Source organism: Myxine glutinosa, chromosome 3, assembly GCF_964187855.1.
Source record: "Myxine glutinosa chromosome 3, kmMyxGlut1.1, whole genome shotgun sequence".
Classification (NCBI taxonomy): domain Eukaryota; kingdom Metazoa; phylum Chordata; class Myxini; order Myxiniformes; family Myxinidae; genus Myxine; species Myxine glutinosa.
The window spans coordinates 97,506,388-97,624,199 of NC_136263.1; the positions used below are offsets into that span (position 1 = coordinate 97,506,388).

At 46.4% G+C, this 117,812-nt stretch overlaps 1 protein-coding gene across 1 annotated transcript; it reads right to left on the reverse strand.

Moving 5' to 3' along the window:
* Nucleotides 1–4,332: 4,332 nt before the first annotated feature.
* Nucleotides 4,333–97,209, reverse strand: LOC137423353 (transmembrane protein 184B). Its single transcript, XM_068110400.2, has 9 exons — nucleotides 97,015–97,209; nucleotides 88,588–88,797; nucleotides 75,825–75,990; nucleotides 74,811–74,901; nucleotides 48,381–48,456; nucleotides 40,594–40,685; nucleotides 22,000–22,169; nucleotides 8,024–8,227; nucleotides 4,333–4,877 (listed from the first exon to the last, which is right to left on the reverse strand). The coding sequence occupies exons 2-9, from the start codon at nucleotides 88,792–88,794 to the stop codon at nucleotides 4,633–4,635; spliced, it is 1,251 nt and encodes a 416-aa protein (XP_067966501.1). The 5' UTR covers nucleotides 88,795–88,797; nucleotides 97,015–97,209; the 3' UTR covers nucleotides 4,333–4,632.
* Nucleotides 97,210–117,812: the final 20,603 nt, after the last annotated feature.

The following is a 117,812-nucleotide window of genomic DNA, read 5'->3' on the forward strand; positions in this document are numbered from 1 at the left end:
CATTGGAGAAGAGGAAGGATTTAATATTGGAAGCAATGATGGATTCCATGTCCTTGCTGATGATTGGGAGCAGGCTGATTGGTCTGTCGTTGCAATGATCTGTTTTGCACCAGTTTTGTGTAAAGCGGTAATGTTGGCTGATTTCCAAGCTGATGGCAGATGATCTTGATCAAAAGAGAGGGTGAAGAGAACAGAGAGAGGGTGTGAACAGGATTTTAGGACCCGTGGGATGATGCCGTCTGGTCCGGTTGCAGACTCAGAGTCTAGGTTTGACAGCCTCCTCTCCACACCATGGTGGGAGAGAAGGACACAGAGTCCAGAAGCAGCTGGGTAAGATTGGGTAAGGTGGGTACAGAAAACGATGGGTTTGAGACACAAGATCTTTAAGCAAACACAGAGTCGAGGCATTTAGCCTTATCACAGGCAGTGTCAGCTGTGTGGCCATTTGAGGTAAGGGAGGGGAAGGAGGGGGAACAAACACCAGAAACAGATTTCATCAGATACCACCAGGATTTGGAGGAGGGAGACAGGTTTGAGAGTTCAGTCTTGACAATAGAGATATATTGTTTCTTGGCTCTCCCGAGGGTTATACACCTGGTCTGAGCTTGGTGGAAGGAACTGAGATTACCTTCAGTTGGATTTGCCTTCCATGAGGCGAAGGCAAGTCGTTTCAGGGCAACTGCCTCACCACAAGCTTCATTGTACCATGGACGGGAGGGAGCGTTTGTCAACTGAAGACGAGATGGGATAAATCTGTGCATGAGAGAGAGCAAACTTCTTTGGAAGAATTCCCAGGATGAGTTGATGTCAGAGACAGTAGAGATGGGAGACCAGTTTATTTGGATTTCACAAGCATCATGCTATGGACAACATCTTTCCTGTTTATTTGTAGATACCTCAAAAGATTATGAACGAATTTGGACAAAACTTGATGGACAGGTTTGGTGAGTGACAAGGAGAAATATATTTTGGTGAAGATCCCGATCCAATATTTTTTAAGTGATTCTTAAATAGGGCTAAAACGATATATAGCATGGTATCTCAAAAAGTTGTGGTCGGATTATAGCAGATTTGGTCGATGAGTTTGGTACGTGAAATGAAGAAGCTTATTAGACTTTGGTTAAGGTCGGGATGCAGATCCAACCCATCAGTGGTATACAAAAAAAGTGTTTAGCTTGGCGTTGGTATGCGCTCGACTGTGTGCCGTTCTAATTATACCAAGGGACAACTGAAAATTGTGAACACACTGAGCGTTTCATATTCTTATTCAATGCCTAGCACAACAAGGCAATCTTGAAATAACTTAACCAAGTGATATAATTTTCATTTCCCAAAGATGTGACGAAAACCTCATCAAGAAAGAGATCTATTGAAAACAGCAATGTATTTTATTTTGATGATAAAAGGAAAGGAGAAGGTATACACAATACAGGAAAAATGCAAATATAAAATTATACTATCTACAATTCCTGGATATGTGTTCTTTTCATTACCTTTTATACATTACAGTATGTACAACAATATCCTTCATTTTTTTTATTCCTTTTTTTTTTTTTTCAAAATTAGATAGATTTGACATCAAAACACTAAAAAAAAAAGCAATGCAACATCATTCACTTTCAAAAATTGAGTTGTTGTCCTTCAAAAAATGACCATTCAAACATTTACACATAGAGCCTCAAAACTCTGTTCATATGAGCACACTTGAAGAGCTACCAAAGAGCAGCAGCAACTCTGCACATGGCTTCCATATGGCCAACAGGGACTTGGCATGTGCTCCTGTCTAGGAATGGGAAATCTGGCAGTAAGGGCTGGGAAATGTGGAAGCAATCAGCACAAATAGCTGTGCATGCAAGATACGAGCAAAGAGTACATCCTTCAATAAAAAAAATGACCAAATTATTTATCACAATGGTGGCACTTGCACCTCTTAACAACCAGCAAAACTTCACCCCACCACAAGAACAAATTTACTCTGTTACTCAAAAAAGCCTTGATCACGTAACAAAGTCAAACATAATCCACCATGATAAATTGTGTATCCAAATGTTTGTCTGTTGGTCGCATAAATCATTTTGAAAGAGGTTGATGAGGAAAAGTTGCACCCTTCCTTCAAAGCTCATTCGGTTGATCCCGTATTCTCGCCTTCATGCTAAATCATTGCGAAGCATCACTACATCTGTGGTAATATGCACAAGCTGTTTTATACTTTGTGCAAAGCAATGTCAACGACAAAAGGTGGAGGCAGTCTGTGCCAACAGGGTCGTTTTTATAATAGTATTTCAGGGAAGTTCTCTGGAAGATCTGGTGAGAGAAGTTCCCTGAAAAAAAACTACCTTATAAACCTATTTCGAAAATCGACTAAATTAAAGTTTGCAATAGGACGTCAAACAATATTTGATGCAAGACTCTCGTGAAGAACCAAAAAAAAAACCCAGTCCATAAACAAAACTGCTTAGGTTTGAAACACAATATACGCTACTGTGAATTGTTACCAACGTGAAAAGCACGTTTTTCTGAAATAAAACACTTCAAGCGAACTCAGTTCACAGTAACATTACCTTAATTTGGGGATACATTAAACAGTGGAGCAACACAAGATAAAATAGGTGAGTCTTTAAACTGTGAGTAATGAAACTATCCTCTTTGCAATAAAAGGGTAACCCCTCTGACTATTTTAGTGCATTGTCTTATTAGGCCAGGCTGTATGAACACGGGTAACCTCAACATTAGGGTATGTTGAAGATAATTTCGGCAAACGATGACAAATATATAATGGCGCTTTTAAGGGCGCATTCAAAATCGTCGTTATGGTCAAAGCTGATTTTGTAAGCTCACATCACAATTGTGTCACTTTGTCAAGATATGCAAACAGGTAAGGCAACAACTCGAAAGGCATTTTAGCTGAGAAACGAAAACGACATCAGTCACACATCGACCAACCTATAAAGCTTTCGTTATTAATATTTTTACTGTAAAATATATTTGAAGTTGGTTTTGCATTTATTTTTCCGAATTTCTGATATAAGTAGTTTGTAGTGTTCTAACATTTACTGGTAAACTTGAAAATTCCTGTTCATGGCTTAACCTTCGGTGTTAAAGCTTTTAAAGTGTTTGATATTAATGATGGAAATTTTTACAAAAAAACAACAAAGTATTTTGTTCCAAAAAATGGAGAATAATCTTACCTCAAGTGATGTGCTTAAGTCGTGAGGCATTGCACCAAAGCAAAAACTAAGAAGATGTGAAGGGTTGAACTAGAAACAAAAACATCTACTTCAATCAACAAAATAAAAAGATCCATTTCTTTTTTTGATACAGATATCTAGGATCATGGAGGACCTAAATGACAGAGGCCAGGAGGCTCATAACTCTAAAGATGTAGTGACGATCAATCATTTTACGATGACTACTTTGATAATCACAAAAAAAATCAATCAGCAGAATCACTTCTGCACATAGAGAATGATCAATAACGAAGATACCAAAAACCAAACGCACTATTTTCCCCACAATACATGTGAAGTTATAAGAACAGAACTTTGATCATTGTGACAAGCTCAAGCTTCTTCAACTGTGCGGAAACCCAACTTTTAACAATTAAGAAAAAGACAAAAATGGTCAATGGAATTATTATCATTTACAAAAACATGGCCTTGCTGCCTTCAGTTTGCTCAACATTTAAAGGAATTTAAAAATCAGAAAAAGGACTTTGCAACTTACGTGGTGAAGGTAGCGTACAAGTTGCATTGTTTAGCAAGGTGAGAATGTTCTGAAATATTTATTTCTGGGGACCAACCGGGGTTGCATTTACCGAGTCAAATACTCCATACTCTGATCACTAAACAAGGGCCTTGCATTCCCAATAGTCCGTGGGCTGAGTAGGGTTTACATGCACCCCCCCCCCCCCCCCCCCACAACTTAACTTCCCGGGTATGTCCATGTACCCCCCACTATAGGGGTTAGGAAAAACCATGTTAACAGAAAAAAAACTCATTCCCAAGGTACCTCCCATGCATATTTTGATGTTACCCCCCCTGTGTCAGTGATTTCCGAAAATTAGGGGTAGGCGAAATTCAAATGGCCATAACTTTTTACCTAGTCATCCTATGGTTGCATATGACCCCTCAAAATGTTTGTCCTGGGACACTCTTTACAATGATATGTGTTATATGCAAATGAGGTCACTAATGAGGTCACCAGAGGTCAAACTATGAGGGAATGAGTTTTTTTTCTGTTAACATGGTTTTTCCTAACCCCTAGGGTGGGGGGTACATGGACATACCCGGGAAGTTAAGTTGTGGGGGGGGGGGGGGGTGCATGTAAACCCTACTCAGCCCACGGACTACAATACAACAGTCAAGTCATTGGAGAAGCTCCCAGAACACTATCAATCAGAAAATAATAAAAAGTGCTATCATGTTTATGATGTCAAGCGTTTGAAAAACAAACAAACTCATGACATCGTAACCATGAAATCACTTCATGTCCAATAAAACTTGATAACAACCCAAAGCATGGGATAAGAAATAAATATAAAAACGAATAAAACTGAAGCCTTCACTACTGTCATGTTTTCAGTACTGGCAGACAAATGAGGTGAGTGGAAAGGTTAATGAGGCAACGTCATGATTAGAATTCATCATCAGATGAAAGCAGCATGGTCTTTTCAGTGTCGTGATTGGTCATGGTGGCAGAAAAAGCCTGACGAGTTTGGAACGTGTGCCCATTTCGCCAAGGAGTGCCATGCTCCAAGGTTGACTGCTGTGTGTACTGCTGGTATGCCGGTGAGAAGTTATGAATGGCATCCTGAACAATGTCATGGGGATTCATCGTTTCTTTGAGACTGCTTGATATGCTCATGGGAACACCACGACCTGGACAACAGCGAAAGAAGCAAGGAAGGCAAAGCATCAGCAGCAGTGTAAGAAAATGTTGACATCTTCAAATAATCTGGTAAGTGTTAGATATTTTAACAAGAACGACACTCTGACATCACGACGTCGATCGATATGCCTCCGCCCACATTATGACATCATTATAATACTTGTACCAAGTTTGCTTTAAATCCCTTCATCTGTTCTCAAGTCAGCACATTTTTACCTCACATGACCTCTGACCTTTGACCCCAGGACCCCAAAATCAAATCAGTTAATCTTTACATCATCATACATATCTGTACCAAGTTTGAATTAGATCACTTTAGCCATTCTCAAATTATAGACCTATTACAGACTTTGGCCTTTGACCTTTTGACCCCAAAATGTAATCAGTTAATCTTTACAACATTATACATATGTGTACCTAGTTTAAATTAGATCACCTAAGCCGTTCTCAAGTTATAGACCTGTTACAGACTTTTACATTTGACCTTTGACCCCAAAATCTAATCAGTTCATCTTTACATCATTCTACATAAGTGTATAATTTGGTCAGAATCCCATCACTGGTTCACAAGTTATCATGGTAACAGGATTTTTTTTTTACCTCACATGACCTCTGACCTTTGGCCTTTGACCTCGTGCCCCAAAATATAATCAGTTCATCTATACCTCATTATACATACACTACATGGCCAAAAGTATGTGGACACCCGAACATCACACCTGTATGTGCTCGTCGAACATCTCATTCCAAAATCATGGGCATTAATATGGAGTTGGTCCCCCATTGCTGCTATAACAGCCTCCAATCTTCTGGCAAGGCTTTCCACTAGATGTTGGAACATTGCTGTGGGGATTTGCTTCCATTCAGCCACTAGAACATTAGTGAGGTTGGGCACTGATATTGGGCAATTAGGCCTGGCTCGCAGTCGGCATTCCAATTTATCCCAAAGGTGTTCAATGGGGTTGAGGTCAGGGCTATGTGCAGGCCAGTCAAGTTCTTCCACACGGATCAGGACAAACCATTTCTGTATGGACTTCGCTTTGTGCACGGGGGCATTGTCATGCTGAAACAGGAAAGGGCCTTCCCCCAAACTGTTGCCACAAAGTTGGAAGCACACAATCGTCTACAATGTCATTGTATGCTGTGGCGTTAAGATTTCCCTTCACTGGAACTAAGGGGCCCAGCCCGAATCATGAAAAACAGCCCCAGACCATTATTCCTCCTCCACCAAACTTTACAGTTGGCACTATGCATTCGGGCAGGTAGCGTTCTCCTGGCATCCGCAAAACCCAGATTCGTCCGCCGGACTGCCAGATGGTGAAGCATGATTCATCACTCCAGAGAACGCGTTTCCACTGCTCCAGAGTCCAATGGCGGCGAGCTTTACACCACTCCAGCCGACACTTGGCATTGCGCATGGTGATCTTAGGCTTGTGTGTGGCTGCTTGGCCATGGAAACCCATTTCATGAAGCTCCCGATGAACAGTTGTTGTGCTGACGTTGCTTCCAGAGGCAGTTTGGAACTCGGTAGTGTGTTGCAACCGAGGACAGATGATTTTTACGCGATACGTGCTTCAGCACTTTGCGGTCCCGTTCTGTGAGCTTGTGTGGCCTACCACTTCGTGGCTGACCTGTTGTTGCTCCTAGACGTTTCCACTTCACAATAACAGCACATACAGTTGACCGGGGCAGCTGCAGCAGGGCAGAAATTTGAGGAACTGACTTGTTGGAAGGGTGGCATCCTATGATGGTGACAAGTTGAAAGTTACTGAGCTCTTCAGTATGGCCCATTCTACTGCCAATGTTTGTCGATGGAGCTTGCATGGCTGTGTGCTTGATTGTATATACCTGTCAGCAATGGGTGTGGCTGAAACAGCCGAATCCACTAATTAGAACGGGTGTCCGCATACTTTTGGCCATGTAGTGTACCTGCACCAAGTTTGACTTAGATCCCTTCAGCCGTTCTCAAGTTATCGCGGTAATGAAACCCTATCACGGACGGACGAACTGCCGGACCGGACAACCTGAAAACATAATGCCAACATAAACATAATGGTGACTTCGTCGGCGGAGGCATAAAAATGATGCAACTGTTTTGCAGTCCTCCTCCACCTCCCCCTTTATCTTCCAGAGAGACATGGCATATGCCACTCTCTCTAATTTCTCGACCTTACTTTTGATTGTAAGACAGGAACTCCTGGGGTTAAAATAGGTTATGGAATGCGCTGGGATTCAGTTGGTTGTCTGAGCATCCATAATCACACAGCACCTTAAATAGCCTCTCCTAACCAAATCCTACAGCCTGGCTTCTCTTATCGACCCTGTTTCTTGCTAAAGGCAGAGGGTGTAGGCGAGTGGCTGGTGCCTTAAAAGCATGTGTTCTGGGCAGGTGGGGGTCGTTAGACTTGGTTAGCTATCTGCCTAAGAGAGGGACAACTCTGATTTCAAACCCAGGTAGGTGGCACTCAAAAACCAAGGTCGGCAATCTTCCTAGGAGAGGGAATTACACAACTATGATCTAAAACCCGGGTGGATAGAGTTCGTTAACCTTGGTCGGAAGTCTACCATCAATGGTGGTACAGGCATTAATTGTTGTGTTGAGACGGACTAGTAAACCCCTCCCAGCCCTTTTTGTACTGTGAAGAGCCACACTTCCTACATTGTCTTGTTTCAATGCAACGGGACTGGTTGTTCCATTTGAGGAGGTTTATATATCGTTATATTCATGTACAATGAGCCCAATGTTTCGACAACCTGAGCCTAACAACTCTGAAGGGTACAGGTTACAAACGTGCTGCAGGTTATGGCCACCTGGATAGGACAGGATCCCAAACTCGCTGGTAATGCATTGACAGGCTGATCTATCAGCGGGTGTAAAATGCCAGGATAGCTATACTGCCACGGACATGCATGGATGGTGGCCCATGCATCTACTTCCGGTAGCTTCTCGGAGGCCATTAGGGTGCCGCTGCTATAGCCGGGGGATAGTTTGGGCTCTTAATGTGCCTCATTGTGGTCTTGTACATGACATGTAGATTGCTAAACGAATGTTCCTCCTTTCTCTATATCTTCTAATTAATTTTTTTTTAAGTAAGCAAGAAAAAAAAAATTGATTCATCAGAGCAGAATGTCATACCTTGTGCATCAGCTCGTTTGTTGTAGTAAACACAATGTGTGAAAGCGAAGCGAAGTGCAATGGCTGCAAAAAACATCTCAATGCAAATTATGAAGTTCTGATAACCAGCAGCCACCGTCCCAACACCTGCAACCAGCTTCCCATCAAGTGTCGAATAAATTGCTGGTATTGCACCAGCTTTCTCCAGGATTGCCAGCAGCATACCTGTACCCAGCATATTAGGGAAGATGTGATAAACAGTGAAGATCAATGAGTTGTTTCAAATGCTTTTTTTATGTACAAAATTGAGGCTTATGGAAAATTGCAAAGTTGTGTTGAAGTTATTTTTTCAATTTAAAAAAATACAACGAAAAGATGCAAAATGTTTCAGCAAATACAACGAATGACATATAATAATAATTAATACGAAGCTATTAAATATTATCGCTATTTACAAATATGGTTTCACTCGACTCAAGTGCCCATCTATCCATTATCTACAATTGGACTGGGGTGGGGTTTGGGCGTGCTAGGAGGAATGGGAGGGAAGATAAATTAAACACCATGCTTATTTATGGCATGCATAGTGAGAACATAAAGTTCCATCATATTTTCCTCCACCACCGAAAATGGGCGGGGCTTATGCTTTAACCCCATTTTGTTTGTTTTTCAGCCTGTCTATGGGCAGGATATCTCAAAAAGTGATGGACGGATTCGGACGACACTTTTTGGACAAGGTGTGTGTGTAACAAGCAAGAATGTATTTGATTTTGGTGAAGATCTGAATCCGGATACGAGAGTTATTTTAATTTTTATAAAGTGATTCTTCACCATTGAGATAGGGCCAAAACGATACACAGTACATCATAATATCTCAAAGCGTTGTGGACTCATTCGGACAACATTTGGGGGACAGGTTGAGTATGAGGTGGCAAGGACGAATTGATTCGATTTTGGTGAAGATCCGGATCCGAGAATTTTTACAGTGATTCTTCACAATTGAGATATTGGGCCAAAAACGACATAGAGCATGATATTTCAAAACATTGCGGACGAGGTGTGACAAAACTTGGTGAACGAGTTGGTTAGGTGACAAAAGCAAGCAGATTCGATTTTGGTTCAGGTCCAGATCCGTGATCTGGCCTATCATTGGGATACAAAATGTAGTTTCAGCGTGGCGGAGGTATGCGCTCTACTGAGTGTCATTCTAGTCTGATTTTTTTTCCTTGCTTTCACTCAAACCTGTCTCTCTACTTTCAACAAAAAATCCGCCCCGTTTTAAACACGCCATCATTCCTATCTTGAAGGTAACTTCTGAGACACCAATTCGTAAAAAATAGATTATGTGTCTCCTTTACCTTTCATTTCCAAGATTCTAGAATGTTCTATCACCATTCAGCTTCTGGAATACTTGCACAAGCATTCTCTTTTAGATATTGGATCATCTTCAGTCAGGTTTCTCATGTTTACACAGTTCTGAGAATGCCCTCCTGAGAGTCACAAATTATATCTTGCTAACAGCACGCCAAGGATCAGTGACAATCCGAATATTTCTGAAAATGTCAGCTGCTTTTAACACCGTTGACACTTTTAACACATAACAGTACCTGATAATCTTCAATCTTACTTTGGTGACTCTAAATCTGCTTTTGAATGATTTCAATCATGTCTACAGATCGTGCATCTCCAGTAACCATTGCTGGATATTCAACATACCCACTTCATCTATACAAGTCGATGTTTCCCAGGGACTCTTCTTATTTCACTCTTCTTTTCTCTTTATCTGCATCCACTTGGTACAGCTTTACAGAATTTTCATATTGGCTTCCACTGCTACACTCATTCATTCACATAGCAGGACACTTCACAAGACGTCCAAATCTGGTTCGGACAGTTCCTGTGGTACTTGGATACCCAGATCTACCTATTCGTTTAACCTGATGATGTCCTATGTTCTGCAAATCAAAATTCCTATCTGTCTACAATTCAAATATGGATGTCCATTAACTTTCTCAAATTTTATGCTGCAAAGAGTCATGTTGATTGTTGATTCTTGGCCCATCATCTGTCTGTAAAAACGCAACCAACCCTTTATGTTAGAACTTGGTGATCAAAACCTGACCTTTGATACCAAAGTTTCTCACCTAGGTGTCGCTGGTATCAGAGGTACAGGTGTGATTATAACATTATTCAGAGATAGTGAGTAGGGCGCCTCGTATAGCATAGCTATGAAACTCGTGAACTACATCACTTCCTTCTTGTATATAGTATCACTACGCTTACTATGGAAATCTATTATTATTATCACTACAGTCACTATGAACATGACTTTGAACTATTTTCCATGCAATGGTTTTTAAAGCATCAAAATTGCCCTCCACTCCAAAAACTGCCCAAGGCAGCAAGTACAATTTTAACATGAAAGGTATTTCAAAAAGAGGGAGCAGCGAGCCCTCAAGTGTGCAAGTACAGTATGCAGCTCTTGTAAAAAATATATATATACATACATACATACATACATACATACATACATACATACATACATACATACAATAAAAGGAGCCGTGTCTGTCTGTCTGTTTGTTTGTTTGTTGTGTTATAACTTGAGAACGGATTGACGGATTTCAATAAATCCCACTACGGTGGATTCGGGTAACTCCTGGGAATGTTTGTGATCCAAAAACTTTTTTTTTTAATTTTTTTTTTATGGGTACATGGAAATGCGTGTCAAAACTGGAAATGTCAACACGTGACGTTGGTTATCCCTGCAGGATGGCAGGATCTTCCAGGAACCCTTCTTTGTTAACTTGAGATCGGATTTCAATGAAACCACTCTCAGGAAGTAAACAAAACCACGTATCCCTCTCCCTACAAAGATGTTTTATCCACCACGTTGATTCCACATCTCCACAAATCTCCACGAATCCAAATCATACAAATCATACTCATCTATATATACGTACCCGAGACAATTTATTCAAGAGAAAGAAGAAAGGGGAGGGGGAGGGTGAGAATTTTTTTTCATTTTGATCTTCCTTTTAGTGTGTTGTATATTATTTGCAATTCAGCATCTAAAAAGGCTGTGATGAATATTCCTTTAACACTCTCCCTATACACGTCCTAATTTTATTTTTATAATTATGTCTTTTTTAACACCAAACAACAAAAACTTTTTTTTTTCAATTACACACAAAGATTGATGTTCCCGTCAGCGAAGCGGCAGGTCTTGGCTAGTGTATAAATATATATATATATATATATATATATATATATATATATACGTATATATATATATTAGTATAAAGCCCGTCAAAAATGACGGGTTGGAACAGTTTATTTGACAGTGCAGCCACGTGAGCATGCCAAAGTCTGAAGCCTGGGCCTAGTGTCAGGTGTGCTTATATCTTCTTTATTTATTAGATATCTTACAGACGTAAATGGACACTCAGTTTACTCTGTGCACTTTTCACGTCACGGTCAGCGAATGTCACCTCCCTGTGCCTTGTATTTATTGTGGTTTAAAAAAAACCGCTTCCATACACCGACCTTGAAGCTCGGTTTAAAAGCCACCGTCTACAATTCCAATGTAAGAGAGATAATTACTCTGATTTTGGGTTCTCTGGGTCATTTGGGACTTTTGGATGGTCAAGCTCTTTTGCATCCATGGGATATTTTGAGTCATTTGGGTCCTCGGGGTATTTTGGGTCATTTGAGTTTTTTGGGTCCTCTGGATCTTTGCAGTCCTCGGATCTTTTCGGTCATCTGGGTCTTTGGGGTATTTTGGATCTTTGGAGCAATTTGGGTCTCTGGGGTCCACTGGGTCCTCAGGGTCTAAAGGGTATTTTTGGTGTTTTTGATTGACAACCTACAGACGTAAATGAACACTCGGTTTACTCTGCGCACTTTGGACGTCATGTTTACAGAATTTCACCTCCCTATGTATTTATTGTAATTAAACCCTCGATTTCCTGGCTGGCTGATGTAATAAAACCGAAGGGAAGACCACAGGAGGAAAATTACACACTGGGGAATTGATCTTTAAGCCCTAGAATTAATTAGCACAATGCCATGACCCTTATGGCGACATGCAAACGCTCTTACCCGGACAGACGGCCTACTGATGTACATCAAGATGGCTTCTTCGCGGCACATGGAGCATTCTAAACTACATATGTCTAACTTTCTGAAGGTATTTCATTGTTTATCCCCACAAACGTAACGATATATACATATATATATATATACATACATACATACCACCAATTGTGCTTTTTAAAGGATGCTTTGTGATCACTATTTCACAAAATCCAGGACTATGTTTTCAAATCATTCAAGAAAAAAAAAAGAAGACAATTGCTTGACAACAGAAAAACATGGCAATGCTTCCAAGTACAGTAGACTCCTATGAACGAGAACACCTGATAAGACAGATTTCACAAGACAAACATCATGTGGATGAAATAAGAGAATAATGTCTGACTATGCTCACGTCAAAAGCAATTATTGGTCTTGCTCATATTAATAGCGCTCGGGTGATTATTATTTCGCTGCAGTCGGGCGGTTTGGATTTGTAAAATTTGTTGCCTCTGTATGTTTGACTGTCATTGGGTTTAGCTCTTCATTGGATTCTCTCTTAATGTAGTTTGTAAAACATACCTTATACCGGTGTGTATCATTCAGTACTGTCCAAATGATGTCCCTGTTACCCCTTTCACCAAATAGACTTCTCCGTGGTTTGGCAGTTCCATAAACTGTGCCATGTTTTTGAGTTAACAGATCAGTTTCCAAACAGTTTAACAATTCCATGGGCAATGACTCATATTAGTTGTGGGGGTTTCTCAATGGTCTTTGAACGCCAATTGTGTGCTTTGGTTGCCTGGTTTGAATTGTCACTCCTTCAATCACAATACAGCTCCTCCAGGTTATGCTTGTAAAGTAGTGGTTTCCCATTATGGGTTTTGTGTGGGCTTTCCTGCTATCATCATAGCCTTACCACAGCCGCTTTCAAGAATGTATTGCTGTAAATTTTTGTACCTTCAGCATAAAATTTGGTAATTTTGACTGTATATTGTATTGGTTCATTATGCTTGTGTACTTGTTTATGTTAGTATATTCATGATGTACTTTGGCTGCTTGCATATGATATTGTTGCGGATATGGCATTTGGCCTCCATATCCGCTTGTAAATATTCCCCTATTTCCCCCAATACTCCCCAACTATCCCCAATCCCCCATTCCCTAGTCCCATTGCCTGTAAATAACACTCCGTAGAACCGACCTTCCCCTTTTTCCCCCATTAAATGTCGTGCCCAGGTCCACCGCATCTCACGTAGACAACTTTCGGACATCTTGCTAGTTATTCTTAGTCTATGTCAGTTAAGGACTCGTTTCCATTAATTCTGACTCTTCGTTGCACCAGAATGTGATTGTATGGCACCAGTAGTGAGTTTAGGACCTCCCCATACCTCCTCCCATCTTCCCCATGAAACAACAACTACAACAACGGCGTGCGGGGAGTGTGCGTCCTCACACCGGCTTGGTTAGCCGCCATTGCCATGTGCGCCCACGGGGTTACCACGAAGGGGCTGGCTGTCAGCTCCTCGTCAAGGGCGGAGCCGGTAACCCCCCCCGCACCCAATAAGAAGGGCGGACCGATTCCATCTGGGGCGGAGCTAACTAGCCGAGGGCGTGTCACTCCCCGCCGGATATACGCAGCGACTTACCGGACGTGACGTCAGATGCGCCTCAGTCACAAAAGAGAGAACCAGACGCCACCTCGGAGCGCTGTGAGACCTCCCGCATCTCTGGACCGGACCGGGTCGATTCTGTCCCTGAGCCAAGAGTGCACCTTGAGCCATCGACTACCCGCTTTCCTTGCCATCAATCCCCGTGTGAGTCAGTTTTGTCCTGTTTATCTGTCGTCTGTCGGGGCTACTATAAGACCGTAATTAAGTGCCTATCTTTCTATGCTGTCCCTCTCATCCCTGTAATCTAACCTTCCGCAATATTATAACCTCCTCCGGAGGTCTTGAGAACCGTACCCCTGGTGTCGTGTCATTTTAAACCCAGCCGTTGTGTCCTTTCCTCAATTGATTTAGCGTAGCGCGACTCGGCCAAGGTTCGAGTATAATCGGGTAACTTGTGCGAACACGGCGGCCATTCCGCTCGGCCCACCATAACATCAAAGTCGTGTCCGTAACAATTGGTGTCAGGAGTGTCGGATTCGGACCTGGGACTAAATTCATTTAGCCCAAATTTTGGAACACCAATTGTACCATTAGGGTAACAATTGGTGTCGAGGAGTGAGATTCGATCCGGAGCGCGTTTTACGCGCTCGAAATTATAACGGCGAAATTTGATTGTGTTTTACAAAATATAAAAACCCGAATTTTGAAAGTCGCGCTATGGCAGACCAAGTCGGCTGGGGTCCGGTAGAGGAGAGTGAGGCAGGGTCGATCCAGGACCAAATTGAGGGACATGAGGAGAGCGAAGCAGTGAGGGTAGCAGACGCACAAAATAGCGTCGTTGCGCCCGACGTTGCGGGCGCGCAAAATGGCGCCTCGCAAGAGCGCGCGGTAGCCGAGCCCGCTGTATCAACGGGCTTTAACATGCAGCCGATTGACATGCAGGCCCTCATGGAGCAATTTATGGCGCAAATGCAGGCGTCCCTCAAACTGCAGAGTGAGCAATTGGGGGTAATGGGAAACCAAATGGGGGTAATGAGGGACGAAGCGAGGGGTACCGGTGAGGGGTTAGACAATAATTTTAAGGGATTAGACAAGAAATTTGGGAAGTTAGACGACAAATTTGAGGGGTTAGACAACGGGATAAAAGAGGTGAAAAATGGGTTAATGGGGGTAGAAAATAGAATGGCTGCCCAGGAGAATCAGATAGAGGGAATGCAAAAGGGGTTAGAGGGGTTAGAAAACAGGATGGAAGGCAAATTGAGGGACATGAGGGACCAAGCGGAAAGGGAAGTTAAACAAATGGGGCAGCAGATAGAGGGGGTCAGAATGGGGGTAGAAACCAAACTGGATGCTCACAGGGAGGAAATGGAGCAGATGAGGGTGGCATCTGGGCAGGAGATGCAAGTGATGGGAGAGGAGATCAGAAGAGGAGTGAGTGAGGAGGTCGGAGGAGTGCGCGAGGAGGTGAGGCACTGTAAGGAGCGCATGGAGAAGGAGGTGAGAAAGGGGACTGTAAAATTGCAAGGGGGTATAGAGGAGTTGACGCTGGGAGTAGAACAACTGACAGTGGGACAAAAGGAGTTGGGGGACCAGGTAAAGAAGAACACAGCGGTAATAGGAGGGTTAAAAGTGACACAGAAAGAACTAAAAGACGACTTGATAGCGACGAAGAGGCAATGTCAGATGGTACGTGAGGGACTGACAACGAGGTTGGACGAGGTGACAGAGGTAATGGAGACGAAGGACCGGCAGGTGAGGACGCACATGGAAACGGTCAAGGTAGCCTTGGAGGACGAGCTTGAGGAGACGTACCGGGGAATAAAAGAGGTGAAGCAGAAATTAGAAGAAGTGGAAGAAGGGGTGAGCGAAATTAAGAAGCGACGGAGAGGGGATAAGAAAGAGATAAAAGAGAAGATAAAAGAATTGGTCCAAAGTCTGTGTTTGGATCGTGATGATGTACTCATTAACCGGATGAGGGATTCGCAGGTGATGGAGGAGAAGCGAAGAGGAAGAGGACCCGGTGTAAGTGGTGACCAATATGGTCGTGCGTATGATGCGCCAGGGGATTTAAGAAGCTTGGGGGTCGAGATGGACCCGGGTGTTCGTGAGAGGCCGTTGGTGAAGTGTGCGACAGGTCTGGTGTGCGAAAGAGGAGGTGTGCGAGAAAGTCCGACTCTGGGGTGTGTGAGGAAAAAGTGCGTGCCAAGGAGTGAGGGTGCTGGCGAGAATGAGTCGGTCGTAGCGCGTGTGTGAGGGAGCACATGGAAGCGCGGTGTGGTAAGTGTTACAGAGGGTGTGACGGGAGAGTGTGCGCAGGAGTGTGTGCGAGAGGTGTGTAACGGACAGGTGCATGGGGAAAGAGTGCGCTGTCAAGAGTAAGGGTGAAAGTAGTGAGAGTGACATGGAGCGTGAGTTAGTTGTGACAGGTGAGAAAGGAAGCACACCTGGAATGGTAGAGCGTGAGTGGGAATGCACGCTGGAGTTGGTGGTGAGGCACGTGGTTGGGTGTGCGAATGAGAGCACACCTGTGATTGTCACAGAGGAGGTGACAGAGGAGGGGGCGCGAAGAGGTGTGTTGGTGAGGTGTGCGACCAACGAATGTGTGCCAAAGTGTTCGGTGGTCAGGTGTGTGACCAAAGCTGTGAGTGGAATGGGTGTACCTGGGTGTGTAAGGAAAGGTACGAGGAGCATGGAAACGGCTGGATGTGTGAGCAAGGAATGGGCTGCGGGGTGTAAGCGTCCAGGTGAAGCATCGACGGTAACCGGTTTAGAGGTTAGAGCGACTTTTAGCCGAATCGGGCCCTCGGTGCGTGCTGGGCCTCGCTTTGAACGGCTGCGTCCGTGCTCCACTAGGCGGAGCGGGCAGCCCGATAGAAAGGGTCGTCATGGCGACCACTTTTTGTTGAGGCAGTCCGGCAGGTCGAGATCGGGACATTGGATGACTCCACGCCGAGATGGTGCGTGGGATCTCGGCCCGGGTAAGCCCCCGTCCCTGCACCGAGTGCCGGACGCATCCAGCCGCTGGCACAGAACAACCCGCATTCATGGCTTGGCTTTACGAAGCCGGGCTTTGGACAGGAATTGGCGCACCGAGAGGCATTAGTGAGTAGACTGGGTGATGAGGTTAGTGTTTTGGACCCAAAATTAGAGAAAAACAAAATTTGATGATTGGCAAGGGATTGGCAGTAATGATTGGCAGATGATGGGCAGTGATTGGCCAAATTTTTGATTTGTTGAAATTTGATGTGCAAAATTGGTAGTGAGCGATGGGCCCGGTGGGTAAGGCTGGCATCCCTGCCGCCCTTCCCATAGGGGGGCAAAGGAGCAATAGCTTATGGGGTGTATGGCAGTGAAAACTAGCCCGGGTGGGTTAGGTTATATTGATAGGGCCCTAGAAGATGACATTAGGTAACGTTAAGTTTAGTTAGTGACTGATACCTGTAGTGGGGACGCAGGTAGATTAGTGTGGATGATAATGACGAGGGAGCGCAATAGTTTAAAGGGACGACTGGGAAGCGCAAGTTTCAGAAGGGAGTAGTTAGCTGAGATGATGCCGTGTGTGTGAGAATTGAACAGGTGTGATTGCACAGGTGTGCAACTGGACAGGTGTGTGGAGCAGTGTGTGAGTAATGAGTGTTGTGGATCAGCGCGAATGCGCTTGGGGAGAGAAGGGTGCAGGTGGCACCAGGTGTGAGAGCACAGGTGTGCAGGTACAGGTGTGTGGAGAGAGTTGGAGTAAGTGGTACGGAGTGGTGTGCATGGTGCGAAGGTGTGAATGGGGGAAGAGTGGACCCCCATCACGGATACCCGGGGCGGGTAGTGTAAGTGTTAGGTAGAGGGTACAGGTAAATTGTGGTTGGATATTGGCATCTGTGGTGCGGGTGACAGAATGGTATTGTGGATGGGTGCATTAGTGTTGTGGAAATGGCTGGGCGTGTAGCCTGTTAGTGTGTGTAGTTGGTTGGGCACTCCACCACTGTGAGGATGTCGGCCAGGTGAGGCCGCAGGTGGGCTCTGGGAGCCGGTAGAGTTGTGGATGGGGCCCGAGGATCCGGAGGACGGACCCGGGTAGCCCAGTGCCAGAGAGGGCACCGAGTGGGGAGAGCGCCAGAGGGCCTTCCCCAGGTAGTTAGGTTAGGGTGAGGAGCAGGTAAGCTCGGAGGCAACTGCAGTGGTGGAGGTGTGCAGGTGGGTAGACCCACTGGGAGAGGTACACGCCACAGCCCAGAAATTGTGCGAGGGCACCGGGAGATGAATCGGGGGAGTGAGACCCCAAATTGAAAAGCACCACAGTTGGTCAATGGGAATTGGTTTTTAGAACCCATAGTGTAAGTTGGCCAATGGATTGGCAGGAGAAAGACCCCGGGTAGTGTAAAGTGTGTTAAAGTCATTTAGGAAATAGTTAGGATTGATGAACCTGTCGCACCATACGCAGCCACTTACCTGTGGTGATGATGACTCCACACCTGTGTTTTCTTTGTTTTGTTGCAGGAAATGAGATTGCTGTGGATTGGTGAGACGCATCACGACGTGGATGAGACATTGGGGTGATTCCATCTCTCCCTCCTTAGGAGGGACTGATGATGAATTGGTAATGGCAAATTTTGATGTTCAGTTGGAGATGGCAAATTTTGATGAGAGTTGAAAATGGCAAATTTGATTGGTTAGGAGGGAGAGAAGACGAATTTGGTATATGGGAGGAACGGGGAAGACAGTAGGGATGTTTGTTGATTTGTAAAGTAGATGTTTATGGGTAGTGTTGCGTTATGTGGATACAGTAAGGGGTAAGGGAGGGGCCATGTAGGTTACCTGGTGGGGGGGGGGGGCGTACGGTAGGAACGTACCTGTCTCACCTGGTTCCCATGTGCCCCCAGTGTGCATTACCTTGTATTGCGTGCAATTTTGCGCCCTTGCCACCTTACTCACTTGTCTGCTTCTTTTGTCTCCCACCTCCGAGGATCTGGCTTTGGGGCAGAGAGAGAGGAGAGGAGAGAGAGGTGCTGGCTCCGCAGTTGTGGGCCTGCACTTTCGCTGCTTGCTGCCTGGATCGATACACCATATGGACCGCAATTTTGGTGGCCACCCACAATGGACCGCAGTTCTTTTGCGGCCAAGCACCACCCGTGGATGGACCTATGGGTCAACGTGGCACCTATGCCATACAGGTGAACCACTTTTAGTTGGCCCCCTGACGGCCACAATACAGAAATGGACGCGGTTGGCGCCTTTCTTTATTTTTAAAGAAGTACGAAGGCCAAGTGCACCACACGAAGAGCAAGAGACACCTGCAGGGTTAGGGGTTGTTGTTTTTATTTTAACTAGGGCATGCCCGTACTATATATATATCTAAAATTATATCCCCCCCCTCTATTTACATGAAATGGTTTGGTCCATGAAATGTTTTGGTCCATTCGCAACGCCAAAGCGAACGGCGAACGCTTTACATGAAATGGTTTGGTCCATGAAATGTTTTGGTCCATTCGCAACGCCAAAGCGAACGGCGAACGGCTTGCGAGTACAGTGACAATCCCCCCCCCCCCCCCCCTCTATTTACATGAAATGGTTTTAATTAGTTTTAAAACATAGTTTAACGCCAACATAGCGGCAACATAGTTTGCCAACGTGAAATAAATGAATACGCTCTCAAATGTGCCGTCCGAGGCAGAGTGTGTTCACCACGTTCGGCACACGCGATAGCTCGCTGCTCTCTGATTGGTTGAATCGTTTTTTGGACATAGCTCGGTAAGTAATTGTCCGATTAATATGAAACCTTGAAAAGGCACATCCTCGGGTCCCCAGCAATATACCTGGCAAGTTTAAAGTATATCGGACCCGTGGTTGTCGAGAAACAGCGGTCACAGACAAACAAACAAACACACATACAGAGATTACTGGAATTATAGATAGATGAACAATGGTGACTGCACCGGATGGTGCTGACTGTGTTATGGGGTGGTGCTTTTGGTGCTTGGAAGGGGTGCTCTGCACATTATTAAAGGCCGTAAGGCCACAGAGCACTCGTGGGTTGGTGTATCGATGCTGGCATGCGTGCTCTCTCTCTATGCATAACATCTGCATGTGTTCCTCCAAAAACAGGTCCTGGATCGTAGTGTAAATATCAGCGTAGTCTTGTAAATAATGCTCCCTACCGGCTGTATGTTTAGTTTGCGAATTCTTTCCGCGATTCGGTTATCCTGTGGGCGTGTTTCTGTGAGGAGAAGGGTGCAACGTCGCATGGGGACATATTTACTCATTTGTGAATATCTGTAAAACTGTCGCACTCAGGGTAGAGTTAATAGTAGAGGGAACTACATCTGAGTGCCACACTAAAATAGGTAAAAAATTATCGGGTCGGGACGCCCCGAGGGTAGAGAAGGGTGCAATGTTGCGGATATGGCATTTGGCCTCCATATCCGCTTGTAAATATTCCCCTATTTCCCCAATACTCCCCAACTATCCCCAATCCCCCATTCCCTAGTCCCATTGCCTGTAAATAACACTCCGTAGAACCGACCTTCCCCTTTTTCCCCCATTAAATGTCGTGCCCAGGTCCACCGCATCTCACGTAGACAACTTTCGGACATCTTGCTAGTTATTCTTAGTCTATGTCAGTTAAGGACTCGTTTCCATTAATTCTGACTCTTCGTTGCACCAGAATGTGATTGTATGGCACCAGTAGTGAGTTTAGGACCTCCCCATACCTCCTCCCATCTTCCCCATGAAACAACAACTACAACAACGGCGTGCGGGGAGTGTGCGTCCTCACACCGGCTTGGTTAGCTGCCATTGCCATGTGCGCCCACGGGGTTACCACGAAGGGGCTGGCTGTCAGCTCCTCGTCAAGGGCGGAGCCGGTAACCCCCCCGCACCCAATAAGAAGGGCGGACCGATTCCATCTGGGGCGGAGCTAACTAGCCGAGGGCGTGTCACTCCCCGCCGGATATACGCAGCGACTTACCGGACGTGACGTCAGATGCGCCTCAGCCACGAAAGAGAGAACCAGACGCCACCTCGGAGCGCTGTGAGACCTCCCGCATCTCTGGACCGGACCGGGTCGATTCTGTCCCTGAGCCAAGAGTGCACCTTGAGCCATCGACTACCCGCTTTCCTTGCCATCAATCCCCGTGTGAGTCAGTTTTGTCCTGTTTATCTGTCGTCTGTCGGGGCTACTATAAGACCGTAATTAAGTGCCTATCTTTCTATGCTGTCCCTCTCATCCCTGTAATCTAACCTTCCGCAATATTATAACCTCCTCCGGAGGTCTTGAGAACCGTACCCCTGGTGTCATGTCATTTTAAACCCAGCCGTTGTGTCCTTTCCTCAATTGATTTAGCGTAGCGCGACTCGGCCAAGGTTCGAGTATAATCGGGTAACTTGTGCGAACACGGCGGCCATTCCGCTCGGCCCACCATAACATCAAAGTCGTGTCCGTAACAATATACTGCTGTGTGATGGATCTACTTTCTCATTAATTATTGAGCATACAGTATTTTGCATGTTTTCTATACAGTGTTCAGCATTTAAGCGACATTCAGTATGATGATTTGAATTTCCAAACATTTTTTTAAAAACAACACAAATTTAACATGAATGCATGTATTCATAATGACAAACCATAAATCTGTGAAATTGTTACAACAAAAAAGTTTGTGGAATGCACGTTTGGCTTAACAAAAGCTTTCTGAATTTAGAAGTACAAGTACAGTAAGTCCTCACTATACATTGCAGATGCATTCCTGGAGAGTGCGACTTATAGTGTAGTAATGTATAGCGGACAGAATTGTTGCGTCTGAGGCTTGCAAACAGGATATGCCTTGACGCTGGGATATTTTGTCTCACAAACGGCTGAAACAGTTTCCAATTACTGCATTCGTTTTAATTATTTACACCTTTACCATACCATAACATTCCATTTTACCACTCAGGGGCACACAACGTTGGTTCATATCTTCAATCCACATTGAAAGCAGTCTCTCCATGTTTTCCATCACCTCACTGAGACTACGAACATACTGCGACCCATTGATGCTCCATCGTGTGCCATATAAAGTCTTTCCACAAAACCCAAACGTGCTTATAATGAAACAAGTCAAAGTTTTGCGATGTATATCGCACAAAAGGTAGTAATCGATCAACGACGTTCAACTGAAACAAGGTATCGCTGGACAACATACAGCGTGGACCTCCACTGCTACACTCATTACTGCTACACTCAAGTACAGCTGTACAAGTACAGAAAGAGTAAACAAGCTTCTCCATGGGTCACTGCCAATAAAATAAAATCAAGGAGAGAGAGAGAGGAAGAAGCACCTTGCCAGAAGGAGAGGAAAATGACAGATTTGATGGTGCAGAACTTCAGCACAGGATCGAAGGGTGAAAGCAGTTCCCGGGTGGTAAAGTAGAAAAGGAAGAGTGCGTAGAGTGCCAGGCTTACGGAGATGTTATAGATGATCGTTACATAGAGGTATCCACTTGACACACTGTATGGGAGAGAAGAGTTCAAAAAAAAAAAAATGCTACAATGACACATGCATTGTTACCAAGAAAACTGATGAAAATAATGAGGATGGGGCTTGACATGTAATTAATTATGGCATATCACCATAATAGGGATGTACTTTGCCAACAAAATTTTAGAATAACAATTAATATATAGTATTTTGAAAATGTCCCATTCAAATGAAGTTCAACTGAACAAGCACGACTAATGATTTAGTATTATTTTACACGATCCAGCCACTTCTGTGTACTTTTTATTTTCCTCTCTACAACGCAGTCTCAAGTCGTCCCCAAATGAAATTTGTACATAACAAGCATTACGCCTAGGTCCCCCGTCGGTGAAGTGATGCGAGTTGACAAAGTGGAAGACGCAAGGCGGCCATCTTGGATTTTGACGTGGCGACCCAATTTTCAATAGCGTTCTTCCTTATGCCGAGATACACACACACACCAAATTAGAAGTTGGTACTTCGCTTATTTTTCAGGATATTCATCTCACAAGGTTCAGACATACATGGCGGCGGCCATCTTGGATTTTGACGTGGCGACATAATTTTCAATAGCGTTCTTCCTTATGCCTAGATACACCCACACACCAGATTAGAAGTTGATACTTCGCTTATTTTTCAAGATATTCAGCTCACAAGGTTCAGACATACATGGCATCAGACATACATGGCGGCGGCCATCTTGGATTTTGCCGTGGGTTGCACCCACACACCAAATTCGAATGCGGTCCTTCGCTTACGCACGCACGCACACACGCCCGCATGCACGGATGGACGGACGGACACACGGACGGAGGGGAAAACCATAGTCCCCCTTTCGCTCCGCTGTGCGACGGGGGACAAAAAGGAAATCTCAATAGACTTCTTCGAATAGAAACAAAATATAGTATCGATGATTTATTTATTATTATTTATTATTAATATTATTTATTTATTTATTATATTTATTACTATTATTTATTATTTAATATGATTTATTACCCACGCTCCATTTGTTTGGGCAGTGTATAGGCAATTAGTATATTGTTGCGGATATGGGATTTGGCCTCCATCCATATCCGCTTGTAAATATTCCCCTATTTCCCCAATACTCCCCAACTATCCCCAATCCCCCATTCCCTAGTCCCGTTGTCTGTAAACAACACTCTGTAGAACCGACCTTCCCCTTTTTCCCCCATTAAATGTCGTGCCCAGGTTCACCGCATCTCACGTAGACAACTTTCGGACATCTTGCTAGTTATTCTTAGTCTATGTCAGTTAAGGACTCGTTTCCATTAATTCTGACTCTTCGTTGCACCAGAATGTGATTGTATGGCACCAGTAGTAAGTTTAGGACCTCCCAATACCTCCCCACAATCTCATCTCCGCATCTTCCCATCATCTCATGGAACAACAACAACTACAACCACAGCGGGGGCGGCGCGGCCACGGCGCGGGGAGTGGGCGTCCTCACTCCGGCTTGGTTAGCCGCCATTGCCCATGTGCTCCGACGGGGTTACCACGAAGGGGCTGACTGTCAGCCCCTCGTCAAGGGCGGAGCCCGGTAACCCCCCCGCACCCAATAAGAAGCGACGGGCCGATTCCATCTGGGGCGGAGCTAACGAGCCGAGGGCGTGTCACTCCCCGCTGAATAAACGCAGCCACTTACCGGAGGTGACGTGAGATGCGCCCCCAGCTTGGAGAGAGAAGTCGCCACCTCCGAGCGCTGAGAGACCTCCCTGCATCTTTTGGACCGCGCTTTATCCTGTCCCTGAGCCAAGGTGCACCTTGTGCTATCCATCGACTACCTGCCCTTCCTTGCCATCAATCCCTGTGTGAGTCAGTCTTGTCCCGTTTATCTGTGGTCTGTCAGGGCTAATATAAGACCGTGTTTAAGTGCCCACCTTCCTATGCTGTACCTCTTGTCAGTGTAATCTAAACGTTCTGCATACAAATATTATAACCTCCTCCGGAGGTCTTGAGAACTGTACCCCTGGTGTCGTGTCATCTAACCCAGCCGTTGTGTCCTTTCCTTCATTGATCTAGCGTAGCGCGACTCGGCCAACGTTAGAGTGGAATCGGGTAAACTGTGCAGACGCGGTCATACCAAACCGCTCGGTAAACTAACATCCAAAACCGCGTCTGTAACATTTGGTGTCGGGAAGTGGGATTCGATCCGGAGCGCGTTTCACGCGCTCGAAATTATAACGGCGAAATTTGATTGTGTCTTACAAAAAAAAAATAAAAACCCGAATTTTGAAAGTCGCGCTATGGCAGACCAAGACGGCTGGGTTCCGGTAGAGGAGAGTGAGGCAGGGTCGATCCAGGACCAAAATGAGGGACATGAGGAGAGCGAAGCAGTGAGGGTAGCAGACGCACAAAATGGCGCCTCGCACATGGCCACGGCGACCGCGCCCGCGACCGTGGTAGCGCCGCTGGTGGATTCGAACCTTTTCCTCCTGCAAATGAGGGCCCTTATGGAACAAATGGGAGACCAAATTGGAGGTTTGAAAAACAGTATGGGGGTAATGAGGGACGAATTGAGGGCTGATAGTGAGCGATTAGAGGGCCAAATGGGGGTAATGAGGGACGAAGCGAGGGGTACCGGTGAGGGATTAGACAAGAAATTAGAGGGGTTAGACAATGGGATAGAAGGGGTGAAAAATGGGTTAATGGGGGTAGAAAACAGAATGGCCGCTCAAGAGAATCAAATGGAAGGGATGCAAAAGGGGTTAGAGGGGTTAGAAAACAGGATGGAAGGCAAATTGAGGGACATGAGGGACCAAGCGGAAAGGGAAGTTAAACAAATGGGGCAGCAGATAGAGGGGGTCAGAATGGGGGTAGAAACTAAACTGGATGCTCACAGGGAGGAAATGGAGCAGATGAGGGTGGCATCTGGGCAGGAGATGCAAGTGATGGGAGAGGAGATCAGAAGAGGTGTGAGTGAGGAGGTCGGAGGAGTGCGCGAGGAGGTGAGGCACTGTAAGGAGCGCATGGAGAAGGAGGTGAGAAAGGGGACTGTAAAATTGCAAGGGGGTATAGAGGAGTTGACGCTGGGAGTAGAACAACTGACAGTGGGACAAAAGGAGTTGGGGGACCAGGTAAAGAAGAACACAGCGGTAATAGAGGGTTTAAAATCGACACAGAAGGAGATGAAAAAGGACGTAGGGGTAATTAAAAAAGAGTGTCAGACGGTACATGAGGACTTGAAGAGGAAAATGAACAAGGTGGTAGAGGTGATGGAGGTTAAAGAGCGGGAGGTGCGGGAGCACATAGAAAAAAATAAAGTGGAGTTAGAGGAAGTACTTAAACGGGCGCACGAGGAGATGAAGGAGGTGAAGCAGAAATTAGAAGAAGTGGAAGAAGGGGTGAGCGAAATTAAGAAGCGACGGAGAGGGGATAAGAAAGAGATAAAAGAGGAGGTAAAAGAATTGGTCCAAAGTCTGTGTTTGGATCGTGATGATGTGCTCATTAACCGGATGAGGGATTCGCAGGTGATGGAGGAGAAGCGAAGAGGAAGAGGACCCGGTGTAAGTGGTGACCAATATGGTCGTGCGTATGATGCGCCAGGTGATTTAATGAGCTTGGGGGTCGAGATGGACCCGGGTGTTCGTGAGAGGCCGCTGGTGAAGTGTGCGACAGGTCTGGTGTGCGAAAAAGGAGGTGTGCGAGAAAGTCCGACTCTGGGGTGTGTGAGGAAAAAGTGCGTGCCAAGGAGTGAGGGTGCTGGCGAGAGTGAGTCGGTCGTAGCGCGTGTTCGAGGGAGCACATGGAAGTGCGGTGTGGTAAGTGTTACAGAGGGTGTGACGGGAGAGTGTGTGCAAGAGTGTGCGTGAGAAAGGTGTGTGACGGACAGGTGCATGGGGAAAGAGTGCGCTGTCAAAGGCAAGGAAGAATGCACGCCTGTGGTGAGTGTTACAGAGGGTGTGACGGGAGAGTGTGCGCAAGAGTGTGCGCGAGAAAGGTGTGTAACGGACAGGTGCCTGAGGAAAGAGTGCGCTGTCGGGAGTAAGGGTGAGTGCGTTGTCAAGAGTGGTGGTGAGAGTAGTGAGAGTGACAAGGAGCGTGAGTTGGTTGTGACAGGTGAGCGAGGATGTACACCTGGAATGGAAGGATGCACACCTGGAATGGTAGAGCGTGAGTGGGAATGCACGCTGGAATTGGTAGTGAGGCACGTGGTTGGGTGTGCGAGTGAGAGCACACCTGTGATTGTCACAGAGGAGATGACAGAGGAGGGGGCGCGAAGAGGTGTGTTGGTGAGGTGTGCGACCAACGAATGTGTGCCAAAGTGTTCGGTGGTCAGGTGTGTGACCAAGGCTGTGAGTGGAATGAGTGTACCTGGGTGTGTAAGGAAAGGTACGAGGAGCAAGGAACGGGCTGCGGGGTGTAAGCATGCAGGTGAAGCATCGACGTTAAACGGGTTAGAGGTTAGAGCGACTTTTAGCCGAATCGGGCCCTCGGTGCGTGCTGGGCCTCGCTTTGAACGGCCGCGTCCGTGCTCCACTAGGCGGAGCGGGCAGCTGGATAGGAAGGGTCGTCATGGCGACCACTTTTTGTTGAGGCATTCCGGCAGGTCGAGATCGGGCCATGGGATGGCTCCGTGCCGAGATGGTGCGTGGGATCTCGGCCCGGGTAAACCTCCTTCCCTGCAGCAAATGCGGGACGCATCCAGCCGCTGGCACCAAATAACCCGCATTCATGGCTTGGCTGTACGAAGCCGAGCTTTAGAAGTTAATTGGCGCACCGAGAGGCATTAGTGAGTAGACTGTGTGACGAGGATAGTGTTTTGGCCCCAAAATTAGAGAAAAACAAAATTTGATGATTGGCAAATGATTGGCAGATGATGAGTAGTGATTGGCAAATTTTTGATTTGTTGAAATTTGCTGTACAAAATTGGTAGTGAGAGATGCCCCGATGTGGTGGGATGGCAACTCTGTCATCCCTCACGAGTGGGGCAAATGCGCTATAGTTTATGGGGTGTATGGCAGTGAAAACTAGCCCGGGTGGGTTAGGTTATATTGATAGGGATCTAGCGAAGATGACATTAGGTGACGATAAGGTTAGATAGTGACTGATACCTGTAGTGGGGACGCAGGTAGTTTAGTGTGGATGATAATGACGAGGGAGCGCAATAGTTTAAAGGGACGACTGGGAAGCGCAAGTTTCAGAGGGGAGTAGTTAGATGAGATGATGCTGTGTGAGAACTGGACAGGTGTGTGGAGCAGTGTGGAGCAGTGTATGAGTAGTGAGTGTTGTGGATCAGCGCGAATGCGCTTGGGGAGAGAAGGGTGCAGGTGGCACCAGGTGTGAGAGCACAGGTGTGCAAGTACAGGTGTGTGGAATACATGGAGTAAGTGGTACGGAGTGGTGTGCATGGTGCGAAGGTGTGAATGGGGGAAGAGTGGACCCCCATCACGGATACCCGGGGCGGGTAGTGTAAGTGTTAGGTAGAGGGTATAGGTAAATTATGGTTGGATATTGGCATTTGTGGTGCGGTTGCAGAATGGTATTGTGGATGGGTGCATTAGTGTTGTGGAAATGGCTGGGCGTGTAGCCTGTTAGTGTGTGTAGTTGTTTGGGCACTCCACCACTGTGAGGATGTCGGCCAGGTGAGGCCGCAGGTGGGCTCTGGGAGCCGTTAGTGTCATTGGGGCCCGAGGATCCGGAGGACGGACCCGGGTAGCCCAGTGCCAGAGAGGGCACCGAGTGGGGAGAGCGCCAGAGGGCCTTCCCCAGGTAGTTAGGTTAGGGTAAGGAGCAGGTAAGCTCGGGTGGCAACTACAGTGGTGGAGGTGTGCAGGTGGGTAGACCTGCGGGGAGAGCTACACGTCGCGGCCCAGAAATTGTGTGAGGGCACCGGGAGATGAATCGGGGGAGTGAGACCCCAAATTGAAAAGCACCACAGTTTGGTCAATGGGAATTGGTTTTTAGAACCCATAGTCTAAGAGGGCCAATGGTTTGGCAGGAGAAAGACCCCGGGTAATGTAAAGTTGTTAAAGTCATTTAGGAAATAGTTAGGATTGATGAACCTGTCGCACCATACGCAGCCACTTACCTGTGGTGATGATGACTCCACACCTGTGTTTCTTTGTTCTGTGTGCAGGAAATGAGAATTGCTGTGTGGATTGGTGAGACGCATCACGACGTGGATGAGACGTTGGGGTGATTCCATCTCTCCCTCCTTAGGAGGGACTGATGATGAATTGGTGATGGCAAATTTTGATGTTGAATTGGAGATGGCAAATTTTGATGAGAGTTGGAAATGGCAAATTTGATTGGTTAGGAGGGAGAGAAGACGAATTTGGTTTATGGGAGGAACGGGGAAGACAGTAGGGACGTTTGTTGATTTGTAAAGTAGATGTTTATGGGTAGTGTTGTGTTTTGTGGATACAGTAAGGGGTAAGGGAGGGGCAATGTAGGTTACCTGGTGGGGGGGGGGGGGCGTACGGTAGGAACGTACCTGTCTCACCTGGTTCCCATGTGCCCCTAGTGTGCATTACCTAATGTTGCGTGCACTTTTGCGCCCTTACCACCTTACTCACTTGTCTTCTTCTTTTGTCTCCCACCTCCGAGGATCTGGCTTTGGGGCAGAGAGAGAGGAGAGAGAGGTGCTGGCTCCGCAGTTGTGGGCCTGCACTTTCGCTGCTTGCTGCCGGGATCGATACACCGTATGGACCGCAATGTTTGTGGCCGCCCACCATGGACCGCAGTCTTTTGCGGGCAAGCACCACCCGTTGATGGACCTATGGGTCAACGTGGCACCTATGCCATACAGGTGAACCACTAATAGTTGGCCCCCTGACGGCCACAATAAAGAAATGGACGCGGTTGGCGCCTTTCTTTATTTTTGAAAGAAGCCAGAAGGCCAAGTGCACCACATGAAGGCAAGACCAGCGGCAGAACATCGGCCGGCTGCGACACCACCGGTGACTCTCGAACACTTTATTGGTGCACCGGATGGTGCTGACTGTATGAATAAGGGTGGTGCTTTTGGTGCTTGGATGGGGGTGCTCTGCACATTATTAAAGGCCGTAGGGCCACAGAGCACTCATGGGTTGGTGTATCGATGCTGGCATGCGTGCTCTCTCTATGCATAACATCTGCATGTGTTCCTCCAAAAACAGGTCCTGGATCGTAGTGTAAATATCAGTGTAGTCTAGTGTAAATAATGCTCCCTACCGGCTGTATGTTTAGTTTGAGAATTCTTTCCGCGATTCGGTTATCCTGTGGGTGTGTTTCTGTGAGGAGAAGGGTGCAACGTCGCAGGGGGACATATTTACTCATTTGTGAACATCTGTAAAACTGTCGCACTCAGGGTAGAGTTAATAGTAGAGGGAACTACATCTGAGTGCCACACTAAAGTAGGTAAAAATTTATCGGGTCGGGACGCCCCGAGGTAGAGAAGGGTGCAATGTTGCGGATATGGGATTTGGCCTCCATCCATATCCGCTTGTAAATATTCCCCTATTTCCCCAATACTCCCCAACTATCCCCAATCCCCCATTCCCTAGTCCCATTGTCTGTAAACAACACTCTGTAGAACCGACCTTCCCCTTTTTCCCCCATTAAATGTCGTGCCCAGGTTCACCGCATCTCACGTAGACAACTATAGGACATCTTGCTAGTTATTCTTAGTCTATGTCAGTTAAGGACTCGTTTCCATTAATTCTGACTCTTCGTTGCACCAGAATGTGATTGTATGGCACCAGTAGTAAGTTTAGGACCTCCCAATACCTCCCCACAATCTCATCTCCGCATCCTCCCATCATCTCATGGAACAACAACAACTACAACCACAGTGGGGGCGGCGCGGCCGCGGCGCGGGGAGTGGGCGTCCTCACTCCGGCTTGGTTAGCCGCCATTGCCCATGTGCTCCGACGGGGTTACCACGAAGGGGCTGACTGTCAGCCCCTCGTCAAGGGCGGAGCCCGGTAACCCCCGCACCCAATAAGAAGCGACGGGCCGATTCCATCTGGGGCGGAGCTAACGAGCCGAGGGCGTGTCACTCCCCGCTGGATATACGCAGCCACTTACCGGAGGTGACGTGAGATGCGCCCCCAGCTTGGAGAGAGAAGTCGCCACCTCCGAGCGCTGAGAGACCTCCCTGCATCTTTTGGACCGCGCTTTATCCTGTCCCTGAGCCAAGGTGCACCTTGTGCTATCCATCGACTACCTGCCCTTCCTTGCCATCAATCCCTGTGTGAGTCAGTTTTGTCCCGTTTATCTGTGGTCTGTCGGGGCTAATATAAGACCGTGTTTAAGTGCCCACCTTCCTATGCTGTACCTCTTGTCAGTGTAATCTAAACGTTCTGCATACAAATATTATAACCTCCTCCGGAGGTCTTGAGAACTGTACCCCTGGTGTCGTGTCATCTAACCCAGCCGTTGTGTCCTTTCCTTCATTGATCTAGCGTAGCGCGACTCGGCCAACGTTCGAGTGGAATCGGGTAAACTGTGCAGACGCGGTCATACCAAACCGCTCGGTAAACTAACATCCAAAACCGCGTCTGTAACAATATTATTAATACATCATTGCTGTATGATTTATTATCTTCAACAATAAAAGTCCTTCTTGGCCATTTGAGATAACATCGTGGGTTCTGAAATAATACACTGTCGCGGTTTCCGGAAGCATGGCACAATCACCTTGCACCGGCCGATGACGTAACCGGCGGGCGGTTACTTGCCCGGACTCGCCCGGACATGTCCAGACTTGCCTCGCCCGGGGTGGCTGAGGCGTGGCTGACTTATTTGCATACCACGCCCCGCCTGAGAGGCGTGGCTTTTGTGTGGTGAACTTTCATTATAAATTGCCGCCGTGTTAACGGGCTATTCAGTGCTTTTGAGTTCTTGCGGTTTGAGCTGAAATAAATAGCTCAGTGAAACTTCGTTCCTGGTGTCGTCCATTTTGTCTGGCTTTATCGTGTGAGCATAGCTCCCACAATTGGTGACCCCTTTTCGAGAACACAGCGATGGAGTCATCAGTAGCTTTGAAGCTCCCTGGATTTTGGGAATCGCACGCGGCCGTCTGGTTCACCCAGGCGGATTCTCTCTTCGCCCTGCGGAACATTACAGAGGACACGACGCGCGACCACCATGTGGTCTCCGCGCTCAACGCCTCCACTGCTGCCCGGGTCCTGAGCTTCCTACAGAACCCACCGAACGCCAACAAATACGGCGCGCTCAAAGGCCTACTCCTCGGTGCGTTTGGACTCACGGAGACCGAACGCGCGCGACAACTGCTCGACCTCCCGGACCTGGGTGAGGCCCATCCATCTGAGCGCATGGACCACATGCTGGCTCTACTCGGTGACCACAGCCCGGATTTCCTCTTCCGCGAGCTGTTCCTCCGGCAGCTACCCAGGCAGGTACGGTTAGCTTTGGCTAACTCGCCCATCACGGACCCTCGCGCCCTGGCCAAGGAGGCCGATAAATTTTTCTCGGCCAGGCGACACGTCGGAGCGGCCGCCTGGAACCCTAGGCCGACCGAGGCAACGCCCGCGCCACGACCGGCGCCGCCACCGGCCGAGTCAGCGCCACTGGCAGCAGCGGCCGCCGCGACGCCCCGTCGACCGAACCCGCCGCGACGCCCCGTCGACCGAACCCGACGCGACCGCCGGAGCCTCCACCAGAGCGGACCATGTGCTACTACCATGCCAGGTTCGGGCAGAAGGCCAGAACGTGCCGCCCACCGTGCACTTTCGGCAGGTCGGGAAACGACCAGGCCGGCGCTCACTGCCTGCCATGAGCGTCGGCCATTCAGGCAGCCTTCTGTTTATCACGGACACAGCGTCCAGGCGGCGTTTTTTGTGCGACACCGGCGCTCAGCTGAGCGTGATACCCGCCTTGGTGCAGGACAAACAGGCCGCGCTTTGCGGCCCTGCTTTGGTCGCCGCAAATGGCTCCTCCATCCGCACCTTCGGTTCGCACTGCGTCGCACTCTGCTTCGGGGGCCAGCGCTTCAGGTGGGACTTGATCACGGCAAACGTGCCCAATGCCTTGCTGGGCGCAGATTTTCAGTGCGCGGATGGGCTTTTGGTGGACGTCAAACGGCGTCGGCTCATCAACGCGGAGACCTTCAGCTTGCTCGCTTGCTCATTGAGCGGCTCCGCACCAACCAAGCTAGCCTGCGCACTCCCGGCCGCGGACGATTTCACCCGCCTGCTCGCCGAATTTCCCACCCTCACGCAGCAGACGTTTTCGGCCGTCACCTTCAAACACGGCGTCGAACACCACATCCAGACCACAGGTCCACCGGTCTACGCCAGGGCTCGTCACTTCGACCCGGCCAAGCTCGCCGTGGCGAAGGTGAAATTCGACGCGCTGGAGCGATTGGGCATTGTGCGGCGCTCGAATAGCGCGTGGGCCTCGCCCCTGCACATCGTGCCCAAACCAGGTGGCGGATGGCGACCATGCGGCGATTACCGCCGCCTCAACGACGCCACCACCCCCGACCAGTACCCGATACCACACATACAGGATTTTTCCGCCCCTTTGGCGGGGCAGGTGATCTTTTCCAAGGTCGACCTCATTCGGGGCTACCACCAGGTACCCGTCCGGCCGGCCGACGTACCGAAGACTGCGGTAATTACACCTTTTGGCCTCTTCGAGTTCCTTCGCATGCCGTTCGGCCTTAAGAACGTGGCCCAGGCCTTCCAACGGCTGATGGACAGTGTGCTTCGTGACCTCACCTTCCTTTTCGTCGACTTGGACGACATTCTCGTCGCCAGCACTTCCCGGGTGGAGCACCTCATCCACCTGCGCACGCTTATTGAGCGCCTCGGCCAGCACGGCCTCATCATCAACCCGGCGAAATGCCAGTTTGGCATAACGGCCGTCGACTTCCTGGGGCACCGCATCACGAAGCGCTGGACCGTCCCGCTGCCTACCAAGGTGGAGGAAGTCACAAGTTTCCCACGCCCCGCTCCATCAAGGCCCTACAGGAATTTTTGGGAATGGTAAATTTCTACCACCGGTTCGTGCCTCGCGCCGCCCAACTCATGCGCCCCCTGTACGAAGCCCTCCGGGGCAAGCCAGCCAAGCACGACGTCACCTGGACCAAAGAGATGGACGAGGCGTCCACGGGCGCGAAGCTGGCCCTCGCCAACGCGACCATGCTGGCACACCCGGTGCTCAACGCACCCATCGCCCTCACCACGGACGCTTCCTACTATGCGGTGGGCGCCGTGCATGAACAGAGGGTGAACGGGGCTTGGCAACCGCTGGCCTTCTTCAGCCGGCAGCTTCGCCCTAACGAGCGCAAGTACAGCGCTTTCGACCGCGAGCTCCTCGGCCTTTACCTGGCCGTTCGCCACTTCCGCCATCTTTTAGAGGGCCGCCTGTTCACGGCGTTTGTGGACCACAAATCCCTGGTCTTCGCCATGGCCAAGGTTGCAGATCCATGGTCGGCCCGCCAGCAGCGCCACCTCTCCGCCGTGTCCGAATTTACGACGGACATCCGGCACGTCGCGGGCAAGGACAACGCTGTGGCCGATTGCCTCTCCCGGTCCGGCGCGAACGCCATCCACCTCGGTGTGGACGTCGCCCGCATGGTGGCCGACCAGACCGCCGACCCCACGGTGCAAATCCTCCGGACAGCGGACACAGGCCTGCGGTTGGCCAACGTCCCCTTCGAGGACACAGGCACAGTTCTCCTGTGCGACGTTTCCCTGGGCCAACCTCGCCCCATCGTGCCCACCGGATGGCAGCGGCACATTTTTGACGCCATCCACGGCCTTTCCCACCCGGGCCGGAAAGCGTCGCAGAAGCTCGTGGCAGCAAAGTTCGTCTGGCACGGGCTCCGTAAGGACGTCCGTGACTGGGCCAATGCCTGTGTCGCCTGCCAGCGCGCCAAGGTCTACCGGCACACCCAGGCCCCATTGGCACCATTCGACATGCCCGCGCGGCGCTTCGACCACGTCAATGTGGACCTGGTGGGACCCCTTCCCTCCTCGCGGGGCTTCACTCACCTCCTCACGATGGTGGACAGGACCACCAGGTGGCCGGAGGCCATCCCGCTGGCATCAACAACATCCGCCGATGTGGCGCAGGCCTTCATTGGCACTTGGATTGCCCGTTTCGGCACCCCCTCGGACATCTCCTCCGACAGAGGCCCGCAATTCACCTCCGAGCTTTGGGGCGTGGTCGCCCAGGCCTTGGGGCTCAAGCTACACCGCACCACGGCCTACCACCCCCAAGCCAACGGCTTGTGTGAGCGGTTCCACCGCTCGATGAAGGCCGCTCTCAGGGCCAGCCTCCAGGACGACGGTTGGGCCGAAAGGCTCCCGTGGGTCCTATTGGGCCTCCGAACGGCCCCTAAAGAGGACCTCCAGGCTTCCACCGCCGAGCTGGTCTACGGCCAGCCACTGCGCGTGCCGGGAGAGTTCATCCCTGACGCCACCGGCCCCTGGTCCGCGGCTCGCCAACGCTCGGTCCTCCAGGAGGCCGCCAGGAGATTTGCCCCCAACCCCACGTCCCCCCAGCACTTCGCACTGCGGAGTACGTTTTTATCCGGAACGACGCACACCGGTTACGCTCCGGCCGCCGTACGATGGACCTTTCCGGGTCCTGAAGAGGGACGACAAGTCGTTCATCATTGACATCGGCGGCAAACCGGACCGCATCTCCGTGGACCGCCTCAAGCCGGCCCATTTGGACCTCGGCCAACCTCCACGGTTGGCCCTTCCTCCACGACGGGGCCGTCCCCCGTCAACCAAGCCCCCCGCCCGACCATCCACCACCACGCCACCTACCACCCCCACACGAATCACCAGGGGTCGTTTCGGCCGGGTCATCAAGACCCCCCTCAAACTGACTCTCCAGGTGCAAGTTAATTCTGGGGGGGGGCGCATGTAGCGGTTACCGGAAGCATGGCACAATCACCTTGCACCGACCGATGACGTAACCGGCGGGCGGTTACTTGCCCGGACTCGCCCGGACATGTCCGGACTTGCCTCGCCCGGGCGGACTCGCGATTTGCATACCACGCCCCGTTGAGAGGCGTGGCTGACTTATTTGCATACCACGCCCCGCCTGAGAGGCGTGGCTTTTGTGTGGTGAACTTTCATTATAAATTGCCGCCCGTGTTAACGGGCTATTCAGTGCTTTTGAGTTCTTGCGGTTTGAGCTGAAATAAATAGCTCAGTGAAACTTCGTTCCTGGTGTCGTCCATGTTGTCCGGCTTTATCGTGTGAGCATGGCTCCCACAACACCACTTGAATAATGAGCGTTAGTTAGTACAGTATATTATTGGCCAATACGTACTGTATAATTGGAAGACCCATGACGCGTAAGCTATCAATATGATTTTAACAATCGCTTTGTTTGTGTTTCACACTGAATGAAAAACGAAAAGGTAGAGCATGGCGATTGTGACATATGATATATTTTAACCTCCAGTAACTTTCCAGTCACTACGGAGGGATTTTTTGTGTTCCCATTAGATTTACTATATTATTAATGTTACGTTATTATTATTACTACGAAAACGATACTACTGTATTAAGAAACCTGGGCTTAATTTGTCTGATGCGGCATGAAGGCACGAAGCCTAAGACCTATACGCACCGTGTCGTTGGAAGAGCCGTAACGCCTATGCTTTCGATATTTGATGGTCATTCTAACAATCGTTTTGCTTGTGTTTCACACTGCATGAAAAACATAGGGGTAATACTCCTGGCACTCACCTGGTAGAATAAACAGTATACTGCACTGACTAACGGTATTTAAAACCAATTTCAATGGTTGCTAGAAAACAGGGCAGCATGTAGAATCATACTAACATAATCATAAGATTTTAAACAAACAAACAAAAAATACATATTTTGGGGGAAACCCCCCCCCCCCCTCCCCCCCGCCCCCATAGACCACCTTAGACCCCGGTTTTTTTCATGCCAGGAACAAACTTTGGTACAACATGGGTGATTAAGGTTGTGGTCAAGTTTCATCGAAATCGTGTGTGTAGTTTCAGAGAAGACAGCACATATCTATTTTGGGGGGTCAAACCTGGACCCACTTTGACCCCCCGTAGAGCCCCAAAGGGGCAGATTTTTTTTAATGCCATGAACAAACTTTGGTACATCACAGGTGATGAAGGTTGTGGTAAAGTTTCATTGAAATAGTGTGTGTAATTTCAGAGGAAAAAGCAAATTCCTATTTTGAGGGGTCAACCACAGCAGCACATAGACCGTGCTGGATCCACCTTGACCCCCGGTAGATCCCCTTAGACCCCGATTGTTTTAATGCCTTGAACATACTTTAGTCACCACACAACAAATATCATTTGTGCCAAATTTGGTCGCAATCCCATCAGCGGTTTCAGAGAAGAAGTTTCAAGTGTTTACAGACGGACCGACTGATGGACTGACAGACTAACGGACGGACGACGCACCATCGCATAAGCTCCCCTGAACTGCGTTCCAGGTGAGCTAAACATAAAGGTAGAGCATGGCAATTGTGATATGTGACAGGTTCGACCGCTTCAACGACGTGTTCGGCCTGAACGGCATATAAATTAAAATGGCGGTCGGTGGAGTCCGCCGTCGTACGCCGTAATAACATCATAGACGTAATGATGTAGCGTGACAGACGGACACAAAACTCAGATGGGACCAACTCTTTCAAATACGGGGACCTTTACTGTAATGGTATCTGGAACCATATGCCATACCAGATATTGCCCAATCATGACCCAATACGTGACTTTCAAAATGACATAATTCACCCCAGAATGCTCAGCGTGAATGTGCAGAAACCGCTAGCAAGGAAGTCCATTGGGTCGGCGAAAGCAGCCGAACGTTTATCATGTGTGCCAGATAAGAATTGTAACATTAAAATGGCTCACAAAGCTTCTGAATGAATGAATATGAATGAATGAATATATGAATATGAATGAATGAATTGAATGAATGTATAAATACATTCAATTCATATTCGCAAAGCTTCTGAATGAAGCCAAAAATCCTTGGAAACATACCTGGGAGAGAGGGACTCCCTCCGTGCTTGCAGAAGCGTAAGAAAATTGGAGAGGCACTCGCCTCTGCACAACGAAAGATTTGGAGAAGTTTCTGATCAACTTGCCCAAAAAGTTTATATCTTGCAGCTCCGTACTGCAAAAGCTCCCGGCGATATGGGACCATACAAGGCCCATGGAGGGGCTGTGGACCGGCGCGTTCTACCCGACATTCCCCGATCATCCCTGTATATCTATGTTATAAAAGGAGCCGTGTCTCTGTTGTCTGTCTGTCTGTCGTGTTATAACTTGATAACGGATTAATGGATTTCAATGAAACCAACGACGGTGGATTCAGGGAACTCTCGGGAAGGATTGTGATAAAAAACAAGTACAAAAAGTTTAAATTAAAACAAAAGCCGCGTCGATGTTACACAATGCCTAGATGCAGCTGTGCCTATAACGTCGATGTTATAGGCACAGGACATTCCTATTGATTCGATTACTTGATGTTATTTTTGTGCAAAGTGAAAATATATCTCGGCAATTTCCCGTGTGTGGCGACGAATTTTTAATATATCTCGGCATTTTCCCGTCTGTTATTTCAGGCGGTGTATGACTGACCATGCCGCGATTTAAAAAAAATATATCTCGGCAATTTCCCGTGTGTGGCGACACGTGAACGAAGCTATGCTCCTCTCCACATTATTGTGACGACGTATAAATTAAATATTTCATCGTGACGATTGTCATCAAATGGACGAATTTTTAATATATCTCGGCATTTTCCCATCTGTTATTTCAGGCGATGTATGACTGACCATGCCGCGATTTAAAAACAATATATCTCGGCAATTTCCCGTATGTGGCGACACGTGAACGAAGCTATGCTCCTCTCTCCACATTATTGTGACGACGTATAAATTAAATATTTCATCGTGACAATTGTCATCAAATGGACGAATTTTTAATATATCTCGGCATTTTCCCGTCTGTTATTTCGGGCGGTGTATGACTGACCATGCCGCGATTTACAAAATATATATCTCAATGGACTTGAAGTTACAGGCCTTTGAGAATTCATTTCGTTCTATAAAGGGCAACTTTCATCGGATTTTCTTCCCGTTTTTTTTCAACCGAGTCTAAAATTATGTTAGCGACTGTGAAAAATGAAATGATATATCGAATTTGATTTGAAATAAAACTGTGTGAGAGAGGAAGACACCACGGGCCTACAATACAGGCCTCAAAGCTATGCGAGTTAATAAAATGGTGGATATTTGTTTATATGAAGCCTCTCCCACAATGGAGAGATTGTGGGCTATGGTTCCCAGAATGGGTGGAGCTTTGAGGTTTTGTCTTCTCTGCAAGAACAAGAACAAGAAGAAGAACAACAACAACAGCAGAGGGCACTCTATTAGCAGCGTCTGCGACGCGGCTAAAAAAAGAAAGGATGGTTAGTGTGTGGGTGGGTACATGGACACATGTGGCGAAACTGCAAACTCCAACTTGTGATGCTGGTTATCCCTGCACAGAGGGCAGGATCTCCCAGGATTCCTATTTTACTCTTGCTCCATAGATTAGCTATCATTACTATGTCGAGGAAACGGAAAGCCCCATTTTTTTAGCATTTACGCAAAGGCAGAGACGAGGACACCTCAGAGTTTGTTTCTTGGCATAGACCGTGCCCAATATGTACACCAGACAGTATGATCAAAAGAAAGAAAAGAGAGGGAGGGCGAGAAATTATTTTTATTTTGATCATTCTCTTTTTTCATTTTGATCAAAATAGGAGTGGTGTTGTTATATGTTATTCGCATTTCAGCATCTAAAGGACTGTGATAATTATCCCATTAACAATCTCCCCCTCCTCGCACCTTGAGTGTATAGCTCAGCCAGTATCTATACACCGCCGAATTTTATTTTTTCCCATGAACAATTTTTTTTTTTTTTTTTGCAATTACACAAAGATTGCTATTCCATCAGTGAAGCGACGGGTCTTATAATCTAGTTTCAATAAAAAGTAGCATTTTACTCTGCACAAGCTCAACAAAGTAGATCCTACATGGGTCTCATGCCCCCCCTCACCCTTTTCACCCTCCCCCCTCCATGCCCCCCACCCCTCATCTGGTGAACTGGCTGGCTCGTTCAGGATGAGAATGCAATAACCTCCTCGTGCGTCCGACATTGCAATACAACCTTGGAGGGAGCTGCAGCAAGAAGCAAGATCTGCTTTTGTTCAGCCTGCGCATAGTCGAATGGTTTATGATTCTTTTAAAAGCCAAGCCTTCAGTCATAAATACCAGTGTCTGCAATGGTAGATTTATACAAGCTCAAAACTTTTGGAAATAGAATCATTTTTAGGGTGACATAGTCACAATTTCGGTCTTCGAGGCCGGCCGATAGGCAAAGTGTGACCAGAAGGGACGAGGTTCTCCTGACCACGTGGCCCTCGACTTGGTGGGGTTTGTCCGCACAATGTGGGCGCATCAGGATGAACTTTAGCCGGGGAGCGTTTGGGCACGAGGCCCGTTTGGGCGCCCCGGTCTGATACTGCCGCCCACGCGCATAACAACGTGTGAGTGCACGTGGGTCCCGGCGGTCCCACTGGCCTAGCGCTACCATGTTTAGACAGCGAAATTTGTCCCCGGGCACCGGCACCTACTCCCGGAAGTCGAGAGAATAGCGGCGCCAGGCACGGTAGGACACCCGCGGAGCCCCGGCGGACCAGGGACGCGCGAGCCTACGCGTTAGCGTGCTACGGCGGAATCAACGGCTTCGGCCACGGTCGGGCCGATACTCGGCCCGGTCGCACCGGGAATGAACTGGTCCCCCTCTTCCCCCTCTCTTTTGTGTCCTTCCCCCTCTCTCCCCATCTTGTCTGCCGCTCCCCTTGTTTTTTGTGTTTTGTGTGTCGGTTTGTCTTTTTGTGTGATTAATGTTAGCTCTTTCACGAGCCTCGATCTTGTATACAAAAAAAAAAAAAAAAAAATTTCTCAAGCTATCATAATCATCGTCGCTTTACGGCTGTTTCAATGCTTGCATGTGTAAGCTGTGATTCACCTAATGGCTGCTTTTGTGGCTGGATGCCCTTCCTGGCATCAGCATAGAATCAGCTGTGGACCTAACCTTTGTCTAAAGCGATAACCTGCAAGGTAGTCGGGGGATTTGCAATCAGAGTTTCCTTCTCCTAGGTGGACTGCCTACCATGGCTAAAGAGCTCCACCTATCATAAAAAAAATTTCAACATATTGAAGAATGGCCACCCACCCTCATGGCTCCCTTCGATAAAAAGTCCAAACTAGAAACATAAATTTCATTGTAAGAATCCTTATGTTGTTGCAAAAAGAAGGTTGATTTGAAAACCAAACAGCCATTTTGTTTTCACCAGGAACAGAACAAATTGTCCTCTTACTTTTTGCTCCAAGTACATCCCTGCATAATGCCATTTCCAAAATGTATACTTACTCAAAGTCGCCATCCTGATACTTTCCAAACACCTGCAAAATTAAGGTAACCACTGCCATCAGTGGTTTCACGACACAGAACTGGAGTGTTGCCTAATGGAGGGAAGTGGTGAACACAGAAAGAAGAAAAATAATTTAAAATGAGTGTAAACAAGTCAGATATGAGAAGAAATATTAACATCTTTGTCATTGAGATGTTGAGATTTGTATTTAATTTGTCTTTGATTTGTATTTGATTTGTCATTGAGATTTGTATTTAATATTTTAATATCATTAAGCATTATTGTGCTTCATATTACCATTGAGCACTACACTAAACAAAACAATGCGCAACCATGCCAAATTCACAACATTTTCTGCTACAAGTCACCGAGTAAATTAACACGACCGATATGTTACCTTACAACAACTCTCATAATTACAGTGGTGGCCAAAAATATTGGCACCCTTGCACTATTTTCAAATAACTAATAATGTTCTCGAATAATAAGTTGAAATTGACAAAAGTATTTGGTCTCCACAATTCTTTATTTCACTGTTAATATTACAGAACCTTTGTTTTTGATTCAGAACTGAATATCTCCTTTTAAATCAGAAAATAAAAAGAAATGGCTTTGACAAAATTATTGACACCCTTGACTAAATATTTGGTAGCACAGCCTTTGGACAAAATAACTGCAGTCATGCACTTCTTACAGCCATCAATGAGCTTCCTACACCTCTCTACTTGCAGTTTGTCCCACTCTTCTTGTGCAAACTGCTCCAGTTCTCCCAGATTTGAAGGGTGCCTTCTCCCAACTGCTTTTTTCAGATCTCCCCACAGGTGTTCAATGGGATTTAGATCTGGACTCATTGCTGGCCACTTCAGAACAGTCCAGCGTTTTGTCTAGAACCATTCCTAGGTGCTATTTGAAGTGGGTTTGGGGTCATTGTCAAGCTGCAACACCCATGATCTTCGACGGAGACCCAGCTTTCTTACACTGGGTTGAACATTGTGCTCCAAAATGCCTTGGCAATCTCCTGATTTCATGATGCCATGCACACATTCAAAGCACCCAGTGCCAGAGGCAGCACAGCAACCCCAAAACATCACCGAACCTCCTCCATGTTTGACTGTAGGGAAGTTGTTCTTTTCTTTGAAGGCTTCATTTGTTTTCTGTAAACATAGAGATGATGTGCTTTACCAAAAACCTCTAATTTGGTCTCATGTGTCAACAGGACATTCTCCCAGAAGGATTTTGGCTTGTTCGGGTGTTTTTTGGCAAACTCCAGTCGGGCTTTCTTACGTCTCTCTCAGCAGTGGGGTCCTCCTGGGTCTCCTCCCACAGAACCCCCTTTCATTTAGTTGGCGATGGATGGTGCGAGTTGAAACTGTCATACCTTGTGTCTGAAGGTCAGCTTGAATCTCTTTGGGAGTTGATTGAGGTGTTTTCTCCACCATTCAAACAATCCTTTGCTGCAATCTTTGATCAAGTTTTCTCTTGCGGCCATGTCCAGGGAGGTTGGCTACAGTACTATGGGCCTTAAACTTCCTGACAACATTGCGTACGGTTGACACAGGAACATCAAGGTCTCTGGAGATGGACTTGCAGCCTTGAGATTGTCCATACTTGGCTACAATCTTGTGTCTGACCTCCTCAGACACATCTCTGGTTTTATTTCTTTTCTCCATGCTCATTGTGGTACATAGTGACAGAAAACAGCAGAATGACTCCTTTTCTCTGTTCAAACTGGTTAAATGAGTGATTTTTATATTGCAGCCACCTGCAACTCAACAGAGTTGAGTTCAGTTCCAGAGTAAAGGAGAATCACCTGCTTGAAATCTAATTATTTCTAACAACTTCTAAAAGGTATCAATACTATTGTCCAGGCCATTTTAGGATTTCTGTGTGGAATAAGCTAAGATTGCCACTCATTAAGGTGGTGAGCCCTTATTGGAAGTTCAACACAACACTTCTTCAAAATGAATTCTTTTTTTTTCTCTTTTTCTTGGTATACAAGTTCAAGGCTCCTGTAAGAGCTAACATTAATCACAAAAAAAAAATCAAACCGACACACAAAACATACAATAAAGGGAGCAGGAGACAAGATGGGGAGAGAGAGCACACAAGTACAACAGCAGAGAACAGGGACATCGGGAGATCTGTGGGAGGGAGAGGACTTGGGAGGAGGAGACATGGGAATTAGGGGGGGGGGGGGCATGGAAGAGGTACAAAACACATGGACACTGCAGGACTTCAAGGAAAGAAGTCGGTATTAAAAAAAAAGTGGTTCTGGGGTGAATTAACTGGGGTAGAAAAGATCAAGGTTTTGGATTTTTTTTGTATACTGAATCGATGGGAGAAGATAAGAGATGGTGGTGAACAGCTGTTCTAAAGACCTGGAGGCAGGAGTGGGATTGAAGAGGGTGAGTGGGTGTTTGTTCCAGAGGCGGGAGAAAAGGGGAATGAAAGCGTGAAGGTGAGCAGAGAGCCTAGATTTTGGCAATTTAGCCACAAGAGGGTTGCTGGCAGATCTTGTGTGACCTGTAGAACTATTTGAGGGACAGAGTACAGACAGAGCTGTGGGAGCTCGGCCGGAGAGGAGTTGGGAGAAGACAGAAAGACCACAAACCTGCCTGCGGTGAGTGAGTGAAAGGCCCTCGGCGTTAGCTTCATCGTGGGAGATTCCAATGATTCTGAAAGCTTTGGTTTCAACAGCGTGAAGCTGAGCTAGGTGTAAGGCAGAAGCACCAGCCCAAAGGGGAGAGCAGTATTCCATTGAGCTGCGGATGAAAGCCTTGTATGTGGTGAGGAGCTCAGGTGTGCCAAGGAAAGACTTCGCACGACGGAGGATGCCCAGACGGTGACTGGCTTTGGAGGCCAGCTTGTAAATGTGATTTTCCCAGGAAAGATCATGGCAGATAGTGAGACCCAAAAGCTTGAGTGACAGAACTTATTGGAGAGGATTGTTGAGAAAGTATATGGAAGGGTTGTCCAGACGGTCTTTTCTGAGAGACATAGTGAGAGTGTGAGATTTGTCAGGATTGAAAGACATGTTCCACTTGTTTGACCAGTCTGTGATTTTGTCCAGGTCTGCGGAGAGTGGGGTGGCTGCAGACTGCCGATCTGAGTGATGAGGAATGGAGCAGCAGAGAGTGGAGTCATCAGCAAAGAGATAGCGAGGATTTTCAAGAGAGTCGGAGAGATCATTGATGAAGACCAGAAAAAGCACAGGGCCCAGAACACTGCCTTGGGGAACTCCAGCCTGAACAGGAAGGGGAGATGAGAGAAATCCATTCAGGGCCACACATTGACTACGACCAGAGGGGAGGTCCGCAAGCCATGCTTGGAGATTTCCATGGATACCATAGGAGGAGAGTTTGGTGAGCAGAGCGGGGTGCCAGACCATATCGAAGGCATGTGATGTGTCAAGGGAGACAGCTCTGATTTCCTGTTTGTCATTGAGGACCTCCATCCATTGTTGAGATAGCAGAAGCAGCATGTCCAGAGTAGAATGACCTGGTCGAATCCAAATTGATGATCCGAGATCAAGCCATTGGAGAAGAGGAAGGATTTGATGTCAGAGGCGATGATGGATTCCATGACCTTGCTGATTATTTGGAGCAGGCTAAATTGGTCTGTAGTTGCAAGGACCTGTTTTTGCACCTTTTTTGTGTAAAGCGGTAATGTTGGCTGATTTCCAAGCAGACGGCAGATGACCTCGAGCAAAGGAGAGGGTGAAGAGAACAGAGAGAGGGTGTGAAAGAGCGGCAGAGCAGGATTTGAGGACCCGTGGGCTGATGCCGTCTGGTCCATTTTGTAATGTTTTCAGCTTTTTTTGTTTTGTTCCACTGAAAACCAAAGAAATACATATGTGGATACCAAAAAATACATATGTGGATTATTGGTCTTCGTGGGGTGCCACCAACGCTGATCAATCTGATCTCTGAACTATACTCTGGTACTGAGATTGCTGTGAGGTGTGGTGGCTCCATGTCTGACTTATTACCTCTGCCACCAATGGTGGATGGAGGTTATGTTTTCACCCCTGTCTGTCTGTTTGTCCGTTTGTCTGTCTGTCCGTTTGTGAACAAAATATCTCTAAAAGTTGTGGACAGAATCGGACGAAATTTGGCAGAGATGTAGCGTATGTGACAAGCACAAAATGATTAGATTTTAGTGAAGATCCGGATTCGGATCCAGCTACTAGAATTTTTAAAGTGATTTTTCACCATTGGGAGATAGAGCTAAAAACGATACATAGCAGGATATCTCAAAAAGTTATGGATGGATTTGGACGAAACTTGTTGGACAGGTTGTGGGTGTGAAAAGGAAGAATCGATTCAATTGTGGTGAAGATCCAGATCCGGATCCAGCTAGTAGAATTTTTTAAGTGATTCTTCACCATTGAGTGATATGGCCAACCAGGTGGAGGTATGCTCTCTACTGAGTGCTTTCTGGTTTCCAGTTGTTACTGGAGTTCAGCAGGGGTGTGGACTGGCATCCACACTCATCAGCGCTTGTATGGACTTGATTCTGGGGAGGTTGTCGGAGAGTTCAGGCTGCAGTGCATCGTTTGGGAGTGTCAAGGTCTCTGATCTTGATTTCGCAGATGATGCAGTCATCTTTGTGGAGATGCTGGATATTCTTACCCTCCAGGCACTGAATGAGGAGGCGGAGCCGCTGAGATTATGGATTTCCTGGGTCAAAACCAAGATCCAGACTTTCAATGACATCTTGGATGCTGCTGTAATGTCTGTGCCTGTTTGTGGCGAAGATGTTGAGGTCACGAAGAGATTCACTTACCTTGGCAGTGTTATTCATGTCTCCGCATGTTGCGAGCCAGAGGTTGATTGACGTCTGGGTCGGGCCTGGGGAGTCATGGATTTACTGGATCATGGGGTGTGGTGCTGCCGGTATCTATGCAGGAAGATGAAAGTCAGAGTCTTTAAGTCATTGGTGCTTCCAGTCTTGCTCTACGAATGCGAGACTTGGACCCTTACCAAGGGCCAGAGAATGAGACTTAACTCCTTCGGACTTAACTCCCTAAATCTCTTCAGAGAATCCTTGGCTATCGCTGGTCAGACTTTGTGTCCAACGAGCGGTTGCTGAGAGAGACTCAGATGAGATTTGTTTCCTGTATGGTCTGTGAGTGTCAGCTGCAGCTGTATGGACAAGTGACTCGTTTTCCGGACACTGATCCAGCTCACCAGATACTCTCAGCAAGGGAGTCTCGTGAGTGGAGGAGGCCAACGGGCCGACCGCGTGCCTCGTGGTTGCAGCAGGTTGATCGGCCTCTCAAGGAGATAAGGATGGGTCAGGCAGGCATCAGCCTGGGGGATGGCCAGACGAAGGCCCCTGGAGTACCGTCGGAAAGTGGAGGAGGCAACACCTGACCTGATACCAAAAGATATTTTGATTTCAACAATTTTCTGGAAGAAATGGGGTATTATTTGAAACAAGTTCAAGGGTGCCAATATTTTTGGCCACGACTGTATGTACTAGTACACAAAGCTGGCCACCTCTGTCTCTGTATTGTGTGCACTCCTAAACTGTTGAATAGAATGAATTGAAATGTTGTGGTTATCCTCAGGGTACAATCAGGAAGATTTCAGGTGTTTAAAAAAAACATTTTAGCCCTGTTTGCTTTAGCTTAAGTGGCAACACAAATTCTCTTTGTAAATGTGTATCGTGTAGCACTGTTCCTGGTGGGAGTGGGTATTACAAGTTAAAATGGAATATAATATGTCAATTCTCGGCATGAAAACCAGAGACACCGGAAATGAAAGGGGAATGGGCGAGGGATTGCTGGGATTTGCAGGCATTAGCTGCAATGGGCCATCTAGTAGTTTAACAAGACTAAAACGCTGGAAGAAGACCAAGGACAGGAACATTTGGCATGACCATACTCAGGCCTTTGTCCAGCAGTGGACTGACAATGGATGATGATGAAGTTGATAATTATCAAGAGGGCAAATTGCTCCATTAATTACATGGTGTTCCAAAAAGGCCTGGACAACTTTGGTTGTTAATACATTTAGTATGACAAATAATACAACGAAACCCTCTATTTTATATGATACAGAAACTCAGAAAGTTTTCTTTGTTTCCAGGTCTATTAGTTTAATGTAAAAGAAAATGGCGATTCCACAGGATAAAGCTCAGTGCGTTGAATGGTACATCGAGATAAAATCCAACATGCAAGTTCAGCGTTATTTCCGTACAAGGTATGGAAGGAATCCGCCATCACAAACTTGTATCAGACAGTGGAACAAGAAGTTTAAGGCGACTGGAAGTTGTCAGAAACAGAAAAGTACCGTTCGACCAAGCACAAGTGCAGCAGACGTTGAACGAGTGCGTGAATCATTTTTACAAATTCCCGGAAAATCAATCCGACACACATCCAGAGAACTGGGACTACCAAACACCACTGTACACAGGATTTTTCAGAAAAGACTGAAGCTTTATGCCTACAAGGTGCAGATTCTGCAGGAACTCAAACCAAATGACGGACCCAAACGCAAGGTATTTGCGCCTTGGAAATGCTCAGTCGCACACAGGATGATGAAGATTACCTGAAAAGGTCATGTTCACAGACAGAGCTTGCTTTCATGTATCAGGGAAGGTCAACCAGCACAATGTGATGATTTGGGGCTCTGAAAACCCCCACGTGGTCATTGAACACATACGCAACAATCCAAAGGTCAATGTGTGATGTGGCCTTCTCCATGACCACTTGGTGGGTCCGTTTTTTTTGCGAAGGACACAGTGATCTCAACAATTTACATGAACATGTTAGAAGGATTTGCCTTCCCACAGATTGAAGACCTGCAACCTGATATCATTTTTAAACATGACGGTGCTACCCATCATTGGGCCTCAGTTGATTGAGCCATCCTGAATTTTTTTCTGTGGGGGTTTGTCAAAGATGTTATCTACAACACCAAGGTGGCAAACCTGCAGGATCTTCGTTGTCGGATCACAGCTGAATGTGCACTGGTGAACGCAAACATGCTGCCTTGATGCCCTGCGCTCGACAAACAGAGCTCACATTGAAATGTATTGGTGGTGCGCACAAACTTTCTGAGTGTCTGTATCATATAAACCAAAGGTTATCGTATCGTTGTATCATCTGTGTTCCTAAATATATAAAAAAACAAAGTTGTCCACGTCTTTTTGGAACACCCTTCACAAGAGTGGTTTAAATTTGGCCAAACTTAAATTTTTATACAGGTATCAAGGATCAACAGAATGAAACTCAATAAAGAGCAGAACGACAAGGGGCAATGGATCAAGAGATAAAGCAAAGCAAAAGGAAAACTGTGCAATGACAACAAATGAATGCACCACAGCACAAGGAGAGGTGATTGAAGACAGGGTCTCTTTTGTGTATAAAAGGCAGAGTAACACATGTAGATGTTTCTTTGGGAGACAGTAGAGGATCTGGTGAGTTAAATCATCAAGCCTGTTGAAACTTTAAAACGATTGGCTCCACAGTATAGTGATGATTGCCAATTCTCAATGAGATGTGTCTGTAATTGGTGCAATCGTTTAAAGATGTATGTGAAATTAACTGAACCCATTGTAGCGAAACCAAACACTTTGATCAACAATGTTGACTTTCTCTGAATGAAAGTTAAAGACTTTCTCATCGTTACATCACTTCAGAAGTGAACAAAGTGCTGATTATGCAGAGCCTATCATTCATGATAATTAATTTGAGTTACAAGCAAAAACCAAGTCAAAATTTGAACTACACATATATTTCAGCAGGAATTTGCTGACCGCACACATATTAGAGGGTCACCTGCTTGCAGAAGCGTAAGAAGCCAATGGAGTATGACTGCCCCCAGAGACAGCAAGTGCCATACATGCAACTCGACCTGAAAGTAAATTGAGGGGGGAAAGAAAAACTAAGCAAATGTCTTGCATGAAGGTTGACACAATATTCCAACAGTGAGGATGAAAATTCAAAATTCTTCCCACTGATACCAGTTGCTGCAGTTAAATTAAGGGGATCAACAGATGACAGGAAACACGTTTTTATAGATGACTTCTTTCAACCCCACTGGAAGGAATTGCTGTATGTAAGGTGGCATAGAATCAAAATCGAAATTGGATGGGAGTATTTGATTTAAATGGGAGAGAATTGAATGGCCTCACTGATAACTCAGAGGATAGCGTGCCTACGATACCCCTGACACCATTTGCAACTATTAACTCTGGCTGGACAATCCCACCCAAAGTTGGCTTACCAAACCGGTGAGGTAAACAAGGCAAATGGGGACTGTCCCGGCGGTAACGTGGCAGATTCTAGTCAGTCGGCCGAACGAAACCAACATCACATAACCGCACTTGAGATCTAACTTGGATAACAAATCCGAGCTGGCCAAACACCTTAGCAGTCTTATGTCACCATCAAAATTGACAGAATAAGTCAAGACTGTTTCTTAAAGAAATGGCCTTTATTGCCCGTAACAAAAAATGGCAAGTATTTACAATGAAAGGTCAAGTATGTATTTACAGGCAGATGAATGAAATTGCATATATGTACAATAATTACAGCTCTCGTCCATTCCCCTTACACCCTACAATAACTTTTTTTTTTTTGTATACAAGATCGAGGCTCGTGAAAGAGCGAACATTTATCACACAGAAAGACAAACCGACAAACCGACACATAACCGACAAACCGAAACCGACACATAGAACAAATAACATCGGGAGCGGTAGACAAGATGGGGAGAGAGGGGGAAGCACACAAACACAACATTTTAGAGCAGGAACCGAGAGACATGGAGACATCGAGAGATCTGTGGGAGGGAGAGGGCTTTGGGGGGGAGGCATGGGAAAGGGGGTGGGAGAGGCATAAAACATATGGACACTGCCAGGACTACCAGGAAAGAAGTTGGAATTACAAACAAGGTGGATCTGGGGTGAATTAGTGGGGGTAGAAAAGATCAAGGTTTTGGATGGGGGAAGATAAGAGATGGTGGTGAACAGCTGTTTTAAAGACCTGGAGGGAGGAGTGGGATTGAAGGGAGTGTGGGAGTTTGTTCCAGAGGCGGGAGAAAAGAGGAATGAAGGAGTGAAGGTGAGCAGAGAGCCGAGATTTCGGCAGTTTAACCATCAGAGGCTTGCTGGCAGATCTTGTGCGACCTGTAGGAATATTTGGGGGACAGAGCACAGAGAGAGCTGGGGGAGCAAGGCCGGAGAGGAGTCGGTAGAAGACGGAAAGACCACCAACCTGCCTGCGGTGAGTGAGTGAGAGGCCCTTGGAGTTAGCTTCATCACGGGAGATTCCAATGATTCTGAATGCTTTGCTTTCAACAGCGTGAAGACGAGCTAGGTGTGAGGCAGGAGCACCAGCCCAGAGGGGAGAGCAGTATTCCATTGAGCTGCGGATGAAAGCCTTGTACGTGGTGAGGAGCTCAGGTGTGCCAAGGAAGGACTTCGCACGACGGAGGATGCCCAGTCGGCGACTGGCTTTGCAGGCCAGCTTGGAAATGTGGTTTTCCCAAGAAAGATCATGGCAGATAGTGAGACCCAAAAGCTTCAGCGACAGAACTTCTTGGAGAGGATTGTTGAGAAAGTAGATGGGAGGGTTGTCCAGTCGATCTTTTCGGAGAGACATAGTAAGAGTGTGAGATTTGTCAGGATTGAAAGACATGTTCCACTTGTTTGACCAGTCTGTGATTTTGGCCAGGTCTTCAGAGAGTGAGGAGGCTGCAGACTGCCGATCTGATGGAAGAGGAATGGAGCGGCAGAGAGTGGAGTCATCAGCAAAGAGATAGAGAGGATTTTCCAGAGAGTCGGAGAGATCATTGATAAAGACCAGAAAAAGCACAGGGCCCAGCACACTGCCTTGGGGAACTCCAGCCTGAACAGGAAGGGGAGATGAGAGAAATCCATTCAGGGCCACACGTTGACTACGACCAGAGAGGAAGTCCGCAAGCCATGCATAGAGATTTCCATGGATACCATAGGAGTAGAGTTTGGTGAGCAGAGCTGGGTGCCAGACCGTATCGAAGGCACGTGATATGTCGAGGGAGACAGCTCTGATTTCCTGTTTGGCATTGAGGACCTCCATCCATTGTTGAGACAGGAGAAGCAGCATGTCCAGAGTAGAGTGACCTGGTCTGAATCCAAATTGATGATCAGAGATCAAGCCATTGGAGAAGAGGAAAGATTTCATATCCGAAGCAATGATGGATTCCATGACTTTGCTGATAATTGGGAGCAGGCTGATTGGTCTGTAGTTAAAAGGATCTGTTTTTGCACCTTTTTTGTGTAAAGCAAAACAAAACATAAAAGCAAAACAACATTCCCGCTCTCGGATCCTTATCTGCAATGACTTAACACTTTACAGTACATATGTCAGTATCATGCATCCCATCTGTAAGGAAGAGATTGGTGATTGGCAAAGAATGATGGGCTGAATGTTTGGTGAAGAAGATGAGCTGATATACAAACAAATATATGGAGAAATGACAGACCCCCTGCACACCTTACACTTGGTGACTGGCTCCCACATCCTGATTGAAGCTGGGACCCTCCAAACTTCCTCCCCGCCTGTACCTCACACAGCCACGACCTCGGTGTTTCCCAATGGAGCAGTAACGCCACTCATGGCATGTGTGGAATGCGTTTCCTGACAAGGTGTGAGAGGTTCCCTGCACAGGTACGGTTCTGTGCGTTTGCGGTACGTAGAGAATGCATCTCCTGACAGGGAGCCTGAGCTTCGTATATGAGGGTCCAGAAACGGAGCTATCAGACGTGGGAATATGAAAGTGAAGATGCACGAGGTTGGAAGGAGAAGATACAAGGAAGAGTGTGAAAGGACGGACTGGTAGATGCACTAAAAACCGAATGCCGAAGACGAACCACCCATGATAAACGACCGACAAAGCACGAACGAGAATGAAATAAATAATGTGATCGGACCGGCAGAGCAAAAAGAATGATAGAGGGAAGGACAAAGAAGAAGGAAAGAAAGACTAGAAAATAGAACGATGAGAACGACTCGCATTGTGCAAGTAATAAAAATAGTTGTTTGCTGGGTAAAGTCTGTGATCGCTTCAAATCACAAAGCTTTTATTACCCCTTTCTCTTCCTCCGTCCCTCTGATTCCCTCACACAGCCCCTTTATAACTTCTCTGAATTTCCTCTGTTTGCTTTGCCTCTCCCCTCATTTATGGGAGGAGCGCTCTCTTGGCACAATCTCCTTCAAGAAGCACTCATGAAACGTGCCCGATAACTGCCCTCAGGAGGCGTTTCTTATAACTGTCTACCAGTCCCTGACATCGACTGGGAGAAATTTTTGCTCACTCCTCCATGCAGAATTATTTCAGCTATGCGATGTTCGAGGGGTTTCTTGCATGCACAGCTCATTTCAAATCCCCCCACAACATCTCGATGGGATTTAGATCTGGGCTTTGACTTGGCCATTCCAGAACCCTCCATTTTTTTCTTTTCAGCCATTCCTTGGTGGATTTACTGGTATGTTTAGGGTCATTGTCATGTTGCAAGGTCCACCTTCGGTTGAGCTTCAACTTTCCGACAGATGGCTTCACATTATCCTCAAGCACCCTCTGGTACAATGAAGAATTCATAGTAGATTCTATGATGGTGAGCTGCCCAGGCCCTGATGCAGCAAAGCTGCCCCAAACCATAATATTTCCACCACCATGCTTTGCAGTTGGTATTAGGTTATTGTGGTCAAATGCTGTCTTTTGTTTTCGCCAAACATGTCTTCTGGTACTGTGGCCAAATAGCTCTACGTTTAACTCATCTGTCCAGAGCACATTGTTCCAGAAGTGCTGGTCTTTGCCAAGGTGTTCATTGGCAAACTTTAGTCTTGCCCTGATGTTCTTTCTGGACAGAAAAGGTTTACTCATGGCACACCTCCCATGTAGATCAAATTTGTGCAGCCTCTATCTAATGGTGGACTGATGCACTTTGACATCAGCAGTGGCAAGAGCTACCTCTAGGTCCTGTGATGACATTCTGCGGTTCTTAGACACTTCTTTCAGCATCTTGCGGTCTGCTCTCGGGCTGAAATTGCTGGGGCGGCCTGGCCTGAACAAGTTGGCAGTTGTTTGGAATCTTCTCCACTTGTAAATGATCTTCCGGACAGTCAAATGATTGATTTCAAATTGTTTGGAGATCTTTTTAAATCCCTTCCCAGACTCGTAGGCATCTATAACCTTCTTTCTGAAGGCCTCAGAGAGCTCTTTTGATCTCGGCATGGTGACGCCACACACTTCAACAACAAAGGGCAAACCAAACTAAATGTCTGAGGTTTAAATAAGACAGGTTCCTCCAAGATCCTCTCTAACGATGCTCTAATCATTTCCACCTGAGCTGGTGCACCTGATTCTAATTTTAGGTATTTGAAGTAGTGATAAATGTAGGGGTGTACTTACTTTCTCCACATGCAAAATTTGCATTTATGTTTATTTGCAGCGAGACAGCAAGGGTAATGAACGTAGAGCAGCAACGAAGGTTGGAAACGGTGGAAATGCGAATGGTTCGATGGATGTGCGGAGTGTCGTTGAGAGAATGAATGAATGAATGATGAATTGCGAAAGATGATGGGAATAGAGCCTGTGATTGATGCTGTGAAGAGGAACAGGTTGAGATGGTTTCGTCATGTGTTGAGGAAGGATGAAAGTGACTGGTTGAGAAGAGTGATGGAAATGATTGTAGAAGGAAGTAGAGGACGGGGAAGACCGAGAGAGACTTGGCTAAAGATGGTGGAAGAAGAAATATGGGCAAGGGGGTTAACAAGGAGAGATGCAGAAAATAGGGCAAAATGGAGAAGATTGTCATGGGGACCACAAGACTAACCCCCGCTCTAGCAGAGAAAATGGCCTTTAAAATGCATGTTGTTGTTGTTGTGTTGTCTTTCCTCTGCTTTTAACCTTTCCTGGCTCTGCAGTTGCATCTCCATTTTCCGGCGCTCCACATTTTCTTTTTCCTCGGGTAAACAATCCAAGGCTACCTCTTTCCATGCTCTTTGTCCCACCAGAGATTCTACCACCAATGTCTGCATCTCTGCTTTCTTCATATGAGCTCAGACCTCCAAGTTAAAATGTTTGGCCAATATCAAGAGTTCTGATATTTTTAACGCCTGGAACTGTGCCTCATTAGGGGACGCCGCAAACTTTTCTGCGTCAAACACCATGGTGACTATTAGTTAGCACCTGTTAACCTTCACACAAAAAAATTCAAAAAATTTTTTTTTTTTGAAAAATTTGGGAATGTCAGAAAAATTCCAAATTTGGGAATTTTGGGAATGTTAGGGAATTCTATCCCAGCCGAATGTTAGGGAATTTAATCAGCAAAGACAAGCCCCCAATTTCAATTTGGGCCAATTTTGGACGAGCCCCCAATTTTAATTTGGGCCAACCCCGGACGAGGACCCCAATTTCTGTTACGTGCTCCTCCCCAACCCCCGGTCACGATGTACCTCCGAGCCCCGAGAGGAGTCACGGCAGAAAAATGTGTTATTCTGTGTCAAAGATCAATGGTGAAACCACACCAATTGTTACCAACAAATGATTATTGTATTAAGATCACACAAGAATAACAATACAACAACAATAGTAATCAATTGAACAACCAATATATTTTCCTATGATGGTACCATCATATTCGTACAATATAACTCACTGTGCTCCAAGTGAGCGAAAAGAAGAACATTCCCCAATGTCTCTATTCCGGCATCAAGCCCAAGTCGATCCGCTCCAGCGATCGTCAGAACGATGTCCAATCGAGACCAGAATCCCGTTCGGATGACAGTCACAGTCACGCGGCCAAAGCTGCGCAAAGGTGCCCTCAAGGCGACGGGGAAATCCAAAGGTGCCCTCCAGGAGACTGAGAAATCCCACCCTCGGGTATGGACGTTTCACGGCTCCAAACCGGCGAACAGCAGATTTACCTTCAAAATCCACGTGACACACACCCACACCAGATAAACGTCTGAATGCGGTGAAAACGGCTGAAGCGAAGCAAAGAAACCTTGCGCGACGCGCAAAGCGCGTGAGTCAAAATGACTCTCGAGGCGTAACGGCCCTACGATAATTCTCCCCGGAATCCACCGCAAAACCTGACATGCAGGTTTATCTGTCACAGCGATGTTAACTCTGTCGCAGGAATCCCTTTCCCGGGAAACCCAAAAGTTCATTCATGACTCTCGTTCGTCAACGTTCGCTCCAAACCTCCAAATAGCTCGGCTCCTTCTTGTCCGACTCAATCGCTCCTCCGCCTTCTTTTTCTCCTCCTCCTCTTCTTCGTCATCCGGTTCCCGTTTCATTTAAAACATAAACTTTTTTACCTTTTGAAAATAGCAATATCTATTTCCCTTAAACGACAACAATATTAGTACATGGAATCAAAAATGTTTACAGTGGATAAAAACCACAACAACGGAAGTGACGAATCCGTAACACTTCCCCCCTCAAAAAAGAAAGTTTGAACATCGTGAAAACTTTCTTTGCAAGCAAAAACTCTTTTAACAAACAAAAGTAAAACTCACACCCAAATCATCAATTCCCGTGAGCAACGATAATTAATATTTCCCAAAATAAAGCAACAAAACTTCCAAACAACCTACAGAAATTTCCAAAGTTAGTTCACTCTCGACAAAGCATCAGCAACGACATTGTCCCTGCCCTTTACATGCTCAATTTCCAAGTTGAACTTCTGCAAAGCCAAACTCCATCTCATCAACCTCTGGTTTTTATTTTTCATTTTTTGAATGAAGGTTAAGGGGTTGTGATCAGTGAAGACTTTTATAGGAAAGGTAGTAGTTCCCAAATACACCTCATAATGCTGAAGCGCTAGCAGGAGAGCAAGGGTCTCTTTTTCCACAGTGGCATAATTTGCCTGAAGTTTGTTAAACATTCTGGAGTAGTAGCACACCGGGTGATCCACTCCATCCTCATCTTCCTGTAATACAGGGAAACGTACAGGGAAACATCTTCCTGTAATCTTCCTGTAATACGATTTTCAGAAAACTCGTACACAGTTATTTTTAGTCGAATTTCAAATTTATTTTTTTTAAAGACTACATATATAATGCCATTTAATACACTGTAACAAAGACATTTTAAAAATGTAATTCATGTTTGAATTGGGTATAACAATGCAAGTGGGGGGTCTAGCGCATGCGTGATGGCTGTTGGTTACTCGTTGTTAGGCGCCATTTCAGTAGCCATGGAGCTGTGGACGAATGAACATCGCGTCTTTGTTGTTGAGACGTTTATTCAAACAGGTAGTTCGGTGGTGCTTACACAGCGCAGATTTCGTACTCACTTCAATGTTGGTCGACGTGGCGCCGTTCCGTCTCGAAACACAATATTGAAGTGGGTAAAAAACTTCAGGACAACTGGATCTGTGAGGCCGGGAGCAGCTCGGGGAGGTGATCGAACCATTAGGACCCCGGAAAACATCGAAAGGGTTTGACAAGCTGTGGAGGCCAGCCCTCGTCGGTCAGCGGTATGGCACGCTTGCGCTCTACGGATGTCAGACAGATCAGTTCGTCGAATTTGGCACTTGGACCTTCATTAACACGTGTACAAAATCATGGTGGTTCAAGAACTGCAGCAGAATGATTTCGTACGGCGGTTTACGTTCGCAGAAAGAATGCTGGAACTGCTGAGGGATGCTGCTGTGCTGAGAAATGCTGGAACGTTTCTGCGCGTCTGCAAGAATGCTTGGACAAGAACGGCCGCCATTTAGATGATGTCATTTTTCAAACATGAATTACATTTTTTAAATGTCTTTGTTACAGTGTATTACATGGCATTATATATGTAGTCTTTAAAAAAAATAAAAACTGAAATTCGACTAAAAATAACGGTGTACGAGTTTTCTGAAAATCGTCACACCTCCCTGACGGACCCTGTAGAACTGCCCCAGCCCCCACATCACATGCATCAATGGCCAACTTGAAAGGTGCTTGGAAATCCAGGGCTGCTAGGACAGGAGAGCTCATTAATATTGCTTTGACGTGGGCAAAGGCAGCCTGACATTTGTCATCCCAAACAAACTTGGTCTCTTTCCTCAGCAAATTCGTTAAAGGGGCTACCACATCAGAAAAATTCCTGCAGAACCGCCGGTACCAACCAGCCATACCCAAGAATCTCATAAGCTCCTTCTTCCCTTTTGGAACTTGGAAGCGATCAATGGCTTCTATCTTGGCTGTCACCAGTGGCACCTGACTCTGACCTACTACATGGCCTAGGAACACCACCTATGCTTTTACAAACTCACTCTTAGATAGGTTGATGGTCAACCCTGCCTCGGTCAGTTTCTTGAAAAATGCATGGATTTGTTTAATACGATCTTCCATGGTCATGGTGTGGATGATGACATCATCCAGATAAGCCTCCACCCCATCAAGGTCTGCAATAAGCTTATTAATCAGCTGTTGAAATGTAGCAGGCCCGTTTTTCAATCCAAAGGGAAGAACTTTGTACTGATCCAACCCATTTGGTGTGACTAAAGCCGAGATTTCCTTGGCTCTATCAGTAGGAGGAATCTGCCAATACCCTTTCAGCAAGTCAAATTTAGTTACAAATTTAGCTGGGCCTATTCTATCAATACAGTCATCAATCCTCGGGATGGGATATGAGTCGGTCTTGGTCACTGCATTAACCCGTTTTAAATCCGTACAACAACGAAAACTGCCATCGGGTTTTGGAACCAACACACATGGTGAGCTCCATTCACTGCTGCTTGGTTCGATGATGTCATTCTCCAACATACACTGAACTTCCTTCCGAAGATACTCCATCTTCACAGGGTTCATCCGGTAGGGGTGTTGTTTCACAGGAGTGGCTTCCCCCACATCAATATCATGATATACCAAGTCAGTACGACCAGGTACATCTGTGAACAAATGTGCAAACTCAAAAATTAGGCTGGATAGTTGTCCTTGTTGTTCCCTCTTCAAATGACCTAATTTCTCATCTAAATTGCTCAACACTTCCGTGTTCGTCAATCTGGGACAAGCCTGTTCATCAAAGTTATCAAACTTCACACCGGCGTCAACCTCTGGATTCTCCCGCACCCCAACTACAGGCACGACAGGTGAGACAAGAACCATTTCTTCCACAGGCTTCCTCTCATGATATTTCTTCAGTCGGTTGACATGACACAGCTGCCGCTTTTTCCGTCGGTCGGGAGTCGTCACCACGTAATCTGTTTCATTAACCCTCCTTTCGATTGCAGAGGGACCAAAATATCTAGCCTGTAGTGGCTGACCTGGAACAGGAAGCAACACTAACACTCGGTCCTCAGGACTGAAATTTTTTATCTGAGATTTCTTGTCATGTCTCACTTTCATTTTATCCTGTGTCACTTTCAGGTTTCTTCTCGCAACTTCACAAGCCTTTGCCAATCTGTGCCTAACCGTTGACACATACTCCACCACTGTTGACTGTGACTCCTCCTGTAGCCACTGTTCTTTCACCAATTTCAACGGTCCTCGCACTGTGTGTCCAAACACAAGTTCAAAAGGACAACCCCAATGACCCCTGAACAGATTCCCTCGTAGCAAACAACACTAAGGGTATTCCTTCATCCCAATCCTTGTCACATTCAAAACAATACGTTCTGATCATATTCTTCAATGTCTGGTGAAACCTTCCAAGGCCCCTTGGCTCTCGGGATGGTAAGTACTTGATCTTACTTGCTCCACTCCCAACAGGTGTACCACTTGCTGAAAAAGTGTTGACATTAAATTGGAACCCTGATCAGACTGGATGACCTTAGGTAGGCCAACCAAAGTGAAAAATTTAATCAAGGCCTTCGCAATAACTGCCGCAGTAATTTTTCTAAGAGGCACTGCCTCTGGGAACCTTGTGGAAGCGCACATAATGGTCAACAAATACTGATGTCCAGCCTTAGTTTTGGGTAAAGGGCCTACACAGTCAATAATGACACGGCTGAATGGCTCTTCAAAAGCTGGAATGGGTTTTAAAGGTGCGGATGGGACTTTCTGATTAGGTTTTCCCACCAGCTGGCAAGAATGGCAAGATTTGCAGAACTCCGCCACATCACGTCGCAATCCTGGCCAGAAAAAATGTACCAATATTCTGTCACAGGTCTTGTTCACTCCAAGGTGCCCGGCCAAGGGTGTCTCATGCGCCAAACTCAATATCTCCTTCCGGTACGGCGGTGGCACCACAATTTGGAAATGAACTTTCCACTCATCGTTTGCTGGCACCTCCGGTGGTCTCCATTTTCTCATGAGTATTTCCCCTTTCATGAAGTAACCAACAGGTATCTTCATAGCCTCTTCCTCTGTAACGGCTTTACCAATTAAACTCCGGATCTCCGAATCTCCGTGTTGTTCTTCAACAAGTCTCTTTCGGACCAGCACCGTTTGCTCAACCTCGCTCCCAGATGTCTCCGACGGACACTCCATTTCCTCTTTGGTTCCAGATGCCACCTTTTCCTTAAGTTCCTTGATGTTACTCCCTTTCCTATTACCTCTTTCCGAATTTTCCTCCAATACCTCTAAGGAACCCAAATCCACATCGCCTTCCTTCTCCTTCTCTTCAGAGCGCTTCCTACCCATAGCCCGAGTCACTGCACAGGATGGAAAGATACCCGGAATCTCCTGCTCTAACTGTGCGGTGTTATTTTCCATACTGGGCTTTTCAACCAACATGGGATTACCAGAAACTCGACCACCGGCCAAATCATTCCCGATAATAAAAGAGATTCCCTCTACAGGAAGAGTGGCTTGTAAACCTATGGTGACCGGTCCTGAAACCAAATCAGACTCTAAATGGATGACATGAAGTGGAGCTTTTACATAGCCACCAACCCCCTGTAAAAGAACACTAACACCAGTTGCCGTCTTCTCTGCCAATTGCAAACTGCCCTCAAGCATCAAAGATTGATGTGCTCCTGTGTCCCTCAATTCCCTACCAGGTCTCTGGCTCGTTAAGTCTCCATCCAGTGACACAAACCCCTCTGAAATAAAAGCTTTGTAAACCTCTTGAACAAGGTCGTTCTGTGATGCCGTAACTTTGGCATGGGAACCTTCACAAGGCACTGTCCTCCAAGGACGATTTCTCGCATTTGCCAATGCATTCGGAGTTGTACTAGTCTGACTCCGCTCCTGATTTTTCCTTTTCAGGGCATAACATTGGGACATCAAATGCCCAGGTTTCTTGCAAAAAGTGCAAGTAGGCCCGGAGGAAAAACTCGTGGTCTGCCTCGGCCCCCCCGGAAGATAGGTCTGTCTTGGAACTGTAGTCTTCTGATCCCTAAAAGTCGCGGTATCAGATTTGTCCCCAATGTCATCTTTAGGCCGCCTCCATGAATATTTGTTCTCCGCACCGGATTTACCATAACTCCCCTGGCTAACTCTAGGCGGGAAGTTAGGTTTGTGGAACCCCATCCTGTGTGTCAAGGCATAGTCATCTGCCACGGTTGCTGCCTCATACAACTCTGGTACTTTCTTTTCATCCAGATGTACTTTAATGTCCGCGTGGACACACTGTTTGAATTCTTCCACCAAGATCAATTGTCGCAACCGGTTGAAGTCTTTCCCAATCCCCTTCGAGTCACACCACCGATCAAACATGGTTTCCTTCATTCTGGCAAACTCCACATGGGTCTCACTCTCCCTCTTCCTGGCATTCCGGAAATTTTGCCGGTAAGCTTCAGGGACCAATTCATAGGCTTTGAGAATGGTTTTCTTCACTATCTCATAATCCGCACATTGGTCAATCGGTAAAGCCGAATAGATATCTTGAGCTTTACCCACCAACACACTTTGCACGAACATAGTCCAGGACCCCACATTCCATTTTAGCATTTGAGCCACTTTCTCAAAGTGTAAAAAAAAAACTTGGCCCCCTCCTTTTCATTGAAGGGTGGAACCAGCCTCACATGCCTACCAACATCCCAAGTGTTCTGACTAGTTGTCGAACTAGCCGGCATGGATTCTACTTCTCGCCGTTCTCCCATTAATTCCAGCTCCTTGAGTTTAAGTTCCTTCTGATACTCCATGTCACGTTCCTTTAACGCCCTTTCGGCTCTCCTTTCCTCTGCTCTTTCCTCTGCTCTTCTTTTTTCTTCAGGTCTCCTTTCCTCTGCTCTTCTCTCCTCGAGTTCTCGTTCCTGTTCTACTCTTCTTTCCTCGAGTTCCCTTTGCTGTTCTGCTCTTCTTTCCTCGAGTTCCCTTTCTGATCTCCTTTCCTCGGCTCTTCTCTCCTGTTCTGCTCTTCTTTCTTCGAGTTCCCTTTCTGCTCTCCTTTCCTCGGCTCTTCTCTCCTCGAGTTCTCGTTCCTGTTCTGCTCTTTCCTTTTCTGCTTTCCTTTCCTCTGCTGGCGACGCTCACCCCCCCCCCCCCCCCCCCCAGAAATTCCATGTTTTAAACGTTTCCCAGTGTGTACCCTGTATTAGAATAGGTACACCGTATCCCTGCGTGTCGTAAGAGACGACTAAGAGGGTGGCGTCAGGAAGGGCATCCGGCCATAAAAACATTGCCTCAAAAAGAGAACCATGACAATTACAACTACATATGGGCAGGGCACAGCCCGAAGTGGAGATCGGTTTCTGAGGTTTGGGGATTGGAATGTAGGGACAATGACAGGGAGATCAGGAGAAGTGGTGGAAGTATTGGTCAGAAGAAGAGTGGACATATGTTGTGTGCAAGAGACGAGATGGAAGGGAAGTGGTGTGAGAATGGTGAAGGGTAGGAAGGGACAGAAATACAAGTTTGTGTGGCAAGGGTGCCCGGAGGGCGTGAATGGTGTTGGTGTCCTGTTTTCTGAGGAGTTTGTAGACAGTGTGGTGAGTGTGACTCGAGTGAGTGATAGGTTGATGATGGTGAAAATGATGATTGGAAAGCTCTTGGTGAACGTCATCTCGGGATATGCTCCGCAGGTTGGTCGGAGCGATGAAGAGAAGGACAAGTTCCCGTGTGCGATAGAGAAGCTGATGGAAAACGTGAAAGATGAGGAAGTTGTTGTGGTAGGAGGAGACCTAAATGAACATGTGGGAAGGAGTATGGATGGTTTTGAGGGAGTTCATGGGGGTTACGGATATGGTGTGAGAAATGGAGAAGGTGAAAGGATTTTGGAGTTTGCTGATGGAGCTGATTTGTTGATTTGTAATACTCAGTTCCAGAAAGAGGATAATAAGCTTGTTACATACACGTAAGGTGGGTCGACGACAACCGTTGACTTCCTGATGGTGCGTAGGCGAGATAGGGGGCACCTGCGGGACACAAAGGTGATCCCGGGGGAGGAGGCTGTTTCAAAGCACCACTTGGTTGTCTGCGACATAAGGGTGAAAGGTGCGAGGAGAGCTCGGCGAGTGAAGTACCAACCGAGAATGAAGGTGTGGAGGTTGAAAGAGGTGACAGTAAGGGAGGCATTAAAAGGGAGGCTGAGTAGGGTCGAGGATGATGTGGTTGAGCTTGAAAGTGGTTGGATGTCAATGAAAGCTAGTCTGTTGGGAGCCGTTGGTGAGGTATGTGGATGGACAAAAGGACCACCGAGGCACTCGGAAACATGGTGGTGGGATGATGAAGTTGGAAAGAGGATTGACGAGAAGAGGAAGAAGTTCAAGGAGTGGCAGAAGGCGAAGGGTACGGGAGCAGAAACAGCAGAGCATGAAAGTTATAAGGCAGCCAATAAGGCTGCAATGGAAGAGGTAGCAAAGGCGCAGGAGGCATGTAGGAAAATGTTCGAAGAATGCTTGGATTCGGAAGAGGATCAGAGAGCAGTATTCAGGATTGCAAAGCAGATAGCAAAAGAGATGTGTGATGTGATAGGGGTGAGTTGTTTGAAGGATGAAGTGGGACAAATCGTTGTTGACCCAGATGGAATTAAAGGAAGATGGAAAAGATATATGGAAATGCTGTTGAACACTGAGAATGAATGGGATGGCAACATAGAGAGTAACCCAGTTTTAGGACCGGCAGTGAAGATAACTGAGAAGGAAGTTGAGGAAGCGATAAAAGCAATAAAGAGTAGAAAAGCGGGAAGGCCGACGGAAGTTGTGGGAGATATGTTGAAGGCAGAAGGAAGTTGGGGTGTGAAGAGAATGACAGAGATCTGTAATCTGGTGGTGAAAGAAGGCCGCATTCCAGTGGATTGGGAACTGAGTACCCTCGTCCCTCTATACAAGGGGAAAGGTGACCCTCTGGAGTGTGGCTCGTACCGAGCGATAAAGTTATTGGAGCATGGAATGAAGGTATTGGAAAGGGTGTTGGAGAGGAGGATAAGGAAGAAAGTGAAGATCGATGAAATGCAGTTTGGATTTATGCCAGGAAGAGGAACGACAGACGCGCTTTTCATTGTGAGGCAGTTGCAGGAGAAGTACATGGAGAAGAGGAAGAAGTTGTTTCTTGGGTTTGTTGATCTGGAGAAAGCATTCGATAGGGTTCCACGCAAAGTATTGACATGGGCATTGAGGAAGTTAGGAGTGGAGGAATGGTTGATCAGAGTAGTGATGGCAATGTACAAAAGAGCGCGCACAGCTGTAAGGACGAAGGACGGGAACAGTGGTGAGTTTGAGGTGAAGGTGGGAGTGCATCAGGGGTCGGTACTAAGTCCACTACTATTTGTAGCTGTGATGGAGGTGCTGGCTCAGAAGGTAAAGGAGGGTTTACCATGGGAGTTGTTGTATGCAGATGATCTGGTGTTGATTGCGGAAAGTATGGATGGACTGAAGGAAAAGATGAACAAGTGGAAGGAATGTATGGAGACAAAAGGTCTGAAGGTGAATATCGGAAAGACGAAGGTGATGGCAAGTGGCAAAGCATGTGGTGAGGTGGAAAGAACTGGGAAGTGGCCCTGTGCTGTGTGTCGGAAGGGTGTCGGAGTGAACTCCATTCAATGTACAATGTGCGCTGAGTGGGTTCATCAAAAATGTAGTGGTCTGAGCGGGTCATTAACCAGTGTGGCAGCTACATTCAAATGTAAGGTGTGCACAGAGGGAGCTGCAGATGGAGGAAATGTTGAGTTGGATCTTGGAGACAGCCTGAAGCTGGAAGGTGTGAAAACATTTTGCTACCTCGGAGACATGCTGAATGGAGAAGGTGGATCAGACTCGGCAACGGTTGCTCGAGTGAGATGTGCATGGAAGAAGTTTCGGGAACTGAGTGGCGTGCTGATGAGGAGGGGAGTGTCGTTGAAGCTGAAGGGAAAGGTGTATGCTGCATATGCGAGAAGTGTTATGATTTATGGGAGTGAGACATGGGTAATGAACGTAGAGCAGCAACGAAGGTTGGAAAGGGTGGAAATGTGAATGGTTCGATGGATGTGTGGAGTGTCGTTGAGAGAATGAATGAATGAATGATGAATTGGGAAAGATGATGGGAATAGAGCCTGTGATTGATGCTGTGAAGAGGATCAGGTTGAGATGGTTTGGTCATGTGTTGATGAAGGATGAAAGTCACTGGTTGAGAAGAGTGATGGAAATGAATGTCGAAGGAAGTAGAGGACGGGGAAGACCGAGAAAGACTTGGCTAAAGATGGTGGAAGAAGAAATGCGGGCAAGGGGGTTAACAAGGAGAGATGCAGAAAATAGGGCAAAATGGAGAAGATCGTCATGGGGACCACAAGGCTAACCCCCGCTCTAGCAGGAAAAATGGCCTTAAAATGCATGTTGTTGTTGTTGTGTTGTTTTTCCTCTGCTTTTAACCTTTCCTGGCTCTGCAGTTGCATCTCCATTTTCCCGAGCTCCACATTTTCTTTTTCCTCGGGTAACCAATCCAAGGCTACCTCTTTCCATGTTCGTTGTCCCACCAGAGATTCTACCACCAATGTCTGCATCTCTGCTTTCTTCATATGAGCTCGGACCTCCAAGATAAAATGTTTGGCCAATATCAAGAGTTCCGATCTTTTTAACGCTTGGAACTGTGCCTCATGAGGGGACGCCGCAAACTTTTCTGCGTCAAACACCATGGTGACTATTAGTTAGCACCTGTTAACATTCACACAAAAAATTTCAAAAATTTCTTCTTTTTTTTAAATTTGGGAATGTTAGAAAAATTCCAAATTTGGGGATTTTGGGAATGTTAGGGAATTCTATCACAGACGAATGTTAGGGATTTTTAATCAGCAAAGACAAGCCCCCAATTTCAATTTGGGCCAATTTTGGACGAGCCCCTAATTTCAATTTGGGCCAATCCCGAACGAGGACCCCAATTTCTGTTACGTGCTCCTCCCCAACCCCCGGTCACGGTGTACCTCCAAGCCCCGAGAGGGGTCACGGCAGAAAAATGTGTAATTCTGTGTCAAAGATCAATGGTGAAACCACACCAATTGTGACCAACAAACAATTATTGTATTAAGATCACACAAGAATAACAGTACAACAACAATAGTAATCAATTGTACAACCAATATATTTTCCCATGATGGTACCATCATATTCGTACAATATAACTCACTGTGCTCCAAGTGAGCGAAAAGAAGAACATTCCCCAATGTCTCTATTCTGGCATCAAGCCCAAGTCGATCCGCTCCAGCGATCGTCAGAACGATGTCCAATCGAGACCAGAATCCCGTTCGGATGACAGTCACAGTCACGCGGCCAAAGCTGCGCAAAGGTGCCCTTCGCAAAGGTGCAAAGGTGTCAAGGCGACGGGGAAATCCAAAGGCGCCCTCCAGGCGACTGAGAAATCCCACCCTCGGGTATGGACGTTTCACGGCTCCAAACCGGCGAACAGCAGATTTACCTTCAAAATCCACGTTACACACACCCACACCAGATAAACGTCTGAATGCAGTGAAAACGGCTGAAACGAAGCAAAGAAACCTTGCAAAACGCGGACAGAAAAACAGAAACGCGCAAAAGTGTTGACAGAAAAACGCGCAAAGCGCGCGAGTCAAAATGGACGACGGCCCGTTCTCGAGGCGTAACGGCCCTACGATGATTCTCCCCGGAATCCACCACGAAACCTGACATGCAGGTTTATCTGTCACAGCGATGTTAACTCTGTCGCAGGAATCCCTTTCCCGGGAAACCCAAAAGTTCATTCATGACTCTCGTTCGTCAACGTTCGCTCCACACCTCCAAGTAGCTTGGCTCCTTCTTGTCCGACTCACTCGCTCCGCCTTCTTTTTCTCCCCCTCCTCTTCTTCGTCGTCCAGTTCCCGTTTCATTTAAAACATTAACTTTTTTACCTTTTGAAAATAGCAATATCTATTTCCCTTGAATGACAACAATTAATAGAACATGGAATCAAAAATGTTTACAGTGGATGAAAACCACAACAACGGAAGTGACAAATCCGTAACAATATATAAGAAACAAGAAGTAAAAAAAAAATATATATATATATATTGTTACGGACCGCGGATAAGATGTTGGTTTTGCCGAGCAGAGGCCCCGCGGCCCTAAAAGTTACCCCGACTAACCCGATTCCCGAACGTTGGCCGGATCGTGCCACAGATATTCAATAGGGAAAAGACTAAGGCGACACGGATGTGAAGAAGGAGCAGACAAAAAGGTTGGAAATACGAATATAATTTATTTACTATTTACAGGCTCAAAAGTAACCAAGGAGAAGGAAGGATAATAAAATAAAATAGACAGAGGGACGGACCAGAAGGACACAGTGAAAATCGCTAGCTTATCCTATGCAGTCTTAATTAACCCAGGGACAGAACAAACAAGGACAGACTCACGTGGGGAATGATGATAGGACTGGCGGGAGATGGATGGCTGGAGGGAGAGGAAGGTCCAAGGGTACTGCAGCACGATCGGCGCATTTGACCGCCGCCGCTCCTTCGCGGCCCTGCTCCGGAACTGCCGTCAAGGCCCCACACTGCTGTTGTTGCTGCTGTGGCTGCGGCTGCTCTGGGGACGTCGTGTGCTTTGCCAGGACTCGTCTGGTCCAACCACACAACTGAACAACGTGCTTGCTTCTTGCCCAACTCACTTGCTTGGTCCAACTTTGGTGAGCAAGGCGACGAATAGCAGGCTTTGTGCTTCCCTGGACGATCTTCTGGATGATCTCCTTTGGACAAGAATCGCTGCTGGATGATCTCTTTTGGACAAGAATCGCTGCTGGATGATCTCCCTTGGACAAGAATCGCTGCTGGATGATCTCCCTTCTCTCTCTCTCTCAGGACCTTGCGCGCACGCTTTTCATAGCGCCTCCGGCGATCAAGCCGCCGGCCTTTAGGACACGCCCATCGGTGTGCTCACCTCGGCCCTGATTGGTCGGCACGGCCCTTATAGCTCCGCCCTTGATGACGATGGGCGGGCACGCCTTTCTTCCCCGACCCGAGCACATGTTCAATGGTGGTTTTGGAGGGGATGTAATTGGCAATCGAGGCTTGGCAATGATGAAAGGGGAAAGTGAAAGGAATCTACTCTATTTCACTTGGTGCAATGGAGTGTCATCTTAATGGGAGACAAGGCCTTACCCTAATACACATAATAAAGATATAACTATCAACCAGGGGGAAATCTATGATTGGCTGACGTGTATGCTTTATGGACTAATTATGGGACGCCCTTTGACCTTTACACAACACTGGAGGCAGGAGGGGCCAGAATCAATCAATATAAATAAAACACCCAATAAAAAAACACAATCCTCATATCCACAACACTGCACCCTCCTCCTCTTAGGCACGGCCTGGGCCTATAACTTTTACCTTAGTGTGGCACGTAGGTGTAGTTCCCTCTACATTTAACCTGACCCTGAGTGCAACAGTTTTAAAACATAAATAAATATGTCCCGCTGCTCCATTGCACCCTGCCTAACAGATTCACGCCCACAGCTAACCGAATTGTGGAATGGTCTTCAAACTATACACTGACGGTGGGGAGCATTATTTACAATGTTACTTTTATTTACAAAACTAACCCAGGACCTGTGATTGTTCTTTTGGGGGGGAGAGACAGTCTGCTCTGCATCGACGCACCATGAAAGCACCCAAAACGCACCAACACACCCTCAAGCACCAATCGGTGCACAGTCATCACTGTTCATCAATAAAAATAAAAACAACAACCCCTAACCCTGCAGGTGGTCTCTTGCTCTTCGGCTCCCTCTGCTGGCTATTTGCTTTCTTCCAGATGTTGTCATTTTCTTTCATTTTCTTACTGGCGGCCTATTTGAACAGAAAATGAAATGCACCCAACGTGTCCATTTTTATTTATTTATGGCCCACAGGGGCCGACTAGTGTGGTTCACCTGTGGGGCATCGGTGCCCTGTGGCCAAGGTCCGCCAGCAAGATTTCGGGCCTTCATGGCCGGTTCCAGCAGAGGGGCCTTGCCCCAACCCATGGGGTCCATAAGTGGTGCTCAGCCACAGATGTGTGGTCCATAATGTGGTGCATCGATGCAGACAGCTGGTTCTGGGAGTTCCGGGCGCACAATGGCGGACTCACGCACGCTCCCCTCAGCGCCCAGTGGCGCACAGGTCCTCATGTGGGAGACAAAGGGGGGAAAGACAGATGAGCGAGGGGTAAGGTCACAAGGGTACACATCAAACAAGGCAATGCAAGGCGAAGTGCGTACGGAGAGCGAAGTGAGAAAGCTCGCCCTACCGTACGTCACCCCCCCCTGTCACCTACACTACCCTTGCCCTTACCCCATATGTACAACAATCTACACATTTACAAATTCGTCACTACTGTCACGTCTTCCCCATATCTCCTACACCAAATTCGTCCCCACAATCCCTATAACCAAAATTTGCCATCACCCAATTCATCATCAATCCTCATAAGGAGGGAGAGATGGAACATCAGCACAATGTCACACCCACATCATGATGCGTCTCACATTCCAAACATTTGCATCAAAAATAATAAAATAACCATGGCATGGTGTGGAGGTACGTCATCCCAGGTGAGTGGATGTAGATGGTGCGAGGAGATTTCAATCCTAACTATCCTCTCAATGGTTTTAACACACTTTACACTACCCAGGGTCTTTCCCTGCCAAACCATTGGCAATCTTACTCTATGTGGTTTTAAAAACCAATTCCCATTGACCAAACTGTGGTGCTTCTCAATTTGGGGTCTCACTCCCACGATTCATCTCCCGGTGCCCTTGCACAATTTCCGGGCTGGGTCATGTAGCTCTCCCAGCAGGTCTACCCACCTGCACACCTCCACCACTGTAGTTGCCACCCGAGCTTACCTGCTCCTCACCTAACCTATCTAACTGGGGAAGGCCCCTCCTGGCTCTGTCACCCCTCGGTGCCCTCTGGCACTGGGCTACCCGGGTCTGTCCTCCGGATCCTCGGGCCCCATCCACAACAACTCTACCGGCTCCCAGAGCCCACCTGCGGCCTCACCTGGCCGCCTTCCTCACAGTGGTGGAGTGCCCAAACCAACTACACACACTAACAGGCTACACGCCCGGCAATTTCCACAACACTAATGCACCCATCCAATCACCATTCTTCCACCCGCACCACAGATGCCAATATCCAACCACAATTTACCTATACCCTCTACCTAACACTTACACTACCCTCCCCGGGTATTCGTGATGGGGGTCCATCCTTCCCCCATTCACACCTCCGCACCATCCACTCCACTCCATAGTTTCCACCATACTCACTCCACGACCATCCATTCCAATACTCCATATACTCCAGACCATTTATTCCATACAACCATTCTCCATACACCTGTCGTTGCACACCTGTGCAATCACACCTGGTGCCACCTGCACCCTCCTTCCTTCCTGGACCATTTGGTCAGCACCATACTCATCACCATCACTCCCTCATACACTGCTCCATCCACCTGTCCAGTTGCACACCTGTGCAATCACACCTGTTCCTCACACACTTTTCACAATACACTTCTGAATACACCTCCAACACTCACACGGCATCATCTAAACTACCTGTTGCCCTGCTAACTTAGTGCTCCCCGTCTTCCCTTTAAACTAAGCACATACCACGTCATTATCATCCACACTAATCTACCTGCGTCCCCACTACAGGTACCATTGTCACTAACTAATCTTAACGTTACCTAAGGTCATCTTCTCTAGATCCCTATCATTATATCCTAACCCTCCCGGGCTAGTTTTCACTGCCAAACCCCATAAGACTAGTGCTCCTTTGCCCCCTCTGTGAGAGATGGCAGAGTTGCCATCCCATCACATCGGGTATCTCAAACTACCAATTTTGCACACCAAATTCCAACCAATCAGAAATTTGCCAATTACTGCCAATTCTATTCACTTTTCTAAATTTCGGATCAAAATCACTATCAGTATCATCATCATCGTCCGCTATATCTGAGCCTCGGTGCGTCGTCACATCATTAAACTCGGCTTCGCAAAGCCGAGCAATGAATTTGAGTGGTTTGGTCGCCTGCAGGTGGATCCGTCCGGCATTCACGACTCTGGGGAGGAGGCATGCTCGGGCCGAGGTTCCACGCATCATCGCGGCTCGGTACCTTGCGGTCCCGGGCCCGATGGCTGAGGCTCGCCCGGTCGGAAACCCGTCCCCATGAGGGGGCACCATTCCGCTTCCTCCCACTCGCCCTTGAACCGGACCGGTCGCCTCGCCCGACAAGGCCCGGACTCGACCGTGCGGGGCGGGGCCAAGCCCGAATCGGCAACGACGCTCCGAAGAGAAGCGACGCAGCATCGATCCGCGCCGGTCCTGTCATCCAACAAAGCGCACCGCGCCCCGAGTGCTCGCATCGACTATCCGTCGCCCTAAACGCTAATCCGTCCAACGTCGATGCTTTACTCGCATGCCCACACGCACACGCGACCCTTTTGACCCTCACAAAACCCGGCGTTCCAACGCCGTCCGTACATTCCACCAACGCACTCCCTGTTACACACCACACCTCTCGCGCACACTCTTGCGCACACTCGCCGTTCGCACACTTCGGTCCACACCTCTCCTCCGTTACGTCCTCCGTAACACTCACCATGGGCGTGCACTCTTGCATCCACCCACTACCGCGTTCCGATGTGCTCCCTCGCACTCGCGCTACTACCAACTCAGGTGTGCTTTCTCGCACACCCTCGCCATTCATCCCATACGTGCATCCTCGCACCCGCTCCACCACCAACTCACTCCTCGTGTCACACTCCGTACACCCCGACGTGCATTCTCGCTCGCACTCGGTATCACACTCGCGCTTCATAACACGCTCACCCCTTGACGCACACTTTTTTTTCACACGCGTGCTATTTCCACTCACACCGGACCCTTCACCAACGCCCGGGTACCATATTGACCCCAATCGCGTGACTATTCTCTTCGCGCCAAACCTCCTTTTACAAAATCTCCCGGCACCACATGCAGCCCGTCTCACCTTCGGGGTTCTTCTTCCTCCCTGCACCAACACCTGCAAATCTTTATAAGGATTAATGAGCACAGCATCGTGATGTGAGCACGGACTTTGTACAGTTTCCATTCCTTCCTCCGATTCCTGGGCTACCTCCGTCATCTCTTCAATTTTAATTATACCCACTACTGCTTTTTCTTTATTCCCCTCGACGACCGCTGGCTTTAATAAAACACCCTCTTCTACCTCAGCGGTCGCCGGCTGCTCCATACCCCGGGTCGCGACCTCTACACCCGTCATTGTACCCGCGCTTTCTTCCGCCTCGCTCAACCAGCGCTTCTCGACCCGTGTTACCTCCTCGTGCACCCCTGGGACCTGCTCGCTCAACCCGCGGTCTCTGTCCCTCTCCGCTTCCCTTACTTCATATGCGACTCTGTCCCTCGCCAGTCCCTCATTATCGGCCCTCATTTCGCCCGTTATTGCTTCAATTTGGTCTCCCAAACGCTCAATTTGGCTCCCCACAGTCATTCTCAGCATCGCGGTGAATTGCACCACGAAGTCCCCCACATCAAAGCCCGCTGCTACGGTCACGGGCGCGGCAAAATTCGGTGCCGCTGTAACCACGTGCGCGAGAGCGCCATTTTGTGCACCTGATACCTCCTCAACCACATTGCCATTGTTCTCCTCCCTCTGATCCTGGGTTACTCCTAACCCCTCCTCTAGTTCCCCTACCGGCATCCGATCGCCTTGACTAGCCATGGCGCGATTTCAAAATTCGGGTGTTTTTCGAAAACAAAACAAATTTCGGCCGCTCCAAATTTTGACCAAATTTTTTCTTGATGTTTTAAAAATTTGGTTCGGGCCTCGTATCTCACTCCCAGACACCAATTGTTACGGACCGCGGATAAGATGTTGGTTTTGCCGAGCGGAGGCCCCGCGGCCCTAACAGTTACCCCGACTAACCCGATTCCCGAACGTTGGCCGGATCGCGCCACAGATATTCAATAGGGAAAAGACTAAGGCGACACGGATGTGAAGAAGGAGCAGACAAAAAGGTTGGAAATACGAATATAATTTATTTACTATTTACAGGCTCAAAAGTAACCAAGGAGAAGGAAGGATAATAAAATAAAATAGACAGAGGGACGGACCAGAAGGACACAGTGAAAATCGCTAGCTTATCCTATGCAGTCTTAATTAACCCAGGGACAGAACAAACAAGGACAGACTCACGCGGGGAATGATGATAGGACAGGCGGGAGATGGATGGCTGGAGGGAGAGGAAGGTCCAAGGGTACTGCAGCACGATCGGCATGTTTGACCGCCGCCGCTCCTTCGCGGCCCTGCTCCGGAACTGCCGTCAAGGCCCCACGCTGCTGTCGTTGCTGCTGTGGCTGCGGCTGCTCTGGGGACGTCGCGTGCTTTGCCAGGACTCGTCTGGTCCAACCACACAACTGAACAACGTGCTTGCTTCTTGCCCAACTCTCTTGCTTGGTCCAACTTTGGCGAGCAAGGCGACGAATAGCAGGCTTTGTGCTTCCCTGGACGATCTTCTGGATGATCTCCTTTGGACAAGAATCGCTGCTGGATGATCTCTTTTGGACAAGAATCGCTGCTGGATGATCTCCCTTGGACAAGAATCGCTGCTGGATGATCTCCCTTCTCTCTCTCTCTCAGGACCTTGCGCGCGCGCTTTTTATAGCGCCTCCGGCGATCAAGCCGCCGGCCTTTAGGACACGCCCATCGGTGTGCTCACCTCGGCCCTGATTGGTCGGCACGGCCCTCTAGCTCCGCCCTTGATGACGATGGGCGGGCACGCCTTTCTTCCCCGACCCGAGCACATGTTCAATGGTGGTTTTGGAGGGGATGTAATTGGCAATCGAGGCTTGGCAATGATGAAAGGGGAAAGTGAAAGGAATCTACTCTATTTCACTTGGTGCAATGGAGTGTCATCTTAATGGGAGACAAGGCCTTACCCTAATACACATAATAAAGATATAACTATCAACCAGGGGGAAATCTATGATTGGCTGACGTGTATGCTTTATGGACTAATTATGGGACGCCCTTTGACCTTTACACAACACTGGAGGCAGGAGGGGCCAGAATCAAGCAATATTAATAAAACACCCAATAAAAAAACACAATCCTCATATCCGCAACAATATATAGCTAGAATGGCACTCGGTGGAGAGCATACCTCCGCATGGGTGAACAATTTATGTTCAGTATCATACTGATAGGATGCACCTGCATCCTAACCTGAACAAAAACATAATTGGCAAAATCGTCCAAAACATAATCCACCAAGTTTTGGCATAACCCATCCAAAACCGTTTGAAATGTCATGCTAAATATCGTTTTTGGCCCAAAGGTGAAGAATTGCTTTAAAAATTATAGGATCCGGATCCGTATTTACACCAAAATCTAATCAATTTATCCTTGTTACACACGCACACACATTCTGTCCAAGTTTTGGCCGAATCCATCATATATTTTTCAATATCCTCCTCACAGACAGACAGACAAACAGACAGCAGTGAAAACATTTAACCTCCGTCCACCTTTGTTGGTGGAGGTTACGAGCCTCAATCACATGTCTCACCCATTTATTGGAGGGAATAACCAATCGGCTCTCACCTCATCAACTACTCCAGGTAGCTAGGATTATCAAATAAATTGGCTGCCATGCTCGTTTAGCCAAGGGAAGCCACATAAAGCAACCATGAAAAGCTACACAAGGTAAGCCCTTTGCCGTTTCAAACCCTATCTAGATTCTTCTGCAGTTGCAGACATTCACAAGTAGTACATAGTGTACATGAAAATCCCAATGCTACATGCCCACCCTCAGCCACCTGAGTTTAATCACTTATTGGCGAGTCATCAGCTACAGCGTAGACAGAAACACGTACCATCGAGGCTCCCAAGCATGCATCAAATGCAACACCAATGCAGTCAACATATAAATAACAAGACACAATCACATCTCTCACCCATAATTTGTAGGAATAACCAATCAGCTCTCACCTAATCAATTACCCCAGGTGGCTTGGATGCACGAGCTGCAAATTTGATTGGTCGAGATGGCGTAAAATGGCATAATATTTAAACATGGACTGAAAAACTGGAGATTTTTGGAAGGGCCAACAAGGCTATTTATTGTTCTACAGTGCTTAAATATATAAGTCAATTGAAATAAAAAGAATGCTTTTAAAGGCTGTATAAAATAAAAAAGAAATTTTGGAAGTTTACTGACATTGATGCACCCTCTTTTACACCACCTTATTGAGCACATTAAATAATTAGTTCTTCATGCCTGTTGTTTGTGTCCTTTTATGATGTCGCTGAAAACAAGAAGCTTCTCGTTTGGAATGATTTTCAATTTTGTTTGACTGCCAAATGGGCAGAAAGACTGAATATTAAAATAATTACCTTACTCCTCTGTGAGCATGCGTGCTCAGGATGAGATTTCATACAATTTCTCAAATTCAGAGCCACAGTAAGTACAGCTACACCACAGGTTTCTGTTCTGATTCACCTTCTATAGTGTTCTAAATATAACATTTCATAAAATATTGAAATCAGGGTGTTCCTCGATCATATGTAGACAGACAGATAAAATGAACCAATTGCTTCACCCCGCTTTTCGCTTCGCATGCAGGATAAAAATTGCCAGTGGCAGAATAGGCGAAGTGATGACTCAGTCGTTGTATTTCTGTGATTATATGCAAGTATGGCAAGTGAATACATTTGATAGCAAGTATTCAAATGAATTATAAATGGGAGTACAGTATATTGTACAACCAATAGGAAACAAAGACAGCTCAATTGCAACTGCCTTTGCATTGAAGCGTGTCGGTCATCAGTGGTTGTGGCTAAAGATTTGCTGCAAAGTTTGAAGTCATAATCACTATTCACCGAATATGAGACAACTTGGAATCTACCAGATGGAATAAGTTCTACTTACTCAATCGGCTTGCCTCTGATCTCTGCCATAATGGTGCTCTCTCCTCCCAGGTACTCGTAGCACAGAGTAAGAAAATTGTAGATAACAAAGGCTACAGAGAGAAAAGCCAGCGTCAAATCTTTACTTGCACAATCCTTCTCGAAAATTATAGTAAACACAACTACTACCTGGCCAAACGTTTTTGATGTTCTAAGGCTCATGATCACCAAAAAGGTTATCCTGTTGAAGGACACTCATCACAAAATATGTCGCTTTTGAGTGCATTGTATTGTTAATTGTAATCAAAGTAAGTTACCATCCTACTGCTATAATAATTTTCATAGTTACAACATAGTAAAGTTCAAAAGTTTATATTCATATTAACTTACATGGATTTTTTTTACTTATATACACACACACACACACACACACACACACACACACACACACACACACGCACACACACACACACACACACGTACACACGTACACACACACACGTTTGTTTGTGTGCCAGAAATAGTGCCACCTTTGGTGGTAGCTGGTATTACAAATCATCTTCCTTTTATGATATGGAGTATGATATGTTGTGATGAATAAAACTTCTTTCAAAAAAATGACAAAAATTATGAAATGCATTTCCAAGAATGTGGCGCAGCACATTGCCGACCATAGGTGGGCTGAGAAGGGTACTCCCGCCCGGAAGGTGGTAGTGTCCGCTAGCATACCAAATTTTTGAACGCTCTATGTGGACAATGGTCACTTCACCCGGGCAACTTATTCAACCCACTCCATTCTGGGAAAATGAAAGTAACGAGTCTGCTTGAAGTAGTTTGAAAGAATGGTAAAAATGTTAATTACAACTTTGAAACTTATGCAATTCCATTGAATTCAATGTAAATGGTTCATCATAAATATACTATCAATTTCCTTCCAGATAAAGAAGATCAAATAAGTATTAAACTTTTAAGAGCCATGGTAAGGCTGTATAAAAATAGGAGTGTTGGAACAGTAAGTACAATTGAAGTGACGTACCCTCATAACAGTCACGAACTGAATCAAAGTAGATGTAGAGTTGGTCATTACTAAAAAAGAGCAAACTGAGCCATGAATCAAACGCGTAGATGGGGACAATAAAGAGGATCCGCACAATGTGCCGCTGCTCATTGGGACAGTTGTAGTGCTTCAGATGCAAGTAAATCTGCAAATAATGCATAGGAATAAAAGTAATCAAGCTGCAAAGAAGTCGTCACGAAAGCAGAGACAGCAATTTTCCGAAATCGCAGAAAATGGCCAGAATTTACGGAATGCATGACTTCAAACAGGAAACTGAATCTGACACAAAAACACGGTAAATTGCAGAGGAAAAGTCAAGAGCTGATCGAGTTACAAACTAGAACGGCACTCGGTAGAGCACAAACCTCCACCAGACTGAACAGTTTGTTTTGTATCCAACTGATAGGCCGGATGTGGATTCAGACCTGAACCAAAATCTAATCGCCTTGTTCTTGTCACCTAACCAACTCCTCCACCAAGTTGTCATAACTCGTCCATAACTTTTTTAAAATATCATGTTATTTATCGCTTTTCGCCCGATCTCTCAATGGTGAAGAATCACTTGAAAATTAAATAATTCTCGTATCCGAATCCATATTCGGATCTTCACCAAAATATAATCATTTCATCCTTGTCACTTACACTACCACTCTGCCAAATTTCGTCCGAATCCATCCACAACTTCCTGAGATATCTTGTTCACAAACAAAAGGACAAACGGACAAACAGACAGGGGTGAAAACATAACCTCCATCCACCTTCGGTGGCGAAGGTAATAAAATATTCACTAAACTGTCTAAGTGTGTGTGTGTGTGTGTGTGTGTGTGTGTGTGTGTGTGTGTGTGTGTGTGTGTGTGTGTGTGTGTGTGTGTGTGTGTGTGTGTGTGTGTGCGTGCGTGTGATTGTCTTCAGACTTCATTCCCACAGCATAATTATAAAAAGTAGTAAAATAACAAAACAAATACACTTCACAATTCAATGCACAAGGAATATCATCCACAGCCAGAGTGCAAGCACAGCTAATGCTCCGCTCACATCAATCGCAATTGCTTCGGACGAGCGTTGCTGTGAATCTCGACCTTGATTTCTGGCAATAAATACAGAAAGAAATTCTGTCCAACACTCTCTGGAGAGACCAACAAAGGTGAAAAAACCTCGATTTCAAAGTCGCCCAACTTCGTTGAAAATTCGATGAAAATACTTCCTGAAAATATGATTACTGGCAAAAGCAAAATGTCGGCCATCACATGCGTATGCATGACACTTAATATTTTTACAGTGAAAAATCAAAACAGATGAGATTGTCAAAATATAACAGAGAATATTTCATCCACAGCTTGATGGAGTACTGCTCTCCCCTCTGGGCTGCCTCCCCCTGCCTCGCATCTTGCTCAGCTTGATGCCGTAGAAACCAAGGCTTTCAAGATCATTGGAATCTCTTGCGATGAAGCTCAGTCTATGAGCCTATCACTTCGCCATGCCGACATGCTGGTGGTCTCTCTGTCTTCTTCCACCTCATTTCTGGTCTTGCACCCTCTGCCCTATCCTGTGCTTTGTCTCTCTCGATCCTGTAAATTCTCTATGTAAATGTATCTCGCGTATCGCCACTCCTGGTGGGAGAGTGTATTACAAGTCGTTATGGTTTACAACATTATATTAGTATATCTGTATGAACACCTACTTGGCAAATTATCGAATGAAAAACTACTTCACCAATTTACATACGTGCTCTGTATTCTATGCAATCCTAAACCACTGCACAAAATAGGTGCAAAAGCGGTGGCTGTACTCTGGGTGCACAAGGGAACGTTATAGTAAATTGGAATGGCCACCTCCAACTTAGATTTTTACTTTTATGTGAAAGTGGTGAATTATCAGGAGTGGGTGAATTATCACAACTGGTTATCGTAGCTGATTATGATTTATGGGAGCGAGACATGGGTAATGAACGTAGAGCAGCAACGAAGGCTGGAAAGGGTGGAAATGCGAATGGTTCGATGGATGTGCGGAGTATCGTTGAGAGAGAGGAAGACAAATGATGGATTGCGAAAGATGATGGGAATATTGCCTGTGATTGATGCTGTGAAGAGGAACAGGTTGAGATGGTTTGGTCATGTATTGAGGAAGGATGAAAGTGACTGGTTGAGAAGAGTGATGGAAGTTAATGTAGAAGGAAGTAGAGGACGGGGAAGACCGAGAAAGACTTGGCTAAAGATGGTGGAAGAAGAAATGCGGGCAAGGGGGTTAACAAGGAGAGATGCAGAAAATAGGGCAAAATGGAGAAGATTGTCATGGGGACCGCAAGGCTAACCCCCGCTCTAGCAGGGAACATGGCCTTAAAATGCATGTTGTTGTATCGTAGCTGGTAATGCACACTGGACAGAATAACTTGAAAACTGGTCGCTATCTTAAAAAAAAAAAAAAACAGCTCCCGGAAGTTGTATAAATCATTCTAATATACACCAACTATCTGTGTTATAATATAACTAAAACAATGGTCATCATAGATCATAGATTTAAACATACGTGTCTGAACATTCTCCCACCACTCAAACTTAGTTGCCCCACCGTCCCTCCCTTGCCGTTCCCTATGGAAGCAGGCATTTCTAGTCAAGAATAATTTAGTTCAGAGAGCCATGCCGATGGATACACTTTATACATTTTTCCCACCTGTCGTTCATAATTTTCCCTCCATCCACCATCAAAGATAAACGGAGGTTATGTTTTCACCCCTGTCTGTTTGTCTGTCCGTCTGTCTGTAAGCAGGATATCTCTAAAAGTTGTGCACGGATTCGAATGAAATTTTGTGGACAGGTTGGGTGCGTGACAAAGACACTGATTCGATTTTGATGAAGATCCGGATCTGGATACTAGAATTTTTAAGTGATTCTTCATCATTGAGAGTTAGGGCTAAAAACAATATACAGTATAGCATGATATTCTAAAGGTTGTGGATGGATTATGACAAAACTGGGTGGATGAGTTGGGTAAGTGACAACAACTAGCTGATTAGATTTTGGTTCAGGTCCAGATGCATGATTCGGCCTATCAGTGGGATACAAAACATAAACTGCTCAGCCTGGTGGAGGTGTTCTCTCCACCGAGTGCCATTCTAGTTTCCATTGATATATATATATATATATATAGTTTCCATTGATAACACGAAACTGATTTTTTTTTCTAAAACATAATTTAGGGTTTTTTTGGAAATGGAAGAGGCACTTTTTGAAAAGGGGAATCACTGGCTCTACAAAGGTATTCACCAAATCCCACCAAAATATTCCCTGTGCCTTTTTCCTTACAAAATATCAAACATCATAATGATGAAAATTATAATCCATATACGAGTATACCACACAGACAGACTGTGATACATTTACCCTTAAACAGTTATCGATAGAATGACTCACGACCATGAAACAAGGAAACAGCAAGCACCAATTAGTTGCACTACCTACAAATATACGCTTCACTGACATATTTAATCAAAAGACAGCATGTTGCACTTCACAAACGTATTGTATGTCTATCTGTGATTACAAATCCGAGGATGTAAAATGAAGTGAAATCCTCCAAAATGAAGTGAAATCCAATCCAAAAAAGGTTTTTAGCTCACCTGGAACTAAGTTCAGGGGAGCTTATGCAATGGCGCGCAGTCAGTCCGTCAGTCCGTCCGTCAGTCAGTCAGTCAGTCAGTCAGTCATCAGTCAGTCCGTCAGTCAGTCCGTCAGTCCGTCCGCACTTGCAACTTCTGCTCCGAAACTGCTGAAGGGATTGTGACCAAATTTGGCACAAATGATATTTGTTGTGTTGTGACTAAAGTCTGTTCACAGCATTAAAAAAAAATCGGGGTCTAAGAGGGTTTACCGGGGTCAAAGTGGATCTAGGTTTGACCTCCCAAAATAGGAATTTGCATTTTACTCTGAAACTACATATACAATTTCGATGAAACTTTACCACAACCTTCACCACCCGTGATGTACCAAAGTTTGTTCACGGCATGAAAAAAAATCTGCCCCTTTTGGGATCGATGGGATGGTTGCCCCCCAAAATAGGTATTTGCTTTCTTCTCAGAACCTACACATGCAATTCCGATGAAACTTCACCACAAACTTCATCATCCGTGATGTACCAATGTCTGTTCAAGGCATTGGAAAAATTGGTGTCTGAGGAGGTACACGGGACGGGGTGGGAGGATTGGTTGCCCCCCAAAATATGTATTTTTTTGTTTGTTTGTTTAAAGTCTTATGATTATGTCGGTATGATTGTACATGCTGCCCTGTCTTCGAGCAACCATTGAAATTGGTTTAAAATACCTTTAGTCAGTGCAGTATACTGTTTATTCCACCAGGTGAGCACCAGGGGTATTGCTCCTATGTTTTGTGTTCCTTCCATGTCTGCCACTTTATTATAATGGGTTCCTGCTGTCTTAGAATAATAAACATAGGGGTTGATTAACCAGTTGATTAGCAGTAAGCCAAGTAGGCCAAAAGTTTTCATTTGGCACCGTCCTTCTGGAAAGGCTTAAAGTGAGAATTTTTTGACAGCTTCATACAGCAAGACCAGATGGACAAATAATCACTTGGTTGATCATTCTGCATGAAACAAAAACTCAAATTTCTGATGTCTGATTTTCTGACCATTTCACAAATAAGACCGATCACGTAAAGCTGTAACGTGCACAATTTAATTGCTGCAGTCTCACTTACTCACCGTCGATCCTTTGTCCTCGCCGTCTATTTATCAGTGGAATTGCCTCTGTTTGTCCCAGTTTCCTTTCTCTCCAATCTGCTGAGGAAGTGAGCCACCATCTCTCATTGTTCTTCCGACTTGTTGAATTTTTAAAATCCCATTCTGGCTGACGTTTTTTCCTACCTAGAACTTTGTCAACAATTATTCGGCTTTCCAGCTGTCCCATCTGTTTGTGTGCTACTCATATACCAGTTGTGTTCTGCCTCATTTTGCTAAATGTCTATGTTTCTAAATTGTCTGGCCTGTTTGTCTATCGTGTGCCCCTTGTCCACTTCGCTCCATTGCTTTTGGGTTACCTCTCTCCCTCCACAGTGTTCCTCTTCCATGAGCCTTGACCTCAGTTTGTCTCCATGTTCCCTTTTGATCCCCTGTCAGTCTGTGAACCTACTGCCTCTATAATCTAGCTCCTCCATGAGCTTAAATTTATTTATACTTTTTTTCTTTTTTTTTTACACAGATAATTGATGAAGTTGTTCCTCACTTGTCTTAATAGCAAGCTACTTATCAATTCCACCTCCTCCCCCAATCCCAAGCCTCTAACCTACCATTTTTAAAACCACCCCACCGCATTCCTTTTAAAGTCATAAGAGGTCGAGGCCAACATCAGTTTCTTCACTTTATCACATCATAAAATATAAATCGCCGCAATCAATTTATGCAATTGGATATAGATTACTGTAAGTTTCTTAAATCATAATTACACCTAAAACATGAATACATTATTTCAAAACACAAAAAAGCTGCAGACTATTACTAAAATAATAAGCTGAAATAAAGAGTTTGCAAAAAGGCCATGACTCCTGCTTCTCATTAATACACTGTAATTTGCACTCCACAAGTTAGGCCACAGTTGCTTGGATACAGTCATCACGCGTTGTCCCCAGTAACGGAGAAACTAGTGCTGCCATGTGATTGGTCACGTCACCGTCACCAAGGTGATACTCACATTATACCATAAACGAATCCAACGAAAATGGGGCAATTAGATTTGGCAAAATAATAATCTCCTTAATAAACTTATTTCGGCATATTAATAGCACCAAAACAAACCAATAGGTTGTGAAAATTAACACACAATAGACACAAGTCATTGTGGAAATCTATCTCCATAAAAAGGCAAATGGATACAGCATGCAAACTGTAGCTGTGCTTTGGGAACACAGGTAGCACTTCCAATTCCCAGGAATGAGTCCTTTGCTTTCACGTGATCATTTTGCTCCTGCAGCTATAAAACACGAATTTAAAGTATTGTACAGCACCTAAACACTACTTGAAAATAAATTTATATTCATGAGCATAAAAATTTTCCATCCATTTTCATTAAAACAACCTCCAAGCCACCAAAATTGCCCGTTTTAGTGATCCTACATATTAAACGCAACTACAATGGTACAAGGAGAATTCACACCCATTGCTTTTAGAAATGCACAAAATTGTAGTGGCACTCAAATCTTGCAAACTATCTTACTATAATTCACCAAATGTCCGTCCGTCCGTTCGAAGGTACCGCAAAAACGGCTGAACCGATCGCAACGATATTTTGGGTGGGTAATCCTGGGACCCCTGGGAGTAAAATAGGCTATTTGTTTTTCCAATTTTCCCAAGTTTTCCAATTTTCCAGTTTTTCCAAACACGATGGAATAATATTTACCGATATAAACAGTGATGTGGATTTTGTTGAAATTCTACGTACCAGGAGAGAGTAGATCGTCTCCTGACGAACTCTTCCAATATAAACGTGCGGCTCCGAAGTAACACGGCAGCGTGTGCAAAGCGACTGAGAAACAGGTGTAAAGGCCGCTTCCGTATTACAGATTCGGCGCGTACTCTTCACACATAAACGTGCGACTGAGAAGGACGTGTAGCGGCCACTTCCGTTTTGCAGAATTCAATCTTTTTTCCAAATGGGCGCCATGTACTGTTTAGATTTTGATGATTTGCATGTGATATGATTCAACGGATGTTTATATGAACAGTTTAAAATAAAAAAAGCCTTCTGATATTTTGCCTTTTCATTTGGGCTTCCCAATTGAAGCCCTGCCCTTAAGGGTGGGTACAGTTGCTAGTTAACATAATCCAGGTGTGATACAATGCACACATTGATTTGAACAAATCATCAAAATTAATCATGTAATTGCCATAATTTGCGATAGTTGAGAGCATGAAATGCCTTGGTAAACATAATAATATTTGAGGTAGTGGCATAGTTAACTAGCTATGTCATGCTACAAGCATGCCATGCTACATGCATGCCAAGATACATGCATGCCATGCTACAAGCATGCCATGCTACAAGCATGCCATGCTACAGGCATGCCAAGCTACAAGCATGCCATGCTACAAGCATGCCAAGCTACAAGCATGCCAAGCTACAAGCATGCCATGCTACAAGCATGCCAAGCTACAAGCATGCCAAGCTACAAGCATGCCAAGCTACAAGCATGCCAAGCTACAAGCATGCCAAGCTACAAGCATGCCAAGCTACAAGCATGCCAAGCTACAAGCATGCCAAGCTACAAGCATGCCAAGCTACAAGCATGCCATGCTACAAGCATGCCAAGCTACAAGCATGCTACAAGCATGCTACAAGCATGGCATAGCGAGTAAACATTTTAAGGGTTGTAATGCGATTTGGTGATTTTACATGTGGATTAAGGCGTCTTTTCTCCCTGTCTTCTGTGCTTGCCAACGTAGAAAAATGTGGACAAGAGAGAGACTTTTGCCCTGGATAACTTTTGCCCTTTTGCCCTGTTGGCACAGTTTTAGAAGAGGAGATATAATCGCTTGGCGATATCGTGCCGTGTCACCTTTTGGCACATCGGCCCCTCCCCTCGATCCCACCGCTGCAACGAGGAACAAAGGAGTTCGGCCGGGTGCACAAGTGGGGCTGAGGATGTGTAGTCTTGAAGTTGGAGAACTCGACGGATAGAGAGAGCGATGGAGAGCATGATATGAAGCTCGGCCCTAGTCTGCTTTTGCTATCAGCCGCTGCACCATATAGAAAGTTCACCCTTTGTCTGCTAGGTACAAGGAAACTGAGATGCATGGTTCATTGTCTTAATGATCGCATGCGGTATTTCTGAGGTTTTCATCCTGCCTAGTGGCAGCAGGGCGCATTCTGTGTGCAGCTTTTCCACCACATACACTCAATATAGGCCAGGCTGAAAGCTGGCGTTTACTCGGGACAATTGAGCCTCCAATGACTGAACCATACTGCAACTAGGCATGCTATAGGGTATACTCCCTTTTGTGCTCCGGGTACTATACATCTTACCCTCAACGAGACAAAAATTCTTCCTCCCAATTTACTGTAAATAACCCATCCCTCTACTTACAGGTTACCATGTTTCCTTACATCTTTACCTGTTTGTTCATTCGCTTGCTTTCTCGCTCCACCTATGGCCCGACTGTCCCAATATCAGCAAGTTGCCTTTATCTACCTATCTCAACTCTCTCTTCCACGAGCCAAGATTATTCGTACTTTAAAAACCATCTAAGGTAGACTATATGCTGTCTGCTGTTATTTTCCTCTCTTGCATATCATTTATTGGGCATGCCATGTGATGTTGATAGTGGTTTAATGAATGGGCAAGATGCTCTAAATAGTATTTTATTTTCTTATTCTACATGTCCTCTTTCTTAGTAAAGCTCATGGAAGTACTTGTATATGAACTGCATGAGGATAAAGACCGTTAGGATAAATTGCATGAGCGTGCGCAAAGACTCAGACACCATCTTGGCCAAACCATTATCGATAGCTTCCACAGTAAAACGTTTCACCTTTGGCAGTACTTCAACTCTTCCACGATTCTTGAATTTTGCATTCAAAATGCATTGAGACGTGTACTTTAATGATTCTTATTACCTCCACCACCAAAGGTGGACAGAGGTTATATTTCCACTCCTGTCTGTATGTATGTTTGTCTGACTGTCTGTGAGCAGGATATCAAAAGGTTATGGACAGATTTTTCGACATCTGGTGGATAGGTTGGGTACATGTGTTACAAGGGCGAATCGGTTTTTGTTGAAGATCCGGATGAGGATCCAGATATGAGAATTTTAATTTTTTTAAGCGATTCTTCACCATTGACAGATGGGGTCAAAATGATATAATGTATAGCATGGCATCTCAAAAGTTGTCGATGGATTATGACAAAACTTGTGGGGTGAGTTGGGTAGGTGACAAGGACAAGCTGATAAGATTTTGGTTAGGGTCTGATACAGATCCGGCCTATCAAAACGTAAATGTAGTTAGTCTGCATGAATGTATCTATACAGTATAATGTAACGTGGTCCTTCAACTCTGCTGTTGGTGTTTCCCCCTCTCTATACTCTTCCTTTTGTCCTGTTGCTTCCTGGTCCTTTCTCTTCCACAAGCCTCAACGATATAGGCCTATGCAACAAAAAAAAGAAAAAGTTCAGTCTGGCGGAGGTATGCGCTCTAACAAGTGCCATTCTAGTTATCGATGCTTTGTTTTCATTTTATCATGGTTTTAATATATTTTTTAGAGTTTTGAGATTGGCAGCATGTGCATTGGGATTTCAGTTCAAAATGATATAATCTTGCTTCACTGTTGGCTGGCCTGTTCTGTGTTCCATCTGAGTGTTGCAAACTCATATCACCAGCATTACTCTGCATGGATGTATATACAGCATAATGTAATGTGGCAACCATAATGCTGAATATACATTACACTTTCAGTTTATAGAGCACCATCAACCATGCCATGGCTGCTTCTGCAGCTTTGGACTTTCACCAAATTATTGGTGCATAACATTTTAATAACACCCGAAAAAAATAAAGGCAACACTTGCAACAACAGAAGGTATTTTGCCATCGGGCAGGTATTTCCAACCTTTTCCTCAGTGTGACCTCATTCGGACATGCAAGTTATTGTGATCCGAACACGTCATGCACAGTGAACATCACCATTCATGTCTGACGTTAGATAAATCAACTTGAAAAACTTGAAAAAGTAATAATAATTTTATATACAGTGTGTGTATATACATACAAGTAGGGTGAAAAAGTACGAGTTCACTTAAATCAATACCAAGCTTTCTCAAATCACGATTTCAAACATGAATTTGTCATAATATTGAAGATACTGTATGTATCCATGTTATTAGTTCCCTACCGGTGTCCACCGGAGGGGACAAGAGGTTTGCACGCCGTCCCTCTGTCCGTCAGTCCCTCAGTCCGTCAGTCCGTCTGTCTGTCTGTCCGTCTGTCCGTCTGTCAGTCCGTCACGCAAAGAACAGTTTTCCAGACTTTTTTCTAAACTCTTAATGCTAATGATTTCAAACTTGGTACATGGTTTCCTCATGACAAGTTACAGATCAAGTTCGAACTTCATGACGTTTCGATCATTTTTGACAAAGTTATGGCACTTTGAACTTTGGTAATTTCCCCAACAGTTTTCCGGACTATCATTTGGAGTGCGGTAAGTCAAAGCTGTTAATATTCCTTGTTTTAACTCCAATTTACATTCTGTTTCCACTTTTAGTGAGAAGTAGGGGTCTGTGCAACCATTTATAAACTTTATTTGGTGCAAATCGGATAATTTTTAGCCGAGTTACCTCAGACCGTGAGATGGTAATTATATAATCCACACAGTGCAATACGTGCAGGCTGCTCCACGGAGCGACCTTGCGGGCTTATTAGTCCCCTACCGGTGTTTTCCGGACGACAGACTGCCGGTAGGGGACATGTATTGCAGCGCAATACTCAGAATGCTTGTTCAATTTATTATAGTTATTATTGATTGACACTTTGTCTTAACAGAATAAATAAAATGTGAATACATTTGAGAGAAAGATAAAATTTATGTGAGCAGTCTGACTATGCTCTGGAGTGCATTCCAACACTTTTTGGGAAAAGATTGACTCAAACATAAGCCATAAACAAATTAAATCAATCCCAGATGGAATTGAGGCAGTTCTCAAGGTCACTCTGATTATATATTGATTATACATTAACACAGATTTGATTTTTCCTGTTATATAAGTGTCGTTATATCCCTAAGAATTCATGGAAATCCCTTGAAAGCACTTTTGGTTTCCTACTACAATTATTTATTTTGTTATGGCGTCTTAATTATAATATACTAGCAAATAACCCGGTTCTACCGGGCTATTGGAAATTAATTAGTTTGCAATAGAGTGTGGAATATCGAGGGAGTTTGACAGGAACATCCTTTGACAGCATAATGGCAGGGGCCCGTAGAAATTCCTCGGGGCCTTTTGGGTATTTTGGGTCGAAAAGATCTTCTGGGTCTTTAGAGTCTTTGAGGTTTTTTGTGTCCTCTAGGTATGTTGGGTCTTCGGAGTCTTTTGGGTCCTCACAGATCTTTTTGGTCTTCAGGGTTTTTTGGGTCTTCAGGGTATTTTGGGTCTTTAAGGGTTTTTTGGTTAGTCAGAGTCTTGTGGGCCTTTGTGGTCTTTTGGCTCCGCTGGGTTTTTTGGATCTTCTGGGTATTTGAGGGTCTTCGGGGTATTTTTTGTCATCGGGATCTTAAAGGGTCTTCAGAGGTTTAAGGGGCTTCAGCAGTCGAAAGGTACATTCTAATCGTGCGTAATTAATAGATGTACGTAATAAAAAGACAGGATGTAACCGACGTTCAAACAGTACATAATTAATACACATATAGTCACATTGCTAAATGGACAGACAGCTTCACCAACAGTTTTTTTCGGTTTTATATATTTCGATATATGTATAGTTAGATATTGACAGAATTTTTTTTTTTTTTTTTTTTTTACTTCTTGCACATGTACAAACCAACGACTGAGCATATACACCACGTACACAACGAAAATGAATATAAATCAAGATTGCATGAACAACAATAATTTTAAACCTCTTCGTGCACTGTCTGTACCCAAGAGCTCTTAAATGAGGTATCATTCAGCACTGTATGTGTTGTAGTTACGACGTTTAACCCGATCAGACGCAATCAGGAAACTTGCATTCAGATATATATAGATGAGCTGAAGTACCCGGCGTTGCCCAGAGAAGGGCTAGGGGGAGCGAGGAGGAGGGATGGGGAGGGAGGGGAGCGAGGAGGAGGGATGGGGAGGGAGGTGAGCAGGAGGGGATGGGGAAGGAGGGTGAAAGGAAGGGGGAGTGGAGTGGAGGAGGTGTGAAGAGAAAGGGGAGGGGAGAGAGAACAGGGAAGGGGAGAGAGAAGAGGGGAGGGATGAGGGGAGGGATTGGGGGGGGGGGGAGAAAGATTTTTAAAAATGAAAGAAGAAAAAGGAAAGAAAAGGAGAAATGAGAGGTAAGAGAAAAAGGGAGAAATGTAGAAAAAAAAACAAAATAAAACTAGAACGACACTGGTTAGAGACAATACCTCTGCCAGGCTGAACTGTTTTCGTGTTGCATTCTACTGATAGGCCGGATCTGTATGCGGACCAGAACCAAAATCTAATCGGCTTGTTCTTGTCTTGTTTTAAAAACAAGAACAAAATTGCAAGATAAAATGCAAATATTAAAGAAAATAACTCAATGTACCCTTCCCATGAATCACCACCCTCCCCCCACCCCTTTTTCCCCACTGTGGGTGCATGGGTGCAGAATCCCCCACTCCATCCTCACGCCTTTCTGTGCATGTGTAACCTTTGGCCTTATTATATTGTGCAATAACAATAGGACAGCATATTGCCAACACTCAAAAAATGTCTTGAGTTTCATAACCTCCTGTTGAGTGGTCACAAGAGAATACATGCTCAGTTGCAATGGGTATATCTCAATGTATTGATTTTTTTCAGGTATGGTTTTTTTTTCTCTTTTTCACCTTTGTGTTTGTTGTTTCTACGGCCCATGTGAAATGAAACACTAAAATTAAGGTGAGGTTTTATGTCTAGTAAAAGTATACAAAGGTATACAAAGGTATACAAATAATAAAAGTATACAAAGCTGACAAAAATACCATTCACTTATATGGATCAAAGTGAGATATGACACAGCAGACAAAGCAAGTCAACACACCTGGTGAAAAGTGATGAATAAAGCGATCCAGACAAATGATCCCGAAATGCCCTGTGCTGCCTTCGTCTGCAGGAATATGAGTTCCGAACTGTTGGATGTACTGGCCGAAGTCCGCAGTTCACTTAATGCAGAATCAAAGGGAAAGGCAACAGGCATTGGGGAAGGAGTATTCGGATGTGATGTGGGTGCCCAAGTCTGGTTATCCATAATCTGTAGTAAAAAAAAAAAAAAAAAAGATTCAATATTTTAAAAAGGAGGAAGAAGAATGAGAAAATTTATGGGAATATCAAAATAAGAACAAAAAGTGATTCAAAAGCTAAAAATAATACAAATAGAAATAAGAGCTTATTAAACGATACATGTTCAGGTGAAGGCCCTTATGAAATAAAATCAGTTCACAACAGACTAAACTTCAGCGAACTTTCAACCCAGTTTAATATTTGCATTGATGCTTATACTTACATGCTACATAGTAAACATGGACATTTTATAGTGCACATTCTATTGGACAACATAAAAAATGGACTTTTTATTATATATACAAAAGTAGTAGTTCAACAGAGAAAATTTGTGCAATGGTGTTTAATGGCTACCAGAGCAAGTAATAACAGGAAGTGACATAAATGCTGGTCATAGTATTCTGGGTAAAACCAAGATAGCGGTCAACATCATCATGCGTGCTGTGGAACAGAGATATATCATCAAGTTCCTCTGAAGGAGAACATCAAATAAGCTGACATTGCAGGCACTGCAGGCACAATTTGGTGTGCACTCACAGCTCCATGTCGGCATGTGTACAAACATCAGACTATAATCCCCGTTCATCAAAGAAGTCAATGAGGGCCTAAAAAATCCCACAAGATCAGGCAAGGCTGCAGGATTAGACGGGATATATCCCAAATTTCCGATAAACCTTTGAACCATGGAAAAACGGATGCTGGTGGCTTGCCAAACTCATTCAATCATACTGGCCTCAGGTGGAATATTAAAGAAATATTGACAAGCAAAAGTTATCCTCAGTCCAAGTTATCGCTATTCCGAATCAAGAAAAGCAAGTGCGGACCAAAATAACTTCAAACCTAGTTCTCTTTTCAGCACAACATACAATCTCCTCGAATGGAAGCCGCAAACCGAAATGTCACCAATTTTCAAGGACCATATCCCAACAGAACAAGCTGGGTTGCAGGCCAGTCGTGGTACATGTGACCAGGTTCTGGCATTTACTATCCTCAATGAAGTGTGATGTCAGCGCAAATATACCACCGGAATCACATTTATGGACCTCTCAGCAGCCAATGACACCATTTGATACTTAGGCTTGCTGAAAATACCAGAAGTCATCAGACGCACTCAAACTCTACGAATCTGTTCCTCGGCAAAAGACGATGGTGTACTAAATAATGCCCTGCCGCAAGGGTCAGAGGCCAACTATAAAAGTGTGGGTATGCTGTCTATCTAGTGCTAGTCACATCAAGTACTCTACTTGAACAACAGCCTCACTGACCAAAGGCTTACCATCAACTGCTGTGGCATTCAAGTGCAAACACAAGAAGTACCAACAAATATCTATGTCCAAGACTCCACAGAAGCCTCACGTTCTATAAACACTTACATACCTGCTAAAATCACCAAACCACCCCTCACCCAATGGAAAGCCTCTCACCATGTCCTCTACACTATTTGAGATTTCCTCCTTTTTCCTGCTACTCGCATTCCACCTGAGATGCATAACCTGAAATGACATTCAACAAATCTCCCTCAACAATCAGCTATGCAGACATTGGTCTCTCCTCACCCTGACAACATTTACTAGCTACTGTGCAAACATCCGGATACAAAACCACACCGACAACAATATTCCTCTGCCCCCCCCCCATCCCCTCCTGCCCCCACCTATCTCTTACCTTAAATCCATAACCTAGCTCCCTTGCAAGGCCATCAGGTCTCTTGGAAACAAGCCCCATGCACTTTTCTTCTCAGTAGAGCATGTACAATCTCCATACCCTTTCCTGTCAAACTAACTACATACCAAGACTCAAATCTCGACCACATCTTACCCCTCACCCAAGCTGTTTGAAGAGTTATCAAATGACAAGGTGGTGCGCGTCTGCTGGATGTCAGTTTCTGGATGCCAAGTTGGCAGTGCTCGCTTCCCCACAACAACCCGACCAGACATAAAGGGATGGTGCCATAACCTTTGTTAACTCTTTCTTTTGAAGAGCTCGTACCCATGGTTGTTAGCCTGTGTCTTTCACATCAGGGTGGCCAGCCCTGTCAATAGAATTCCTGACTCTAAACATTAATGAGCTACATACAAACTGCCAATGAAATGCCATGATCAGGTGCCCTTTTAATGCTCAATGGCATTTTCTTTATCACATTTTACATCAAAAAGCAGATGCATTCCAACTCCAAACGTCAAAACAATCAAAAGGCAAAGAATCACTTGATAAAAATAATTTTAATATAAAAAAAAAAAAAGATTTCTGTCATAGCCTCGGCCCTTGATGTCATAATCACTTGAAGCGCACAACAAGAGATGATAAAGATTCCCTTTTTAAGGCCATTTTCCCCACTAGAATGGGGGTTAGCCTTGCGGGCCCCATGACAATCATCATGGGTCCCTTTTTGAGGCAATGTTTTTATGGCCGGATGCCATTTCTGATGCCAACCCTTTAGTCGCCTCTTACGACACGCAGGGATACGGTGTACCTATTCTAAACCGGGGCACACACCGGCAATACAACAAATACACTCAAAACTACCTGCTCATCTGCTGAACGCATTCCACATATTAATTTGCCTTGTTGTATAAGATTGTAAAAAGCGTTGTTCGATGCTAATCTCTGGGCATGTGACTCCAGCACAGCTACTACCCCGCGAGCGAAGTGAAAAGCGGAGTGAAGCAATTGCTTCACTTTCTCTATCTGTCTGCAGACGTCAGTCTATGATCGAGGAAGTGCTTAATTTCAATTCAATTTAATATTTTGAACACTATGAAACTATGGAATGCGAATGGGAACATGAATCGGAACTCTAACCTGCAGTTCAGCAGTACTTTGGCTCTGAATTGTACAGAATTTCGTCCCGAGCACACATGTTCAGAGAGGGGTATAAGGTAATTGTTTTTAAGGACGGTCCTTTTTTTGCGATCAGAGAGGGGTATAAGGTAATTGTTTTTAGGGACGGGTTTTTTATGGGGCTCAGATTAACCTTTATTAGTACAAACTCAAAACCGCAACAATATACAGTCACGTGAAAAAGTAAGTACACCCCATGTAATGTTTTGACTTTTTCAACATATTTCAACATGCAGCTATTTGATCTTCATTTCAACAATATTGACAGATAAAGGTGATATAATATAACAAATATCATGAAACATTTACATTTTGTAGTCCATTGTATAATTTAAATAAACATAAATGCAAATTTCGCATGTGGAAAAAGTAAGTACACCCTTGGCTCTAATAGGTGGTATTGCCCCCTTTGGCAGAAATAACCTGTAAACTGTAAAATGCAAGTATCGCTGAAAAGAGACATTGTCTAAGCTGTCCTTCTGGCACTGGTCGGGCCAATCACAAGAACACCATGTGTCAAAGTGTGTTGATTAGCTCACGTGACAAACTTTGATTGGCTAATGATAATGCACATCATAGCTGTGAAGCAGCTAGGGGATATAATAACCCAAACCCCCACAATGCTGCAGTTGCATCAAAACAAGCGGAGAGCTTGCACAAATTGTTTTTTTGCTTGCAAGGAACATAGTTTTGTATTTGTATAAATGTGGCACCAAGTGTTCGTAAATGTGATGTGCTGCTTACTCGGGCCACAATTCGAAAGCAATTAGTGCAACAGTTTTCTGCACATTTGGATTCATTCAACAGATGTCGTCTGTTTTGATGTTTTTTTAGGGACAGGGGATTTTTTGGGGCTCAGAGAGGGGTATATGGTAATTGTTTTTAGGGACAGGGGATTTTTTGGGGCTCAGAGAGGGGTATATGGTAATTGTTTTTAGGGACGGTTTTTATGGGGGGCTCAGAGAGGGGTATAAGGTAATTGTTTTTATGGGCGGGGTTTTTTTGCGATCAGAAAGGGCTATAAGGTCATTGTTTTTAGGGACGGGGTTTTTTTGCGATCAGAGAGGGGTATAAGGTCATTGTTTTTAGGGATGGGTTTTTGGGGGGCTCAGAGAGGGGTATGAGGTAATTGTTTTTAGGGACGGTTTTTGGGGGGCTCAGAGAGGGGTATAAGGTAATTGTTTTTAGGGGTGGGGGTGTTTTTTGGGTGCAGAGAGGGGTATAAGGTAATTGTTTTAAGGGACAGTTCTTTGGGTGGCTCAGAGAGGGATATAATGTAATTGTTGTGTCCCTGCCTGGCAGTCAAACAAAATTGAAAATCATTACAAACAGGAAACTTACTGTTTTAGGGACATAACAAAAGACACAGACAACAGGAACGGATAACTAATTTAATGTGTTAAATAAGGTGGTGTAAAAGACGGTGCATCAATGGTGGTAAACTTCTGAAAAAAGGTAAACTTTTTCTACAGACTTTAAAATCTTTATTTTATTTAAATTGAATTATATACTTCAACATTGTAGAACACAAATTGCCTTGTTGTCATTTCCAAAAACCTCCAGTTTTGCAGTATTTGGACAAAATATTTGGCCACTTTACACCATCTTGACCAATGCAATGTGTCACTCACGCTCTCTGGTGGGGGAATAGAGATTCAGACAAAATCACGGCTTGCAGGAAATATTGATCATGCTCGGAAAAACAATAAGAGTTCAAAATAATATTCCCATGTCCTTTTTCTCAAGACTGAGCAGGGTAAGGTGTTATATGAACTTTCTAGTTGAAAATGGAAACAAATTAGAAATAAAATGGTAATTAGAGTGTAATAATCAGGATCCATCTGTACACTATGTAAGCACCAACCGGAAGCCTCTTCTCCCAATGCATGCGATTCATTTGATGACCCCTTCGAGACCAACAGATTCCTGTCTATAAGTGTTGAACTATAAATACTACTCGCTGAAACCTGTGAAATTTAAAACCTCAGGAACATTACCATGTTACTCTGCTATCTGGATGAGGTATGGATCATCGATGTATGTCCAGTGGTCATTGGGTGATTACCTGACAAAAACCACCTTTAGAGGCCATTTTTCCCCGCAAAGCGGGGGTTGGCTTTTTTCGGGAACCGTGGTTGTTGTTGTTTTTCGGTCCCCTTTTTTGAAGCAATGTTTTATGGCCGGATGCCCTTCCTGACGCCAACCCTTTTTGCTGCCTTTAACGACAAACAGGGAATTACCAGTGAACTGGTACTCAATTAGCCGACCTCGGAAGGATGACAGGCTGAGTCAACCCCCCTGGCGTTAATTCAGCGATCGACCGGGATTCGAACCCGGGATCCTAGGTATCCTAAGCCGGCACCCTAGCCGCTAGCCCAACACCAGGGCCTATTGGATTACCTGACAGATGGAAAATAAAAATTTGGCCACCAGTTTTCCAAATGAACAACGCAGGACAATTATATACAGCTAGTAATTCCAAAGTACATCTCTCTCTATAAATAATTGTAAAAAACAACCCCACTCCTAAAAAAATATAGAATTGCAATATATACAGTCACGTGAAAAAGTAAGTACACCCCATGTAAAGTTTTGACTTTTTCAACATATTTCAACATACAGCTATTTGATCTTCATTTCAACAATATTGATAGATAAAGGTGATATAATATAACAAATATCATGAAACATTTACATTTTGTAGTCCATTGTATAATTTAAATAAACATAAATGCAAATTTCGCATGTGGAAAAAGTAAGTACACCCTTGGCTCTAATAGGTGGTATTGCCCCCTTTGGCAGAAATAACCTGTAAACTGTAAAATGCAAGTATCGCTGAAAAGAGACATTGTCTAAGCTGTCCTTCTGGCACTGGTCGGGCCAATCACAAGAACACCATGTGTCAAAGTGTGTTGATTAGCTCACGTGACAAACTTTGATTGGCTAATGATAATGCACATCATAGCTGTGAAGCAGCTAGGGGATATAATAACCCAAACCCCCACAATGCTGCAGTTGCATCAAAACAAGCGGAGAGCTTGCACAAATTGTTTTTTTGCTTGCAAGGAACATAGTTTTGTATTTGTATAAATGTGGCACCAAGTGTTCGTAAATGTGATGTGCTGCTTACTCGGGCCACAATTCGAAAGCAATTAGTGCAACAGTTTTCTGCACATTTGGATTCATTCAACAGATGTCGTCTGTTTTGATGTATGCAGCATTGTGGGGAATTGGGTTATCCCATCCACTTGGTGCTTCAATGGAGGCTGGTAGGATTCCCTAGAGGTATGCACACTCACCTCTAAATTGTCTAGCCTGGGTTTTAATCTCAGCCCAGCAAGAAACTGCCACGCTGGTGTTTCACAGGCAGGTAGATTAATCAATATGTATGCCATCCCTCGGATCAACGTTAAACTGAACATCTTCCGGTATTATTTGGGAGACATTAAAGATCCCAGGATGTCCTTCATGAAGAGTAGATGAGCTATCACCGGCACCATGGCTAAATTCCAAATTCCTGCCCTAACCTACAAGAGGGCATTGCATCAGTGGCATAGCCATGTTCTCAGCCATTGATGATACCCCACAGCCTTGTGATGCATATGAAAGAAGAAGAAGAAGCTTCTTCGCATGATGTGCTTATAATGTGCATAATGTCTGCCACGTGAACAAATCACAAACCACCTGTGAACATAAATTGCTTTGATTTCTGACATATGATATTCTTGCCATCGGATTATTCTGACGGCAATGTCATGTTACGGCTACCGGTCATTCCGGTTTCCCAGTTCGAATCTGGAGGATTACGTCAAAGCGACCGCAACAGTCGACTGCTTCAAGACCTCCCTGTCGGATCTTCGTCTGGTGACCACGTTACCATGAAGATTGGAAGTCTCAAAGCAGACTGGTTAATATGTTGTGCCACACCGATAGGCTTCTTGCGACTGTAACCAATATCAGGCCGAACAACCTGGATCATGTGACTTGATCTTCACAGGAGTGTAGAGCATGAAACCAATGGTCTCCTGAACAGGATTTATAAAAACACAAAATAGAGCGGCCACCACAGACATAATTCACCTGAGACCAATTTATGTTTATTTATAAATAAATGGTCACAGGGAGGGAACAGGAGGAAAAACAAACAAAAAAAAAAAAAACCACCTTTAGAGGCCATTTTTCCCCGCAAGTGGGGGTTGGCCTTTTTTGGGAACCGTGGTTGTTGTTGTTTTTCGGTCCCCTTTTTGAAGCAATGTTTTACGGCCGGATGCCCTTCCTGCCGCCAACCCTTTTTGCCGCCTTTAACGACAAACAGGGAATTACCAGTGAACTGGTACTCAGGAGGAAGGACTCAGTACTCAGGGAACTCAGGGACTGGTACTCAGGGAACAGGAGGAAGTGATACAGTAAATGGTAATAAAAAATGAGCTCAATAATCAAAACCCTTACCCTTACCGAAGCATACGTGTCCACAAACCAAATAAATGGGATTCCTTACATTGCCTATGCCTTAACTGGGCCCACAGACATTCCACAAGAGATAGACATAGTTGGGGACAGACAAGACAGAAAGAGATGGTTGGGCAAACCCGGTGAGTCCGGATCATGAAGAAGATCACAGAGTTCAGGAGTCCGATTACTCAGTGGCGAAGAATCACTTTAAAACTTTGAGTATCCGGATCAAGATCTTCACCAAAATCGAATCATTCCATCCATGTCACGCGTCATGTGACGCCCCAACCTGTCCACCAGGTTTCATCAATTCGTCCATAACTTTTTTCAGATATCCTGCTCACGGACAGACAGACATGTGTGAAAACATATAACCTCATCCAGCTTCGGTAGCGGAGGTGAAAATGAAAAGGTCGGGATGGGGGGGGGGGGTCTGGGTGTGTCACACCAAGGTACCCCGGTGGTGAATTTGGACAGGATTGGATCATAAAGAGAAGCAAAGGAAGAAAGCAAGAAATCTTCCATCCCTGCAGGAGAGGAGGCATCCCCCATCCTTGAGCAATGTGTTGCTTGATCCACGGAATGAAATGCCATCGTATAAAGTGAAAGACTCATCTGTTTGTGAAACCACGAAGACGTCCATGAGGCGGTGCTCCGACTTTGGTGTGGAGTCCATCACTCCCTCCCATGCACACGACACCATCATGCACACCAGAGATGTCCTCTCATTCTCAAAATAGTCAAGCACGAATGCAGAAAGTGAGAAAAGCGAGAGAACACGCAATAACTTATTCCACCGGTGGCCCGGGAATCCGGGATCAAAGGTTACAAATAAAAAGCGCCAAATAACAAGCGACAAAGCGAGGGAGCTTCGGCGCACACCTACAGACCATACCTTGGTGTCCAAATTGAGGCACAACAATCGGACTTCGCCGTCACAACATCGCTAACTGGGCTCCGCACAGAGAGGATGGAATTCAGCTCCAAATGTCGTCTCTCTCTCTCTCTCGTGATTCGTTAACCGGTGCGAGCTCGTTCTCTCCCTCGCCGACCACGGCGCCTGGAACGCTGGAAGCGTCGAAGCGATGGCAGATCCCGTGACGTCACGCGTTGGCAAGGAATCGCGTAGGAGTGACGTGGCGAGAGGAGGGGGAGGGAAGAGGGGGGAGGGAATGTGTTCAGCATCTGATCAGGTAACATGTTGAAGGGGGTATTTCCCCGGGGCCCATTGTGGCTCTCGGTCCTGTGTGGCATCTGGCATGCACCCCCTCCTCCCCCGGCCCCCCTCTATCCCCATTGGCCTTTTGACGAAGCCAGTCAGGATCATTGCATCAGATTCACAGGATCTAAAGATGTCGTTCATGAAGCCCCTAATTTTAGCTATGCCTGCCTGGGATGAGCTTACTACAGTAATAGTACTACCTACAACCAGGTAATGAGCCAACTAAACTCAACAGGTATTTTCACAGTGATGAGGAAGCGTTGTTATTACTACAGACACATCAAATGGAATTAAATAACCATTGATGAGATAAATTCATGTTCATTTTAAAAAGTAGGGGAGATTTAGGGGACGATACAGTAAAGGGAAGGGTTACAGGTGCAGAGCAACCAGTGAACCAGGTGAGGTGATCATTATCACCGAAACAAGAGTTGTGTAGCGGTTACCGCTGGATGCACACAATCGCCTTGCACCGGCCAGAACACGGCCAGACGCGCCTCTCCCGGGCATGCCCGGACTCACTGTTCCCGGGCACGCCCGAACCTCCCGGGCACGCCCGGTCTCGTCTTTCCCGGGCATGCCCGCTCTCGCCTTTCCAGGGCTCGCCCAGAGCGTCCGGGCATGCCCGCTATCGCCTTTCCAGGGCTCGCCCAGAGCGTCCGGGCATGCCCGCTATCGCCTTTCCAGGGCTCGCCCAGAGCGTCCGGGCACGCCCAGCCTCGACTTGCCAGGCCGCAGCCAAACACGCCCGGGCAGGTCCAGACTCGCCTTTCCAGGGCTCGCCCAGAGCGTCCGGGCATGCCCGCTATCGCCTTTCCAGGGCTCGCCCAGAGCGTCCGGGCATGCCCGCTATCGCCTTTCCAGGGCTCGCCCAGAGCGTCCGGGCATGCCCGCTATCGCCTTTCCAGTGCTCGTCCAGAGCGCCCGGGCACGCCCAGCCTCGACTTGCCAGGCCGCAGCCAAACACGCCCGGGCAGTTCCAGACTCGCCTTTCCCAGGCTCGCCCTTGATACCCGGGCATGCCCGGTATAGCTTTTGCCGGGCAAACTTCCCGACATAAATGTGTATATATATTGCTGCCCGATAAACGAGCTTTTGTCAGAATACCTGAGCTGTTTTGTTTCATTAAAGCAACTCGGATGAATTCCGTCTTTGGTCGCGTCAATTCTTTCGACTCGCGTTGGAGCGCAGCTCCTTCACTGGTGACCTACCGACATGGACACGGCAGTGACTCTTAAACTGCCTACCTTCTGGGAGGCTCACGCGGCTGTTTGGTTCGCCCAGGCGGACTCCCTGTTCGCCCTGCGAGGCATCACCGCGGACGACACCCGCTTCCACCACGTCGTGGCAGCGCTCGGTTCCGCCACCACGGCCCGCGCCCTGAGCCTCCTCGAGCACCCGCCGGCTGCCGACAAGTATGATGCGCTGAAGACGCTCCTCCTCGACGCTTTCGCCCTCTCACCGGCGGCACGCGCACGGCGCCTGCTCGACCTGCCCGAGCTCGGCGACACGCGCCCGTCCGAGCGCATGGACTATATGCTCTCGTTGCTCGGTGAGCACTCTCCGGATTTTTTGTTCCGCGAGTTGTTCCTTCGCCAGCTGCCTCACCCGGTACGCCTCGCCCTGGCTGGCACGTCGATCACCGATCCCCGCGCCCTCGCCAGGGAAGCCGATAAGATCTCCTCGGCGGGCCAACACATCGGCGCGGCTACCTGGAGCCTGCCGCCATCCGAGGCGACGCCCACGACGCCCGAGCGCCCTGCGCGGTTGGAGGCCGAACTGCCGGTGAAACTGGCGGCCGCCACGCCGCACCGACCGTTTCCGACACGACGGCCAGGGCCTCCACCTGACCAGGCGTGGTGTTATTACCACGCCAGGTTCGGACACAAGGCTCGGACGTGCCGACTCCCGTGCACTTTCGGCAAGTCGGGAAACGGCCGGGCCGGCGTTCATTCCCAGCCATGAGTGCCGGCCACTCGGGCAACTTGCTTTTTATTCGGGACAAAGCGTCCGGGCGGCGTTTCCTTTGTGACACCGGCGCCCAACTGAGCGTCATACCCGCCTCCGAGCAAGACAGGCGAGACGCCGTTTGCGGCCCCTCTTTGGTCGCTGCTAATGGCTCGGCCATACGCACTTTCAGCCCGCGCAACGTCACCCTCTGCTTCGGCAGCCAGCGCTTTCAGTGGACCTTTGTGACCGCCTGCGTCCCCATGGCTTTGCTGGGCGCCGACTTCCTCTGCGCGCACGGGCTGCTGGTCGACGTCAAACGTCGTCGCCTTGTCAACGCCGAGACCTTCAGCTCCCTGGCGTGCACGATGAGCAGCTCCGCGCCGACCGAACTGGCGTGCGCCCTCCCGACGGCGAACGAATTCGCTCGCCTGCTCGCGGAATTCCCGGCCCTCACACGGCCGACGTTTTCGGCCGTCGCAGTGCGGCATGGGATCGAGCACCACATACCCACTACGGGCCCGCCGGTCTACGCCAGGGCCCGCCGCCTCGACCCGGCCAAGCTCGCCGTGGCAAAGGCCGAGTTCGACGCGTTGGAGCACCTCGGCATCGTGCGGCGCTCCAATAGCGCGTGGGCCTCACCACTGCACATCGTGCCAAAGCCGGGGGGCGGATGGCGCCCGTGTGGCGACTACCGCCGCCTCAACGACGCTACCACCCCCGACAGGTACCCGATCCCGCACATCCAGGACTTTTCCGCCCGTATGGCGGGATGGGTCATATTTTCCAAAATTGACCTGATACGGGGATACCACCAGGTACCTGTCCGGGCGGCCGACGTCCCGAAGACGGCCGTCATCACGCCGTTCGGCCTGTTCGAATTTTTGAGGATGCCGTTTGGCCTCAAGAACGCGGCACAGGCGTTCCAGCGCTTAATGGATGGCGTGCTGCGCGACCTGCCATTTCTTTTCGTCTATCTGGACGACATCCTCGTCGCCAGCACGTCCCGCGCCGAGCACCTCCTCCACCTCCGAACACTGTTCGGTCGCCTCAGCGAGCACGGCTTAATTGTCAACCCGGCCAAATGCCACTTCGGCACGACGACCATTGACTTTTTGGGCCACCGCTTCACCAAGACCGGGGCCGTGCCGCTGCCGACCAAGGTCGAGGCCATCACCACGTTCCCGCGTCCCCGTTCCATCAAGGCCCTACAAGAGTTCCTCGGCATGGTGAATTTTTATCACCGATTCGTGCCCCGCACTGCTCAGCTCATGCGGCCCCTTTACGAGGCCCTCCGGGGCAAGCCGGCCAAGCATGACATCGTTTGGTCCGCGGCCATGGACGCGGCCTTCACGAGCGCAAAACTGGCCCTCGCCGACGCAACGCTGCTGGCTCACCCGGTGCTCAATGCGCCCATCGCCCTCACTACGGACGCCTCCAACTACGCGGTGGGCGCCGTCCATGAACAATGGGTGGACGGGGTTTGGCAGCCACTGGCAGCACGCCCAGCCTCGACTTGCCAGGTCGCAGCCAAACACGCCCGGGCAGGTCCAGACTCGCCTTTCCAAGGCTCGCCCTTGATACCCGGGCATGCCCGGTATAGCTTTTGCCGGGCAAACTTCCCGACATAAATTTGTATATATATTGCTGCCCGATAAACGGGCTTTTGTCAGAATACCTGAGCTGTTTTGTTTCAATAAAGCAACTCGGACGAATTCCGTCTTTGGTCGCGTCACTTCTTTCGACTCGCGTTGGAGCGCTGCTCCTTCAGTACCATGTCACGTGCACGGGTCACTTGCTGTGCGTGGCACGAGGCCGTGTATCTATCTACCTGTCTCGCTGATGTAGTCGGTCCATGTCCTGCGGTATCAAGTGTAAGTTACACTATTCACAGAGTGTCGGTACCACCGAAGCAGCTTCCTGAGCAAGAGTGAAATACAGATCCTGGGTGGTTCAACATTGCCTTTCCCAGCAGTAATATGGTAGGAACTTGGCCATGATGCTGGCGATAGCTCGCCTACTCCTTGCGAGGATCACCGTGGGGTCTTTACCGTAGACCAACTAATTCCGGCAGACGGGACATCCGTTTAACGTCCATCTGAGTGACGGCACACACCTTGCCGAATCACCCCACCTGTGAAACACCGGAAAGACAGTTTATAGCTGGGTCAGGATTCGAACCCAGGCTAGACAGCTTCGAGGCGAGAGTGCTTTGCTCTTGCTCTCGGACATCCTGCCAGCCCTGCCCACAAGGCCCGATAAATAACACTGTACAATAAATAACACTGCACAACAAATAACACTGTATAATAAATAACACTGTACAACAAATAACACTGTATAATAAATAACACTGTACAACAAATAACTCTTTTTTTTTTCTCTTTTATACTGAATCGAGGCTCGTGAAAGAGCTAACATTTATCAAACAAACAAATCAAACAAACAAAATATATAAAAAGAGGGAGCGGTAGACAAGATGGGGAGAGAAGGGGAAGCACACAAACACAACATTTGAGAGCAGGGACATCGGGAGATGTGTGGGAGGGAGGAGAGGGCTTGGTGGGAGGGGCCGTGGGAAGGGGGGGGGGGTGGGAGAAGTATAAACACAAGAACACCAAGGACTACCAGGACAGAAGTTGGTATTTCAAAAAAGTGGATTTGGGGTGAAATTAGCGGGGGTAGAAAAGATCAAGGTTTTGAATGGGGGAAGATAAGAGATGGTGGTGAACAGCTGTTTTAAAGACCTGGAGGGAGGATTGAGATTGAAGAGAGTGAGAGAATTTGTTCCAGAGGCGGGAGAAAAGAGGAATGAAGGAGTGCAGGTGAGCAGAGAGTCTTGATTTTGGCAGTTTAACCATAAGAGGGTTGCAGGCAGATCTTGTGCGACCTGTAGGAATATTTGGGGGACAGAGCCCAGAGAGAGCTGGAGGAGCAAGGCCGGAGAGGAGTTGGTAAAGACAGAAAGACCACCAACCTGCCTGCGGTGAGTAAGTGAAAGGCCCTCGGAGGTAGCTTCATCGCGGGAGATTCCAATGATTCTGAAAGCTTTGGTTTCAACAGCGTGAAGCCGAGCTCGGTGAGAGGCAGGAGCACCGGCCCAGAGGGGGGGGAACAGTATTCCATTGAGCTGCGGATGAAAGCCTTGTATGTGGTGAGGAGCTCAGGTGTGCCAATGAAGGACTTTGCACGACGGAGGATGCCCAGTCGGCGACTGGCTTTGGAGGCCAGATTTGAAATGTGGTTTTCCCAAGAAAGATGATGGCAGATAGTGAGACCCAAAAGCTTGAGTGACAGAACTTCTTGGAGAGGATTATTCAGAAAGTGGATAGGAGGGTTGTCCAGTCGGTCTTTTCGGAGAGACATATTTTACGTGCTCCTCCCCAAACTCCAGTCACGGTGTACCTCCGAGCCTCGAGAGGAGTCACGGCAGAAAGATGTGTTATTCTGTGTGTCAAAGATCAATGGTGAAACCACACCAATTGAAAAACCACTAACTATTTTTTACTTTTTCAAAACAGTTATCTCTATTTCACCTGAACAATAACAATAATAGTACATGCAACCAAAAATGTTTACAGTGGATGAGAACCACAACAACGGAAGTGACGAATCCATAACACTTCCCCCCCCCCCCCCCCCCCCCCCTCTCAAGAAAGAAAGTTGGAACATAGTGAAAACTTTCTTTCCATGCAAAAACCCTTTTTAACAAACAAGTAAAACTCACCCCCAAATGATCAATTTGTGTGAGCAACAATAATTAATATTCCCGAGAAGAAAGCAACAAAACTTCCAAACAACCGACAGGAATTTTCAAAGTTAGTTCACTCTGGATAAAGCATCAGCAACGACATTGACCCTGCCCTTTACATGCTCAATTTCCAAGTTGAACTCCTGCAAAGACAAACTCCATCTCATCAACCTCTGATTTTTATTTTTCATTTTTTGAATGAAGGTTAAGGGGTTGTGATCAGTGAAGACTTTTATAGGAAAGGTAGTAGTTCCCAGATACACCTCATAATGCTGAAGCGCTAGCAGGAGAGCAAGGGTCTCTTTTTCCACAGTGGCATAATTTGCTTGATGTTTGTTAAACTTTCTGGAGTAGTAGCACACCGGGTGATCCACTCCATCCTCATCTTCCTGTAATAGAACTGCCCCAGCCCCCACATCACTTGCATCAATGGCCATCTTGAAAGGTTCTTGAAAATCCGGCGCTGCTAGGACAGGAGAGCTCATTAATATTGCTTTGACGTGGGCAAAGGCAGCCTGGCATTTTCATCCCAAACAAACTTGGTCTCTTTCCTCAGCAAATTCGTTAAAGGGGCTACCACATCAGAAAAATTCCTGCAGAACCGCCGGTACCAACCAGCCATACGCAAGAATCTCATAAGCTCCTTCTTCCCTTTTGGAACTTGGAAGCGATCAATGGCTTCTATCTTGGCTGTCACGGGTTGCACCTGACCCTGACCTACTACATGGCCGAGGAACACCACCTGTGCTTTTACAAACTTACTCTTAGATAAGTTGATGGTCAACCCTGCCTCGGTCAGTTTCTTGAAAAATGCCTGAATTTGTTTAATATGATATTCCATGGTCATGGTGTGAATGATGACATCATCCAGATAAGCCTCCACCCCATCAAGGTCTGCAATGAGCTTATTAATCAGCCGTTGAAATGTAGCAGGCCCGTTTTTCAATCCAAAGGGAAGAACCTTGTACTGATACAACCCATTTGGTGTGACTAAAGCCGAGATTTCCTTGGCTCTATCAGTAAGAGGGATCTGCCAATACCCTTTCAGCAAGTCAAATTTAGTTACAAATTTAGCTGGGCCTATTCTATCAATACAGTCATCAATCCTCGTGATGGGATATGAGTCGGTCTTGGTCACTGCATTAACCCGTTTTAAATCCGTACAACAGCGAAAACTGCCATCGGGTTTCGGAACCAACACACATGGTGAGCTCCATCCACTGCTGCTTGGTTCGATGATGTCATTCTCCAACATACACTGAACCTCCTTCCGAAGATACTCCATCTTCACAGGGTTCATCCGATAGGGGTGTTGCTTCACAGGAGTGGCTTCCCCCACCTCAATATCATGATATACCAGGTCAGTACGACCAGGTACATCTGTGAACAAATGAGCAAACTCAAAGATTAGGCTGGATCGTTGTCCTTGTTGTTCCCTTGTCAAATGACCTAATTTATCATCTAAATGACTCAACACCTCCGTGTTCGTCAATCTGGGACAAGCCTGGTCATCAAAGTTATCAAACTTCACACCGGCCTCAACCTCTGGATTCTCTTGCACCCCGACTACAGGTGAGACAGGAACCATTTTCCCCACAGGCTTCCTCTCATGATATTTCTTCAGTCGGTTGACATGACACAGCTGCTGCTTTTTCCGTCGGTCGGGAGTTGTCACCACGTAAGCCGTTTCTTAACCCTCCTTTCGATTGCAGAGGGACCAAAATATCTAGCCTGTAGTGGCTGACCTGGAACAGGAAGCAACACTAACACTCGGTCCTCAGGACTGAAATTTCTTATCTGAGATTTCTTGTCATGTCTCACTGTCATTTTATCCTGTGTCACTTTCAAGTTTCTTCTTGCAACTTCACAAGCCTTTGCCAATCTGTGCCTAACCGTTGACACATACTCTACCACTGTTGACTGTGACTCCTCCTGTAGCCACTGTTCTTTCACCAATTTCAATGGTCCTCGCACTGAGTGTCCAAACACAAGTTCAAAAGGACTGAATCCCAATGACTCCTGAACAGATTCCCTCGTAGCAAACAACAATAAGGGTATTCCTTCATCCCAATCCTTGTCACATTCAAAACAATACGTTCTGATCATATTCGTCAATGTCTGGCGAAACCTTTCCAAGGCCCCTTGGCTCTCGGGATGGTAAGTACTTGATCTTACTTGCTCCACTCCCAACAGGTGTACCACTTGCTGAAAAAGTGTTGACATGAAATTGGAACCCTGATCAGACTGGATGACCTCAGGTAGGCCAACCAAAGTGAAAAATTTAATCAAGGCCTTCGCAATAACTGCCGCAGTAATTTTTCTAAGAGGCACTGCCTCTGGGAACCTTGTGGAAGCGCACATGATGGTCAGCAAATACTGATGTCCAGCCTTAGTTTTGGGTAAAGGGCCTACACAGTCAATAATGACACGGCTGAATGGCTCTTCAAAAGCTGGAATTGGTTTTAAAGGTGTGGATGGGACTTTCTGATTAGGTTTTCCCACCAGCTGGCAAGAATGGCAAGATTTACAGACCTCCGCTACATCACGTCGCAATCCTGACCAGAAAAAATGTACCAATATTCTGTCCCATGTCTTGTTCACTCCAAGGTGCCCGGCCAAAGGTGTCTCATGCGCCAAACTCAATATCTCCTTCCGGTACGGCGGTGGCACCACAATTTGGAAATGAACTTTCCACTCATCGTTTGCTGGCACCTCCGGTGGTCTCCATTTTCTCATGAGTATTTCCCCTTTCATGAAGTAACCAACAGGTAACTTCAAAGCCTCTTCCTCTGTAACGGCTTTACCAATTAAACTCCGGATCTCCGAATCTCCGTGTTGTTCTTCAACAAGTCTCTTTCGGACCAGCACCGTTTGCTCAACCTCGCTCCCAGATGTCTCCGACGGACACTCCATTTCCTCTTTGGTTCCAGATGCCACCTTTTCCTTAAGTTCCTTGATGTTACTCCCTTTCCTATTACCTCTTTCCGAATTTTCCTCCAATACCTCTAAGGAACCCAAATCCACATCGCCTTCCTTCTCCTTCTCTTCAGAGCGCTTCCTCCCCATAGCCCGAGTCACTGCACAGGATGGAAAGATACCCGGAATCTCCTGCTTTAACTGTGTGGTGTTATTTTCCATACTGGGCTTTTCAACCAACATTGGATTACAAGAAACTCGACCACCGGCCAAATCATTCCCGATAATAAAAGAGATACCCTCTGCAGGAAGAATGGCTTGTAAACCTACGGTGACCGGTCCTGACACCAAATCAGACTTCAAATGGATGACATGAAGAGGAGCTTTAAAAGAGCCACCAACCCCCTGTAAAAGAACACTAACACCAGTTGCCGTCTTCTCTGCCAATTGCAAACTGCCCTCAAGCATCAAAGATTGATGTGCTCCTGTGTCCCTCAATTCCCTACCAGGTCTCTGGCTCGTTAAGTCTCCATCCAGTGACACAAACCCCTCTGAAATAAAAGCTTTGTAAACCTCTTGAACAAGGTCGTTCTGTGATGCCGTAACTTTGGCATGGGAACCTTCACAAGGCACTGTCCTCCAAGGACGATTTCTCGCATTTGCCAATGCATTCGGAGTTGTACTAGTCTGACTCCGCTCCTGATTTTTCCTTTTCAGGGCATAACATTGGGACATCAAATGCCCAGGTTTCTTGCAAAAAGTGCAAGTAGGCCCGGAGGAAAAACTCGTGGTCTGCCTCGGCCCCCCCGGAAGATAGGTCTGTCTTGGAACTGTAGTCTTCTGACCCATAAAAGTCGCGGTATCAGATTTGTCCCCATAGTCCTCTCTAGGCCGCCTCCATGAAAATCTGTTCTCCGCACCGGATTTACCATAACTCCCCTGGCTAACTCTAGGCGGGAAGTTAGGTTTGTGGAACCCCATCCTGTGTGTCAAGGCATAGTCATCTGCCACGGTTGCTGCCTCATACAACTCTGGTACTTTCTTCTCATCCAGATGTACTATAATGTCCACGTGGACACACTGTTTGAATTCCTCCACCAAGATCAATTGTCGTAACAGGTTGAAGTCTTTCCCAATCCCCTTCGAGTCACACCACCGATCAAACATGGTTTCCTTCATTCTGGCAAACTCCACATGGGTCTCACTCTCCCTCTTCCTGGCATTCCGGAAATTTTGCCGGTAAGCTTCAGGGACCAATTCATAGGCTTTGAGAATGGTTTTCTTCACTATCTCATAATCCGCACATTGGTCAATCGGTAAAGCCGAATAGATATCTTGAGCTTTACCCACCAGAACACTTTGCACTAACATAGTCCAGGACCCCACAGGCCATTGTAGATTTGAGCCACCTTCTCAAAATGTAAAAAAAACTTGGCTACATCCTTTTCATTGAAGGGTGGAACCAGCCTCACATGCCTACCAACGTCCCAAGTGTTCTGACTAGTTGTCGAACGAGCCGGCATGGATACTACTTCTCTCCGTTCTCCCAGTAATTCCAGCTCCTTGAGTTTAAGTTCCTTCTGATACTCCATGTCCCGTTCCTTTAACTCCCTTTCGGCTCTCCTTTCCTCGGCTCTTCTCTCCTCGAGTTCCTTTTCAGCTCTCCTTTCCTCTGCTCTTCTTTCCTCGAGTTCTCGTTCCTGTTCTGCTCTTTCCTTTGCTCCTCTTTCCTCGGCTTCCTTTTCAGCTCTCCTTTCCTCTGCTCTTCTTTCCTTCAGTTCTCGTTCCTGTTCTGCTCTTTCCTTTGCTCTTCTTTCCTCGGCTTTCCATTCCAACTCTTTTTACCTTTCCTGGCTCTGCAGTTGCATCTCCATTTTCCGTAGCTCCACATTTCCTTTTTCCTCGGGTAACCAATCCAAGGCTATCTCTTCCCATGTTCCTTGTCCCACTAGACTAGAGACTCCACCACCAATGTCTGCATCTCTGCTTTCTTCATATTAACTCGGACCTCCAAGTTAAAATATTTGGCCAATATCATGAGTTCCGATCTTTTTAACGCCTGGAACTCTGCCTCATTAGGGGACGCTGCAAACTTTTCTGCGTCAAACACCATGGTGACTATCAGTTAGCACCTGTTAACCTTCACACAAAAAAAATTCAATTTTTTTGAAAAATTGGGGAATGTTAGAAAATTCCAAATTTGGGAATTTTGGGAATTCGATCCCGGACGAGCCCCCAATTTCTGTTACGTGCTCCTCCCCAAACCCCGGTCACGGTGTACCTCCGAGCCTCGAGAGGAGTCACGGCAGAAAGATGTGTTATTCTGTGTGTCAAAGATCAATGGTGAAACCACACCAATTGTTACCAACAAACAAGTATTGTATTAAGGTCACACAAGAATAACAGTACAATAACAATATTAATCAATTGTTCAACCAATATATCATTCCTATGATGGTACCATCAGTTTCGTACAATATAACTCACTGTGCTCCAAGTGAGCGAAAAGAACATTCCCAATGTCTCTGTCCCAGCTTCAAACCAAAGTCGATACACGCTCCATTGATCGTCAGAACGATGCTGTATCGAGACCAGAATCCCGCTCGGTTGACAGTCACACTGCCAAAGATGAGCAAAGGTACCCTCAAGAGGTGACTGGGAAATCACACCTTCAGGTATGGATGTTCAACGGCTCCCCACACGGCGAACCGCAAATTCCCACTCAAAATCCACGTTACACACACACACACACCAGGTTAACGTCTGGATGCGTTGAAATGGTTGGAGTGAGGTGAAAAACCTGGAGCGATGCGAAATCAGGCGCGAGGCAAAATGGCCAACGGTCCGTTCTCGAGACATAACGGCACTCCAATGATTCTCTTCGGAATCAACCACAAAACCTGTCACGCAGGTTTATCTGTCACAGCGATAACAACTCTGTCGCAGGAATCCCTTTCCCAGGAAACCCAAAGCTCACTCGTGACCCCCGTTCACCAGCGTTTGCTCAAGACCTCCAAGCAGCTCGGCTCCTTCTCCGACCTCACTTGCTCCACCTCTTCTTCCTCCTCTTCTTTTTATTCGTCCGGTTCCCGATCCGGTTTCTTTTAAAACACTAACTTTTTTTAACTTTTGAAAACAGTTATCTCTATTTCACCTAAACGATAACAATAATAGTACATGCAACCAAAAATGTTTACAGTGGATGAGAACCACAACAATGGAAGTGATGAATCCGTAACACATAGTAAGAGTGTGAGATTTGTCAGGATTGAAAGACATGTTCCACTTGTTTGACCATTCTGTGATTTTGTCCAGGTCTGCAGAGAGAGAGGAGGCTGCAGACTGCTGATCTGAGGGATGAGGAATGGAGCGGCAGAGAGTGGAGTCATCAGCAAAGAGATAGAGAGGATTTTCAAGAGTCGGAGAGATCATTGATGAAGACCAGAAAAAGCACAGGGCCCAGAACACTGCCTTGGGGAACTCCAGCCTGAACAGGAAGAGGAGATGAGAGAAACCCATTCAGGGCCACACGTTGACTACGACTAGAGAGGAAGTCCGCCAGCCAAGCGTGGAGTACAATAAATTGTAAACAACAAATAAACATATAAACAATAAATAACACTGTACAATAAATAACAGTACAATAAATAACACTACAATAAATAACACTGTACAATAAATAACACTGTACAATAAATACTACGCACTAGGCAATACTAACAACAATACCAACCAGGCAACACGAACAATACAGGGTGTTCCAAAAAGAGACAACTTTTGTTGTTAATATATTAAGAACCACAAATGATACAAAGATACCCTTTGGTTTGTATGATACAGAAACTCAAACCTTTGTGCACACCATCAATACAGTTTAATATGAGTTCCGTTTGTCGCACACAGGACATCAAGGTGGTACACGAGTTCTTGCTATATTCGGCTGAGCATGTTTGTGTCCACTAGTGTACATGCACCTGTGATCTGAGAACGAAGATCCTGCAGGTTTGCCACCTTGGTGTTGTAGACAACATCTTTGACAAACCCCCACAGAAACAAAATCAAGGGGGTTATGTCTGGTGATCGCGGGGGGGCAGGTGGTTGGTCCATCTCGACCAATCCAGAGACCTGTCGTGTATGTGTTCAATGACCACGTGGGGGTTTTCAGAGCCCCAAATCATCACATTGTGCCGGTTGACCTTCCCCGATACATGAAAGCAAGCTCTGTCTGTGAACATGACCTTTTTCAGATAATCTTCGTCATCCTCGATGCGACTGAGAATTTCCAAAATAAACACCTTGCGTTTGAGTCCGTCATGTGGTTTGAGTTCCTGCAGCATCTTCACCTTGTAGGCATAAAGCTTCAGTCTTTTATGCAAAATCCTGTGTACAGTGGTGGTTGGTATTCCCAGCTCTCTGGATGCACATCGGATTGATTTTCTGGGATTTTGTTGAAACGATTCAAGCACTCGTTCAACGGCTGCTGCACTTGTGCTGGTCGGCCGGTACTTCTCCGTTTCTGACAACTTCTTAAAGCAAAGCCAACTTCCAGCCTCCTTAAACCCCTTGTACCACTCTTTGATACAAGTCTGCGATGGTGGATTCCTTCCATTCCTTGTACGGAAATTACAATTAACTTGCGTGTCAGATCTCGTCTCGATGAACCATTCGACGCACTGAGTTTTCTCCTGTGGAGTCGCCATTTTCTTTTACATTAAACCACCAGACCTGAGGAAGGTGAATTTTTGGGACTGCGGGCACCCTGAAGCGCCCCCACCATCTTACTTGTGCAGTACCTCCTCACTGCCTAGTAGAAACGCACGCACATGTGATATGACATCAATGCCATGGTCCTGCAGGGGGGCGGGGGTGAATTAAGCGCTTTGTAATGATTTTTGGAATGTGTATGAGTGGTTATGGGTTTGTGCTGAATGAATGTGGGCGAAATGCACCGAGAGCCATGCCACTCACCTGTAACACCAGGACAGGGCCCGCGGAAATTTGGGGTGCATTGGGATGGTCCCGCAGGTAACGTTGAGTCTTGTGGCATCCACCGGGGGACGCGGTCTGTAGGAAAGGGTTGTATAAATGTTTATTGGAATTTTTGATGGTTACGTTTTGTGATTAAGATAGGTTTTCAGTGTTGTTTGTTTCCTTCCTCCCCAGGAGCACAAACTTCTCATGATTGTAAATATTTGAAATGCATGGTTGTTTAAGGGGGTAGCATGTTAAGGAGCATAGGTTGGTAGCTTCGGCTCATTTCCCACAGCCATCCTAATTTATTTCTTCGGCTATGTGAAAAAATGAATGAATGATCGTTTTAAGGCAATTTATCCCCGCTAGAGCGGGGGTTAGCTCTTGCGGCTCTTGCGGGCCCCATGACAATCATGGTTCCCTGTTTGAGGCAATGTTTTTATGGCCGGATGCCCTTCCTGACGCCAACCCTTGGTCACGCTCTTACGATGCGCAGGGATACGGTGTACCTATTCTAAGCCGGGGTACACACCGGGATCATTCATCCCAGCAAGCTGGTACTCAATTTGCCGACCTCGAAAGGATGACAGGCTGGGTCAACCCCCCTGGCGTTAATTCAGCGATCAACCGGGATTCGAACCCAGGATCCTAGGATCCCAAGCCAGCACCCTAACCACTAAGGCAACACCAGGCTTAGTACACATAATTGATATTATTATTACAGCAGTAATACAAGAATATTAAAATCTATTGTTCCTGACTGGAGGTCCAGGCTAGCTTTAAAACGACAAACAAGTCTTTATGCAGTCACTTTTATCGTGCAACCATTGGAGATCCACAACAAAAATGAAACCGAGGCAAATGTAGGCACTGGCTCGGTCAGTACTTGTGCTTCTTCTTCAAAGATAAATTTATCTCCAAACACAAAGTTATTAACAAGATGACACCCACTTTCTTATTCGTTGAAGTAACTTTAGAGGTGCATATTAGCTTGCATTTGAAGAGTTAAGCAAGTGTACTCCTTTAAGACAATACGTCAAATAAGTCGTAAAAAAGAAGTCTTACTGGGGTTCTTCATGTGAACATGGTTGAGGATAGCAAGGGCTTCCATGGCATCATTTTTGCTGTCCCATTCCAGCAAGCCAGATGCACTTTTGTCACTTTTTCCTGTGAAGGCTGCTGCATTGAAGGTTCCCAAGAGCACAGTGGCCTCCATAATTCTTAAATAGAAGAAGTTTGGAACAACCAGGACTCTTCCTAGAGCTGGCCGCCCGGCCAGACTGAGCAATCGGGGGAGAAGGGCCTTGGTAATAGAGGTGACCAAGAACCCAATGGTCACTCGGGCTGAGCGCCAGAGATCCTGCGTGGAGATGGGAGAAACTTCCATTCGGACAACCATCACTGCAACACTCCACCGATCTGGGCTTTATGGCAGAGTGGCCATAGGCCGGTAGCAAAACCTTGGTAAGGGCCTATAAATGAAATTTCGTTCCGCGGAATGGGTGCTAGGTGAAATTTCACCTGATGCTAACTGTTGGTACGCCAAACATCGGAGAAAAAGTTCTCTGTCCAACTCTTGCCCATTAAGGGTATGGAGGCCCTTAAAGATATAGTAGTTTATCCCTTTCGACAAAATACCTTTAAAAAGAAAACATCTTTACTGCGGCATTTATACGATTATATGAGGACCATAAACGTGTCGCCAGCAGTCGGGGGATGTGATAAGGCCCTTCTGATCATCCGGTGTTGAATTTCCAACCCCAGTGGCGTAGCGAGGGGGGGGCATGGTGCCATGGTGCCATGCCCCCCCCCCCCCTCGGCAATCTCAGGCAATCGAACTTTCAAAATTTTCCTGGGGGTATCCATGGGGCCATCCCACCTCAGGGCCATGAAATTTTTCAAAAATAACAAGAAACTATTCAGGCTTAGCTGCAACTTCAGCAACGGGCGCAATATGGCTACAGATCGCATCTCAGGCAATCTAGCTTTCAAAATTTTCCCAGGGATGACCCCCTCTCGGGTAAATGAAGATTTTAAAAAAAACGTCCGGTCATTGGTCCCCCCCCCCCCCCCCCCCCTCGTGTAAATCCCTCATATAATTGTATAATATGCTAAGACCATTCTGTGTACACTGCTTAATTTTGATTGGCAAAAGGGTTGATATGCGATAAGCGGATAGACTGTACGTTGGGCTTGGGCGGTTCACTGAAGATAAATTGATCCTCCTGAACACTCTTGAAGTTGGTAACTCACCCACGAAGTGAACAACCGCGGAATGAGATGGATGGTCATGGAGCGAGCATTGCTCAAGATCCTTGAGGTGAATTAGGGAAAACAGTAGGCCGTGCTGACAGTCAGAGCTATTCACAGCGTGTTTATTAGTACCGTACCGTACTTACAAAAACGTTTCTCAAACAATACAGGTAAAAAACAATATAGAGTGAACAACGGAGAAACCTTAAAAACACCGTAAATCACAACCATATGTGGGCATTGGGCATCAGATTTCAACAGCTCAAATATTGAAATGCTAATGGTCGTTTTCTATGTCGCTGTCATCACTCCCGGACCCATTTTCGAATGCATTTTCCGTCGTCGTATTGGTCCCGTTGTCACACTCTTGGCACAAACACATGTCTGTGCATGAAAGGCCCGAATTTAGGCATGAACAGCGACCAGACGTACATTTAGTTTTCTTACAGGAACATGCCACCGCTTCCAGTACTGATTTAGGAGCGGGTGCGCGAGTCATGCACACAATCCCCAAATCCTCTCCGTCAACCACCCAGCCATGCTCTTGTGGGGAGGGGGCCTGCATCAATGGGACGAAGGAACTCCGATGTACACAGGATTGGTAGGCAGCTCTCAGTGAATGTTGTATGTAGGGCATCTTTAGTCGGCGGAAGAGTCGCTTCGTTTGGCGATGAGGACAGACAGAAGAGTTTATACCTCGCTTCATGTAGGTCCGACGTTGAGAATTGACTGGTATACAAGGCCACAACAAACTTCTGTAACACCGATTCGGTTTCCTCAAACAAGAAAAACGATGAGCCCAGCTCTGTGAAAGCTGTTTGAAAATCTGCACTGTCGCACAACATGGTGAAAGGACGACGTTTTCCTTTCCCTTTGAATGAGCTGACCGAGTCGCAGCCAGTGAAAACGTGTAAACCAATCAGACCGTCACACACAGACTCGCCCAATGTAGCCCTCACGGTTCCAATATCGAGTACCCTTGTGGTGTTCTTGTGGCCGGTAGAAAACAATAACCATGTCTGACTGTCCTTCCACAAGCTGATCGCTATGATGGCTACATCACTGTCAGGACTGTGTATCACGACACTGTCGTGGCTCTGACTTGCATGTTTCGCATGAAGCAACAGTCTGGTATCAGCCTCTTCATGGTCACAGAACAGCTCTGATACGACACGGACATCAGGTGACTGAGTCGCCTGCGCGGACACACTGAGATCATGACATTCCTGACCGTGGGTGACGAAAAGAGAGTAGTCCTGATTACAATGAGGCAGGGGGTGAGATTGCCAGGTCTCGAACAAGAATTTGAACAAGGCCTCTTTGTTTCTGCCATCCCCAATGAATTTTTTCCACTGTGATGGTACCTTCTGAGAACTGCCATAGAGGTGGACGAAATTTGTTCCGGTCTCGCTGTACCGACGAGAGCGCTCGGCGTTTTTGATGGAGATTTTCGGGTACCGATCACAAATGAAGTCGGCCCGAGTGGACTTGAATCTCCTCATCAGCTGGACGATGACACCAACCACAAGGTTTGCTAAATCACCAAAAGTATCAGGAACGCGGCCAAGGCCATGTATCAAACCCATGGCGTCGATCATGAGGGCTGATCCACTTGAACAGGAAACGGCCAGTCCCTCAACCTTCTTCTCAATGCTATCCAGTAGCGCAGACTTCGTGGTTTTAGCTAAACTCCCATCACATGTAGACAAGGGTAAGGAAATGGGACTAAGTGAATAGGACAAAACACCTCTCAAGTCAAGCTGACGGGTTTGAGCGATGATGAGAAACCTCGCCAGCAGTTTGTAATCCGACCGCAAGGCTGTGAGACCTTTGCTCCCACCTTTAGGAGGCCTCCTCAAGTCAGCAAACGTCTTCAGCTTTTGGGTTTTGATTGGTGAGTAGAGGTCCTTAGTGTTCTCGATTACACGAGAAGACACGAATTCCTGCAGGAGGGACTCACCCACATCATGAGCTAAGAGAAGATCATGTTTCACCTCATCTGTAGCAACACAACCAGAACTTATGCTGACAAGGTTCGGATTCGGATCAAATGGGTTGACCATAGATTCGACAGTACGAATCACATCATCAATGCGACAGTTATCAACCATCTCTTTTCTGGAAAAGGCTGCACCACCTCACCATGGATGCTTTTTAGGTGCAAAATACACACTAAACAGGCCTGATCGCTTTCAACACGGTCAGTCATGGGCGCAGCCATGACAGTTGATCACAGAAGTCACATGATCATATTCTGTTATGTGATTGGCTGACACCTGTCTACATACGCGAAAGGCGGTACAACGGCACCCGAGATAGGCAAGTGGGCAAGACAATATAGTGCACACAATTTCATCTCGTAACATATGTTTGGGCCAATATATTTTGGAGAACTTTTGATATGTTCAACACCATTAGATTCAACAACTTTTCGCATGATTCAACACGAAACGAAATGTCATTTCCCACAGAGTTGCTACCGGCCTACCAGACGGAAGCCTCTCCTCAGTGAAAGACACATGAAAGCCCGCTTGGAGTTTGCAAAAAAGCACCTAAAGGACTCTCAGACTGCGAGAAACAACTTTCTGTGGTCTGATGAAACCAAGATTGAACTGTTTGGCTTCCGTCTGGCCACTCTGCCATAAAGCCCAGATCGGTGGAGTGTTGCAGTGATGGTTGTCCTTCTGGAAGTTTCTTCCATCTCCACACAGGATCTCTGGCGCTCAGCCCGAGTGACCATTGGGTTCTTGGTCACCTCTATTACCAAGGCCCTTCTCCCCCGATTGCTCAGTCTGGCCGGGCGGCCAGCTCTAGGAAGAGTCCTGGTTGTTCCAAACTTCTTCTATTTAAGAATTATGGAGGCCACTGTGCTCTTGGGAACCTTCAATGCAGCAGATTTTTTTTGTAGGCTTCCCCAGATCTGTGCCTCGACACAATCCTGTCTCTGAGCTCTGCAGGCAGTTCCTTCGGCCTCATGGCTTGGTTTTTGCTCTGATATGCATTGTCAGCTGTGAGACCTTATATAGACAGGTGTGTGCCTTTCCAAATCATGTCCAATCAGTTGAATTTACCACAGGTGGACTCCAATCAAGGTGTAGAAATATCTCAAGGATGATCAAGAGAAATGGGAGGCAACTGAGCTAAATTTCAAGTGTCATAGCAAAGGGTATGAATACTTATGTCAATGTGATATTTCAGTTTTTTCTTTTTAATAAATTTGCAAAACTTTCTAAAATCCTGTTTTCTCTTTGCCATTATGGGGTATTGAGTGCAGATTGATGAGGGAAAAAATGAATTTAAACGATTTCAGCATAAGGCTGCAACATAACAAAATGTGAAAAAGTGAAGGGGTCTGAATACTTTCTGAATGCACTGTACATCACCAACTTGCATAGCAACACTGATCGCAAGCAGGCAGGATGAAGCCCGCTGATTGGTAGAGGGAGGGGCAAGAAGCTTCCCTCGGATTGGTGGAAGGAAGGCCGAGGACCGATTGGCGAAGACCACGGAGGACCTGAGAGGCGAACAAGAAGCGCCGCGCGCATTGGAGAAGCGCCGGTGACGTCACGAGCTGACGTTAAAAGTACGAGAAGACCGACATTCTCTCTCTCTCTTGGCCTTCTCGTTTTGGACCTTCTGCTTGCCCTTGGACTCTCTTCTCTTCTTGCCCTCCGCTGTTGCTCTCTGACCCTGGACTCTTGCCTTTTGCCCTTCCTCACCTCTTGCATATTCCTCTTGTCCCTCGACGTTCCTGCCTCTCGCTGACCCCTGGCCTTCGACACTCGTACTGAAACGATCCATTGGCGTGCAAGAACGGAGGCCCGATTTGTGCGCGCGCACCAAACGATGGGCGGTTTTCCTGCCAACACCGGAGCCGCGTCAAGACTGCGCGCTCGGGGCCTGACGATTGCAGACGCACCGAGCGAGTTGAGCTGAGTACACGATAACTCACACTATTTATTTTATCCAGTTATCCTCCCCATTTGTTTGTGTAACTCTGGCGTGGGGACGTCTCAATTTAGAACATTTATTTGAGTGTCGCGTGTTATTTTGTATTATCGGCATCCGTGGCAATAAAGCCTTGTTTATTTTTGTACGTAAAATCCGGTTCATGTGAGTTTATTTCCTGTAGGCTATGAAGACTGCCCGGCGAGACCGCGACAGGTAAAAGCTTCCAGCTTCTTCTTCCTCTCTTCCCCCCGCGCATATATAGTGAAATCCGTATTTGAACTGAACGCCTTTGGAGTTGGCTGGCTGGCTGGAGTTGGTTGGTTTTGGCTATCCGTGATTTCCCTGGTATGAACCAAGGGGGAGTCACACAGCAATATATATATATATATATATATATATATATATATATATATATATATATATATATATATATATATATATATATATATATATATATATATATGAATATAATTTCATCTCCGTGCCAAATTTTGTGCCTTTGCTTTATCACAAAATGCACAATGGGTGTTTGCTATGGTGCCCAACTATATACAAAGTCAAAGTTTGTGAAAGAGCGAGAACACTGAATGGATCAGGATGCAACAGAACAAAAGGAAAAAAGGAACAGCAGAGAGAATGGCGGTGAGGAGGGGAAACACCAACAGTAGAGTTCAAGGACAAA

Coding starts and splice junctions, on each gene's coding strand:
- LOC137423353 (XM_068110400.2), bottom strand. CDS start 88,794: ATGGATAACCAGACTTGGGCACCCACATCACATCCGAATACTCCTTCC. Junction 48,457..74,810: donor ATCAGAGGCAAGCCGATTGA/GTAAGTAGAACT, acceptor ATTTACTTTCAG/GTCGAGTTGCATGTATGGCA. Junction 4,878..8,023: donor CAAACGAGCTGATGCACAAG/GTATGACATTCT, acceptor GCTGTTGTCCAG/GTCGTGGTGTTCCCATGAGC.